The sequence below is a fragment of the Pollachius pollachius genome (genome assembly GCF_949987615.1).
Source record: "Pollachius pollachius genome assembly, chromosome: 16".
NCBI lineage: Eukaryota > Metazoa > Chordata > Actinopteri > Gadiformes > Gadidae > Pollachius > Pollachius pollachius.
In genome coordinates, this window is record NC_136949.1 from 15,635,630 (window position 1) to 15,757,053 (window position 121,424).

The 121,424-nt window shown below is 45.3% G+C and overlaps 11 protein-coding genes and 1 long non-coding RNA gene across 15 annotated transcripts; 5 read left to right on the top strand and 7 right to left on the bottom strand.

Annotated features, from left to right (window-relative positions):
- The first annotated feature begins 24,687 nt into the window (after positions 1–24,687).
- On the top strand, positions 24,688–25,903 carry tmem251 (transmembrane protein 251). Its single transcript, XM_079753352.1, has 2 exons — positions 24,688–24,793; positions 25,275–25,903. Exon 2 carries the CDS (start codon positions 25,290–25,292, stop codon positions 25,704–25,706), a length of 417 nt encoding a protein of 138 aa, XP_079609478.1. The 5' UTR covers positions 24,688–24,793; positions 25,275–25,289; the 3' UTR covers positions 25,707–25,903.
- A 602-nt stretch (positions 25,904–26,505) lies between these two features.
- Positions 26,506–27,040, bottom strand: LOC307087672. Its single transcript, XR_013812507.1, has 2 exons — positions 26,834–27,040; positions 26,506–26,671 (listed from the first exon to the last, which is right to left on the bottom strand). It is a non-coding gene; the product is annotated as an uncharacterized lncRNA (long non-coding RNA).
- Positions 27,041–27,456: 416 nt separating this feature from the next.
- Positions 27,457–32,304, top strand: ubr7 (ubiquitin protein ligase E3 component n-recognin 7). The gene is made up of 11 exons (XM_079753275.1): positions 27,457–27,721; positions 27,929–28,062; positions 28,159–28,216; positions 28,476–28,571; positions 28,702–28,755; positions 29,056–29,161; positions 29,614–29,738; positions 30,072–30,239; positions 30,797–30,962; positions 31,219–31,280; positions 31,393–32,304. Exons 1-11 carry the CDS (start codon positions 27,593–27,595, stop codon positions 31,474–31,476), a joined length of 1,182 nt encoding a protein of 393 aa, XP_079609401.1. The 5' UTR covers positions 27,457–27,592; the 3' UTR covers positions 31,477–32,304.
- Positions 32,305–33,849: 1,545 nt separating this feature from the next.
- On the top strand, positions 33,850–35,791 carry LOC307087650 (cytochrome c oxidase subunit 8A, mitochondrial). The gene is made up of 2 exons (XM_079753276.1): positions 33,850–34,032; positions 34,455–35,791. The coding sequence occupies exons 1-2, from the start codon at positions 33,916–33,918 to the stop codon at positions 34,581–34,583; spliced, it is 246 nt and encodes an 81-aa protein (XP_079609402.1). The 5' UTR covers positions 33,850–33,915; the 3' UTR covers positions 34,584–35,791.
- Positions 35,792–37,264: 1,473 nt separating this feature from the next.
- Positions 37,265–46,942, bottom strand: LOC307087580 (ankyrin repeat and SOCS box protein 2-like; the record flags this gene model as incomplete). The annotated part of the gene is made up of 9 exons (XM_079753195.1): positions 37,265–37,438; positions 37,602–38,184; positions 38,497–38,668; positions 39,176–39,421; positions 43,990–44,148; positions 44,800–44,963; positions 45,407–45,517; positions 46,063–46,069; positions 46,780–46,942. The coding sequence occupies 9 exons, from the start codon at positions 46,940–46,942 to the stop codon at positions 37,265–37,267; spliced, it is 1,779 nt and encodes a 592-aa protein (XP_079609321.1).
- Positions 46,943–48,245: 1,303 nt separating this feature from the next.
- Positions 48,246–52,840, bottom strand: LOC307087581 (ankyrin repeat and SOCS box protein 15-like; the record flags this gene model as incomplete). The annotated part of the gene is made up of 9 exons (XM_079753196.1): positions 48,246–48,391; positions 48,642–48,792; positions 49,309–49,543; positions 49,912–50,244; positions 50,627–50,798; positions 51,037–51,282; positions 51,699–51,854; positions 52,218–52,387; positions 52,785–52,840. 9 exons carry the CDS (start codon positions 52,838–52,840, stop codon positions 48,246–48,248), a joined length of 1,665 nt encoding a protein of 554 aa, XP_079609322.1.
- A 3,561-nt stretch (positions 52,841–56,401) lies between these two features.
- Positions 56,402–60,973, bottom strand: LOC307088201 (protein Z-dependent protease inhibitor-like). The gene is made up of 6 exons (XM_079754020.1): positions 60,841–60,973; positions 59,899–60,174; positions 59,148–59,438; positions 58,284–58,557; positions 57,558–57,705; positions 56,402–57,330 (listed from the first exon to the last, which is right to left on the bottom strand). Exons 2-6 carry the CDS (start codon positions 60,164–60,166, stop codon positions 57,148–57,150), a joined length of 1,164 nt encoding a protein of 387 aa, XP_079610146.1. The 5' UTR covers positions 60,167–60,174; positions 60,841–60,973; the 3' UTR covers positions 56,402–57,147.
- A 505-nt stretch (positions 60,974–61,478) lies between these two features.
- On the bottom strand, positions 61,479–65,045 carry xrcc3 (X-ray repair complementing defective repair in Chinese hamster cells 3; the record flags this gene model as incomplete). Its single annotated transcript, XM_079753906.1, has 7 exons — positions 64,935–65,045; positions 64,688–64,825; positions 64,178–64,390; positions 63,830–63,984; positions 62,810–63,022; positions 62,109–62,155; positions 61,479–61,716 (listed from the first exon to the last, which is right to left on the bottom strand). Exons 1-7 carry the CDS (start codon positions 64,987–64,989, stop codon positions 61,479–61,481), a joined length of 1,059 nt encoding a protein of 352 aa, XP_079610032.1. The 5' UTR covers positions 64,990–65,045.
- A 330-nt stretch (positions 65,046–65,375) lies between these two features.
- On the top strand, positions 65,376–89,672 carry brf1b (BRF1 general transcription factor IIIB subunit b). Its single transcript, XM_079753928.1, has 19 exons — positions 65,376–65,634; positions 66,656–66,856; positions 76,158–76,238; positions 76,658–76,831; positions 77,543–77,574; positions 77,848–77,920; positions 83,167–83,316; positions 83,649–83,742; positions 83,890–84,016; positions 84,373–84,412; positions 84,609–84,704; positions 85,076–85,339; positions 85,474–85,535; positions 87,591–87,672; positions 87,773–87,819; positions 88,034–88,308; positions 88,539–88,590; positions 88,711–88,942; positions 89,026–89,672. The coding sequence occupies exons 2-19, from the start codon at positions 66,673–66,675 to the stop codon at positions 89,064–89,066; spliced, it is 2,106 nt and encodes a 701-aa protein (XP_079610054.1). The 5' UTR covers positions 65,376–65,634; positions 66,656–66,672; the 3' UTR covers positions 89,067–89,672.
- On the bottom strand, positions 78,328–82,663 carry btbd6b (BTB (POZ) domain containing 6b). Its single transcript, XM_079753363.1, has 5 exons — positions 82,566–82,663; positions 81,401–81,652; positions 80,502–80,592; positions 80,103–80,221; positions 78,328–79,928 (listed from the first exon to the last, which is right to left on the bottom strand). The coding sequence occupies exons 2-5, from the start codon at positions 81,586–81,588 to the stop codon at positions 78,896–78,898; spliced, it is 1,431 nt and encodes a 476-aa protein (XP_079609489.1). The 5' UTR covers positions 81,589–81,652; positions 82,566–82,663; the 3' UTR covers positions 78,328–78,895.
- A 2,655-nt stretch (positions 89,673–92,327) lies between the features above and the next one.
- LOC307087880 (activator of 90 kDa heat shock protein ATPase homolog 1-like) lies at positions 92,328–101,379 on the bottom strand (the record flags this gene model as incomplete). The annotated part of the gene is made up of 9 exons (XM_079753555.1): positions 92,328–92,880; positions 93,222–93,273; positions 93,353–93,454; positions 96,295–96,450; positions 96,822–96,916; positions 97,205–97,322; positions 99,807–99,889; positions 100,345–100,535; positions 101,300–101,379. 9 exons carry the CDS (start codon positions 101,377–101,379, stop codon positions 92,708–92,710), a joined length of 1,050 nt encoding a protein of 349 aa, XP_079609681.1. The 3' UTR covers positions 92,328–92,707.
- A 633-nt stretch (positions 101,380–102,012) lies between these two features.
- vipas39 (VPS33B interacting protein, apical-basolateral polarity regulator, spe-39 homolog) lies at positions 102,013–111,616 on the top strand. Of its 4 annotated transcripts, none has more exons than XM_079754043.1 (19): positions 102,013–102,028; positions 102,433–102,528; positions 102,619–102,724; positions 103,271–103,411; positions 103,532–103,570; positions 103,930–103,994; positions 104,080–104,136; positions 104,703–104,795; positions 104,877–104,910; positions 105,076–105,178; positions 105,576–105,603; positions 105,937–106,010; positions 107,408–107,483; positions 108,043–108,177; positions 108,573–108,614; positions 110,446–110,622; positions 111,010–111,099; positions 111,186–111,290; positions 111,402–111,616. In XM_079754043.1, the coding sequence occupies exons 2-19, from the start codon at positions 102,433–102,435 to the stop codon at positions 111,420–111,422; spliced, it is 1,482 nt and encodes a 493-aa protein (XP_079610169.1). In that variant the 5' UTR covers positions 102,013–102,028; the 3' UTR covers positions 111,423–111,616. The 4 variants fall into 4 exon arrangements, 3 of the variants coding, with proteins under 3 accessions (XP_079610169.1, XP_079610171.1, XP_079610170.1); XM_079754044.1 differs by lacking the exon at positions 102,013–102,028 and adding an exon at positions 102,159–102,179; XR_013812550.1 differs by lacking the exon at positions 111,402–111,616 and having other exon boundaries at positions 110,803–111,099; positions 111,186–111,242.
- The last annotated feature ends 9,808 nt before the right edge of the window (positions 111,617–121,424 follow it).

Genomic DNA, 121,424 nt, shown 5'->3' on the forward strand with positions numbered 1-121,424 from the left:
ATTACACCGCTTAGGATGGATGTTACCATTAACTCTTTTATTTATTGAAGTTATTATCATTTATTATAATGCAGTCAACACTTTCATCCGAGGTGACGCACAGGGGATTCAGATACATGTCCTTAAGGAACAGGTAGGGGTGAGGGGTCCTTTTAGCTCAAGGATGACTAAAGTAGACTGATGACATAGGGGATCTAACTCAGACCCATAAGGCCGGGCGTAGAACACCATAACCACTACTTTCCTGACCTCAAGATATTTCTGCTCTCTAATGGTCAGAGCACAGACCACGGCTATTTTTCATTATGACCGATTTTTACGAGAAGAACAAACAAACAGAACAAACTCTCGTACTGCAGTGCAATGGACCACTTAAATACACTTAAAGTCGAGTTCGGCCAAACATCCGTCAATACAACAACAAACACCACGGAGAGCACAAGCATCTCAGTGTGGCGGAGCATATCACATGGACAAACAGGCCAGGGTGGTGGAAAGTATCACGTCTCAGGCACGGCTAGATGAAGGAAGTCTCCCTCTCTCCCACTGTGGGAGAGGGGAAGGAAGAGAGAGGTTGGAGAGAGGAATGACAGGATGAGAGAAGAGGAAGGAGAGGACGGGAGATGGAGTGAGGAGGGGGGGATGCGAACGGAAAAACTGATGATAGGAGAGAGGGAAGAGAGAGCCGAGGAGAGAGAAGAGGAGGGATATTAGAATAACAGGAAAGCCTAGAGAGAGAAGAGAGAGAATGTGAGGAGAAGAGAGAATGGAGGAGAGATGATAGACAAGAGGATGAAACGAGGTAAGAAGAGAGAGAGGCGAGAGCGGAGAAAGTGATGAGAGGAGAGAAAGAGGATCCCAGACTTGAGCGGAGGCCGATAAAGGAGAGGAACAGAAAGAAACGCAGGGGTACAAGAGGAACTGAAAAGCCTGAGAAAGTGTGAATAGCGTGGCGAGCGAGAGCTGATGTTCGAGAGTCAAAGGGGAGCTTCCGCGCACACACACACATTCATCACCTCGGATCAGAGTCTAACCAGGGAGGGCTAAAAATAACAACCTTGTCAGCGCTGGCCCGACTTACAGCTCACATAGTGTCTGGCAACGCGCGCCCACAGCCGCCAAGAGTCCCACACTCCCACCCGACCCACCAGACCCACCAGACCCACCAGACCCACCAGACCCTCCAGACCCACCAGACCCACCCGGCCCGCCCGGGTGGGTCTGTCGGCGGCAGGTTTGCGGATAAGAGTCAAGTCATCGCACAAGAACACCACAACGTGAACTCTGCATTCAACCCCCGACCGGCAGAACTAGGAGCAGATGGCGGCCACGCTGCAGAGCGCAGAGACCAGCCCCTGGTCTACTGCTGGGGGCATGGCTCAAGGTGTGTGAGGAAATGCATTTTAACACGGGGAGAACAGAAAACCTCCACACGGAGAGGTGGGAGCTGGGCGTAATCCCAGGACCCTCCTGTTGTCAGGCAGCAGGTCTCAATGCGTCACCCTCCAAACCCGGCGCAATTAGATTCCCTCCGACGCACGGCGCGTGGCTCCGTGCGTTCGTCTACCTGTTCTATATTCACTAAACTGCGCGCCCTACTGAGCAGACAGGGAGATAACGACTGTCAGGTGGTGAGACCGTACCGTCGCAACCGGGGCTGCCAAACCATTAGCAAAACAAAGTGGAAATCTCAAGCCCTGACCTTTCTCACGACAAACTCCAAACTCGAAAAGCCGACGAACTTGAAACTTGAAAGCAAAGTATTTTTACGCATTTTGATCCGCCATTATGTATCCTCTGTTCCTCAAACCATTGGTATATCTCCAGGCTTTAAACCGTTGAAGTACGATGACAAGAGCAGGGGCGACGGGGGTGGGGGGGGCGTGTTGTGATAAGAATGCTAGGGACTTGAGAAGCTGCGAGGCAGATAGTGGGGCTTAAAGACAATGGTGGTGATGGTCTGGAGGGGGAGAGGAGAGGGGAGGAGGAGGGCAGGAGTCGGCAAGATAAGGTTATCACCCCGTAGCTGTCCTCCCCCCGCCCCCCTGCCCCCTCCAGAGGGGAATTAAGAGGAGTGAGGTCTAAAGTCGGGGATGAAGGTTTCTTTACTTAAAGACCCCACACAGCAGGGTGCCAAGGAGGTTGTGTGTGTGTGTGTGTGTGTGTGTGTGCGTGTGTTTGTGTGTTTGTGTGTTTATGTGTGTGTAAGTGATTTTGTGTTTGTGTCAGGGCACGGTGCTTGTGTGTGTGTGTGCGCCTGTGTATGTGTGAATGCGTCTCTTGTGAGTGTGTGCCTATATGTGTGTGTGTTTCTGTGGGTGTCTATGCGGGTGCTTAAGTGTTCATTTGTTCAAATGTGTGTGTGTGTGTGTGTGTGTTTGTGTGTGTGTGTGTGTTTATCTCTTTAAGTGTGAAATCTGGAGTGTTTCTTAGTGTCTGCACCAATGTGTGTCTGCGTGTTGGTGCTTACACAAGTTTGTATACGAGTGTGCGCGGCGGGATAAGAGAGCCTACCCAGGGGATTGGCAGAGGGGTGCGGCGGGGAGAGGAGAACAACGGCGGCGTCAGTATCGGCCCCCATCGCGAGGCGATGGGCGTCTGACCGCGGGGTGGCAGTTGTCCTCTTAGAGAACAATGAACTCAGCACAAAAAGGACACTTTAAAGCTTCCCTGCTTTGCTTAGCTTTTTTTAAAAACCTCTCCGCCGGCTTCTGCTTGAAGCCGCAGATGGAGCGCCCCGCTGTAGCTGCTATTAGTAGTAGAGAGAGGAGACGGGGGAGCGGACCGCAGAGACTCCCTCTAAAGCCGTAGGAAGCATTCACACTGAGGCGGAGGCAGGCAGCCAGGAGGAGATAGGAGACAGGAGGTAGGAGACAGGAGGTAGGGCGCTTCAAAGGCCCTGGAGCACTCACAGACACATGTCACAAAGTGTGAATATATATTTTAAAAGTTGCTCCACCTTGGGACCGTCACTCTGGAATGGTGGCGGCTGTTACCATGGTAACTGCGTGTGCGGGTGTGTGTGTGTGTGTGTGTGTGTGTGTGTGTGTGTCTGTGTGTGTGTGAATGTTCCTGTGCATGTGTCTAACGATGAAGTATGTGTTACTGCGAGTGTGTAGCTCTGTGTATTTATTATTTTCAGTGTGTACGTGTGTAGGCATCTGTGTGCATGTATGTGTGTGTGTGTGTATGTGTAAGTGTATGTGTGTATATGTATGTGCGTGTGTGTGTGTGTGAGAGTGTGTGTTGCAAGCGTGTGTACGTGTGTATGTTTAATTGCTCTCTGCCGCTCCCTGCTGAGCAGTGTGTGGTGAACCCAACCGTATCCATGAGCAGGGGAGAGGCGTTCTCTCTGGGATATAAAACCAGCGGTGGCAGTGCTACCAACACAACATACTGTTCTTACTGCAGACAGAACCTCTATTTACTGCAGACACAGTTTGGACACAGTTGGTTAACTTCCTTAATCACTGCTCTTCTACACTCAACTTTCTGATGAACAATTAGTCGAGCTCGACTTCTATCCTAGTTGTGTTCATCTGTTTATAAATGTTGAATACTTGCCAAGTAAAGCTTTTTACTTTACTTTTATTATCCATAATGTAGCAGCGATAGGCAAGTCAAGTATCAAGTCATTTTTGTATTAGGCCAGCCCTTAATCACAATTAGGGTCTCAAAGCTCTTCACAGGCCACAGTATTGAACACCCTTAAGCCCTCTAAAGGAATTTGAGGAGACACTCCCCAGAGCCAGAGGGAGGGGCCTTGAGGAGGTACCCACCTGAGGGGTCCCTCCTCCAAAGGACAGCGTGGAGGGGGATAGGTGCTGAATTGGCAGACAGATGATTACAGATGATGATATATACTGTATGTCCTGACACACTGAAACTATGACAATTTCCATAGCAACCATGGTCATTTTTAAGTTGGATTGTAGTTTGTCGAATATTATGCAATTTAATTAAAATCGGACACAATTTGGCTGATTCAATATGAAGTTCTGTTTCTGTTGTGGCAGAAAATGCCCTTTTATGCCTTTGCAATTTGCTTTGCAACAAAAGTTGTTTGAAGAGCAATACAAGATGGATTGGGTGTGTGTGTGTGTGTGTGTGTGTGTGTGTGTGTGGGTGTGTGTGTGTGTGTTTGTGTGTGTGAGAAACAATAAATGTGAACTGATGAAAAGTGATTAAATCACTTACGAAGGCCTTCAAGGTAACAATCTAATGCTTTCATGCAAAACACCAAAACAAAGTGTTGCTAACAGGCGACCCAACACGGCAAGAAAAAACACAAACAACTGTTAAAATCAGAGTAAACATCAGGATCACAAATCACAGTCACACACCTCTTTCCTCAACTAGTCCTGATAAAACGACCATCTGGGCTTTCAAACGAGAATAAAAGCAAACTGTGTGTCCGGTCTATATCACAGCGCCTTTGTCCTGCTGCTTAAATTACAATAATGACAGATAATGGAGACTATTATGCGGTGGGTTTGGATGTTATAGCCGAGCTTCGGGACCCTGCCTGTACCTTTGTGAGCTGTGCTCGGGGCGTCCAGCACCGACTGAGAGAGAGCGTTCAATTGATCTGACATTTAACAGGACCGACTGTCTCAATATCCACTGTGTAATGGGGTGATCCAACACGCACGCACACACACATGCACGCAGGCACGCACCCACATAAACGCACACACGCGCACTCCAGCACAAATACACACACTCGCAAAACACACATACACGCACACACACACACACAAGAACACGTACAAACAAACACACACACACACACATGCAAACACACTCACACCAGGAAGCAAATAGGGTTGTGTGTTTTATTGTTTTATTTAGACGCTCCGGCTCTGATCCAAGGTTGTGTCTGCCCTCGCTGCGAATAACAAGGCCTGCTGGCTGGGGAGATTTTCCTGTTATTATTCATATCATATTGGTATTATGTACACAGTGCGCTGCAGAGGAAGACGTCCGGTGGCGATGGCAGGAATGTAAAGGTAAATCGCTTTTCAAGTGGGGAATTGAACCCAGCCCCTATCAGCTGGGAATCAAACTTCAAAGCCACCGTATACTTTCTCTATACTTTCTCCTTATTTTCTCTCATTCCTATCTCGTTTTCTAATCTAACAGCGGAGTAATCAATTACTATCAACAGTGGATCTGTCAATGTTGCAGTGAAGTACTGGAGAAGTGAACTTTATAATAATAACAACCGGAGCGCGGGGGGCTGGGTGGGAACCAAACTAAACAAGAAGTAATATCCGCCAGCCTAGACTAGACACCAATAATGCACCAATAATAATTTCTTTATAAATGTTTTTGAGTGTGTGTGTGTGTGTGCGCTGGCACAAATGCATTGTTGTGTGCTTGGGGTTTGGGGGAGAGGGGAGGGGGCTGACACATGGCAGGAGCATCACTCATATTCAAAGACTTTCAACACTATGGCTTTATACTCGTTATTGCATACTGTCCATTAAGTCCACTGTCAATAACTTTTACATTCACATTCCGGGTTCACATTCATTTCTAAGGAGCCGGTAGAGGTAAGGAGCCGTCTTGCTCTAGGATGCCTTCAGGTAAAGTGCGGATATAAGTATTTTAAAAGGTTAGATTCGGGGCTGGTAACATAAGCTATCGTGGGAAGATGTTTATGTCAATATGTTTGACTCTTTGGACCGTGAACATGTCAAACTGTGTGATTATTAAAGCCGTTGTTACATTCAGCCTGCTAAATAGAGAACTATAAGTCATAATTTGAGCTATGATTAATGTTAAAAGTTTGAGACCCTACAGACAAAACCTTCAATGAGTTTGAGAACGAATTCCAAAACAATTGTCTCCATCACAAGTCTGACTGGGCAAACACATCACTATGAGCATGTTTTACTCAGCTCTACACCCTGATTCAAACATCTAGCTCATCTGCATAGCCTTTTATCTATTTATATTCACAAATATCTTTGTTGAGAGTTCTCGGTGATGATCCGAGAAGCTCCCGGGACTTCAAAGCCAGACGGAGGAGCAGGAGGAGGAGAGTGCGAGAGCAGACAAGGACAAACAAGTTAAAACCAGACAAAGAGGCACGAGCGGCTAACACGCCGAGCTCCGTATGCAAATCCAGCCGCCGCTTCTCGGCGCGATCAAAGAATGATCCGCGGGCGAGATTGAAGAGCTGTCACCGGGCTGAGCGACGCACGCGGCCGGATGACTCGGCTTTAATTAGCGAAGGACCGCGGCACACCCAACACCCAACACCGTATGCATATTCATCCGCCGCCTGCCGTTTATAGTCAAGTGGCGTTCCTCCGTTCCCTTCCTACCTCATCCTCACCTCCCTTAGTTCAAGTGTCGTCAGAAGAACACCACGTCATGCCTGCATCATTCCACATAACGGAGGTCCGCCACGTTCATTAAATAATTGTCCGGTTGTATATTCATTCTTCATAAATACTTGCATGAGAGAAGGTAGAAAGGGGGCATGGACTCACGCTCATTCTCACGTGCACACATGAACAGTCGTGGGGCACCTGAAGCCGGGAGAGTGAATGTGCCGTCAAATCAGCAATGGGCAAATCAGGGTCAAATCAGAGTGGTATCCTCTGAAACGGCCATCCTGGCAGTTAACGCCAACGTTTTTATTCCTCCGGGGGGCTTGAGGGAGTATGAGTGGTATTCACTACCTTAAATGACTCTACCTTTAGTCGTAATAAAGCTCATCAAACATCATCCTAATTCAGTTCTTGCCGGATATCCTACAGCCTGCCTATCCATTAGGCGAGCGAAAGAGAGAGAGAGAGAGAGAGAGAGAGAGAGAGAGAGAGAGAGAGAGAGAGACATACACACACACACACACACACACACACACAAACACACAACATGTATGTTCATGAATGTAAAATACTATAGGATGTACTTTTGTTAATCCCAGCAATCTTTATATCTGAAACGTGAATGCTTTAAAATAAGATTATGCAAGAGCAAAGTGTATAGCACAAAAATATATACCGGCTCTCCTATGAGTAGCGAGTAGGAGTAGAGGTATAGTATAATAAGTGTGTCAGCTCTGTTTTGACGTACAGCTGGAACAGCATATGATAATAATATGGCTTCATGTCCTTGTGGAGACAATCTAGGTTACAAAACAGAGACACAAACACACACACGTACACACACACAGCCATCAATCTATTCATAGTACACCCCTCCTCCCCCACCACACACATTACTTATTCATCAATGTGTTTATTCTTAGTGCTGCACGTGCATGTTTATGTATTTATTTCCCTCCATGAAATATGTGGCGCTCTATAAATCCAGACAGAAAGCTGGAACATTACATCCCTTTAGGCCAGAAGCACTCGTTGGTGAGACGCCTTGCCCAAGGGGACCCCGGCAGTCGGCAGTCCCTGTAAGACGGGCCATCTACCAAGTGCGCCCCAAAAAAAGGCTTTTTGCTCATTCTCCCCCTCCCCTCTCCCTCCTCCCCCCACGCTGGTTTCACCGTCTTCTGAACATACGAGGAACTGCGGCCGCGAGCTAGCGGTTAGCGCTCAGAGAGAGAGGAGAGCGTGTCTGATGAACACTGCTTGCCCCGGGCGTGTTGAGGCGAGGGAGGCTGCGGCCCCTTTGGAGCACCGGCCTGGACAAGACAGTGGTCTTGTCTGGTGGTCTCGTCCCTGCAGACGTAAAAAGCTGGGCCTTGTTCCTGTCATTCTGCGGTTAAACTTTAGAAGTTCAGAACTCATTTTCTGGGATGTTCTAGAATGTCGAATGACAAGTGTTCGAGAGCCTGGGGTTTTGGTCTGAGGGTGGAATGGAACATTTGGCAACAACGACAATTTGGCCAAATCACGCAATTGTATGACATATATAACGTGTCCTTGTCATAATGTGTGAGACATTTTTGCTAATTGTGCCTGGTGAGAAACCACCAGAGTAGAGGATGCTCTGTCTGCTCAGAGTTTTGAAGTTCGCCTGCCTGAGGTTTCAAGTGAATGCCATAGCTCAGACGTTAAAGGGGACCCAAACAATGATTCTGAAATGTAAAGTAATTTAAAACGTGTGTTAATCCCTCCCCTGTGGTGGGATATCCAGCCCTGAACCACTCCTCGCCTGAAGACAGGCTGCTTTTAGTGGGCATGCCCGTCCAAGTGTTTGGAGTGGATGATCGTGCAGGCAGAGACCGACAGGCAGGTTGACAGAAAGGCAGACGGCAAGAGAGGCCGACGGGTGCAGACAGGCAGTAAGACCGATATTCAAAGTGTTCCCTGTACAGATGTGCAACTCGCACACACAAACACACACATACACTGATTAACACTCATTAGTAAAGTCTCCTCTCTAGCCAGTCTCAGGAATGTGAAATTATTGTTATACTGTCAATGATTTGTTTTTAAAACAGAACAAATTAGTCAGAATTCAATTTTATCATTCTTCATATCCACTTATATCACCTTGGCTCAAGCATACTAATAAATAGCATTCACTTTTTACCTCTTGTGTTTTAAATGTGAGGCAGCAATTTCCCAACAAATGAGGCTGCTGGGAACTTGAGCTGGTGTAATTGAGTTTATTCTCAATACCTCACTAATAAGAAATCATTTGTTTCCTCCAGACATGCTGATGTATTCAAGGTATCCTTAATACCTTTTCTGCATCTAATTGATTTAATAGTGTTAAAGTGATCTAATTATTTACCTTATTGATTTTGCATACTGCAGAGATTAAAAGGCCAAACCTATTTGAAAGTACACTTTATTCATTCACGTAGCTTGTATTTGATGTAGTCCTATGCTTATATTATGTATGTGGTGTGTGTGCGTGTGTGCGTGCGTGCGTGTGTGTGTGTGTGTGTGTGTGTGTGTGACTGTGACTGTGACTGTGTGTGTGTGTGTGTGTGACTGTGACTGTGACTGTGTGTGTGTGTGTGTGTGTGTGTGTGTGTGTGTGTGTGTGTTTGGTGTTCATATCTTTAACCTTGTTTATTATATCCTCGAAATATTATGTATTTTAAAGTACATGAATATTTTAAACCAGCATTGGAGTAAAAGGAGGTTGTTTAAAAACGTATGAGTAGGCTAAACCTTGTTTATGATCCTTGCCAATAATAACTTCATAATAGTAACACTGATAATAATAATAATAATAATAATAATAATAATAATAATAATAATGACCCTTTTCGCTGCATTTTAGGTGTGAAAAGTAATAAACACAAAATGGTTTGTTAATTGGTTTGTGAATACAATACATTATATGTATATAATGTATATATATAAACAAACATATACATAAACACACATATATATATATTGTTTATATATAGATGGAATACAATACACTGACGGAGTAGAACTAGTATAATGTTCAATTTACATTTTTCAAGATAGTGACATCCCTTCAGTGTGACACCACTACATGTGAGAGCGCAACATAATGTATTCATTACACGGTGGGTGTGGTAGAGTCACTACTCGATGTGTGTGATGTCTTACAAAGTGCACGTCTGTTGTGTTTGTGTGAAGGACATGTCGGAGATACTGGTTTCGCACCACAACAACTGAGCACATCCATAAAGTAAGGGGGTTGAGGGGATGGGTTGTCAACACAAGAATATGAACGAGGTTCTACTTTTACACTGTACCCTTCCCTCTTCTTCGATATCTAATATTTACTCTGACCCAGAAATAGCATGATTTGATTCTCTGTCTCGCTCGCTCTCCCCCGGTAAACAATGGATGGTGGTAGAGCTCTCTCCCTCTGTCTCTCTCCCTCTCTCTCTCTCTCTCTCTTTCCCCCTTGTACTCTCTTGCTCTCTCTCTCTCGCTCTCTCTCTCATTAAGATGAATGTGTTGTTCGCTGAACAGAGAGAGATGTACAGTAGGAGTACGGGAGGATCTGAGAAAGCACTTGGCTTGTTCCAATTGGCTGGCTTAGTTTGGTTCCTCATTCTCCATGACCGTGAGCAAATTCCTCTATGCTTGGCCTTTCAAAGTTTATTCTACAATATTCTGATACCAGCCAAGACTGGAAGTCGAGCCCTTCAGAAATTGTAGTTTCTAATACTGTCTGTTTGTTTAGTAAGCTTTTAAATATGAACTTCTCAGGGACAGATGCAAGAAGAAAACAGACGCATATTCGATATATTCGATATCAGCCAAAATATAATATTCAATGCAAAATTGTGACAACTAGACACCAATCAATAGCATCTTGAGGAAGTAACTAACCTCAAAGCAGAATGAATTTACTATTCTGTCATTTGTCACACTTTACCAGCGGATGTTTTTATCCAAAGCGACTCAACGTGAATTCAGATGCATGTCATCAAGGAGCAGGTAGCGGTCATGGGGCTCACTCCAGGATGCCTACTGGTCGTTCATTGGGGTTTGAGCCCAAAAACATTCACTCTACAGCTGCTCGACGATCCTAGCCCACTTTAATGCCAAGCTCCTTCCTGCTGAACCACTTTACGGAGAGAGAGGGGAGGCTTCTGGCTGAGCGGAGCGTAATACGACGGGACGTTTGCCTGCCTTTGGACAGGAAGCAGATGGTGAACTCATGACCTCCATCCTTCCCAGACGAGCCTCGACTGGAAGCTGTGTGTGTGTGTGTGTGTGTTTGTGGCGGGGGGGGGGGGGGGGGGGGGGCGTCTGGTCTGTTTTACCCCTGACCAGGTGTTCAATGGTGGGATGGGACTTGCTGTGGCACGGCCCAGGATCAGCAATAACAGGAATAATTACAAAACAATCCTCACGCTGTCCTTCACAAAATGTAAATGTCATTTAAACCAATTGTATGTTTTGGTTGCGTCATTACCTTTGTTTATAGGTGTGTCAATGAAGTTTGATTGATTTAATTGATTCTGATCTCCTTGAAAGTGACGGTTAACTACGACCCAATGGCTCCCTGCCTGCCCTCCCTGGCCTCCTGACAACAGATAAGCTTTTAGGCAGTAGCTCTCCTGGGAACAGTTTGGCCTGTTTGTTAGTATTAGCGTCCAACGCTAGCTCATGCCATTAGCATCCTGCACTAATTAGGTGCTACAGATTAGTCGCTGAGTCATCGCAGCATGGACAAGGTGTTTCAGGATTGCATGGATTTTTAGATTTCTTTCTTGGCAAGGAGATGAAAATGAATTTGCTTCATGGCTCGGAATACATTTATATATCCTGCTTAGTTATTTAAACACATGCTCTGTGATTCATCGACAAATGTATAATGTTGCTAACATCTTGGCAGATTAAACCATGACTTCAGGTTTGAAGGGTACCAATTATTGTAATAATTAGTCAAACATTCACACAGCTTTAAATTGTGTGAATGTTTGTATTGGTACCTTTTGGGTACTCAAGTACCTATTCTTTATAGAAAATTACTATTTATTGAAGTCCTATTGGCATGATTATTAATGATGAATGATTCATTAATAATGATTAATAATGATAATTGATGGCTGTAGGACCAACAGGGTGGGACAGTGTAGTGGTCAGGGGGTTCAACTCCCAGCCAAAATGTTCTGGGTAATAGGTCCTGTCTGTTTATAATCGATTTAAGGACCATGGACAGCAGCCAAGGCTGCCAGAGAACCAGGGAAGCACTTTGGAGCCTTTCCACAAAGAATAACGCTCAGAGTTAGACTGTGCCCTCATCTCGTCTTCCTCCCATCGTGATCGGAGCGTCAGGGGAGCTCAGACACGCAAACAACACGCTAAAAACACACTAAAGATCGGCGCCACCCCAAACTCATACTCGAAGCTGGCAAGCCTTTGGTGACACATGAAACACAAACCACATGCTAACTACACGCCAAGGGAGGCAGAGCGGTCGAGGAAGTTTGCGACGTACGCCAATGGATGGCGTTCTTTTTGCTGATGACCCGTAACCGTGGTTACCCCTGCCATAAAAGCCCTCAGGGGGAAAATAATTATAGTGGGCAAAACGGCGGCAAACCTTCGCCTGCGCGCCAAAGACAGAGGAGCAACAAGAGCAGAGGAGAGGGGAGAATAATTGAAGAGCATAAGAAGAAGAGGAAGAGGAGGGGATAGTTTCCTGAGGGTCACAGGGAGCGGGGGAAATCTATCAGTTTGTTGTCATGGCGACGTGCGTCCTCGCCGTACGCCGCGACCGACGGAAGACCCCAGTAATGCGATACACACCTCGCCCCAGAGTCCAAACTAATCTCCCCGCAAGCCGCATCCGAGGCCAGCAGTGGCGGAAAAACATCCATCCCACGCGCGCACCAGAATACCAAGAATACCCAATTATCGTTTTCCTGCATTCCCTCGAGCAATGCATTGTTGTGTCAGATTATCCATCATTGGTGTCTGATGAGGGATGTTTAGCCAGGTTTCATGACTGCTTGTTCGTCATCCGACGAACAAGCAGTCATGAAACCTTGCTAAACATCTCTCATCAGACAAGTAGTGATACCTGATATCAGATTCATGTCAGGTTTTCCTTTTTCATCCGATAGTTCAAGGGTTACCCAAACTGTTCATACCGTGACTTTGACCGTTTCCTTCCTAACCAACCCTGAAAGAAGGGGTCCTTCTTCTGAGTTCCCTCTTCTGTGCCGTGAGAATCTTCCGTTTGGGATTGGGGTTCTTGTTGAGGATTGTATTAACAATCAGAGTCCTTCCTTTGTCCCACAGAGCAACAGGTCAGGGGCCTATCTTGCCTATGTATCTCACCCCGCCAAATCTTCAGCCTAGAGTGGGTGTAGGCGGAATGCGATTGGGTTAAAAGTAACGCAGTAGGAATTAGTGGGTTAGAGCTTTTAAATATTAACAGGTAATGATTGGAGGTCACTGCCCGTCATGTGCTTTGATATACTGTGTTTTGTGATGAATTAAAGGGAACAATAATGGGAGAGCACACAGGAGTAACACGCAGAAGGGGAGAATTTAAGTTATCACAGACTGTGATGGTTGTTTTGCACGTCCTGCGTGATCCCACGAATTAAGTGGTTGAAGGTGAAATTGAAGGTGAAGTACTGTCTCCGCTGTCTATATGAGACAACAGACTGGAAACTGCACCTTGTTTTGATCATACTTCTATATTTGGCGAGCTAGCCAGGAGTGAAGAAGAAGACCGCATCCAATCATACTTCATTTGGCGAACAAGCAAGGAGTGTTGAGGACAACATCACTATCATACTTCTTCATATGGCGAGAAAGCCAGGAGTTAACTTACTTCCCTTACTCCTTCATTCTCCTTTTAGTTGGGTTTAAAGGGTGTTGTATAATGTGGCCTGTAAAGCCCTTTGAGACTGGAACTGTGATTAATGGCTATACAAATAAAGTTACAAATAAAATGGCTACACAAATAAAGCTGACTTTACCCGCCTATGGAAGTATGATCATGACATTTGTGGAGTAATATAAGACATTATTGTGTCAAAAAGTAAAATGGTGAACGTTACTTGTTCCATGATACAGTTCATGGATAATACTGTATTTGTGTTATTAAAACAAGGGATCCCTTCTGCTCAACTACGGCTGTAATAGAAACAGTCTAGGTGAGGGATAACAAAGACATTTTTCATTAAAACCTAACCTTTTGAAAGGATCTCCTCAGGGTTGGTGGCATAATTCTTGCGGCGTAGAGTAGTTATCTTGTGTAAGCGAGTGTTTCAGAGGGGCTAGTTCCCTGTGCAGGGGTGCCTGCCCACACTCCCGAGACCACTGTTTGCTAACATTTGTTCAGGCCATATCTTGAGGGAATCTGATTGAGGCAAGCGATGACAAACTGCCGTGTACTTCCTGTAAACAAGTGGCTGGGAATGGCCAGGTACGACACGCTGTCAACCTTTACCCCCAGGGACACGATGTGTCAGAACAAATACCCTCAACGTTTGGTTCGTAACACTTTAAACACATGATGTTTGGTGGTTAAATAGACTATGTTGGTCCTTAACACCGCACACTCCATGTTTGGCTCTTAAAACTTTAAATAGATTACATGTTTGGTTCTTAATAACATAAATGGATGACATGTTTGGCTCGTAACAATAAACACATTCCATGTTTGGTTCAGAAAACTATAAATAGACGCCATGTTTGGCTCTTAGCACTATTAATAGACTATGTTTTGCTCTTAACACTATAAGCACAGTCCATGTTTGGTTCCTAACATTATAAACACGCCAGGTTTGGATCAGAACACTATAAATAGAGGCCATGTTTGTTTCAGAACACTATAAATAGACGCAATGTTTGTTTGAGAACACTATAAATGGACTGTGGTTGGTAGTCAATGTTTGGTTCTTCACACTATAAATAGACTCCGTGTTTGGTACTCCATGTTTGGGTCTTATCACTATAAATATGCTCTTTGGTTGAGATCACATTACAGTGTTTGCTTCAGAAAACTATAAAAGCACTATTTTTGGTACTATCGCAGCTCTTCTACCCAGTAATACCAACTACTATTACTATTACTACTAAAACTGATTATACTATTAAATGTGTCTTTCAACGATCCATATCCATGGGGCAGAACACTATCATAAAATATATTTTTCACATATCACATTTGCAATGAATGCGAAACATTTCCAAACAAACCTAATCTCCGAATCTCCTTTTGTATAGAAGAGATTAAGGAAAACCAATCACTCTCTTCTCCTGAGAGCATTAGCAGCCATACAGGGCTCTACTAGTGACATGAGGATGAGCCACAATTCCAGGTACGGATGTTTAGTATTATGGGATACAGTCCGGTGTGATCCGGTCTAAAAAATACACAAATGTAAAATTGTCTTTGTCTCTGAGTTAAGAGTCCCCGGTTAACCTGTAAAACAGACACGCGCAGGGAGCTGTGAAGAAGGATTCGACAAAGCAAACAGAACTCCCTCCAGCATTCTCCCTCCTGAGAGGGAAACTCCGGGGAGCAGAGAGAGGGGGGGGAGGTAGAGAGAGAGATATACAGCTTCCAGCTGAAAGGTTCTGGGTTTGATCCCCCAAGTCTTCCACAGAACTAGCTATAGGGATCCTTGGGCTAAACACCTCACTCCTACTGGCTCAGTAACAAAACAAAACACAACAGTGGTTCTCCCAAACGACCCAACAGACAAGCGGTTTATAAAGAGATCACAGCGAGACACATTTCAAATAGCTTAGGTTTGAACTGACTCGTCTCTCCTGAAAACTGTCCTCAGGGATGGCAGGGCGTCTGTCAGAGAGAGGGAGAGAGAGAGAGAGAGAGAGAGAGAGAGAGAGAGAGAGAGAGAGAGAGAGAGAGAGAGAGAGAGAGAGAGAGAGAAAGAAAGAAAGAAAGAAAGAAAGAAAGAAAGAAAGAAAGAAAGAAAGAAAGAAAGAAAGAGAGAGAGAGAGAGAGCGAGAGACAGAGAGAGAGCTGAGGACCCGCTGTCCCCCCCAGCTGGGCCTCTAATGAGGTGAACTTACGGTGAATCACCTGCACATCGTCACCTGATCCTCCGCTACGGCTCCCCAGACACACAGACTTATCAGCCCCCCCCCCCCCCCCCCCCCCCCCCTCCGCGAACATATGGCACCGTGAATCAGAGTTCACCCGGCGGCTGTTGGGTTTCTGGTACAGCGACATGTGACCTGATGGAGACATTGGGTTACTGCTATCTCTCTCTCTCTCTCTCCCCCTTTCTCACCCTATGTCCCCCTCTCTCTCCCCCTATCTGAGCAGACACACTGACTTTGCACCCGGTAGAAAGTTTCTGGAGCAGAGTGTCGTGTTGCTGAGTCAGTTCCTACCTAGGGCTTTTTGAAATGTGTCTTTGTCTGCCTGGTGGTTTGGGAGATGAGTTCTGGGTTTCGTTTCATTACTGACAGATTGAAGGGTTAGGCGATGAGCTCATGGCCGCTCATCGTTGAGCTAGATCATAGTTACGTGGAAAAATCCGATCAAACCAAGAACCTGTCAGCCAGAAGCCGAAGAATCAAGCCTAGACCATCGTGCAATATTGCTAGGGAAACACACACTCGCTCACACACACACACACACACACACACACACACACACACACACACACACACACACACACACACACACACACAAACACACGTCAGATCAAGGTCTTGCTCGAGGTCCGTGTCCAGGTATTCAACCCGACGACCCTCTGATTAGCACCTAGCTTCTTCAGAAGTTTCCATCCTCCTTCTCTTCTATTGGGGTCACGTCTGTGGGAAGTAGCAGCTGAATGACTTTATTCCAAAGGTGCAGCCTGTAATTAATGACACACGGCCGGGTTTCTCCCCCAGATGACCTCTGCTAAGACCGGGATCAACGCATTCAAGTGTTCAATGTATATCTTATGAGCAACAGAGGGCATCTGACAGGCCAAGTGATCAAAGCCAAGCCGCTTGCGTGCGCACAGTGTGGACAAGGTTTGTCTGTGCGTGTGCTTGTCCGTGTGCATGTGCGTGTGTTTGCGCAAGTAGCCCTTAGGTTAAAACCTCTCAAGGTGCTCTTAAATCCTCAATACGTAGGCGATATCAGATGGTAAATACAGTCACAACATCTTATATGATCAGGGGAAATGTCGGCATCATAAAAAGACCAGGAAGGATTAAGGACTGGATGGACGTTAATAAATGTGGAAGAAATGATATCGGTCTTATATTTTTGCAGTGAAACTGCAGTCATTTCTATGCAAGTTTTTTATCCTCTCCGCCCAGCTTTACTGACAAACATGTCTCTATAAAGTCACTGCGTTGATCGCTCCTCCTCTAGTTTGACCCTTGGCTATGGCCTCCTCCACTCCATTTTTTCTCTTGAAAACCTATGTTTTCCCTGGATGTGTTTTGGAGGCTGTATCTCGTGTGAGTCTTGTCCCTGTTCCCTTGGTCAAACTCTTATGCATCATCTACACACACTACTTATCTAGAGAGTCGGACTGAAACTTTTCCAACACACTCGATCAATGTGCAGCAAAGTAAGAACACTAGTGGGTATGTTTCCGCACGGTCGGCCCAACAGCTCTTAATATTAGCCCTTTGCGTCTGTGTGCGTGTGAGCATGCGCGGCAGATGAATGGCGTGTCTGGGACTGGGCGGGCCAAGGACCCCTTCTCTAATAGATCACGGCTGCAGGAAGGGACGGTCTAGGGGTGCTGAGGACAGACCTGCTCTGACCTGCTGCAGAGCGGACCAGTCAGCACACCTCGACAAGCAGGGGTTATGACACGACAACACAAACACACAAACACAGCCTACAACAACACAGGTCCAACACACAAACACAGCCGACAGGCGGGGTTTAAGGACACAACGACACAGGTCCAACACACAAACACAGCCGACAGGCGGGGTTTAAGGACACAACGACACAGGTCCAACACACAAACACAGCCGACAGGCGGGGTTTAAGGACACAACGACACAGGTCCAACACACAAACACAGCCGACAGGCGGGGTTTAAGGACACAACGGCACAGGTCCAACACACAAACACAGGTCCAACACACAAACACACCCGACAGGCAGGGTTTAGGACACAATAACACAACACCAACACGCACACACGACAAATACACAAACGGCCAGCACACAAACACACCAGGACGGGCGGGGTTTAGGACACAACAACACACGGCCAACACACAAACACAACCCGACAAGCAGGGTTACGGACACAATAGAACAACACCAACATGCACTGGACCAATACACAAAACGACCAACACACAAACACACCCTGACAGGCAGGGTTTAGGACACAATAACACATCAACACACAGACATACCCCGCTGCCCCCCCCAGCACAGGGACCAACAGAAACGCACAGCAATAAATCAAGACACAGAGCAGTGTCAAGACAGACACACACACACAAACACACAACGCCGTGTCAAGAGACAAACACGTACACACACACACACACACACACACACACACACACACACACACACACACAACACACACATAGCACGTCCCCGCTGGTCCAGTCCAGACAGACGGGATGGGGTAGAGAGACAGAGACAGACAGAGACAGATACATCGTTATTAATGCACCAATGCACCTCAGCAAATACCTTGTTTGTGAAAGCTTACGGGATACTTCTGGGTCTGTGGACACACGCATGGACGTTCACAACAAGTAATCTCATTATTTCTGCTCAGATCGTGGAAGCTAAAAAAGAACACCGAACAACGTCTTGTATATTTATCATGGGCCTAATGTAGTAATATTAGACCCATACCACGACCTATTACAGAGTTTTAGATAGAAAGAAGATGTGATCGTTAATGAGAGCAGATGATTAGATGTTCTGTAAGACGTGAGCTAGAGGACAGCCTCAGTATGAGCCTGGACTTCAAGTCCAACTCCCGAGTTTCGGAGGCTAAATACTAAAGACCTTTAGTACCTCTTCCTCAAAGCCTACTGAGCCTCATGGACTCCCTCTCTGACCAATCAGCCATTTCTAAAGGCTCAACAGACATCCCAGACCTCCCCCAGACCCCCACCTCTCCATCCAAAGCAACACCATCTTCCACCTCAACCACCACCTTTTCAACCAAGCTACTTCCATCACTCCACTTCGACCACCACCTCTCCACCCAGACCCCCACCCCGATCACCAACTCTCCCGTAATCTCCACTACTAACCCCCTCTCCAGCAAGTCCACAACCCTTTACCCAGACCATTATTACACCTAGTACTCAATAGGTCCTTACGCTAGTATCAGCGCAAGGATGGAGAACGAGAGAGACAAACACACATACACATATAGCACACATAGCACATCCTCACTGCTCCAGTCCAGACAGACATGGGGAGGGAGAGAGAGAGAGAGACAGAGAGAGAGAGACAGAGGGCCCAATCTGCATCCGGCGCAATTGACTTATTCACTGGCGGATGTGTCGTTGCTAGTTTGCAAATGGCGCAGAGCGTTCTTTTCCCTCCTGCGCCACGCGTCCGTAAATTAGGGAATGATCTTGCGCCCCAAGGGGCGGTTCGGCGAAAGGAGGAGGCGTGTTCTGGCGCAAACGTTCCCTGCTGCTATTTTGCAGTTTCAGAAACCACTTGCGCCACAAACCAGGAAATACCTGGTTTAAAGTCAGTGGCGCGTTGTTCAGATGCTATTTTAAGAGCGCATGCATAATGTTGCTTGTGCACCTCGCGCATAGACTTTGCTTCTCTCATCTACCTAGCCATACATTCTTGGTAAATTATTTGGGAAAGAACAGCTGATACAGCGGTAATAAGTTGTACTTTTAAATCAATGCATCTGCAAACACCGTACAGCAAACACATATTTTCTTGACACAGACATTGTGTACATGCCCATAACTTTTAGGATTGATGAGTATTTGATCGTGAGAAAACATTGTTTTACCGCGAGTGAGTGTTAAAAAGAATGAATGAATGCGGGCGCGCGTCTGTGTATGTGTAAAATAATTAATGAATGCGGGCGCGCGTGTGTGCGTCCATCTGTTTAAACACACGCAAACTAAACACATAACGCATAATACAGTCCATGGCAATGTATATTAACACATGCATATTAGGAACACAAGTCGATAACGATAATGCATGCAATACTGATAAGAAACGATGTTTACAATGTATTGCGTATATCATTAAATAGAACCACAGTTACCGTATATCATATGTGTGTTAAGTTTTCTTTGCCGAAATTTATTTGAGGACTCAGTATTTCTGAAGTTGTGGAAGAAAACCTTATTCCATGTGTGAATTAGGCTATATTATTTGGCCATAAACTGAGCCATTTGAAGAATGAAATTCATGTGCATCTGTCTCATCGGAGACTGCAGACGCGCTGTCAAAATATCAACTCGTCAGATTCAAATGCGCTCATTGCTCTTTAAGGGGATGGGAGCTGGCACTCTCATTGGTTTATTGCACGTTACACCCAAACTACACCTACGGGTAATTAATTAGGCTACTTCAGACCAACCCTTTTTAGATTTGCGCCAGCCGCAAGAGTCATTTTTGCGCTGGTAAACTAGCGACATCGCCATAGAGCTGCCCACAAAGCTACTTGCGCTTGGCGCTTCTCACTTGCGTTTCAGGCCGTTAAAATAGGGCCCAGAGACAAAGAGCAAAATAGACAGGAAGAGACAGAGACATCCAGAGACAGATACATAATTATTAATGCACCAATACTCCTCAGCAAATTCCTTGTTTGTGGAAGCTTACTTGGCAATGCAACTCTTTCTGACTCTGAGTTAGACAACGGCAGATAGGGGGAGAGGGATCTCAGGGAGAGAGAGATGGAGGGAGAGAGAGAACCAGAGAGAGGAGAAGATCTCCATTCCTCTGACAATTTGATGGTGGCGGCTTGTTTTACCCCGTCTTCAACATGACTGGAAATCGTCCGGTAATCGTTCTGTGGACAGGTCTCTCATCTCCTCGTATATATACAATTGTACTTTAACTTTCTGGGGGGGCCAGTACAGCTTTCCTCTCCTGGAGTACTGGCAGGCCATTACCATGACGATGAACCTGGATGGTTAGAAATCCATCAGGTGTTTATCGATTTTGCAAATCACATGACCTTAATTCAGGTGCAGAGTGGGAGCAGTCGATATGCTGATACACTACAGATGCCGACAGCCGGGATGAGCAGTTCAGGAAATAAATAACTTTGAAACGGAAATGGATTTGATGCACTCTCCCATACACAGAGAAGTCTCCATGTTCAGGGGTGTGCACATGGCGTACACTACACAGTGTGTATGTGGGCTCAGAAAGCACATTGATATCCAGGATCATAGTCTACAGATGGGGAATGCACCCAGGCCAGGCCAGACGGCCTAGATATGATCCTTCCTGATCACCCTCTCCATCTCCCCCTCTTCCCGCCTCTCTACCTCCATCCCTTTTTCCGACTCTCTCCCTGATCTTTCCCTCTCCCTATTTCTGCCTTTCATTCCTTGATCTCTATTTCTGGCTCTCCCTCTCTGCCTCTATTTAGGGCTGTCTCTCCCTCTATTTCTATTTCTGTCTCCATCCCTCCTTCTGCTCTCTCTATCCCATAATCAGAGAGTTCCGTTGCCAAGTAAGCATACAAACACAAACATTATGCTGGGGTGTATAGGTGCAGAAATAATGTATCTCCCTCTCTCTCACTCACTCCCTCCCTCTCTCTCTACCTCTCTCTCTTCCTCGCTCTCCCTCTGTCCCCATTTTCTCTGTCTCTCTCTCTGTCTCTCTCTCTCTCTCTCCTCTCTTTGTGTATCTCTCTCTCTCTCTCTCTCTCTCTCTCTCTGTTCCTTGCTTTCATTCTCCCCCACCCTCTCTCCCTCTCATCTCTCCCCTTTCCCCCTCTCCCTCTCACATATATCTCCCCCCCCCCCCCTTCCAGTCCATTGGGAGGGGGGGGGGGGGGGGCCACACACAGAGAGGGTCAATCCACAGAAGTCCACCTTTGCTAACAGCCGTCTCCTCCGCCGCTGCTCATTAAAAAGAAGATAGCCTGGATCATACATACCGCCTCCTCTCTCCCAGGGGACCCCTGGTGGGCACAGGCAGCTCTCAGGTTTTAGTTTCCATCAGTGTTTCAAACCGCTTTTCCATCGAAAATCCGTCTGACGACTTTTCTTTATAAATAAACACACACACACGCGCGCGCACACACACACACACACGAGGAGTAAGCACATACCATAAAAGAGAGGTGACATTTTCTTGCATTACTTGGCACTTTATTAAGTGAAGAAAACTTCACTATTAAACCCGTTTAAAGGCGGATTTGAGGCAGCTGTCAAATAAGGTAAAAGCGAAAAGCGACAAGACGCATGGCAAGAACATAAATAGGACCTGGGACTGGAAGAGTAGCAGCGAGTGGGAGATGAGACCGAGAGGCTCTTCGTTGCTGTGACAGAAACGTGTAGTGCCCAAAGTGGAGGAATCTCGGCTGACATAGGTTGTGTAGTTAGTTCATGTTGACCCTGCAGGCTACAGCGCCTTAACGATGCTCTCTTGGGGGGTTTCTGTACACAAAACCCTGAACTCTGGCCCAGTTAAGGGTCAGTTCTGCCAACCCTCAGGCAAGACCGTGATAATAAATATTTTACATACTAGGTAATTAATTCTGGGTCTGTTTGCACACACATTAACAACAAGCAATCTCATTATTTCTGCTCAAATCGTTCGAGCTAAAAAGAACACAGACCAACTGTAGGTATATTTATCATAGGTCTAACTTAGCCGGCTACAGCATCCAATAAGATGTACTCCAGTGGTTTATGTTGGAAGATGTGATCGTTAATGAGAGCAGATGATTGGATGTTCTGTAAGACGTGAGCTAGAGCACAGCATCAGTATGAGCCTGGACTTCACCTTCCCTTAGTATTTCCTGGAAGAAATCACCAAGTCTGTATGAAACCATAGAACGCTACGAAATAAATACTAAAGCATTGGACCTTCAGTGGCGCTTCCTCAAAGCCTACTGAGCCTCATGGACTCCCTCTATGACCAATCAACCGTTTCTAAAGGCTCAACAGACATCCAAGACCTCCCCCAGATGACTAATCTCTCCACCCTCTCCAGAAACAACAGCCGAGGCCACCTCTCTCTCCACTCAGAGCACCGCCACTCCACCTCCACCTCCACCTCGACCTCCACCTCCACCTCCACCCCGACCACCACCCAAACCAGCCGCACCCCCCTCCTACACCCAGACCACTATATAACACAAACAGCCAGTTCCATTAGATCCTTACTATGGTATCAGGGCAAGGATGGAAAAAGAGCGAGAGAGTGTATAGAATGTCTGACGGTGTATTGACAGTAGCACATTGTACCCCATGGAGGCATAGGATGATGCATACAGTATACTCAGTTTGTGTATATGTAACTATATATGTTCGATCCCTCGGGTATCCCTGGAGCAATATAGGATAGTAAGCCATTAGCTTGGCCATGTTATCATGAGCTCCGTATGCTGTAATTTACGCAAGGTGACGTTGTGCAGAAGGCCGCAACAATAGATCCTGGGCGACTACTGCCATCTATTGGAAAACATACCGTCAAATTACCCAAATAAGCAAAGAGACAAGAGCTAAAAAATTAATGAAACATGAATACAGACACAGGGTTTAGACTTAAGGCTTATTTGCAAAACGCTCAATGCAGACATTTCCTAGGTTTCCAGTCTCTCTTGGGAGTCTTTGTTAATGTAGACAATACATTTAACTCCAATATAGGAATAAATGTCCAGTAAGTGTAAGGCTGAGAATAATCTCAGTAGCTACAATAGAAATGCAATACAAAGCGCTGAACAACGTCCAGTGGACAGAGCGCGACAGAGCTATGATAATACAGAACAAGTTGTCATTCAGCAGTCGTGCAAGAAATTGCCAAATAAAGCTAATTTTAAAGTAACAAATAGGATCATGATATTGAATGATGATTATATTGCTTTGGTGTTGCTTGGCCTGTCTTTAGGCATACCATGTCACATGTCTTATTTTTGTACATAGATTACTGTTTCATATAACAAGGGGGATGCACCTGCAAACCTCTTACCCAACAGAGGAGTACATTTTGTAATCAATAGAATCATAGAAAACAGCAGCAGGTCGTGACGAAGACAAGATTAAGCATTGTGCTAATTGTATAATTGTTCAAATCTAGACGAATGTAGTAGGCCTGCACACACACACACACACACACACACACACACACACACACACACACACACACACACACACACACACACACACACACACACACACACACACACACACACACACACAAGGCCGCCTTAATGCACGGGCTTACCTGGGCTGAAGCCCCAGGGCCTACGACGATCAGGGGGCCTATCATGAGCTGCAGTAAAAAAAAAAAGAAAAAAACTTTTTTCATTTTTCTTTTTTACTGGCCCATGATAGGCCCTCCGATCAGCGTAGGCCGAAGACAATGTGATTTCTTCCCCCCCCCCCCAAATAATTTACACATCTTCATTGTGTGATCCCCTCTCTGGGGGCCTACGAAACCTCTCAGCCCCAGGCAGGTTAATGCAGGCCTGCACACACACACACACACACACACACACACACACACACACACACACACACACACACACACACACACACACACACACACACACACACACACACACACACACACACACACACGTTTAGTCGTGGTGGTCGATCTAAGCTATCTAAGGTATTAGTAAATGGTATTATGTAATGATATTAGTAAAAGGTATTATGTAAATGATGTAATCGAACTGTTCGCCTGACCACATGTAACATAAGACAATGCATTTCAGAATTATCATCTTATATCTGTGAAGTCATATCGGTTCAACGTGAAGGACTTTCTGTCTGAACAACCCCAAAGTTATGCGGTGCACAAAGGGGACATACTAACACAATACCATCACTTTTATTGATGGACACGAGAATCTCCAAACGTCTCAAACATGAACCAAAATAAAACTGGAATCATTTCAGAAAATCGAGTTATTTTTTTCCATGAAATCCTTTGTCAGACTTCTAAGATAACTATGTCGTTAAGTCAGGAAAACAAGAGCAGTAATTAATTCTTAAGCGATGCATTACGCTTCCATAGAAAGACGTGTAGCTGGTCTATTTTATTTGAATGCAGATCTAAACACCTGCCCGGGTGAGCAAAGTCTTTTTTGTGCCACCAGATGGTGCTGTTGTCGTCCAATTAAAGTCCGCGTTACCCGGAAGTTGCGCTTGAAGTCACATGACCGTACGCCACAGAGCAGAGAGCTTGTTGTTCAACAATGGATGTGAAATAATTCATATCAAACATCATAGGACTAACTAGATTTGTTCCATTTACTGTGTCAACGAAGGTAAAGTAAATCTCAGGATCATACATTAATACGCGCAATTTGTGCTGTATAATCAGCGTGGTTCGGTAGGTTATGTTGTGAATGCAGCTGGGAATGAGTCTACCTGGCCGATCTGCTTCCTAGTCTAGCTAACTAGTAACTTACTTAACCGAACTAAACGTATGACTACATATTTTAAAAGCCAAAGCGGTCAGCCTTCTCTATCCTATTATATAATCTGTTGAATTTCCAAAGCCATAGCATACTGTCTGTCTGTTACCTATTCAATGGTAAATATTCAATGCCAAAAATATTCGTTGCCTCCAGAGATGTTGAAAAATAAATGATTGACATGGTTGATCTTCAATAATCCTCTTTGAAATTTGCCTGTATTGTTATGTATTATATCATGCGTTTTTTAAAAACCACTGGATAAAGCAGGAGACAAATTTCGACTTGGTTGAAAATAAACTAACCTTATTGTAACTTGCTTGTCTTCCAGGGAAGATTATGGAGAATGATGAATTTTCGCCAGAGAATGGGTTGGATAGGTGTTGGCCTCTACCTGCTTGCCAGCATGTTGGCCGTCTACTATGTGTTTGAGATGAACCATTTCTCCCTGGAGCACGTTGAGCGGCTAGAACAGAAGAGGAGTGTTGCTGCCTCCTCTTCCTCACCACCCCTATCCTCCTCTTCCTCCTGGAGCCACAGTCTCAAGACCCATCTCCTCCTTCTGCCCCTCTGGGTGTGGGCCACCATCTTCCTCATCCCCTACCTCCAAGTCTTCCTGTTCCTCTACTCCTGCACTAGGGCCGACCCCAAGACTATTGGCTATTGCATTCTGCCCATCTGCCTGGCCGTGCTCTGTAACCGCCACCAGACTTTTGCCAAGGCATCCAATCAGATCAGCCGTTTGCAGTTGATTGACACCTGAGGTGGCCATTTAGTGTGTGTGTTTGTGTGAGACTAGAAGCCTCTCCCTGATACAAAATGTAAACTGACTATTCCCATTAAGCCACCTTGGCGAGTGGTACACGTTTTTATGTCATTCTATTCATCGTACGATTTCTTACATTGTATAATTATTGAATGGAAATATGATTGTCCTGTTGGTATGACAAATAAAGCACATGTTCTGTAATGTTGACATCTGACACTAGTGTTTTAATACAGATGGTGAATTATGTATGACTACACACGTAAAGTGTTCCGAATTCAATTAGAACATTCATTCTCCATATACGTTACACTTCAGCATCAACATGTCATACTTACCTCAACACTTTACCCATATATGTATCTTCTTTATAGGAAATATTACCATTTAGATATAACATTTCAAAACTTGCATACAGCCTATTAACACTGTCACTGCCTCAATTATACAAACATGCACTCTAATATGTATTAACCTTTACCTCAATCGTAGCTTGAATACAATTGGACGTGATGTCTTACTGAAATTAGTCAACGGTTCATTTGAAGACACTAAGGTCGAAAGACTGTTTTATTCTGGTTAACATCTGGAGAAAGTATGAATGGTGTAAATATACAGTGTGCGAAATTGATTGATTACGCCGATTACATGCCCCTTCACTGAAATCTATTTCACTGTGCTACTCAATATCTAGAAGTATTCAATCAACCAGCTAGATTAGTTCAAACAATACAACCGTTTTAAACACATAATACACATGAAAGGCTGTCAGTAATAAGTACAGTAGACTGAAGGGTAAAAGCATAACATGTTCCTCAAAGGTACATTTAATAAAAAATAAAGCATGGGAAGATATGATCCACGATCAAAGGGCCATCACTTTTTTACAGGTTTTGATTTCTTTGCAGGAGGTTCTGAAACGTGCATCGGCTCCATCTCTTCATCGCTCTCATCATCTTCATCTGCGGTAGAAAGTAATAGATCACTTAGACCATTGTAGACCAATAGGCCATTGCAATCGTTATGGCGTCAACGTTTTTATACTCGTTTAGGTGAGTATTTAGCAAAAGCGATAGCATTTGAGCAATCAACAAACAATATTCACAAAATTAAAATATCCTCACCACTAGATCCAAGCTCCTCTTTGTCACCGGTGACCGACCCCTTTTCTTGCACTATAAGTTCGGTGAGAAGGTCTGACACTTGTTCTCTTAGTGTCTTGATGCCGACGATCATTGAGGTGAGGTTACCTTCTATTTGTACGTCTATGTTCTTCTTCACCCCATCCCTGTACCTCAGCGCCCCTCGCAGCGTCACACCGTGCGGCGCCATGTTTTGAACACTGGATGAACTACTTCCGCTTTGTACGTTTACTTTTGCTTTTTTATATTGAGGCATGTTACGACTAATGAAAACAACCACGCCCTCGATGGATTAAAACATATCTGTTAATAAATATATGTATACTCATTTGTTTATTTATAAGCTGTATTATTCATAATTTTTAAATTTGAAATTGTAGGTACGTGGAAATTAATATCAAGCATCGCAAAATGTTATTTATTATATATAATTATGGGTATTTATTATATATAGTGTAGCGATAACTGTTCCAAGGAAATTTCAAACACCTTTTTTGTAACGTTCAGGGTTGGTCGCTGTGGGTTGTTTTCGTGTCAGTTTACGTCACTTTCTCGTACGTTTCCCGCGAAATACGTGCACCGGAAGTAGTTGGGAAGTTGTCCTGAGACGCCACAACAACCAGCAGATAACTGGACAGAAATAGCTATTATTTAGGCCAAACCAACACGAAATCAGCCCGTCTGCAAATCCGATTTGTATCCATTTGATAGAGGAGTGCAGATCGGTGTATATCAATAAAGATGGCGGCCAACGACGAAGAGGAAACCACCGTTTCTCTTGTGGATGTTCTGGAGGAGGATGAGGAGTTGGAGAACGAAGCTTCTGCTGTTCTGGCTGGCAGCGATTCGGACTTGTGCTCGTTTCCTCAGGTGCGGTTATATCATCAGGTTGCAGTGTTCTTCACGTAGTTCTACTGGATACAATCCCTACGATCTAAGTAATATTAACCCTTGTACATATTGGATGGTTTTCTAGACTCAACAAATCTATTCTTTTATAGACTAATGTTTATACCAGTGTCTGTGTGCGTTTTTTAACAGTGCCTGTGTTTGTGTGATCTTCCGTGATCTTCCCAGGGCTATGTGAAGCGGCAGGCCCTGTACGCCTGCAACACCTGCACACCAAAGGGTGGAGAGGCAGCAGGTGTGTGTCTTGCTTGCTCTTATAAATGCCATGAAGGGCACGACTTGTTCGAACTCTACACCAAAAGGTAGGTCTATGCCACCCTGCTGGTCTGCTGGTGTTGTAGATATAATACCATATGTATCGAATGTGTAAATATAACAAACTGTTGGTTTCTTCACAGAAACTTCCGCTGTGACTGTGGAAACAGCAAGTTCAAACAACAGTGCAAGTTGTACCCAGTAGGTCTTCCTCAATTCCATTTAATTCTTCTTTTCTTTTTCTAATTCTACTCTGCACCTTGTCCAGTTTGTTTTTGTCTTAGAAACCAGGTTGTGCTGCGCTTGAAAAACTGTATAGTTACTCCAATGTTATGTCCAATGTTGTTCTAAGCCTCAATTGTGAGTTGTTTTGGATAAAAGTTTCTGCTAAATGTAAATGTAAAATATGTCATGAGTTAGATAGAAAGCCATAAGCACCTTCTACCTGCTTTGATTTCAGGACAAGGAGCACCTCAACAGCGAAAACAAATACAGCCACAACTTCTTTGGTCTCTACTGCACCTGCAACCGTCCGTACCCGGACCCAGATGACCAGGTACCTGCTCGCTCCGATGTCCCAATGAAAACTTAAGATACGATGAACTGTAGGCACCTTTGAGCAAGAATGCTATCACTGTAATATCCTTCTGAAATATAAATGACGTGCCTTGTTTCCTGGTGTTCAGGTGGAGGACGAGATGGTCCAGTGTATTCTGTGTGAGGACTGGCTTCACGGCAGAGTAAGGTTCCACCTGGATTCTGCTATCCTCTGTGTCTGCCTGTCTACTCCGCTTGCCCTTACCTCGTGAACAGACATTCTCCTCTCTAAACAGAGCGCCTGGAACGGGATGCTCTAGATTGGCGTTTTTTGCATGAGAGAGTGGGCAGGACTTATTTACTCTCTTTGTCTTTGTTGTTGTTCTTCTGATAAGAAGTAAAGTAGCAGGAATTTCATTGCGGTGCTTCGGGATAACGCTACAGTTCCTGACCCTCTCTCAGCCTACACTTGATCTAATATTCCCTGATCCCTGTTCTCCCAGCACCTGGGCTGTGAAACACCAGACAGTGTGGAGCTGCAGGAGATGGTCTGCGGGTCCTGTATGAACAAGAACCCCTTCCTATGGACCTATGCGGCCACCGTAGCAAGTAACCAGAGCCCCATAACACACAGTTTCACCAAGCTTGATATTATGACCATACCATATCTGACTTATTACACGTCAGATCACACCTTGTTCAACATGCAGTATACTGTTCTAAATGAAGCAGCCACTACAACTGATTTAGATCCTCCAGGTTCAACAGTCTTTCGGAAGTCATCCTTGAGCAAGAAGCCCTAACTAGCCCTACCTGCTCAATAATGAGATATATTGACTATAGAATGCTTTGGATTAAAGCGTCTGCTAAATGACACAAGAGTCAATTATCGTTTTATCTTGCTACATTAGTTTGAGCTCGGGATGGCAGTTTAATTAGCCAACTGTTGACAATGGCGTAAAGGAGTCAATTTGAATAGACTACTCTGTTACCTGAGGGAACTGTCTCCTCTTTTCCTGGCTGGTCACCACCGTGCCTCTCTTTTTTGTGTGGCTGGTCAGCTCCTGGTGGTCGACTAGAGGGAGAGGAGGAGCAGAAAGAGGAGCAGAAGGAGGTGAAGAGTGAGGAGTCGAAAAAAGAAGGGGAGCCGTCCACTAGCCGGGTGACCGGCGGCGATGAAGAGGAGGTGAGTAAGGAGACGATTGATAGTAAGGAGGCTGTTAATAGGCTGGCTCAGTTTTCTTTAAAGGCACTTTACCACCAAGGGTGACGTTGATTTGTCATTACAAGCCATTTCAAAATCAATCCGCTGTCTGCCCTGATGTATGACAGATATACTCAACAATCCTCAGTCACCTCCCTAGTGGCCCTTATGGACAGTTGGGCGGCTCCATTGAGGATGTCTTAAATGGATGGTTTAAAATGGTCAGCACAGCCGACCATATGTTTACGTTAGCGCTAAACAACCTGCAGTTTGTGAACTAGCTGAGGTTTAAGTCATTGGGATTTCTGTTTGCAGAAAACAGAGTTGAAGGTGGAGCGTTGCAAGCGGCGGTGTGAGGAGATGGAGGAGGCGTGCCGGCTGAAGGAGCTGGAAGGGTTGGGGGGTCCCCAGAGGGTGCAGAGGGGGGCTGTGTTCTGGCCTGCCACCTGGAGGACCAAGCTCTGCTCCTGCGTCTCCTGCCAGGTGAGACGGCTCAGGGGTCCTCCATTCACCCTCTCCTTGGCTGATAGTGTTGTACTGTGTGTTGTTGGCAGCTGCATGTAGTGTTTGCTTGTCACTTAAACTGAAGTCAGATGCATGCATGTCATCAAGGAGCAGGTCTGGGTTAGGGGTTGTTGCCCACAGGTAGACTACAGACTGAAGACTTCCGGCTTGGTATCGAGCCCCCTGACCACAAGACTCTCCTGCCTGCTGGTGGTTACACACTAAATCCTATTATGGTCTTCTGGACAATCCCACTAATAACAAACGACCACAAACCTGACTTTCTGCTTCATCGTCTTGCATCACTTTTTTGTTTCTCCAATCTCTATCATTGAAGATTGTTCTCGGCCTCGCTTTTATCGTCAATTTGGGTAAAAGTGTCTTTTAAATTCCATGTAAATGTTTGTGTGTTAGTGTGGCCTTGAACAAATATGTTAATTGCTTCAAAACCATTTAAAAATAAAAGTACTGTGTTGAGCAATGAGCTTGGATTAACGTTGTGTGTGCTGGGCTGCCCCCCGGTGGTGGGTGTGTAGAGGTGCTACGTTGCCTCCGGGGTGAGCTTCCTGCTGGACGAGTGCGACACGGTTCTGGCCTACGAGACCAAGGGCCAGCGCAGTGAGGAGGCGCAGAGGGGTCACGACCCCCTCATGTCAGCCCTGGACAACCTCAACAGAGTCCAGCAGCTGGAGATCATACATGGTGTGTGTGTGTGTGTGTGTTTTGGAAAAAGAAAATGCTACAAAAATGCTACAAAATGGAAAATATATGAGAAACGAGGTGGAATGCAATATACCGACATTACTAAATGCTAAAATAATACGCAGAATGCATAAAAAAAATAAAAAGCCTTTTTTATGAAGTTTTTTATTAGACCGAGTACTGAATATTCAATATTCTAGTTGACAGTTACTGACCCGGTAATGATGAACTGAGCCCAACTGTTTTATGTTTCAAGGATACAACGACATGAAGACGGAGTTGAAAGACTTCCTCCAAAGCTTTGCAGCTGAGGGAAAGGTGAGTTCGAGATCAGTCATCGTTGATACGGTGTTAACCACAAGCCTTCATTTTCTTAAGGTACAGCCTGAGGTGAGGCTTGATGTTATGTGACCTCTCTGTTTCCTGTCAGGTGGTGACGCCCGACGACATCAGACGGTTCTTTGAACAGCAGCAGAGCAGGAAGAGGCGGCGTGCGGACGGCCAGATGTTCTGATCCCAGATCAGTTCTGACACCGCCGGTTTTTACCTGGACTGTAGTACTGTGCTCAAGTTCTATAGTACCTTAGTTCATGTGTAACAGTGCACCCTATATTAAAAGTCGGTAAATATAGAATATTGTATCTTTTATTTTTTAGGGCTATCACACCTCCCCCCCATCCCAGCAGGACGTACAAGACACAACACCTTAAAGTTGTTTATTCGTCATTTCAGGATGTTATATTTTCAATATTCGTACACAGGTAGGATATCCCACAACATTTTGCCAATAGTGGTACATAGTACACTCTACCGTTATAGGAGGTAGATGTGAATGTACGACCGTACACCCTACCCCTACAGTAGTAATGTGCTATAGCACTGGTCTACTCAGTAGGCTTTAATGTACCACAATACCTTTAAACTAGGTTGATTTGGTAAATGCACTATTGTACACCCTACCTTCGTACCAGGTATATGTGATAAATGTACTATTGTACCCTATCTTTATACTTGGTAGAACATCTGCAGTGTTGTGTAAATAAACGCTTTAATCATTGATTGTATTTTAAAAATGGTTCTTCAATGGCATATTGATCGTGTTTATTAAAGTGTTAACCCTGGTTTGCTGCCGTTTGAAGGAGAAGTTGTGGTCTCTGTGCTTTTACTGTGGAATCGTTTTGCTGACATTTAGACTAAGCCTAATCCCGCAGTGCTACTAAGGGTAGATGGCTCAGAGCCTGGCTCGGAAATCAACAACTAAAGGGGGCGGAGATACGCATTGTTTCCTGTTTCTGTAAGGAGAAACTGGACTAAAGAAAACACATTTGTGCTAGTGGATGAAGCCTACAGAAGGGGATTTGAATGTGTGTATTTCTGCAGTGGCCAGTCTACACTGTGTTGATTTGAAACTAACAGACACTACAGAAACTTTTTTACCGTTTGCTTTTGCTGGCCGAGTGATTTAAGCTTTTAATAAAGGTCTGATTTGTGAGACTAGACTAAGCCTGACTGAAATATAACACCCTTTTGGGCTAACTGTAAATTGGTTGTTTCTACCCTTCCCTGTTTGCGGCTAGACAGCAGAAATGGTCTCCAGATAAGTTTCAGTAACTCTTTGACAACATATCATGATGATGACCTGTGATCCAAGTGTTGTATTATCAGATGTGCTGTATAACCTGCTCCTGTACAGTCTTGACTGTAGTCAAATACTTTGACAGTACAGCCCTGTACTTTGAAGACAAGCCGGGTGTCTTGTATATACTATAAAAACAGGCTTTAAAGTGATAGTACATCCACACAACTAAAGTAGCCAAGACAAGTCCAGTTATAGAATGAGGTGCAAAAGTACTATTGAAAATAAGATGTGCATAACTATGTCAAGCTGTGGATAAAATACATGTTACCAACACAATGTAAACCACAGTACAACCGAATAATGAAACTATTGTTCCCAAACATGCTGATCCCTTGTTATCAGGTTAGAGATCAGTGGGAGTGGGGCGGTAAACTCCGTGCAGCCCGACCTACACGCGTCAGGAGCAGAAGATCTAATATTGTGTTTCCAGGACCCAGGGTGACCAGACAGAAGGGTCTGGCCCCACTTTTATCTCCACATTAAAGCCAATCAGGCCCCATTGTCCCCCTGCGTGTTCCCAGCCAGCTGCTCTGTGTTTAGAGAACATGTTCTTCCGCTGAACACAGATCCAATCTGCCCAGCATAGCAAAACAACCAATTATGTCTTCCTACGTCTCTCCGGGAACTGTCAGCGATAACAGAAGTCATATAACAGCCCCCTTTATAACCTTTATAAGCCTGTTATATAGGGCCACAACATACTACTTCATCAATATCCATAAAGCATGTCGCACTCTTGCATTTAAAAATGTGTGTTATGTGTATATGTAGTCCTTGTCAATGATGACTGGTTTCTATTTTTTAACATTTATGCATTTTATTTCTGTTGATGTGTTTCAGCCATGGGTCATGTGAGAAAGCCTGAAATTCCATCCAAGCATCGCAGTGCCATTGGTGATTCATTCATTGCTCAATTAATGTGCAAGTAACAAAAGACAAGAAACTTGAGACTTAAGCCAAAGTGATTAGTATAGTGATTAGTATTAGCTGTCCGGACTAGTGGTTGTTTTCTCTGGTTTACACAGTTTATATAAAGCAAGTGCACATAATAATCATTGATATAAAGAAGACTTTTAAATTAAGGGGTGGCCTTTTCTCAGAGCTCTCCCAGTGAAGGAACAACACTCAGGATTACATCTGTTTACAGATTACCCGTTTCCTATTGGCTAGTTTGGAGACATAAACTCCACCCATTTAAGTGTCTACTTGCGATGTTTTGCATGAGGTCTTCAGTCTAAACATCAGCACCACCCAACCCCCCAGACTATCAGACCCCCCTGACTATCGGACCACCAGCCCAGCGGACGGACCAGCATGGGGGTTCTGTGGCTCAGGAGAGGCTGCCGGTCTCTGATCTTGACCAAGGCGCTTCTGCAGAACAGCAGGTCCAGCATCTACAGCAAACCCCCCCGAAATCACATTGGAGCAGGGGTGAGTGTGTGTGTGTGTGTGTGTGTGTGTGTGTGTGTGTGTGTTTGTGTGTGTATCTGTGTGGGGAGTGTCATTTAACTTTTACATTAAAAAACCCTGTTTTATATAAGCTATGTAATGAAATAGATATTTACACATTTCACTTTGTAAACACAGGATGGTGTAATGGTTACAATGATGCCTTACCATCTGTTGTCAGTAACATTATCCTTTATGAGTAGCATATAAAATAAATATATTGTTACTATAATAATGATCGCATATAATCGCAACATAAAATATTTATTGGTGGTGTCAGAAGAATTCCTCCTTTAGTCTTAATTTTAGCCTATATATATATATATATATATTTATATAATTATTATTATTATTTATTTATTTTAACTTCATTTGTCCTTATTATTTACTTGTCTGCTTTACAGCAAAGCTTCTTCATCATGTCGGTGTTTGCGGTGGCCATGTTGGCTCCTGCTGGCTGGATCCTGCATCACCTCCCAGAGTACCGCCAGCGTCCAAGACCTGGACACCAAGAACAGAACCCCAAGACCTGAACCAAGATCTGAAGACCTGAACCCTAAGACCTAAACCCCAAGACCTGAAGACCAGAACCCCAAGACCTGAACCATAAGACCTGAACCAAGACCTGAAATTCTGAGACCTGAACGAAGATCTGAAGACCTGAGACCTGAACCAAGACCTGAAGAGCTGAACCACCACCGGCACGACCACCAAGACACCAACTACTAAACCCAAACAAATCAGCTCCAAAGACCTGGGCTCAGAACTCTTTATTGCTGTGGTCACTAGTCCACATCTGGGTTATGTTTAATCTCCACCGCAACCCAGGAGACATTATAGAGAGAGTTACATCTGGTTAGTTCAAAGCATCAACTCAAAATCTTTTTAATCTCAGATAGGCCTACAAAGTATAGTGTTCAATATCTTGCTACGACTGATAGAAATGTATAGCTTGTCGTAAGAAGTTCTAAACAGCAAATAAATAGCAAATTATTGACCAAATAAACACACTTAATCAATCTTAAAGTAACAATTATAGCACAGCCATGAATAAAATATATCCCAAATAGTGTATAGCTGTTCTGTCTGCCTAGAAAATTACAGGTTAGTGATCATAGATGAAGAAACATCTAGTGAAGAAATCACAGTTCATATCTTTTATCGAGTGTATTGTAATAAAAAAAACATAAACAGGAAGAGAGATGGGGTTCCAGAGTCTGTTGACAAGGGAAAGCCGTTTGTATAATACTGGGGTCTTTTGTTTCATGATGGCGCACAGAGCTTGCTTCTGTCAGTTCAATCTTTGGGAACATTTTATCAAAACAAACAGATGTGTTGGTTCTTATGAAGGCAACCAAACAAGACATTAATTAAAGAAAAACAAATTAACCAACTTTTTAATCAAGGCAGTAGCAGCCAAACCGAGATAAAGGAAGTTATTATTTGCTTATGTAAGACTGTTGATATTCAATGCTGTTCAATAAACTTTAATCCCAGAATAATTAAAAAAAAATTCAGAAATATTTTGTAATTAAACAAAGTATATGTCATCGGACACCAAGTTATGACAACCAGTTAAAATATCTGAATCCCCATCACATTATCAAGAATTTATGTATGGTAAGACTAAAGATATATTTAGCCTTTTGTCACCCAATAGCAGATGTTATAAAATGTAATAAGTCACCGTTTATTTAACCCGCATAGGCAACAATAGTCCTACTGGGTGTATGTGATTGCGTTTGGGACGTTTGTATGGAAATAAATGAAGACCTTTCATATCCTGAAATCGCCCGACGAATTCACAAATGTATTAGTCAGGAAGCTCTCACTTCATTTTCGATTTCCAAGGGGCATTCTCAGTATCACAGACCAAAAAGACCCTGGAAGCAATTGGATAGACCTACAGCCAATAAGAGTAATAAAATGTATGACGTAGCACAGAACAAAAATGTATCTTTCATGGCGCTTCTCTGCACATTTATCTTCTCAAAACCGTCCCATATTAGATAAACAGTTGTGATTGGCTCGACCAAGGCGCAGTCCGCTCCAAATCTGTTAAAAGCGAGGGGGGGTCAGACCTTCCAGCGCAATAAAGTATGAACTCGTAGATTTGTCCGGTTCCCAGGATACCTGTTAGTAGCATTGAGATATTGACCTGGTAAGCAGAACAGATTTTCAAACAAAAATAATCACACAATTAACTACTCCAATTATGTCTCCAATTGTGAGTCCCCAAAGATTTTTTTTAGATTATGGAAGGCACTCTGCCAAATCAAATGATCCAAGTGAACACTTTAGAACACAGGATACACAAAAGAGAGGATCAGGGTGGAGAACTCAAATGGTGTAGAATCCAGAATTGATGGAGCTTACCTATGGCTATGGCTGCTCACACAACAATAAAGTATTTTATGTTTTCCATAAAAAATAAAATCAAGACCAATGTAGTCAAACAGACTAATCCCACATTTCACACACTCATTTCCTAAAGATGTCTTTTGATTTAAAGGGGCTGGATTGTTCAATGCTTAGGGTGTATTGACTTCCCACCCAAAGGTTCTGGATTCAAACCCCAATGTCTGCCATGCCTGATCAAGATCTGTAACCCTTGTTTTTTTTTTTTTAGATGAATGAAGTAGCAGAAGGAGGGATGCTTGAGGAAATGGGCCAAAGCTTGTTTCCATTTGTACCCTGTTTCAGTGGTTCTCCACGTCACAGTTGTGCTTCAAGTTGCTGCAGAACCTCTGGGTCATTCAAAGTCAATGCTTGCCCCCTTATACACCAGGAATCGGAGAAGGGACCCAGGGAGGGGCAGGGTCTTCAGCCTCCTCAGGCGCTGAACTCCAACAACCTGCCGGATCCTCAGTCTGCACATCTGCATCAGTGGAGGAGTCGTGGCTGAGGAATAGAAAACACCTCATCGTTACTGTCTGCTGGCTTAGGGGTCTCCCTCATCAGGAGTCAGCTTGGTCTCTAAAGCATGGTGACAGCCAAGCTTAAATCAGGGGCAAGTCGCGGACGTCTCCTCTTATTGCTGTACACACTCACTGGTCATTGAGTTTCTACTTTCTACAGTTGTACTAGGAATAGTTCCCCAAACAATTGTGCCAATTGTGTGTAAATGGCTCTGCAATAATGAGCCCCTGAAGCAATGCAGATCTAAAAAATCCTTACCTGTAAACAGTTGGAAACAGTTGAGATTGATTGTACTTCATACTGAGGTGAACTCACTGGCTCTGACTTTGATTGGATGCCAGTCTTGATAGCTGTCGAGGTGCTCCTGCAGGCGGCTGCACAGCTTCACGTGGCCCACGTAGTCCAGCAGGACGTCTATGATGGGGCCGGCCCAGCGACACATGCTTGGGATGGACACCATCTCACAGAACTGTAGAGATGGTTTCCCACCCAAAATTGGGTTTTGGTTACATTCAAGATCATTTACTTCAGGTTTAGGGTTAATTATGTAGGTTAGTATTGGCCGGTTAACAACAAGTGAGTGATAAGGTTGGGTCCTCGCTCAAAGGCCACAGTGAACACCAGGGTCTCACCTGAACACAGTGGCGAGCCGTACATTCAGTCATGTTGATCTCCGTGTATCTCATCTCGTCACGCTCAAAGTAGTTGAGCTTCAGGGGGGGATGGGGGCTATTGCCGTGCGTGCAGCGGAAACACGCCAGCGCGTCGCAGCCGTTGTCCAGGATGTACTTCAGCATGGAGAGGTACTTCATGGCGAAGAGCACGGTGGCCGGGAAGGTGGTGGGGTGGGTGGACAGGTAGGCGTTGACGTTGGCCCCGTGCTCCACCAGCAGGGTGACGGTCTCCATGCAGCCGCCCCGCACCGCCACCAGCAGGGGGTTGAACAGGTCCAGGTTGGGGTCGGCGCCCGCCTCCAGCAGCATCTGCACCGCGTCCACGTTGTTGTTGGCCACGGAGAAGTAGAGCGCGGTGGTGCGGTGGTCCTCGTACAGCTTGGAGTGCTCGTGCGACAGCTGGGCGTTGACGTCGAAGTCGGCCTGGATCAGGAGCTCCAGCACGTCGTCCATGTTGTGTTCGGCCGCCACGTGCAGAGGGCTGATGCCGGCGCGCCGGATACGCGCCTTGCTGGTGGCCGGGATCAGCATGGGCACCAGGCTGGAACACACCTTTACCTTTTAGTTGTTTGGCAGACTTTCATCCAAAGCATTTTACAGTTGATACAGATACAGGTAGGTAGGGGTTAGCGGGCATCTTGCCCAAGGATAGAGATAGACTTCAGACATTGGGGAATCGAACCAAGTAACTTTGGGCTAGGAGTCGATCATCGTCATCTGATAACTGATAAAGAGGATGCACGGGTCAGACATCATCTATGCACGGTTCATCTGAACTACCATATGTCGAGATGTCCGATTTGTTGTGATTGTTTATGCCTGACAGCCTGCCTGTTTATGATGAAGGACCTACATGTCATCCCCATTCTGGGCTGCAATGTGCAGAGGCAGCAGTCCTCTCTTGCTGGCCTTGTTGGCATCGGCCTTCTGCGAGAGGAGCAGCTCCACGATCTTCACGTGTCCATTTTTGGTCGCTTCGTACAGCGCGGTTGCGCCATCTGTTGCCTGGCTGTCCACATCCGCACCTGCAGCACCACATCAGACACTCATGTCATCGTCATGATCATATGCTGACCTTGTTAAGTCTAAAATACTTCCGCTGTCACACACAGTGAATTGTTAAGGCCAAATTATGCTTTTTGATGTAGCTCTCCAAAATGTAAAACTAGTTAATTTTGTTAAATTATCAGTATGACATGTTAAGAAAGTTTGCATATTAGATTAGATTAGATTAATACAATTCACCAGATGTCACTGAATTAGTGCCACACTAGGTTTAGAATCCGAAATGCAAGACAAGGGTCGGCTACTTTCTAATGTAAGAGAGTAGTGCTGCTACATGCACGAGTAAAAAAGGAGGCTGAAAGCAAAAGAGAGCTAATAAAGTCCCAGACGGTCCCCATGACGTCAATTTCCCACCCATACTCAAGTTTTTTAGCGGGAATGTCGACGTTGCAGAGTCAGACCGCCATTGTTTCACAACACTCTCATATAACAGTAAACCAAAGCGGGACGTTCTCCTTTTAACATACCGTGTTTAATAAGAAACCGGAGCGTGGCCACCTGCCCGCTCTGGGCCGCGGTGAAGAGTGGGGAGATTCCGTAGATGTTGGCGGGGGTGAGCCTGGCACCGGCCTGCACCAGCATCTCACAGATCTCCACGTTGTTGCGACACACGGCCTCCTGCAGCGGCGTCCAGCCCTGGTTGCAGTGGACGTTCACCGACGCCCCGTGGTTCAGGAGCATCGCCACGATCTCTGCGTTGTCATCCTCGCAAGCTGGCGGGTTAAAGCACACGCATTCACATCATAGACTTGTCACATCGGTCAGATAATACCTCACTTCGAGGAGCTAGTTTAGAAGCTGGATTTATTAGCCATATAAATGTGATAATTTATTTTGTATTATTAAAAATACTTTGAAAGCTTTGCATGGGGGATTGTTGAAATACCTATATGATATTTCATTATATCAATTACATCAGATTGTTTGTTTTATTTCAAAACATTCATTATTTATGATGTTTATAAAGACAGCCGCTCGCTTTATTATTGTATTATTTATTGTTATAATTAATGTATAACTATACATTTTTATAAATCATCAATAATAAAACACTCTCATTATTGGAGAAACATCATGGAAACATACTGTAGCGACCCTGGGACATTTAAAGAGTATACATGCCAGGCCCATTCTGATGGCCCTGGCATCCCCAGTGTCAATTTCATGCTGCACCAGGTGCGTCTGACCCACATCGCTCTCATTCAAGGCAAAGCTGTCCTTAAACTCCGCCAGTAGTCGCCACAGCTGCTCCTGCTGTTGAGGGTCTAGTCCATCACAGTGCCCCTGCCAAACTGCCCGCACAGTAGACAGCACAGTCTCCTCACCTGTCTGGGGAAGCTGGGCAGGGCAGGGGACGGGGCCCAGGCTCATGGAGTGGGGTGCCGTGGTGGCAAGGGAGTAGTCTGCAGGGGCCGCAACATTGACACGAGGGGATGGGAGGGAGGGGGAAGGGTTCCGGAAGGAGGACTGGGTCAATGGACAGGGATCGGGAAGACAGGGTGATTGGAAGGTCTTTGCAAGGGGATGAAGGGGGCCTGGGACGTGTGACTGGTCCATCTGAGCTGTTGGTGGGGGCCGGATGTAGGGGGTGTTTGGCGGGGCCATATAGACTGTGGGCCCTCCTTGGAAGCCAATCGCCCCCCTCTCCGGGTCCAGCTGGCAGCCTGTGCACTGCAGGAAGTCCAGCCCTAGGATACAGGGGTCCTGCACAGCCGCTACCCACACTGGGTTGAGGACCCACACTGGGTTGAGGACCCAGTGTGGGCAGCAGCCGTGGTGATGGTGCCTAAGAAGGGGGGTAAGTGGAGATTCTGTGTCGACTACAGGCCAGTTAACGCAGTAACAAGGTAGGACTCCTACCCCATCCCGCGCATTGATGAGGCCTTAGATGTCGTAGCTGGGTTGTCCTGGTTCTCCTCACTCGATCTCCGCTCTGGCTACTTCCAGTGCCCTCTTGTCCCTGATGCCAGACCCAAGACTGCATTCTGCACTAGCAGAGGATTTTGGCAGTTTCGGGTCCTCCCTTTTGGCCTCTGCAATGCACCTGCGACCTTCGAAAGGCTGATGGACAGAGTGCTCGCCGGCATCCCCCAGCAGCAGTGTATCGTCTACCTGGACAATATACTGGCACACGGGGGCTCCTTCAAGACAGCACTTGCCTCGCTGCGTCAGGTTCTGGAGAGAGTAGCTGCAGTGGGCTTGAAGCTCCATCCTGATAAGTGCCATTTCCTGAGGAGAGAGGTAACTTTCCTTGGACACAAGGTGGGGGGAGAAGACATTAGCACCATGGAGGACAAAGTTCAAGCTGTCCAGGGCTGGCCCACCCCCACTGGTACCAGACAGCTGAAAAGCTTCCTCGGACTGGCGTCTTACTACAGACGCTTTGTGAGGGGCTTCTCCTGTGTGGCCGCTCCCCTGTTCCGCCTGCTACAGAAGGACAGGGAGTTTGTGTGGGCAGAGGATTGCCAGTCTGCCTTCGAGATACTCAAGGAAGCTTTCACCAAAGCCCCGGTGCTCTCCCTTCCTGACCCTGCCCTGCCCTTCATCCTGGACACGGACGCTAGTAATGTTGGCAATGGCGCTGGCACAGGAGGGGCCGGAAGGGGATTGGGTGGTGGCGTATTACAGCAGGACATTTAACAAAGCTGAACGCCGCTACTGCGTCACTCATCGCGAGCTGCTGGCCATTGTTAGAGCTGTACGCCACTTCAAATATTACCTCTGTGGCCTGCACTTCACTGTAAGGACTGACCACTCTGACCGCGCTCCAGTGGCTCATGTCTTTCAAGGAGCCTGAAGGGCAGGTCGCACGTTGGATCGAGGAGCTGCAGTCCTACAGCTTCAGTGTGGTGCACAGGGCAGGAGCACGCCATGCTAATGCAGACGCTCTCTCCCAACGCCCCTGCAGTCAGGATGGCTGCCGCTACTGTGAAAGGAGGGAGAGCCGTGAGAAGGAGCTGTGCAGCCAGAAGGAGGGATGTTCTGCAGTGGAGGTGGCGTCCCCAGTCTGCTGTGAGCTCCGGGAGGTCGACACCGCAGGATGGAGACGGCAGCAGGAGGAGGACGCAGACCCTCGACCAGTGCTCCAGTGGTTGGACCTACAGCGGCAGCCCCCATGGGAAGAAGTGGCTGTTCTCTCCCTGGTCACCAAGGTACTGTGGGCTAAGTTCGAGGCCCTGCGGCTGTGGGATGGCATGCTTTAGTGGGCCTGGAAGGAACCCGCCACCGGAGAGGTGAGGTGGCAGGTGGTGGTGCCTCACTCTCTGCATGGGGAAGTGCTTCAAGCGGTCCATGGTGCTGTGGGCTCGGTGCACTTTAGGGTGACAAAGGCCCTGCGTCGCCTCCGCCTTGGCTTCTACTGGGGGCAGCACAAGATGGATGTCGAGGACTTCTGTCGCTGCTGTGATGGCTGCACAGCCCGCAAAGGCCCCGCTGAAAGGTCCCATGCCCAGTTACAGCAGTTCCCTGTGGGGTTCCCTATGGAGAGGGTTGGGATGGATGTGGTGGGCCCGCTACCCTGCACAGAGAGGGGCAACAAGTATGTCCCCGCGGCCATGGACTATTTTACCAAGTGGCCGGAGGCGTACGCTCTGCCTGACCAGGGGGCAGAGACCATAGCGGACGCTTTAGTCGGGAGGATGATTAGCCGTTTTGGGGAAGCGGAGTCCATCCACAGTGACCAGGGGAGAAATTTTGAATCCTATGTCTTTGCGGCTTTATGTAGCAGGCTGGACATGCAGAAGACCCGTACTACCCCCCTGCACCCACAGAGTGACGGCTTGGTGGAGCGATTTCATCGCTGTATGGAGCAGCAGCTGGCCATTGTCTCGGCTGTGCATTAGCGGGACTGGCACACTCATCTGCCTCTGGTGCTCATGGCATATAGGTCAGCTGTCCAGGAGTCGACGTCCTGCACGCCTGCTCTGCTGATGTTGGGCAGGTTTCTCCCCCTGTTCCTCCCGGCCCAGAGTATGCCAGGAGACTCCAGGACCGCCTGGAGACGGCTCACTCCTTTGCCAGGGGACAGCTGCTGAGCGCAGGGGTGAGGCAGAAAAGGAACTATGATGTGCGTTCTCATTGCAGGCACTTTGAGGTTTGGGAGCAAAGAAAGAAGGGAAGATGCCCGAAGCTTGATAGCGAGTGGATCGGGCCATGCAGGGTCCTGGAGAGAATGGGGGAGGTGGTGTACAGGGTCCAGCTACCACCTCGGGGAAGGAGGATGGCCCTCCAAAGAGACAGGTTGGCCCCTTATCGAGGCACCGCCACCCCTTCAACCTGCTCCAGCAAGCCCTGCAGCTTCCCGCACCGGTGCGAATGGGCCCCGGACACGCACACCTCAGTGTTCTGGCCCTAGGTCCCCACCTAACCCTATCCTTTTCTCCCCTCCCTGTCGATCACCACAGTCAGCAACTTGGCCCCCAGCCCCGCCCCTCCCTTTCCCCCTGCCCACCCCCGGGCCTGACACTCGTGGGCCCCTCTCGCCCCCAGGCGCTTCTCCCCAGCCTCCCGTAGCCCCAACAGGGCCTCGTAGGGAGGGGAGAGCGCCGGGTCGCTTCCGGGACTTTGTTTGTTCCCTCGAGGACAAGGAACTTTGAAGGGGGGAGGCAATGTAGCGACCCTGGGACATTTAAAGAGTTTGTGTATTATGTGTTGCATTGTATTTCGTTGTCCGTTATGCCAGTTGTTCTATGTGCATGCATTGGAATGTTCTACTTGTCAATCAGTGTGGGGGGCGAATCATCAGGTCAGCTGGGGGAGGGGCTTGGGAGAACAGGATGGTGGGGGCTTGCACATTGAAGGGGCCGGGTTGGGGGTTGGGGTTGCCTGGGTAACCGGTTGTTGTTGGTGTGGATCTTTGCCGTTGGTTACGGGTTTCTGTGACCTGGTTTGTAACATTAAAGTTCCTTCAAGCACTTAAGACTGGACATCGTTATGTCACCGGCGAGGTCATTACAATACTGACCACAAAATGCTAAAATAAAAAATAAAACAATATTATACTATATTTAATGTAGGAAGCATGGAGAGAAAGAATTAATTAATTATCTATAGTAGCCTACATATTCAATTGTTTAGAACAGAAGGATCAGTAGTCCGATGATGAAACCCAGACGATAGGATGGCTACAAATAAAAACGATGTGTGGGCAAGAGTAGACGCTCAACAATGTAAGAAGTTGGGTTCACAAACATTTTCAGACCTAAACATAATCTCACAGGCATGATTAAGGTTGGGAACCTGTGTTTCTAATCTAGAGGTATGTTGGACTGGGGGCCGTTACCTTTGTAGAGGGGAGTCTCCCTGTCTTTATTCATGAGCGCCGTGTCAGCTCCTCTCTCCAGCAGCAGCCTGGCACAGCCCGCATGGGAGTTGCTGACCGCCAGAAGAAGCGCAGTCTGGTCCTGCGCAGTTCGCGTGTTGATCATCCTTTGTCCTTGTCCTGATTTTTCAAAATATTCCTTTTACTCCCAACCAAAAGGTTCTGAGTTAGAAACCCAATTACCTCACCCTACTTTTAGGCATCCTTGAGTAAGATGCCCCTACCGCTACCTGGGGGTAACGGTTGGGACATATATTTGTCTAAATCAGGGGTCACCAACCTTTTTGAACCTGAGAGCTACTTCATGGTAATGAGTCATACGAAGGGCACCCAGTTTGATGCACTCTTCTGAAATAACAAATTTGCTCAGTTTGCCTTTAGTTATATATTATTATTAATGGTGAATGATACTCATCTATGTGAAGACACTGATCATGTTAATGATTTCTCACAATAATGATCAACAATGACTTAAAAAAGGTGGGAAAGAGTTGTTCAAGAATGAGTTGTGCTATTTTTTGAACAGGCCTGCGGGCGCCTCATATGGTCCTTGCGGGCGCCCTGGTGCCCGCGGGCACTGTGTTGGTGATCCCTGGTCTAAATTCACTAAAAGTTGCTTCTTGACAACAACTTAATAGTGTGAAACAATTAGAGAGCTACCATAATAAAGCCTGACATTGGCCCTTTCCAAAATGTTTTGCAGTAATATGTTTTTTACGTACCTGGTTCTAGTTAGTATCAGTTTTGGTAGTTGTAGTAGTATAGTTCTACCTGTCAGCAGTACGTTGAGGCAGGCCTCCTGTCCATAGCGGGCAGCCTCGTGAATGGCCATCCAGCCGGGTTTACTGGACATCAGGCTGTGTTCCTGGCCCACTAGCGCCCTCACCTGGCGTACATCTCCTTTCTTGATGGCTGCGAACAGAGGCCCATCCTCCCTACGGCAAACACTTCCTTAGTGGCATGGCCCTTATGCCATCAAACTACAGAATTGGTTCCTGGGCTGAATTCCAGCTTTAAAACCTGAACTTCGTGTTTGTTGATTTTTACCAAATACTCAAGGATGTAGCCATCAGACCACGGAATATGCAGTTGACAAATCACATGTAACATCACTCACAGTCATTGACAGTTTATTTTGACATTAATGTAAATTATACACATCAAGCTCTGCATATATTGTGGCTCATTTATGTTGGTCAAAGTTGGCCCCAGAAGCTGAAGGTCAAGCACTACTTAATGGGCCGTACAAACTGTTTTAAAGGACCGGAGGAAACGTTCACTTTCATCTCATGTGAGGGGAATCTGATGGCCTGATAACGGTCAGTTGGCCTATTGGGGTTTGGAATGGACATGTATTTCAGTGTTGTATGAAACTTACTCCTCTGGCTCGGGGCAGACGTGGACCAGTGCCCCGTCATACTTGCGGTACGCAACCATGCGCATGCCTTTGCCTGTGGTGAAGTGGCTCACCGTGCCAGCAAAGTTCTTCCTGAAAACCAAGCATCAAGTCAATGACCCAGAGGTTTAACACTTTATCTATTGTGTGTCCCTATTGTGTCTGGTTCTCAGTGTAGAGACTACAAGGATACGGGATGCTAGGAAACTCCCGGCATCGTTGAACCAACAACCCGCCCTTCGCAGTGACTCCATTGTATGCTGTCTAAATCGTTATGATCGACAGCAGTTGGGTAGCTTATGCGAACACGCCAATTTCCATTTCAAACTAAGTATACCAGGGCCTTGAGGGTAACCCTGGGATGCTGTACTTGCGGCACCAAAGACCCCTTTGATCTCTGCCATTGGCCACACTCTCACAATTTACTGGGATAGAATTGCATGCCAATGGCTGAGCTCAGGCTGGTATGTTTACATGGCTGACATTACAAGCCATGGAACTGAAGCAGGAATGTGTTTATGACATGTTCTCTTTTATTTAGCAGGAGGCACTTGGCCAAAGTGACCCACTGTGAATTCAGATACATATGATTGTGGAGCGAGTTGGGCTTAGGGGGCATCTTGCTCCAGGATGCCTACAGGTAGACTGCAAACATGGAGCACTGAACAAAGAACCTTTCAGCCGGGAGTCAAACACTGTAACCACTTGACCTTGGGGTTCCAAACTTTTTTCAGAACGGGACTCAATGGACAATTTCTGTCCGAGGGAGCAACGTCTGAATAGGGGGTTAGGATTCAAAAATGAGTTGCGACCCTTAGTTAGAGGCTTGGTTTAAGAAGGTTTGAGAAGCCTTACACTAGACTCTTGGTTGTCTAGACTACCCTTCAGTCTGCAAGCCTCTCTGGATGTCTCTGGACAGTTGCTGCCTGCAATCAAGTAACCCCAGCATAACAGCACAGAATAATAAACAACTACTATTTAGTGCAAAGCTCCTTTTATAATCCACTATTTCCAAAATAATAGAATAGCAAAATAAAAGTCCTTCATAAAATATAAACCACACAGGATATCCGTAACATCAGTTTAAATTACCATTCAACTAAAGAAAAAGTTAATGTGGAATGTGTGTGTAAAAGTGAAGAACAACTTTGGTATGTCCTTGAGGGGCAGGCCATGCAACACCCACGGGTCGAGTGGTTTGTCCACTGGGGGATTGTGGGAACTGTAGTGCGCGGCAGCGCCCTCAGGTGGCTGGTTTCGGGGAGGGTTTGCAGGGTTCGGTCCGTTAGGCCGACCAGTTCGACGACTTGAAAGACCTCCACTTGTTGCTCCCCTAGGAGGTGAACTCTGGTTGCCAGGTTGATTCTGGTTGCCGGATAGACTCGGGCTGTCGGTTAGACTGCGTTCGATGGCGACCGCAAGGAGTTCGTCATCGGACAGCTGATTGTAGATGGAATAGTCCTCCAAGGCCAGGCCGGAGTTGCTGGCCTGGGAGACTGAGGCACTGACCAACGCCATGTTGGATCTGGGGACAGCAATCTCAGTCACTCTCCTTCTCTCGTAAATAAAGTTATTTTGAATGCCTGGGTCTGGACATGCAGTGGTAGGAAAGATACGGACAGTCATGCTTTCAGTCTGACCCTGAAAGAAGTGTCCGGTCACTGAACCAGTAGTAAACATCTCCCAGCATGCAACAGAGAATGTATAAATAGGATGTGCAAGGTCTAAATCTAACGGCTGTACTGAATGTGCTTTCCTTCAACTGGAAGTAATGGGGAAAATACTCTCAATAGGTCAACATAATAAAACACGCATTTGTGTGATGTTTTAAATGCATGCAATTACTGCTGCAAAAACAACAGTAGCAACAGTAACATCTCAAGAAATTATTATTTTCAATAAATACATGTAAATGTAGTTACCGCTCATCCAGTCTTTCACCTGAATATCCAAGTGGTGGCAAAATGTCTCACTTATTCAACTGTAATGTCTGCTATCTCTGATGTCACTCTGTTGATGTGTGGTGGAATCCATGACATCCTGTCTGCCTGCTGGTGGTGCCTGTCATTTTGTTGGTAGTGTCTGCTCTTGGTAGTGTCTGTCTATCTTGCTTTTGTTAGTGTCTCTATGTCTGCCCCGCCTGTCTGTGGTGGTCCCTGCTGCGTGACTGTGTTTAGGAGTCAGAATTCAGGGTGTATTTTTGGAGATCTTGCTCCAAGTGGCCCCTCCCTCTCCTTCCCCTCCCAGAGCTGCACCGAGAGGTGACCCGTATCTTTAAACACACCACCTTCATATCCTGTTACCTGTTATCCGACCTTTGACCTTCACGAAACGTTACCTGATTGCATTACCCTCGGCTGTTATATCACACTACCTCATGACATGACGTGTTTTGATTAATGTTCTTGATTACGTCAATGTAACCCGTCTCCCAAAGGATCATGCAGGAGCATCACACCTTCTATTGGCCTAATCGCCCTGTCTGGCGTCCTATTGGGTGCATATGATGTATGCTGTTTCATGCTGCATAGTGGAAATGACATGGCAAACAATGTTATCCAAAGCGTCTTGCAAGTGTGGTTGGGAGCAATGAAAGCATACGATCAAAATTGGAGTAGCGAAAAATGTATCGGCGTTGTTGCTGTAGGAATCAGAAAGACAAGGCTAATATAATTAAGTTTATTATGAATGCATAATTAATAGGTACATTTACAAGTTCTTACATTTCATCAATGTATATTGTCACTTCAACATCAAATTAATTTCAACAAAAAAAAGCGCTCAGGCGCTCAATCTGAAAGGTACTCCACATTTGGGACTTTTACTGTGAAATGCACTCCACGTCGTACCAGAGAAAACGCAGTAGTCTATGTGGTAACGGCAGAACATTGAGTGTTTTTAGTCGTTTGGCTCCCAGAATCTTCCGGATTCTCAGTCTGCACAGCTGCATCAGGGGATGTGGTGGTACTAGTGCAACAAATAACATCAAATGATTAATGTAATGTTCAACAGAAGTTCTTCTTCAGATATTGATATACATTATCACATGGTTGGGCAGGATTGTCATGTGGTTAGGTTGTTTGACTCTAAAGGTAGACTTGAGCCAAGTCCCCAACCGCTTCTTATTGATGAGAATTTTAAACACTCTCCTAATTGACAAGAGGGTAAATAGCTATAATCAGAGTAATGAAGAGTGATGAATGATGATTTCTCGTACCTGCCTTGCTTTTGATGTGCTTCCCGTCGTTGCAGCCGTCTAGGATCTCCAGCAACCGGGAGCACAGTTTGATGTGGCCAACATAATCCAGAAGCAGGGAGATGACCGGACCGGGCTCCTTAATGGAATATTTAGAGATGGCTTCACAAAACTGAAAAAGAATCACAGTTTGCGTTAAATTTTGGTCGTGCCGCAAGTTGGTGCCTGCTCAAAAACAGACAATATCAGTCTGCAAGTTTTTATCAATCTATCTTTCTCTATCATCCTTTCTTCTCCATCATCAATCTGAAATGGTTAATACATGAGGAGATGAGTGTCCGGCGTCAAAATATAGCCACCCAACCGACAGGAGTTCAATGCCTTTTACTCAAACAACCATAGATGTGTTCTATTCAGAAATAACTACAAATTTGGACCAGTTGTAAACAAAGCTGTAATCTGAATGGACATACTTCAATAGGTCAGGGAAGGTAATTATCTATTTAGATACCTATCTATCTATATATGTATCTATGTATCCATCCATCTCTAAAATCTATATATATACCAGTGTCCCTCTACCTGTATCCATCCCTCTATCTTTAGCCCCTCTCTCTATCCACCCATCTCCATCACCAGCCATAGATCCAGCAATCCCATAGGTTACCCATCACGAGGACAGACATACATCGACAGAGTGTTCAGTTGGAGACTCTCTCCTGTATCGCAGTTCCTGTCCCTCCCACAGCGGGGCGAAGTATGGATGGGCCTTGCTGCCATAGTCACAGTCAAAGCAGGGGTGGGCATCGCAGCCATGGTCCAACAGGAGCTTCAGCACGTTGATGCAATTCATGGCCAGCAGCACGGCCGACGGGAAGCCCAGTTTATGTGTGGAGAGGCTGGCGTGGACGTCTGCTCCGTACCTGATGATGAAGAATTAGTGTGACTGTCGTGGAGAATGTTGTGGATTGGCCGTGGCTGAGGCAGCCAGGACAGCACAGGCCATGTTTATATGTGATACATTATGGGGGGAAGTGGACATGTCTGCAAGAATGCAAGGAAACTAAAGGAATCGCACAATACAGTATATAAGTCAGGAGATAGACATGGACTCAGTGTTTTTGACTTCTTGTCGACAGTAGAGATACAGATGCTAACTATAACAAGACAACTTTCAACTGGAGGGAGGAAGGGAGCTACCTCTATTTACAAGGAGACGCTTTACACATGTATATTCAAATTGACCACAGGCCTAAATGGATGTGTTATTTATTATATTCCACGACCGTACATCAACAGCAGCTCCACTAATTCAGCGTTTCCCTTCTGGACGGAGTTCAGGAGAGGGTTGAAGAAGTCCAGGTTGGGGTCGGCTCCGGCCTCCAGGAGAATGGTGGCGGCCTCCAGGTTGTTGTCGTAGACGGAGAAGTACAGCGCCGTGCTGCGGTGGTCCTCATACATCAGCCGGTGCTCCCTGGAGAGCTGGCTGTTGACGTCGTAGCCGTCTTGGATCAGCAGCTCCAGGATGTCATCCGAGCCATCCTCGGCAGCGAGGTGCAGAGGGCTGATGCCGCTGCTGCTGACCTTCTTCTTGCTGGTCAGAGGAAGCAGCATGGAGACCATCCTTTTCAAAAAAATCATTGGAAAACAGGTTAGTGCTGCCTAGAACAAATTTTAGGACTACAATTTTCTGTGTGTAGAGCAGCGGTTCCCAATCCGTCTGTCGTAAGGTAAAGCTAGGTGTTCCCCAAAGACTTGCTTCATCATTGATTAATTATTCTAGCAAGGTCTTTCAATTGTGCCAAGGCTGGCTCTCGCCAGGCTACATGCCCAGGAACTGGGAACGTTTCCTAGTCATAAAGAGTGTGACATTTTTCAGAATCATTCCCTACATCTTTTAAGTTGGTGCCACAACCCAACAATTACTTGTTGGGTTGTGCCACCAGAAAGGTTGGGAACTACTGGAGCAGAGCATGATGTCCAATAAATAACAAAAAAATTCCTACTGTTTGTTTGCCCTCTGCGTGGCTTGGTGGATGGGTAGGAGGCCAGACTTTGTGGGCAGGTTTACGTCTGCCTTATGTGACAGAAGAATCTCCACCGTGGAGAGGTGGTCGTTCTTGCATGCTTCGTACAGAGGAGTCGCTCCATCTCTAGCCTGCTTATTAATATCCGCACCTGAGACACAACAACGGACACGGTAAACAATGTCAAAAAAGTCAGAAAGCAGTTGCATTTGTACATAGCTTGCCTGCAGTTATACAGAATGCACAATAACAAACCTTATCCTGGAAAAGTGTTTGGAGGGTCAGTCTAAATCCTAATCCATCTACACAGCTACGTACAATATCCACAAGTTAGAAAGATGCGATAAAAAATAATAATCACAGACAAGAAATTAGGGCAAAGGGCTAACCTTTAGCCAGTAGGAAGCCCAAGACGTTGACACATCCGCTCTGTGCGGCGGTGAAGAACGGCCGATTCCCGTAGATATTGAAGGTAGAGATCTTGGCTCCGGCCTGGAACAGGATCTCACAGACCTCCAGGTGGTCGTTTTTGACGGCTTCATGGAAGGCCGTTGCTCCCTGGTTGTCTGCCTTGTTCACTGACGCTCCAGACCTCAGAAGGAGCTCCACCATGCGCAGGCTTTTATTTTCACATGCTGAAAGACAGCATTCAAATTATCGAACAATAGCCCTTTGACTGTTATTCTGTTCTGCCTGTGTCCTTTGTCAACATCATTTTTTGTCAACTTTGTCAACATCATCATTTTCTGGTTTTGCCACACCATGTACCAGTCTAATTACACCTTTATTCTAGTGTATGCCATTAATGAGCAGGTGAGGATGCCTAAAGGTAGACATTGTAGGACATTTGGGATCAAACCCAGAATCTTTCGGCTGAGAGTCAAAGACCCTACCTAACCACTGACCAGTCTGCCCTTCTAAATCAGAACCACTCAGTAGTATATAAGATGTTTGCCTGAGTGAAGGGGAAAAGGAAAGAGCTGTACTTTTTGTGCTTTTTTGAAAACTTGTCTGCTCTTCTCCATCTTTGGAGAGAGGGGGATTGTGTTACCTCTGAACAGCGGACTCTCTTGTTCCTTGTTGCAGATGTTGGGGTCGGCCCCATGCTCCAGGAGATACTCAACACAGGAGACCTGTCCTCGGTATGCAGCCAGGAGGAGGGCGGTCTGGTTTATGGGGCTACATCTGTTCACCATGTCAGGAAACCCTACGGAGAGAAAGAGAGGACAAACTTAATACAACTCTTCTTTACACGGCTGCCTGTACTTGATTCTATTGTTCTAGTCATTTAGCAAACACTATTATCCAAAGCGACTTAGAGTCACATTTTTCAGATACCACATCAATGAGTAGGTAGGGGTGCTTTCTTGCTCAAAGATGACTACAGTTAGACTTTGGACATTGGGGATGGAACCTAGCACCTTTCAGTTGGGAGTCCGACCCTGTAGTGTACACGACCCTGTATAATGCCCCGAGGATTAACAGACCATGAGAAAAACAAATGAAGGACAAGGCTCAGAGGTATTTGCTTGAAAGTGGTCGAGTGGTGGTGATAGGACACTAGACTTACTTTCTATCAGGATCATGAGGCATCCCAGCTCGCCAAAGTAAGCGGCTTCGTGGAGAGCGGTCCAGCCGTCACTATTGGTGGCTGTAGAGCTGCTTGAGTTTTCCTTTACAAAAGCCAACAAAGCTCCTCCATCCTGGTCGTGGATCATTATCTGCATCTCAGTGAAGAGGCTGCAAGTAAAGTAAAACTTAGTCATTTTATCTCATTATTCTTCCAGTAGTATGCAATGGCTGGATTATTGTTTTGCCTTGTGTTAAGTGAATGTTTTGAGCTATTTATTAATACATTTTTTTCATTGTATTTTAATTTGTAATAGTCATATTGTGCTAGGGGTAGGTGTAGCTAGGGATAGGTTTGCTAGGGTTTGGGTTAGCTAGGGATGACGTTGCTAGACTAAAGGCTGGCACATAGAGTGTGTTTGGGGGGGAATCATACTCATGTTTAAAAGAGGGCCGTGGACTATGACTTGGACTTTGACTTTGACACGGTGTCCTTGGTGCATCAGGAGGGGGATGAATGTAACGGCTCTCGAGGAATTGCTCAGTGAGACTTCTTTCGATGGCTAACTGTAAGAGCTCCTCATCAGACAGGTTACTGTAGGCAGTGTAGTCTTCAAACTCCATGTTTGGCTCAGCGGTATCAGGTGCAGCTGCAGTGATGACCGCATGCCCGGTCGGGAGGGAGAATACATAGGTTTTCAGGTCACACAGCATGTTCATAAAAGATATTACTAAGCCATACAAGTAACATGTAAATACTACAATGATACGCATACTCAACTCATAATATAATAATGCTTATTTTACTGCACTAAATATTTTGATCCTAGCTGTACCAAAAGTACATCCACAGATCGCAAAAAGTGAAAAGGTTGGTGCCCCTGAAATTGGACCCGCTTTATTTTGCTTTTCACTTTTACTTACAATCATCTATATTTTCTAGGAATGTAGTTGAATCATTATAAAGCTGGTCTGTCCCTGCATTAAGCAAAAATCTTTATTTATAGTAATCTGAAATTCAAGCCATTGAAATGTTGGCTGAGCACACCTGACGATCATCTGAAAGCAAAGATCCAGTGACCTGCGTCTGCGTTGGTAAGTTTCAACATGCAAAAGTAATACAAATTACTGATTGTACACACTACAGTACATGGATGCACCAAAGTACAGTGCATGGTCAATGGGCATTAATAGCTGCTATAGAAATGTTAAGTTACAAAAACCTTTAATTTATTAGGGTCTTTATTGCACTTTATTAAGACATTTTGTACAGGACAGAAATGAGAACATAAAATAGTTAAATAGAAATGAATTAGAAGATTTAAATAAGAGTTAAAAGAATGCAAACAATGGTTTGGAAATACTTTTTCGGGAGGATATGAAGTCAAAACACACTTCAAAGCACCTAAGCACCAAAGCAGCTAACTACAGTCCTACCTTTCAGAACAAATCCGTCTGGGGTTCAGAAAGGCTTTCCCAGCCGTGTCCAAACACCTGTCAGGAGCCTTTGGCTGCTCAGGCTGTTGTCTGGCCATGGGATATTTTATTCTAGCAATATGCTAGCTATTAAGGGGGAGTGGTCACATTTGGCTGACCTAGTTTGAACTATGAAAACAGATTGAAATACAGGCCAGATCAACACTCCTTCCTGCCAGGCAGTAGCAAGTACTGGTTACTGGTTTGGTTTGACTTAAGAAAAGAAGCACTTAATAAAAAGGCTTATGATTTGTTTTAACTGGTCAAGTATTTCTGTAGGTATTGTTGGAATTGTTATTTATTTATTATATTTTTATTAATTATTATTATTGTATGTATTTATGTTGACATTCAATATTGTGTTTGTCTGTGTATGCAGAAAAGATCAACATATGGGGATTTGCCCTTAATCCCCAGCCTCAACACTGAACGACTACCGGCCCATAGCCCTCACGCCCATCATGATGAAGCGTTTTGAATGGTTGGTCAAGGCTCATGTAACATCCAGTCTCCCCACTACACTTGACCCATTTCAGTTTGCATATCGTCCCAAACGTTCCACTGATGATGCCATAGCAACAGCACTCCACCTATGCCTGGCTTATCCTGACAACAAATACAGTGACATGCGGATGCTGTTCATTGACTTCTGCTCCGCCTCCAACACAGTCATCCCCTGTCACCTGGTGAATAACCTCAGCTTAATAGGCATCAGCACACCACTTTGCAACTCGCTACTGGATTTCCTTACCGACAGACCACAGACAGTAATTGTTGGAAAAAAAACTCCTCAGAGACCACCATCATGAACACCGGGGTCCCCCAGGGGTGTGTGTTGAGCCCTCTGTTGTTCACACTGATGACACATGACTGTTGTGCCAGACACAATTCAAAACACGTCATCAAATTCGCAGATGATACAACAGTGGTGGGCCTCTTCAGCGACGGTGACGGCTCAGCCTACAGAGGAGGTACATCCACTCATCAACTGGTGTGACATCAATAATCATCAACTCAACGTCAACAAAACAAAATTAATAAATAAGTGTGGACTTGAGGAAGAAACAAAAACCACACACCCCACTCAGCATCAATGGCAGTGCAGTGGAGTCTTTGAAAAGCACCATGTTCCTGGGGGTGCATGTCACAGAGGACCTGACATGGTCCACCAACACCACCTCCATAGTCAAGAAGGCACAGCAACGCCTCCACTTCCTTCGCTGGATGAGGAGAGCTGACCTCCCCCTTCTGCCCTCACCACCTTTTAAAGGGGTGCTATTGGGAGCATCCTCACCAGCAGCCTCTCAGTCTGGTACGGCAGCTAGCCTGCTGCTAACCAGAAGGCTCTACAGAGGGTGGTGAGGGTGGTGGCTCTCTTGCGGCAGCGGGACGGGTACAGGTCCTGGATGGTTGGTTGGGCTCATCTGGTAAAAAGCCAACAAAGCTTCCTCATCCTGATCGTGTATCATTATCTGCATCTCAGAGAAGTCACTGCCAGTTAAGTTAAAATTAGTCATATCGATGAGTCATTATTCATTGAGTCATTATTATTACATTATTCTTCCGGTCGTATGACATGGCTGGGTTCGTTTTTTGCCAACTGTTTAGTGAATGTTTTGAGTTAAAGAGTTACATAATTTGTAATAGTCTTATTGTGCTAGGGGTATGTGTAGCTAGGGATTGTTTTGCTAGGGTTGGGGTTATCTAGGGATAGCGTTGCTAGACTAAAGGCTGGCACATAGAGTGTGTTTTGGGGGGATTCATACTCATGTTTAAAAGAGGGGCGTGGACTTGGACTTTAACTTGGACACGATGTCCGCGGTGCATCAGGAGAGGGAGGAATGTGTCTGCTCTCATTGAATTCCTCAGTGAGACTTCTTTTGATGGCTATCTGTAAGAGCTCCATGTATGGCTTAGCGGTATCAGGTGCAGCTGCAGTGAAGACTGCATGCCCGGTCGGGATGGAGAATAAATGGTTTTTCAGAACACGAAGCACGTACATAAAATGTATCACTAAGGTATACAAGTTACATGTAAATACTACTGTACCAAAAGTACATCCACGAGTCACAAAAAGTGAAAAAGTTTCGGCCCCCAAATTGGACCCCCTTTATTTTCCTTTTCACTTTAACTTCTCTGTTATCTTCTAAGAATGCAGTTGAACACCTCAATGTAAAGATGGTCTGTCCCTGCATTGAGCAAGAAACCGCTAGAGGGTGGTAGGACAGCAGAGAAGATCAACAGATCAGCCCAACCATCCATCCAGGAACTGGACCCGTCCTGCTGATGCAAGAGAGCCATCACCACCATCAAAGACCCCACCCACCCAGCACACGAACTGGCAAGCGCTACCGCAGCATGCGGTGCAGGACTACCAGAGTCAGCAACAGCTTTTTCCCAAAGGCCATCCTCAACTCACTCAAGTAAATCCATGAACATTCTGTACAATGCTCTTTTTATGCACAATAACTTTTAGTCATAATAACGTGTAACTGTATTTCCATGCTGCTATTTTATGTTACTGTTATTATGTTAAATGTTATATGTTGTGTGGTATATATATATTAATAGCACATTTGGAGTATGGTTAAACGCAATTCCGGCCCTCTATGTAACTTGTTGCACTCGGTCTGACAAAGTTCACTTTGACTTTGACTTCAGGAAGTGACACAGGAAGCAACTCCAACAAAAAGTGAGGCTCAAACAGGGTCAGATTTCACACTTTTAATTTGTTTTATTTATTAACTGAACATGCTTTGCAGAAGACAGTATTTTTACGTAGCATTACAAGAAGCTCTTTTATTATAATTGCTATTATTAGAATACCCCATCTGATTGGTTTAGATGGCAGCCATACGATTTGATTGTTTGTTTTGCAAGCCGATCTGTGATTTGCTCACAAACCATATAAAACACCACAACAATGAAACGGTTATAAATACGTATAAGGTCCTAACTATTCAGTCGGTTCAAGGAATGTTAGGAGACCAAACCAAAATATGAAATACGTAGTCCCGTTGTTTATTTTAGATAGTGGGGTTACGACTAGATACCAGGTCAGCATGGTTACATGCACAGCATAGCGTCTTAACTGCATTAAGCAATACATTCATTCTCCTTACCGACCTAAGATGTTTACATGACAGCCAATAACTTGCCTGTTTGTCCTAACCAGAATACGATCAGTGTATTTGCATGTAAACATAGAGTTTCTGTGATAATGTGGTTGTTTAGTTGGTATAAGAAGGTGGGTTCCTTTATGTGTGACACGGTTAGATAGTTGGGGTGGAGCTTCTCAGAGGTAAGGGTTAGGGGGTAGAAGGATAGGCGATGGTTCTCAATGTGTGTCTGAGGCCGGGGTTATGTAGTTGGGGTTAGGGATACTTGGTTGGGGCCGGGTTTCCCTGGGGTTTGGGTAAGGTAGCAGACAGTGGGTGACTGTGTCTGCTACCTTACTATGGCTGGGGGTCCACCACGCGGCCCATGTGTAGGATGCTGCTTGTCCTCTCGTGATAGATGATGAAGAGGAAGGGTCTGTTGATGGTGAGCCGGGGGGGAGGGCTGTTAAAGGTCTCCATCGGGGAGCCCCCCGTGACAGGGCCGCTCTCGTCCACCGTGATGGCTGCCTTGTGGTAAACCTAGAGCAAAAACGCCAACATATTCCGCATCTGTGGTCACCTTGTTTACTAGTAACACCAGATGGTTACCCTCGCTGGTTAACCCAGTTAAACACGGTCCCCTCAGTTAGACACTGCCTACCCCTAAGGGACAATACTAATGCTACTTTAAATGTGAGTTAAACTAACCTGGGCTACTTAAAATCTGTCAAACAGACTTTGAGTTTGGTTTAGGTCAGTCAACTGACCTGGGTAAGCTGGATGCCTTCTTCTGTTGTCATGCTGGACAGGTCTGCTCCGTCCTGGAAGACGTCTGTGACCTTCATCTGCTTCAGGACGTCCTGCAGAGAGCTGGAACTTTCCATCTGGAAACGAGGGAGCTGCACCTCCAACCTCCTGTAGAGATGGAGACACAGTGGCCTCGTTACAGCAGTTACACCCAACACCTATTCAAGGGGCCCTACTTTACCACCAGACACAAATCACAAATGGGAGTGTCCACGCAGATGCATGATTGAATCAGGGGAGCCAAAAAATTGCCATGCCGTGACCACCTGTGTGGCTAAATGATGGCCTAGGACACCATCAAATATTTGTACATCCTCATTACAATATCCATGATTTATAGTATTCTTATTTTCACCTTCAAACATACCAATGATCAAATGACACAGACAGGGTAAGTCGGCATGCATATAAATATATATAAAGAAATGAATGCATTGTGGCCGTCCAGCAACTACTTATGAGTCCAACCCCACAGTTTGAAAAACACTGTGATCGATTGATCAACACCAGCCTACCAGTAATAGGTACCTTCTACCAGGAAGGAGACTGGGGAGTTGATCGATACTTTAGAGTTGATAAATTGGCAGTCCCCGGGGTGTAGACTCTCAGACTAAAGCTACCTAGTTCCTATGGTGGTCAGGTCACTATGCCTAGCGTCACAGGGTCACAGGGTGGGGCCAACCTACGTCCTCTTAAGCTTCAGCAGCCAACCCTGGAACCTCTCGGCTGTGAACTCCTCCTCCACCGACGTCACGGAGATGTTCTCATCAGGCAGCATCACCAGCATGGCCACCCCGCCCGCCATGGGCAGCTTGAGGAGGCCCACTTTGAGGGAGGGGTCATAGGCCAGGTGGTGCTTCCCCGAGTGGAACATCATGGGCACCTGGACGATTTGGTAGCGGTTCACGTAGAAGCGCTCGTCCTGGGTGATGCTGTCGTTGAAGAGGAAGGAGAACTGAGCTGTAGAAGGAGGAGAGTGAAAAGGCGTTGTTTAAAATAAAAGAGGGAATGTTATGGTTGTAAATTGGTAAATTGGTTGCTTATTGGAGGACGGACTCTCCATCAGAACGACCAAGAAGGTCCTGATCTTCACAGAGGTGCCTACATACACTTGCCTGCTACTTCACGTGAACACAAGGGGGCAGTATTTAATAACCCAAAATATACATAAACGATTAATCAGGTCATGCATAGCACTGTTGATATTTTGTTTTATTTTGCAGTTAAAAAACGCAAACTGCGTCTGTTGGTGAATCACAACCAACTGAAAATACAGTGCTCATTTTATGGTTGCTCGGAAGTTGTCTCCAAAACAAACCTTTACTATAACAGGAGGCACGATCCCTGCTCAACCAATAAGTATTTACTATCCTCTTAGAGACGGGCAATACGTTGCCAACCTCTGGCAGAACTAAACGCCTCCATGACAGCATAGGTCCGCATCCGTCAAAAGGTGCAGGGGTAAACAACACTGTGTTATGACGCAGCTATGTGCTCAGACGGCTGAGCAGAAGGTAGTAAATGTGGCATTAACGTCCGGCCCTCCTCACTTTGGTAGTAGGCCACGCTGACCAGCAGCAGCTTGGTCTCGGCATCCAGGCTGCCCACCACGTCCTTGACCTGGCCGGCGGTCTGTTCCAGGGCCCAGCTGTTGATGGAGTGCATGGCCACAGTCCGGGAGGCGTAGGAGAGGCCCTCGGCCTTGCCTCCGAACTGGGTCTGCACCAGCTCCAGGTAGGAGGGGGACAGGGAATAGGCTGTGGAGGGGAACAGAGCCAGGCCCTGCTGCAGGGAGAATACCCCGTCCCCGGTGATGGAGTTCTGGAGGGCCTGGAAGAGACCTGAGACACAACACATCAACAAGCAGACATTAAATATTCCAATTGGTGTTTATATCCCAGTACTGTTGATATACAGTTGTTGAATATAGTTAGCAAGGGCCATGTTTAATGGGACCCCTTTTCCCCACCAGGTGTGATGTTGATTAACCATTACAAGCAATTCAAAAATCCACCCTCAACTTATGTATGTATAATGGACAGATCTACCAGTACCATTTGGCACAGTCTATAGGCTGGTACTCTGATCCATCCATCATTCACCTGGGCAAGACTGAGGTCCACCCAGATGGCCTATGAAATACCACTATGTATGCCTACTCGTTAGCAGGCTAGTAGTATCGGGAAAGTGTATTGATTTGGAAATGGATTGTTATGGCCATTAGCCAATCAACATCACGCATGGTGGTGAAACAGGTGTCTTCTCAAATGAGATGTTATGAGGTGGATGTAGTAGGTCTACCTGGGATCTGCGCTGGCGCCAGATTTCCGAGACCGCTCGCAGACAGAAGCTGCTGCCGCGTCGCACCCTCGCAGCCGCTGGCAAGCATGGCCACTGCCGCGGACACGGTGTACGGGGAGAGGAGCACGTTATCGTCCGTGCGGCTGGAGACCGCCCGGTACAGCCGGCTGGCAAAGTCCGCGTTCCCTCTGCTCAGCTCCTGGGAGCTGGCTAAGTGCACGGAGAGGAGAGCCGCGACGGCGCCCAGGATCCACAAACCTCCACTCATCTTCTTGCCTGCAGAAACACGAGAGGCAGCAGCACTTAGTCAGGATATCAGGACGTAACCTCATCTATCGACCTATCAATAATAATTGACCAGAGGGTGGCAGTATCCGGCGGATAATAAGCACTTTTACCGGAATCCAATCCATTGCGATCAGAGTTTGGGCGTAGATTCCACGCACTTACATTGTAATGTAAACACAGTGTTTGGATCTAATGTGCACGACTGGAAATTATCCACAACAAATAACCCCTTATGTGGCGATGTTATGTGTATTCAGATGTGTACGTGTCCGCACGTTACTATTGAACGCCCTAGTCATATACAAATGAATGATTAATAACATTTGATCATCAATACAAAACTAGGATTGGAGTTACTTAATCTAAAAACTCCCTCTTGCCCTAGTGCCGTTATAATTCTCCCTCAGTCTCAGCTTGAATCAACACCCGGTTGCTTATATATTCGTTTAAGCATTGATACTATCCCAAATTCGTAATGAATTGAGAACCTGTCATTAGAGCATCGATCCCTGGTAGATAGCGAACGACCACCACCCGAAGGCCTACGAAAACGACCAAAACAACACCCGAGCATCACGCACTGTGCAGTGTACAGGCTGCTAAACAACGATATCGGCTGATAATTATCAGAAATAAAAGTTTAAAACAATTTACCTCGGAAGAAACGTCCAATTCAAACGACGTTTTGTAATACGAGCAGTCCGGTCATCAAAACCCGTTATTCCTCAGACAGCGATACTCCTTTACCAACAACGGAATGAGTCAGGAAGGAATGGCCACAGACCGCTAGTTGGCACTGTTTCAGTCCTGTCCTTAATCGGGAGGGAGTTCAACGCGTCACCAATAATGTCTTCCTAATGAGTTAACCCTTAAACTTACCCTACTAACTAACCCTAGAATAACTTTTTGGGGGTAAAACACAATTTTGACTCAATTTTAATATCAGGGCAGGAAATTGCTTTCTGATGGCTTATACAATAAAAAACAACTGAAACTACTAATAACCAATAAGCTTTATATTTTAATCTTTTAATGCCTTTGGAGTAAATCAAACCAAACAACCAAACACATTTTTGTTGAATGTTTTATTTAAAACATGCAACACAAAGATAAAACTCAATATATTCTTATACCAATTAAAAAAGAGAACATTTACATATCTACATGTTCGCAAAAGAGTTAAATAATCATCAGTTCCAACAATACATCTGGTGAGCCAAGAGGGTGGACCCATGGGGTCATGAAGGGCGGAGGTATGTTAAGGGCGAGTGGTCAACAGAATTGGGTTGTGGTCATGAGCTGGCGTCCTGTGTTGGGGGAGAAGGAAGCCCCCTGGTTCCCTCCCTCCACACCCCAAACAGACAACTGTCTCTGGCCAGGTGAGGAGCGAACACCACCTCCAACCGGCGGCGAGCGCTGCTCTGAGTTCCCATGGAGACCGCTCCTGGGAGGCGGGTCACCATCAGTCGGACCATCACCTGATTGGCCCACGCCATGCCCAGGGCGGGAACCACCTTACTGTCCACTGGTCTGAAGCGCACAGATACACGCACAGATGATATGAAGGATATGTGTCATATAATTATTTCCCAGCATAAGGTAAGGTGTTTGACCCATGACGAACCCCTTTGTACCACTGTTATAGAGCCTTTCCACAGAGGTGTCATCATAGGACAACAAAGGTGTCATGCGTATCACTAATAATGGGTCTGCTCCTATATATGATGCACCAGGGAAAAGGTAGCAGACTCAACTCGTTAGATGAGACTACTGCCCATGCCTTGTTGCATACAAGCAGAAGACCCGTAATTAGTGTTATGAGTGACGTGTGTTTAGATGACAGCTAAATAGGTGCAAAATACAACAGTAGAAATAAGGTGAATAATATGACTGCAGAAACAAAGAGAAGTTGAGAAATTTACCTCAACCCAGCATCATGGTTAGAATCCCCTTCCATCACATCAGTCACCTTGGGAGAAAAGCAAAAACGCTTTTACTTGCCTAACTCCCCTCGGCTTAGCCTGGTCCTACCACTCTTGTACTTCAATTAATTTCAGAGAGTCTGGCCTCTCTCCATTGACAAACGTTAGCTCACTTGAAGGCAGGTGTCTGTTGGAGTTTAAAACTATTGGATCTGCCCAGTGCCACTCTGGATCTGTCATAACCAATCGCTAAAGTCTGACTACAACTCAAACTAGCGCACAACTTTAACGGCATTGTTCTCAGCCACTTCGCTGATTGGACCGGAAAAATTTGGCCAGAGAAAATCCGCGAATATACTGCAAACCCAGACGTAGTAATGAAGGGAAATTAAAATTTAGTGCAAGTACGTAGGCGTGCGGAGCCATGCTACCCTCGGCTCACCAACAGACCTAGCTAACCTACCCAACTTACTCATATAACTAACCTTACTGACTTGACAAACAGAACAAGAAGGCTTTAAACCAATAGACCATAACCCAACTGACCCTTGAATAATTTCTGGTTGAGACACAGAAATGATTGCACTTACTGTAACTCAACTAACTAGCAAACACATTTTCGATACACGGGAAGGCATTAAGAAAGACACTAACTATCCTGACCTAGCCAAACTAACCATAACCCAACCCAACCCACCCACCTGGTTGACACAGAGGATGGGGAGCTGGTAGGCGGAGCTCAGCTTGTGCAGGGCGGTGGCGAAGGCCGTCAGGTGGCGTGACCGCTCCAGGCCCTGGTCCGCCTGGAACTCAGAGCGGAACAGAGCGGCCACCGAGTCCACCACCAGCAGCCTGACCCGGCCCTGGGCCAGCAGCACCGGCACTCTCTGGGACACACACGCCATCAGCGCCCCCTAGGGACCACACACAGTACTAGCTGAAAACACTGGGGATCAGCGCCGCCTGTAGACTAATAGATGGATTTAGCACAGATCTAGACAGATAGGACCAAGCCAAAATGAGGTAGCCGATCACAGCATTATAAGTAATACAAAGAATACTCAACTATTGTGAATTTTTACTAATAATATGAATAAGTAATGGTAATACATAGGTGCATGATTAGACTCCCAGCCAAAAGGTTCTGGGTTCCTTCCCCAAGGCCCTGTCGGCATCCTAGAGTAAGATAAACCCAAACCACCTACCTGCACTTTAATAACCTGTCTCGTTGCTCTGCGAGTCACTTTGGATAAAAGTGTCTTAATACTTAAAAAGCACTAAATAGTAGTAGTATACTTTACATCCCTATTTCATCCCTTTTCCCAAGCCACAACGTGAGAAGTAAAAGTGTGTAATGTGGATCAGAATGTGTGACAGGCCAGAATACCAACTGAATTTAAGCTTGTCACCTTCCGGTGTACTTTATAGTTTTGAATATACCCCACCATAGGGTAATGTAGTCCCTTTCGATTGCTTTTGGAAGAAATTGGCAAAAACTTTACCTGCTTTGATATACTGTCAGCTGACATTTTTTCCATACGTTTTTGTTATCTAGTCTGGTTTGTTGGTCCGAGTTCGGCATTGTAACGACGGGGGGCGTGACCCTAAATTGCCATGAACAGGGGTATATATTTCAATATCAATATCTATATAGGGTTAGGGTTAGGGTTGCTTTACAGCAACTTGTTTCTACAGCGGCCTTCTGCTCCACTGTATCCTACCAGATCTGCAGCATGCTCCACGTAAATGTTGTCAGAGAAGCAGATGCTGGAGACCACGTCTGGAGGAACATCGCTCCTCAGACTCGGCTGCTCGTTCTGCAGCTGCTTCAAACGTCTGATGGGGAAAGAGTCTTCTGTACAGATGTACAGAGCGCCTGCAACACAGTTATAGCACTAGAGTAAGCACTATAGTGAAAACTATGTACAACCTACCAACAAAGCCAACCCCCCAAAAAGCTAATGAATAACCTTGTATTTCTGATTCCTAGATCGACTCTCCAATCTCTCCAGTATATGATATGTTTTTAGCAAACCTTGAAACTGGTTGGGAACTGCCAGTGCACTAACCAGAGCCCAGCCCTCCATACTGCGCTGGGTACTGTACTGAGAGACAGAGCTGCATGGCAAGCTGGCTCTTCCCTGCTCCACTCGGCCCGGCCAGCTCAGTAAGACCCCAGGGCAGGAGACCTCCTCTAAGGACACCATCCAGGACCGGACACCCCAGCGACACACGCAGTCCACAGTCCCACTCGGGACACTCCCCACGGTAAAGCTGTAGAGCTAACAAATATAACAATTATACTAGATAATCAACAATACACTGCTCCCACACGTGTTTAACTCAGTGTTAATACTAAATTAGAACAATGTTTATCTTGTCTTCAGAATCCCTCCCCATCTTCAATAATTTTACTGAAATTAACTAATTAAATAATAAATTCCTAGAGCTACCCTTCATTCTGACAAGTTGGGGTTGTTGTTTTTAAACTAAAATGAGCAGCACTTGTTTTCACGTTAAAGTCCCCTGGGCTGCTACTGTCTGCTCAATCGACATGTGAATATAGATAATCATCTTACCAGAAACTGGTGTTTTTTTACAGAAAAGTGCAGCCACGGCGGTTTGAAGATGATGAACGTCAGATGCGGACAGTCTTGTCAGTCGCTGCAGGTCGGGTCCCGAAAACTTGAGTATGTCCCTGGCTACGCCTATGTTAGCTTATGCATATACAGATACACAGACACAAGTTATGCATGGTTGATCATCACATAAACTGGAAATAAAATAAATAAACCCAGAAATAAGCCACTGACATGGCCTTCTTACCATTATTGACTGCTTTGATGATTCTAGGATTCAGTTCAAGTTGTTCGAAACTCATTATTTTGTCAACAATAAATTGCCATTAACTAACTATATAATATTATAATAATAAAGCCATAAAGTCATGCACACACTAACTCAAATATTACCGCACATTGTCACACTACGTCATCACATCGCGCAAATGCAGAACATTGGGTTCAATCCATCGCAGTAGTAGGGGTTCGTTACGATATGTTTTTTTTTATTATTATTCAATCGCTTACTTTTTAGATTTAAAATCAATAGCTATATACAAAATACTTCAATAGATATATCCAAAAAACTAAATGCATTTTACTGGGCTCCTCGGCCATAACATTCAAGTCCAGATTACACAGCGCCCCTGTAAACAATTAACTGGTCCAACCGGGTACGTTCGTCACATCTCTGATGCCTGAGCAACAATAACAAAAAGTCCTCACAGTAGGATACAAACGTACTTTTTTTTAAAGGTTTTTAAGATTAAATGTCGACAATGTGGCCAACGCCATCCTTAGCATCCAGTAGTTCACGTCGAAGAAGGAATACGCTTTTATTCTAGTCAAAGAAGACACTGCAGTTTAGACCGCCAGGACTTAGATAACCGCTTTCAGCGCCAAACTACGTTAATAACGTTAATTAATTTAAGTTAATCCTCTCTTGTGTTGGTACGTCTCCCACGGTAAGTTATCCTCCGGACCTGCAGGTGCATCGACTACCACCACCCACATTCAAGAGAGTATGCATTCATAATAAAGAATATTTGCATCTCTAATGGGCGTTTGCGTTATTATGGCCTGATATTTCCGTTTGATGTGTGCAATATCTTTCTCAATATACTACGTGTCCTCGTCAGACCAATGTATGAGCAAAGATGACGTTTGCCTAGCAAACAAAGCAAACATTGACCTTTCAGATGGCGCTTTCGCTCTCACTGTCTCATACATTGTCGAACTGCTTCGCTAGTTTCCGGTTTTTAATTTGAGAACCCCCATTATTTAGTTGCCGTTATTTACTACCATGCATAATGGAAATAATATAAAACATTGGCCAATACTTTCAGTCGGCAATACCGCAAGCGTAGGTGTACTGATGGGTGGCTAACGCGAGAATCGAACTAACGACCCCCAAGCCTTAGATCCTTCTGCTACCCGCTGAGCTACACTGAACACACTAAACCATTGGCTATTTTAATACTTGGCTGTTCTCATGTGTTATGTTCTGTTTTGTGGTTATACTGAGTAGTACTGTTTTATAGGTGATGTTATGATGGTTAAGAATTTGTGGTGATTTAATAATCATCCTAATAATAATTTGCATTGTTTTAATCAGTTGGTCTTGAGTACCATATTCAATATTGTTAATCAGAATATTATAAACATTACTTTTTCAACTATAGCGATATAGTTTCAATAATATATGTTAACTATTATAATCATGAATAACTTACTATTTAGTAGTGTAGCTTTCACCTAAAGTAATTAGTAAATTGTATTTAGATACATGTCGCAGAGGACGCTGCTATGAGTTAACATCTTGCCCGAAGATGCCTACAGGTCGACTGGGATTCAACCCAAAAACCTTTCGGCAGAGAGACAAACCCGCTAACCCCCATTCTGCAACTCATAAGTATTGTGTTTATAATCCCTGTTTTATAATTTATAAATATTGTGGAATCAGTAATCATTATGGCATTTGTACAGGTGATCTCTCTGCCGCGATGAGTCCCAGGGTGTGCAAGGCGTGTGGGTGTGCTGAGATAGATCTGGACCAGGCCAGGGGAAATGCAGTTTGCACCAACTGTGGTTCTGTATTGGAGGACAACATCATCGTCTCGGAGGTCCAGTTTGTTGAAGGCAGCGGTGGGGTCACCTCAGCAGTGGGCCAGTTTGTCTCTTCAGATGGTGAGTTGTCACCTCCCTCCCTGGTCATCACAATTAGGGTGGACAATTAACACCTTCTGATGGTCCAATGGTAGATTGATTTGACCATTTATCAGGTAGAAGAAAATAAATAAGGTTTTCGTCCATTTTACGTCGTCCACATGATTCCTAAAGGATCTTGAATACATCACTAGGCTGGTTCCAAGCTTTACACTCCAGTGAAAGATGGTCAAGAAACTCTTCACCGTTATCAATGCAATAATCTATTATATAATGGCAGCTGAAAAAAAACATAATTAGCTGTATAATCACACTGCCTCAGCCATGAATCGAACCTAGCCACCCCCTACAATTTGGAGTAGATGGCTAGGACATAAGTGGGTTGAGCTATTCAATCTACACTTATGAGCTGCGTCAACATTTTATCGAACAGTTTAATAAGATTGTTGATCCCAGAATTGAAAGTAAAGAGATGTTCTCACATCTTTCAACTTCTGCGGTTTGCATAGATAGAGTTGTGTCCATTACATTTTCATTAAGCACAAAGTTGACCTTAAATATTGTGATTCAAGCTAATTTAAAATAACATTAAGCAGACTGAAGGTTTAGAAGCAGTCTGGTTAAAGCCATCTGAATAAACACCCAGAGACTGCCAAAGGAGCATGGTGCCCTTTATTCAATGTAAACACCAAAACACTTCTGAATACAACCAAACATTTAGTTCATGTTTAATAGAACACAATTCTGAAATTAACACTTGGATGGCTCAGAGACAGATGGATTGAAATTTTTCACGCTGACCTGAGGAGAGAGACGGGATTAGACAAGCTTTTACGCCAAATACATTTATTCAGCCTCTTCATTACATAAAACAGCTTAGGTTTGGAAAATATCAGCATGCTAAAGAAGAGTGTTATACCTCTCAATGCCTCTAGGAGTGCTTAGCCCACAGAGAGCCCTTTGTCCCCCCTGTCCTCCAACCAGGTAGGAAACCAGCGGCTCCTGAATGTGTAGCATGGATCTAGACAATCCATCGTCTGCTTCAGTTAGACCAGCTGAGTAACACTGGCAGAGGTCATGGGGGTGTTCTGGGTGGAAACAGGACTGGTTGTGTTGGTGGCTGGGGGCTTGGTGGTAACCGAGGTGGTAGACTCTTTTTCTCTGGCAGCGACTTTCACCTTGAAGAACTCTTTGAAGTACAGAGCGCTCTGGCCCATAGGTTGATCGGTTTGGTTTGGGTTAGTCATATGTTTCTGCTTTTGTGAAGATAGTGCATTTATCGATCGAGGCAGGTTGTGAGTATTGTTGTGAGGTCCTACATTACTTGACATCTCCCATTTCTGAACAGCGGGTCTGTTTGGGTCCAGGTTACCCACATTCCTTTGGTTGAAGAGGTCAACAGTTTCCACATGGTTTACTGGGGAGTTAGCGTCGAAGCTAACTGGTAATAAGTTGTCGGTCAACCATGGGAGGTCATCTCTCCCAGCTGGAGAGGAGGCCCGGGGACTGATTCTCTGCTGCCCGGGCCAAGGGTCGTGGATGTTTGATCGATGAGCATGAAATGGAGAATTCTCAAATGGACACCCCGGAGGCAGGGTTGAACCTGAAACATATGAAAATAGTGTGAAGATCCAGATCATGTTTTGGGATGACTGTGGCGATTTTGAGGATGGTTAGGGTTGACCTTTAGTCCCTAGGATGAACCCAAGTCCTGGCGTGAACATTGGGAAGGTTCTGTCTACAGGTAGCCTGCTGATGGTACTCAGTGGGTAGAAGCACCTCACGGTCAGCCTGGTTCCAAGACAATGTTTATGTTGAACAAAATCGATCCAACTTTATCCATACAATTTTTTTGTGTCAAATTGCAATTCAAGCTACTAAACATTTGAAAAAATAAACGGATAATACAAGCGTGAGGAAAAAAATTGGATGAATTACAAATTGTGTGATTTGGAAGCAATCAAGCTGCTGGTCCATTTAACAGGACAACAAGCAAACTTAATTTCGACCCCTACTTGAATTTAGACTCCCTGGAGATGAGGGCCGTTTCGTCTGCAAGGAGACGCCTGTGGTAAAGGATCTCATTCTCGTAAGCCAGGAAGGTGTCGCCCACCTGTCCACAAACCACACAGCCCTCAGATATTTGGATGTAATCAAGTGCAACTAAGGGACATTCAGATCTATGGTAAAATACCAATCGTGTTAGTCTCTTGCAACGGTCTGCATAATGTTGAAGTGCTCTTTGTAAGGGTTTGAGTCATTTAGTAGTGGTATACTTGACAGGAGTTAGTATTGTTTTTGTAGTCTGGTTAGGAACATGTGCCTACCATCATCCTTGTTCCACAAGAGTTGACACTGAATTCAAACAGAGCTCTGGACGGGTCTGTTTGTTTCGGTCTACAGGATCTGTCCAGGAGGGTGGTGCTGTCGGGGTGCACTCTTGGCAAGGTCACACTGGGAGTGGTGACCACTGTCATGATACCGTCTGGGGAACACACTGAACGGAGGACTAAACTCGTTCCACTGCTAAATGTAGTACTTTGTCTCCACCTTCCCTCCAACTTTGTTTGGAGGCACCACTTGATTTGGTGTCCCTCCAAACAAGAAGGAGGGGTAAAAGAAACACTACAAATGGTACAATTCAATTTGTTCAGAGCAGTCCTGAAATCATGAAAACGTCTGAAATGTTTTGATATTTGTGACATTCCAACAGTTTCTAAGGCCGCTCACCACAATAAATACTTAAACTCTACTACTGAACTCGACTGTCTCAGTCAGGAATAAAACTAATGGGGAAACATTACTAGCTTATATTTGAGTGATACATAAGCAAATCACGGTATAGGTGTTGGGTTACTTTACCTATCAGGTCCCTTGTTTGAAATACACAGCGTCCTGAAAGCATTGATTGAAGAGCAAGTGTCTTGGCATCCCTCACAAGAAGCTGGAATACTCCATAGAAGTCATGCAGATTAATGTCCTAGAAACCAATTAAATAGTTCAGAATTCGACTTTTACAAATGTTTCACACCTATAGTATCAATTTTTAAACGTGACAGGTCATTTCCATTTCATTCCTGGATTATTTTTTGATATTAAATATTTTTTCCATTTGAAATCACCCTCTATCCTTTCAGGCTTCTTCACGTTTGTCAGTTTCCTACATTACCCAGAATTACTTTCTGCACCACCTGCTCTTTCATGAGCCATGAAGCCAGGCTGATGCATTCTGGATGTACCAGTTTGATTAGCCTTTGTTTGTCCTCCTAATAAATGACCAGAGAAATTATTCTGCATATGCAGACTTGGATAGTTCATCGTAAAACTCACTATCTTTCCTACAGTTTGGATACGTGTTCATTTGTACAACACATCATCTTCTTTTTTGGACCAAGCCCTGAATAACCTACACCGAACCATTAATGCAAGCACGGCCTTAGAGACCAACGGCAGCTATTTCATGCACAAGTTAACACAGGCTTGATTGCCAACCAGGAGAAGGCAGCCATATAGTTGGGGTGAGCTCATACTTGGTAGGTGTAACCAATGGAGAAGACAGGAACTTCCAAGGTGATGCTCTGGGTGTTGTTGTACAGCCGGTACCCCCTAAGCTCAGCCAGCTCCGCAGTGAGAGGCTCAGCCCCGACCCCGATCTCCCAGAGGAACTCCATTTGGGGACTCTTCCAGAGGCTGAAGGCGATGCCCGTCGGCGTGCACTCTGCCGTGGGCTCCGGAGCAACTGCTCAGAGCAAAGAGAACACAGTTGTCCAGTTGTTTTGACACAAGGAAGGGCTAGAACCTTTTTGGAAGATACTCAAGTTTGGCACATTTCACATCGTATGCCTGGATTGTTCTACTCAGCACAACTTCCACAAAGAGTCCCAAAAGAGATTGAATTACAAAATGTAAACAACCACAAACCAGAACATACAACCACATGCAGTGGTACGCACATGCGTCGTCGAGTTGTGTCGATACAAAAGAGTAGTGGTAGTACGATAGCCTCTGGGGCAGGATTATTAAGGTGTAGTTCAGGCTCATTGAGTACTGCACACGTCCATGGTCGAGGTGCTGTCAGAAAAAGGAAACAGGCCATTTAAATTTCATAGCCACACACACACAAACACCCACACACATTGAAGTAAGGCTACTCACCATCCTGTGCACTACCCTGCTGTCAAAGGGGACGTGTAGTGTGTAGGCATGGCTGCCGTTGGCATTGGCAATCCTATTGATGCTGTATTCAGGCGTCACAGCAATGGGCAGATGCCTGTCGTTGATTTTGACTTCCACCAAGGTCACGTCAAAGGGAATGTTTCCCAAATACACGTCAAACACACGCTCTGCAGGCATAGTTTCTATAACAAAAAAAATACAACGATGTACACATATTTGCTTTGGGGTTTTAGAGTTTAGACCAGGGGTCACCAACACAGTGCCCACGGGCACCAGGGCGCCCGCAAGGACCATATGAGGCGCCCGCAGGCCTGTTCTAAAAATAGCACAACTCATTCTTGAACAACTCTTTCCCACCTTTTTAAGTCATTGTTGATAATTATTGTAAGAAATCATTAACATGATCAGTGTCTTCACATATGAGTATCATTAATCATAATATATAACTAAAGGCAAACAGAGCAAATTAGTTATTTCAGAAGAGTGAATCAAACTGGGTGCCCTTCGTCAGTACCCATGAAGTAGCTCTCAGGTTCAAAAAGGTTGGTGACCTTTGGTTTAGAGTATATTCAGGACTGGTTAAGTTTTAATTAGGTTTGAAATTTGAACCTGCGCTTGCTAGAAAGTGTGTCGCCTACGTGGTTATCACCAGCTTCCCTATTCAGGCCAACTCTAAACCCTTGTGCTTACGGTCGAGGCTGAAGGGGTGTCTGCAGAGTAGAGGGGTATCCAGGACCCTCACCAGTCGCTGTCTGGTCTCCACCTCACTGCCGTCATCGTACAGCATGGAGAAGACATGCTCGTAGAAGAGGAAGATGATGTACGTCTCCCTGTAGACGTTGTTCACCACCATGCTCTGGATAAAACCCATTTTGACACATGATGAAGAATTAACCCCGCATCTAGTCCTGTCATTTTCAAGCCACGCAATTCATGGGGGGGGGGATTCCATGTGTGGTTACGGTGACATCGCCAGAGAACACTGTCTGAGATGTGGTTATAAGGGGTTGATTCCTTATTCAACTTAACCATTTAGTCATTAGAGGCAATTTCTGGTCTATTTAGCCGTTATGCGACAATCAGTGTTATAGATAGATTGATCCAACTCCACCATCCCTACCAGTTGGTACCGTCCACCAAGGGAGTGTCCCAAGATGTTGATCCATCCATGATCCATCCGAGTGGACACGACACTCCTCGTGGGTTGATTCTGGTTAAAATGAGGGCCCCTTTAAACTCACCCGCCTGTAGCCACCTTCTGATCCGAAGGGTATCCCAACCTGGACCACTGGGCCATCCTGGGTCACGGTCCAGCCTCTGGCTACAGTGGTGTCCCAGTCCACCAGGCGGCCTTCCACACCCAACACGATGCTCAGACTCTCAAAGCGCTCTCCAGCCCAGACCATCGGGGGCATGACCTGGGGGGTCTCCCACAATAGCCTTGACCCATCGAATGATCCAGAACCTGGAAAGAATAACCTTCAGAGAAGGCTTGAAGCGCCCCTATTTTACCACTAGGTTTGATAGTGAATAGCTAAAATGGGCAGTTAAAAAAAATCTTGGGACCATTATCGTCCACTCCGATGCATGAGGAATAGATCAGCCTGGGGCCAAAGCATTTGTCATTATTAATGGAAGAACTACGAATGCTCTCTTTACAAACACATACCGACTGTACAAGATAATGAAAAGTCTGTCATGACCACAACCAGTTTCCTTCGGAAGAACAGCACCAACTTTATGACCTCAACTGGCACCCCATGTACCTGGAGAGCAGAGGACCGTAGTCAGCTATCAACCCTATGAAAACACCCTTACATCCCCCACATAGCCACAAGAACATCCACCCTGTGACAAGGCAAGTTACCATCACATTATTCAGCTATAGTATTTCCAGAGAGACGAGCAATGAATTGGTAGGTAGGGTAAGGCAACCTTCTCCAAGATGCCTGGACATTAAGGGTTTGAGACCAATTAATCTATAGCCACTAGAATATCCTAATCAATTTATTTCAGTGTAGTGCAAGGCCAAACCATAGTGATCATAGAAAATATAGATTTAAATAGGGAAACATCATTTCTGGTCACTCACGTGCACAAGCTGGCTATGGGGCTGTTTGTAGGGAGAGCGAAACACAAGTCTCTTTGGAGTGGCCGTCAGACTATAGCCCAATCCCCGGGCCTCACTGGCGGACATGATGGCAAGGTCGTTTCCTGCCAGCAGAAACATCAGCTGCCAGACAGATGTAGCCGTTTTCTGAGCCTGGAGATAATGCAGTGTTTAGCTCTTGTTGGTGCAGAGTGTAGCTTTACAACAAAGCTCCCTAAATATACCAAATGGATACATTTTTACAACTGAATCCTTGTTGGCAGAGAACATGTTTACCAGAGAAAGAACGTCTTTTTGGATCTCCTTGGATCCGCCATGATAATCCTCACAAGGTATGTCTTGATCCACACTGACCTGATACACAAGAATACAAACAACAACACTAGTATCCAATGGAAATCTATCAAGCTTACTTGACACACAGGTAGACACCCATGAGTGAGTTTCTCCCTATTGGTCACAGCTTGGGCCAATAGGAACACTCAAAGGGTTTTCAAGCTGCTGATGCTACTAATGCTACCACTTTTCCTCAGAGGTAAATAGATTGGCTGTAGTACCTCCATGTAGTTTGAGGGGTCAATATGATGGCTGTTGTACCCTCCATGTAGTTTGTAGGGTCAATATGATGGCTGTTGTACCTTCATGTAGTTTGAGGGGTCAATATGATGGCTGTTGTACCCCCATGTAGTTTTAGGGGTCAATGTGATGGCTGTTGTACCTCCATTTCGTTTGAGTGGTAAATATCTTGTGGTTTTGGTGGTAAAATCTTGTACCTCCATGTAGTGTTCCTCACAGAGGACCTCTCTCTGGGCCAGGACCAGGGGAAGAACACAGGTCTTGGAGAGCGGCTGGCTCCACCAGTGCCCCTCGGCATCCGTCAGGATGATGTTTAGGTTGAAGGTGAAAACCTCATCATTCTGGAAAGGGGGGAACATGTTTATTAATGCAATGGGATAATGAATGAATAAAAGAAGTACGGCCAAACCAAGCTATTTTCTGATTTAAGAGAGTTCAATATAAGATGTTGAACCCCAAAAATATATGGGTTCACTGCCCCTTTAAGGAAGCGTGTATTGGTCAAGGGGAGGAGAGTCTTGGTCAAGAGGAGGAGAGTCTTGGTCAAGAGGAGGAGGAGAGACCTGGTCAATAGTAGGAGAAGGCTCTTGGTCCAGAGGAGGAGAGTCTTGGTCAAGAGGAGGAGGAGAGACCTGGTCAATAGTAGGAGAAAGCTCTTGGTCCAGAGGAGGAGAGTCTTGGTCAAGAGGAGGAGGAGAGACCTGGTCAATAGTAGGAGAAAGCTCTTGGTCCAGAGGAGGAGAGTCTTGGTCAAGAGGAGGAGGAGAGACCTGGTCAATAGTAGGAGAAAGCTCTTGGTCCAGAGGAGGAGAGTCTTGGTCAAGAGGAGGAGCAGAGACCTGGTCAATAGTAGGAGAAAGCTATTGGTCCAGAGGAGGAGAGTCTTAGTTAAGAGGAGGAGGAGAGACCTGGTCAATAGTAGGAGAAAGCTCTTGGTCCAGAGGAGGAGAGTCTTGGTTAAGAGGAGGAGCATGAACCCCACCTGGTTGCTGGTGTAGCAGGAGTAGTAGGACGCTCTAAAGGTGGTGTAGCCATCCATTCTGAATTGGCTGATGGTGTAGCCACAGCTCTGTGCATTCTGACCACTGATGGAGTGGACCACCTGGTTATCTGGAGACCACATCGGAGAGAAGGGCTGATGACACCATTGTTTGTATTGCGTGAGGCTCCTGGAAACCATTATAAATTTGGGTATTATGGGATTTCTCCACCAACCTACAGCCTCAAACTGAGGCGCAGCTCCGGCCGCAGCAACATGAAGCCACAGGTAGCGGTCTCGACACTCGGACTCTATCGGAACCTCCGGATGCCCTGAGAACCAATAACAAGAGTTGACGCCTTCTTGACAGGCAGCTTGTAATACAGGTAGTCTGTGATGTGATGAGTCTGTTTTGTAGGCGGCTGGTTGTGTAGTAGTTTGTTAGTTGTAGTCGTTTCATAGGTAGTTGGTTGTGTCAGTATGTAGTCCATTAGGTAGTTGGTAATGTGTGGGAGGTTCTAGGAAGTATTCTCGTACCTCCCTGATCTCCTGCAACCTCTACCCTCCAGCCAAGCTCAACACAGAGCAGAAACAGTCTGAAATCACAGGAAAGGTTTCATTTCAAACACTAGAGCCAATTTGACAATAGGTTGCTGAGACAGTGACTTACCCAACACAGATGCTAGTAAATATATCCATGGTGGGACTTTAGAGAAGAAACCAGAGATATGTGTTGAACAAACAGTATGAGTACAAACATTCACTGAGTTCTTTGCAGAAGGAGCTAATCACCTGGGAGCAGGGTGTCATGTAAACACAAGGACTGTTTGATTGCACAAAGGTGTGGCTAATTGAACGAGATAAGGATTGATTGTTTTGTCTGGATTTCTGTTTCGGACATTTAGCATGATGACAATGTGGTTGTTAAGGAGCCTGGGAGTTTAGTAATTTTCATGTATTTCAAAATAATGATTATAGTGAAGTGAGGTTTCAGTAACAATCTGTTTTCATAAAAACCTCAAGTGTGTTAAGTGTGAACAGTTGACTTCAAATGTTTGTTGACATTCAAGCACTTCAATTTTTCTTTTTGCTCCAAATTGTTTGTATGCTTTAAATGTTCTCAACCCCACTTGTAAACCACTTTGGATAAAGTCATCTGCTAAATGACAAACGTAAAATAACTAGCAGCCTATTCAGTGGACTGTACCATCTGGTAGGTTAATATGTCCATCATATATCTGGGTGGACTTTCCCATGTGTGAGGTAACAAATTAAAGGGGTAGATTTTCAAAATACTTTTATTAGCTGACCAACATCACAGCTGTTTGTCAAAGTGGACTTTTAAATTACATAATGTTGAAATTAGATCCAAAATGATGTGTGTGTGTGTGTGTGTGTGTGTGTGTGTGTGTGTGTGTGTGTGTGTGTGTGTGTGTGTGTGTGTGTGTGTGTGTGTGTGTGTGTGTGTGTGTGCTCCCCAGGTCCAGAGAAAGCCCCCCTTTTGGGCAGTGGTTTCCACACCAGTATTGGAAAAGAGTCGCGTGCTCAGACCCTCCAGAACGGTGAGACTTTTTGTCCCAAGCTTACTAATGGCTAACAGGCAGCTCATATGACTAATGGGCTACTCATATGGCAACACGTACAGCTAAATTGCTACTCACACAGCTAACAGGCACTTCCTACAGCTAACTGGTTACTTGCACAGCTAACAGGCCCCTCTTACAGCTAACAGGCTATTCATTCAGCTAAGGGGAGCATACATGTCCTTACATGCTATTCCTACTTAGATCCTATATATTCATTGTTTGTTAATACACCCTTTCTAAAGCTTTTACATTCAGATTACAATCTGGCTGTTCCCATAGCTAATAGGCTATAATATGTGCTAATGGGTTATTCCTATGGTAAAGTGGTCCTTTATTAATCATTATAAGTATCAACAGGAGTTGTGGGAATGATCTTTATGTTCATGTCTTTTCAGGGAAGCGTCAGATCCACCAGCTGGGCAGCCAGCTGCAGCTGAACCAACACTGCCTTGACACAGCCTTCAACTTCTTCAAGATGGTGGTCAGCAAACAGCTGACCCGCGGCCGCAAGATGACACATGTTATCGCAGCCTGCCTCTACATGGTCTGCCGAACAGAGGGGACACCCCGTATCCTAAACTGTGTGTGTGTATGTGTGTGTGTGTGTGTGTGTGTGTGTGTCTCTGTGTGTCTCTGTGTGTGTCTGTGTGTATCATGTGCATCATTTGGCAATATGTATTTGTTGTGCAGATTCTCCACAATGTGCGTAGCATCAGAGTAAGTGGACGAAAAAACTGTTAATGGCCATACAAGTACTTAGTATAAAATGTACAAATACCATACAAGTACTTAGTATCACAACAAACTAAGTGCTTCTGCTATTGTCTGTGGTGAGGATGCACTCACGCTAAGTGCTCTCAGGCCGAATCAGTACAACTATGTAATCCTGACAAAGGATAGGCGAGACGTTACAATGGTCTAATCAGCCCCACCAGTACTTTCACTGTTTTACTATAGTCCCTTTACTGTTTCTATGTTATGTATGTTATGTATGGATTGGAGTGTTAGCAGGGGTGTGTCCAGGGAGGGGGCCTATAGTGGGATATGCCCCCACCTCTAAATCTGACCGTTGATTGGCTTTAAACCTGTCCATCAAAATCTAAGAATGAGAATGGCAGAATCATGGACGAATTACACTTCTAAATAATTGTTATAAATATATGCAATGCTGTACAAAGGTGCATTATTATTGTGGGCCACCCTGACTATACTTGGCACACCAACAAATGTCAGCATGAGTGACGCTTGATAGCATGCTACCTTTCTTTAGCCAGCCCCAGACATGCTGTTGGACCTCAGTGACCTGCTGCAGGTAAGTTACACACCAACCAGCAGGGGTATTCCACACATCAAAACTGAAACAACCTGAAACTGATAGTGCTAACCGAGCTCAACACTTATTGATGATAGCAGTCCATACTGAAAGTGTAGTTGTAGCTCAATGCTAGAAGATGCTTAAGGTCATTTTAACTCAATGCTATAAAATGCTAGCTGGTCATACCAATACCTCAACGTTTGTTAACTGAGCATACTGCTGTGTGTTCCTGTGATGACTGAGGTGCTAAGAAACGGTTGTCCTATCCAGGTCAATGTCTACATTTTGGGGAAGACATTCCTTTTGTTGTCCCGGGAGCTCTACATCAACGCTCCTGCTATTGGTGAGATTAAAACGCATGAACATTAAACATCTATTTTCATGTCTGAAACGTTCACAACAAAACCAGCAAACGTAGCATAGAGCTGAGGCTCAAACATCTCGGAAACCAAAAGAATACGTTGTTTAGGTTAAGTGAATGCATGCCAGCCTGCCTATAGAGACAATAGGCAATACTTAGCGGCAAAATAGCATTTTCAAATGGATTTGTTTAAACAGATGTATCATTGCTTTTATAGCATTTCTAGTTTATTCTTTACATGTTGTAATAGCGTTTTATTTTAGTATTCTGGGTTATTAGTAAACCACAAAAATAAGCACAGACATTCGTGGTTATATTCTGTAAAATCGTTAAAGTTTATGTAACACTTATGTAAAATATACAGAACAGAAGGTGTATCAGACTGGGACGAGAGTACACCGGGTATTTGTTGTAAACTTTGCCCTTGTTGTTTAGCTATTGCGACTATAAACCATGTTTAAAGGTTGAATTATACTGCAGCGTCGAGTAGAGTAAAATGAATACACGTCACGTGACCGTCCACCTGCTCCGTCTTTCCTTCATGTTTTCCGGGTAATTTATGAAAGATCGTTGAGTTGACGTTCATTTGTAAAACATCATCTGTTGGGGGGGCTTTGGTGGACTCCCTGACGCAGCAACATAAAAACATAAGCACCAACATAGAGATCCATGGCGCGCACGCCGTGTGGACAACACAGCGTTCATTCAACACGGAAGTAATAATTCAACCTTCAGCATCATAGCGGTTTTCATTTAGCCAGCAGCCCAGTGTTCAATACAGCATCAATAAGAGGACAGGGCATCTCATTATAAACATCCAGGGACACATGACAAGCCACGAGGACCTGGGACTATAGATTTAAAATCCTACATCCTGGATTAAATCTGAATAAATTAATCTGTATGACCGATGAGGTCTGAAAGAGTTCAACAGTTCCCCCCATGGCCCTCCGGGGCTCAACCGAAGAAGACCAGCTCGGGGATCTGCCCCCCCTGCACGCCGGTCCCGTTGGTACTGTCCGAGGAGCACTGGAACTGGAAGGTCACCTTCCCGCACTGCACCTCCGTCACGCCCTCCTGGCCGAAGTAGCTGAGCTCGTTGCCGTCCAGCACGGCGCTGACGGTGTAGAAGGTGTCCTGCTCCACCTGCACCGGGTGCTCGAACCACACCGAGAAGGTGCTGCTTGAGCCGTCCGACAGGAACTTGGTCAGGTTCTGCGCCAGCGTGGTGCCCTGGCGCTTGAGTTCGATCTTGACGCTGTACTCGGCCTTGCCGCCGCTGGACCCGTACAGGCCCAGGCCCGCCATGAAGATCCGCTTGTCTACCGCGAACTGGATGCTGTCGCAGCGTCCGCGGTACCGCCACTGGTTGCTGCGGTAGGCCGAGGATTGGAAGCGGTGGCACCGCTGGGGGCTCAGGCCGGTGCGCTGCGCCAGGGGGAACTCCAGCCAGGGCTTCTTGGCCGCCGTGAACCACAGGAAGACGTTGTGGGTCTCCTCTAGCGTCAGGACGTCCGACTGCGCCGGCCCGTCGGCGAACTCCTCCAGGGTCATGGTGGGGATGCGCACCGAGTACAGCGCCTTGCCCAGCACGGCGCGCCGGTTCGGGGCCGTCACCACCAGACCCTGGCGCCCGCACTCGGACGCCGCCCAGTCCAGCACGGCCTCGAACACCAGCGCCTCGCGGGTGTTGAGCGTCTCCCGCTGCAGGATGATCTCCAGCGTGGGCCGGTCGATCTCACAGAAGCCCTCTGAGCGCAGGGCGAGCTCGGCCTGGGCGTCAATCACCTCCCAGCAGCGCTGCGTGAGCTCGGGCTCCTCGAACAGCCGGCTCTGGGACAGCAGCACGCAGGCGTTCTTGGCCTCCAGGCTGGTCTCCAGGAAGGTGACGCAGGCCTTGGCCAGCGCCGGCACGATGTACTTCTTAGCGGCGTACAGAGTGGCCAGAACCGTGTCCGCCTCAAGCTCGATCTCATCGCTGTACATGTATCTGGGGAGCACGAAACATGCAAATATATCTGTTTTTTTAGGATGACAACAGAATAGCTTACAGGCTGTCTCTTTAGCTAACAGGGTACTCAGGCATAGCTGAAGCTACCGCTACAATTTGGCAGTTGGCTGCATATTTATGATAAACGCGAAAAGTGAATCTAGATGTTCTTACTTTAACATGATGAGAAATGCGGCCGGTTCCACGTCTGGGATGAGGATCTCCATCTCTCCTTCGGCCAGGTCTCCATAGAACATGGCCCCGAACACGGAGCTCCCCACAGCCAGGACATACTGGAACCCACCAAGAGCAGTTCAAACCACAAACTCCATCAACAGTTGTAGTCCAAAGGGCCATACAAGCCATTTTAAAATACAGCTGTTGTTGACATCACACGTTTGATTGCATGTTTACGCATGTTTGATTGTTAGATCAACCGACTAGTTGGTACAGTCCACTAGGGAGATGACGATCCCGTGGTAAATTTGGCACTTTTAAAACAACATGGAGGACTCTTTATATGATGCATAGTAGTGCTAGTGTAGTACTAATATTCACGATGCACCTGGTTACCTTGTGGGCAGGGACTCTCTGGGATTCTCCTGGTAGTCCGACGATGAAGAAAACATCGGCCATATGCTCGCTGTTAAACATCAAGGCATTCCTGCCAAGAAAGAAATCCCCAGTCAGGCCTTGTGATCTGATTTAATAATGCACGACAGGGGCCCTCGCCCTTTTCATAACGTAACTAACCATTACATTTAGATGCACCAAATACCTAAAGTGAAATAAGCAATAATATCCGATTTCAATCAAAAATTCAATCAGAATTTTTTAAAATAAATAGTGAAAGAAAATTGTGACCATCCTGCAACCCAATTTGTCCCCTTGCATCGGCCCACTTATGGCAGACCCTCGAGAAAAATTTGGCTTTTTTTGGTGATTGTGGCGGCCAAAATGATTATGCGGCACATTTTCTTAAAAAATGCGATGAAATATGCGGCATATTTATGCAATTTTGTGCGATGAAATTGCGGGAACTTGCAAAAATCGTGGGAACTTGCGAAAAAATGCGGGAGCTTGCGAAAAATGCAGCTTTTCGATGACGTTCGCGTCACGTAATCACGTCACTTCATAACGTTCCCATGGGAACAGGGGGAAATGGCTGCTCTTGTGTGAAGTAAACGCAACATTTTTCAACTTTCTGCCAAGATATGTGACTTTTTTGCAACGAAAATGCGGGGATTATGAAATCATGCAAGCCCCGCATATTTTGCGCGGAAATTGGCAATTTATGCGTTGAAAGTGCGGCATTTTTGAAAAAATGCGGCCCCCGCATGAATATGCAGACTTTGGTTGATTATGCGTTGAATTATGCGATCGCATAATCGCGTTTTTCTGGAGGGACTGTTATGGGGTGCGATCAACAATTTGGAAACGTCTGTAAACTGATGAGTCTATATGTGGTCTACCTTTCTCTCAGCGTGGGGTGGGTGGCCTGCCAGCTGCTGGGCTGGCCGGTGCTGCTGGCGCTGGGCTGGGGGTCGCTGGGCGTGGGCAGCGACTCAGGCTCAGACACCTGGATGAAGCTCTTCTTGTTAGACTCAGTGCTGCTGGGGAGACTGGTGTTGAGGCTGCTAGGGTACAGCTCGGCGGCCATCTTTGATCTCTAGTTCACCATCTCAGAGCATTCTGGCCGGTTGTCTCTCTCCTTGTCAGGATCTCTATGGAGAGAATAAACATTAATTATCGTCATCTCTTCAGGATTGACTTCAAGGAAATCTTAATTTAAAGCAAAATATATTTCTTATACTTCGATTTTTGTAAAGCTTTTGTTCGAAATAAGAAGCCCTAACACCAGATGTGTTGGGGCATCTTGCTCTAAGGATGCCTTCAGGAAGGCCAGGGACATCGGTTATTGAACCCACAACCTTTGGTCTGGGTGATGAACACCCTGACCTTAGCCACTACAATGTGACATATAAAAGAGACATTTACTGTAGAGATGTGTTCCTAACTGAAACCTATGGCATTGGATAGGATATTGCCGTGTCAGCATGAAAAACGATACAGTAGGTCGAACTCACAGATTAGCGCTGTCAAAATATGACTAACCAATCAGATGGACGGAGACATCCAACATCAACGAATCGCAAAGCTCCGTCTTCGGTTTATGGTTTTGTTTACTAAAAATGCACATCTATCAACACAGGACTGCTTATCGTTGTGAAACAGTAGTCTTATTAAAAGTCACTTGTTGAAGCACGACAAGAGGAGACTTAATGAATGGGAAAACAAACGTATTTGTCATCTTTTGATACGAACACAGCGCTTAATCTGCATCGTGTGTCAAGCAGTACTAAGCAGCAGCATGGTTTACGGGCCTCAAAGGTGACAACCAGAGAACAGACTTACATTTAATAAATTATTAACTTTTATAGTTATACAACCGTAACATATCTTTAATACGCAATCATTACAATTGCAGAAAACGCGTCGGAGATAGTCGATAACCAGAGGGCATTAATCACACTCCGCATCAATCATATCATTTAGGTCTGGGGCTCTTTACACCGATCATTTACACATTTGATTGAAATATGATAAGGTCTTTTTTTAATATCGGTGTATTCTTACCTTAACACGGCGCCAACGAGTTGATTGTCACAGGATGAAACATTGATGTTTAGTTAGCGGGCAGCCATGTTAAAGCCAGTCGCAGTGAGCAGCATGAGGGCGGGGTTTACTGCTGGCTCTCCCCGGTCCAGTTCCTTGGCCGGCCGCCAGGGCTGTTCACTCAAAAGCCTGCAGAAATGGCTTTAGTGAGAAACATGAGTTTGTTTCAGTTTGTTTGCCACGCAAAATAATATCATTCAAAAATGATATTATTAAATTATTTATAACCATATTATGAGTATATCATTGGCTTGTAATCCTACTTGACACCCACGAGTGTGGCAGACACATTCAAGGCAGACACCCACATGGAATGTTGAAGTCGATTTTTCTTATATAAATATGTCCATCACATGAAGAAGATTTTAGATTATATAACTAATATATTTACAAAACAATAATCTCTTTGGTTGCCATGGAAGCTTTCATCCAAAGTGTCTTTCATATCGTAAATGCATACATGTCTTATCATGGGTGACCCCAGTGTAACGTAAACACAGGGTTGGTGTGTTCAAGTGCAGAGGAGGGCAGGTTGTGATCGCCCCCTCCCCTCTCTCTGCAGACCCCTGTCTCTACATCCCGCGCTTCGCCCACATGCTGGAGTTTGGGGAGAAGACCCACCAGGTGTCCATGACGGCCCTCAGGCTGCTCCAGAGGATGAAGAGGGACTGGATGCACACCGGCCGCCGGCCCTCCGGCCTGTGTGGAGCAGGTAACCCAACAAGAGTACAGATGTTAAGCCTCATCAATTGAGCCTCATCATAAGCTCCTTTCCACTTATCCTACGTTGTTTTCTACCCCTTTTTCCATACCTCACCTTTGGCCCTCCATCTCCTTTCTTCCCATCTCATCTCCTTTCCCCTTCCTCCCCTCTCGTCCTCTTACCTCCCCTCTCTTCTACTCTGATCTCTTTCTTCTCTTCCCCCGTCTCCCCTCTCCGTTACCTCCCTATCCCTCCCTCTTCTCTGTCATCCTTCCTCCCCTTCCCTCTTCCTCTATCTTCCCCTACTCCTTTCACTCCTCCCTCATCTCCTCTCTCCTCAGCTCTCCTGGTCGCAGCACGGATGCATGATTTCCGGCGTACGGTGAAGGAGGTGATCGGGGTGGTGAAGGTGTGCCAGGCGACTCTGAGAAAGAGGTGAGTTTTTGAGCCAAATATGCGCTACCCTAATAATAAAACCTCTGCATGTTGAGATTTAAAAAGTGCTGTGATCTGTTGATTCCTGTTCAAGCTGTAGACCGACCCTCCTAGCCCAGTGTGACTCTATTCCCGTTCTCCTGTCAGACTCACAGAGTTTGAGGACACGCCCACCAGTCACCTGACCATCGATGAGTTCATGCGCGTGGATCTGGAGCAGGAGTGCGACCCTCCGTCCTTCATTGCCGGTCAACACAAGACCAAGATCCAGCAGGTAGGTCTTTCTACCTGCCACTCATGGGGGCAGGATAGACCAGTGGTGGGGGGGTTAGACTCCCGGCCACAGAATGGTCCTTGGTTGGAACCTCAATGTCTGCAGTTACCTGTTGTTCCCTTGAGCAAGATGTCTCCTGTTCCCTACCTACTCCTTACTGACAAGTATCTAAAAAGTATTAACTGTAAGGAGCTTTGAATAAAAGCCTAGGCATTATGTCCTACTATTAGAAGAGTTCCACTAAACCGGTCCTCACCCCTTCACCTGTCTCTCTGTCTTTCTTTGTCTGTCTGTATATCTGTCTGTCTCTCTCTCTTTGTCTGCCACTCTTTATTTTTTTCTGTCTCTCTCTACAGTTGGAGTATGAGTTGGCTAAGAAGCTGAATGAAGTCGAAGGTGTGTCATATTTCTAACCTGTATTTTAACACACACACACACACACACACACACACACACACACACACACACACACACACCACTTCATTTATATGCTTTGATTGTTCTCAGTCTCAGCTCGTAAGGGGCTTTGGTGAAAAGCATCTGCACAATGACGTTAATGTAAATGTCGCGGTGTGTCCCCCTTGTCCTCCAGGGGAGATCAGCGGCTACCGGGACGAGATTGAGACGGAGCTAGCGAACAGCATGCCCAAGCTCCGAGGGATGTACACCGCCTTCGCCAAGCACACAGGTCCCTGACACCGCCCCCTTCCCGAGGCACACACAGCATATAGAGCACAGGCTTAACCCCCTGCACAGGTCCTCATCAGCCTGATAGCTCATTAGTAACCCAGTAGGATTGTCCTTCTATAACCAGTACCTTTGCAGTTTAACTTCAATCCATCCAAACCCATAGGCTGTTGGTTCCGAGCCCAGCAGGCGTGTAGATCCCGACCCCTCCAGACCCAGGGTTGGTCCCGGGGCAGTGTTGCCAGATTGGGCCAGATTGGGGCTGCAGCCAGTGTTGCCAGATTGGGAGGGAAATTTGGCCACATCTGGCAACGCTGGTCCCAGATCAGAGGGGTCCCAGAGGACACCCTCTAACAGCCCCTATCCCTGCAGAGGTCCCAGACGAGGAGGGGGAGCAGGAGGAGGAAGAGAAGCTGGGCCTGGCCTTCGACCAGCCCGAGGGCGAGGACATGGAGCTGCAGGTGGCCGCCCAGCAGCTCACCCAGGACTTCCTGTGTCAGGTGCTGGAGGAGGTGGAGAAGGAACCGGGGTCCAGGCCATCAGGGAGCCTGCCGGGGTGCCGGCCGTGCTCCCAGTCGCTGAGCTCCATCCTGGGGATCGGGCGCCCCATCCATGTCTCCCCGAAGGAGCCGGAGGGTAAGACTGGTACCCCCTCTCTGGGGCTTCTCTCGAGCTCGGGGACACACACACACACACATACACTGTGTGTGTGTGTGTGTGTGTGTGTGTGTGTTATTGAGAGCTCCCCTTGACTCCAGTTTTGTTCGTAGACGCCCAGTCAGAGAGTGGGGAGCTGGACCTGGAAGGCATCGATGACCAGGAGATAGAGAAGGTCTGTACCTGTGGTATACATTCTATTACTACTTATGTTACCTCCCATAACATATGATGTTCATAAGCAGAGAATCAAGAACCTATAACGGTTGTTATTATGTGTTAGTGTTCGAATGGTGCCCTATGCTGTGATTGTATGTGATGGTTGTGTATTTAATATGATAAGTTTGTATTTGTGTGATGGTTGTGTATTTAATATGTTAAAGGTCCCATGGCATGAAAATCTCACTTTATGAGGTTTTCTAACATAAATATGAGTTCCCCTAGCATGCCTATGGTCCCCCAGTGGCTAAAACTTGCGTTCGGTGTAAAACGAGCACTAGGTGTTCTGCTCGCCTTTGAAAAAACGGAGGCTCAAGCGCGCTGATTTGGAATGTGGTCCCATATGTCGTCATAAATTATCTAAACTCCTCCCCTTTCTCTCCCTGGCCCACCCAGAGAATTTGGCCCGCCAATGAGACACGACCGAGCGAGCGCCACGTGTGTGTGTGTGTGTGTGTGTGTGTGTGTGTGTGTGTGTGTGTGTGTGTGTGTGTGTGTGTGTGTGTGTGTGTGTGTGTGTGTGTGTGTGTGTGTGTGTGCGTGTGTGTGTGTGTGATTACACACAGTGTTTGCTGTTGATGTTATGGCGCATAACACGTCGGTTCTTTGACGTCTCTTGTATTTCCACAACAAGACTGTAGTTGGGGTTATCTCAGCCATGGTTGAGAAGGAATCTGGGGATAGGAACTTTGGCTTTGACTCCCTGAAGTATGAACTGCGACATGCTGCCTGCCGCCGGTTGCCGTGAGGCACCACCGCCACGAAGCAGCACCGCCGCGAAGCAGCACCGCCCGGCAGCGCGCGGTTCAGTCTACTTCAGATTGATGTGGAAGTGGAAGAACCACAGACGTCGGAGAACCCGACGAAGTTGTTTGTGATTCATAACTTGTCTGGAGGCGCACACAGCTTGGCCGTGATAATATGTATTATATGATATAGATATCTATGTATTATATGATATTATTTAGATATAGAGCTCCAGGACTGTGTGTCGTACACACGCGTACACACAAAGTGTTGTACACGCTGTTGGTGTTATGGCGCATAACACATCAGACTCTTGTCTCTGGTATTTCCACAACAAGACTCGTAGTGGGGGTTATCTCAGCCATGGTTGAGAATGAATTGGGGGAAAGGAACTTTGGCTTTGACTCCCTGAAGTACATGAACCACGACATGGAGGAGAAAGGGATTGTTGGCCGCGAATGTCTCCCGCTTGAGCCCCGCTTCCCGCTGCCGAGGGACCACCGCCTCGGCACTGCAGGAGGCGGTGGTGCCTAAGCGCTGACCGCTGCCGAGGCAGTGGTCCCTCGGCAGCAAGGCTCCGTTGGGAGACAACCACGGTCAACGATCCCTTTCTCCTCCATGTCATGGTTTAGTCTACTTTAGATTGTTGTGGACGTGGAAGAACAAGAGACGTCGGAGAACCCTACACGTTCGTTTGAGAGTCATAATATCGTCTGGAGGCTCACACAGCTTTTGGCCGTGATAATATATATTATACGATATAAATATCCATGTATAATATGATATTATTTAGATATAGAGCTCCAGGACTCCCATGTGTTCTAGAATATTAGGAGAACACGGCTAAAGGCTGTGTGCCCCTCGCCATACACCACTGTAAACAGAGCGCTTGGTACCGTGGCTGCAAGCTGCTCAGGGCCACACCCCCACCCTCCTCCTTGACCCGCCTCGCTCCTCCTCATTTGCATTAAAGCTACAGACACCAAAACAGCGCATTTGGGGGAGGCTCAATGTGTGACTGGCTCGGAGTGGCTGTAACTCTGCACCACGGCTGAATTTCGGGAACGTCTTTGAATACTGTGTTAGTGGCCCACTAATATCTATATTAAAGCATCCATAAAATAGCACGTCATGGGACCTTTAAGTTTTTCTTTGTTTGATGGTTGTGTTTTTAGCATGATAGCTGTGACCCTACATGTGTTACAGTTGTGTATTTAGTACGTTATATATGTCTAGCATGTGATGCATGTTTCTTTTCCCGCAGTACATCCTGAACGAGCGCGAGGTGGAGACCAAGACAGAGCTGTGGATGAAACAGAACGAGGACTACCTGACGGAGCAGAAAGGTCAGAGGTCACCATGGCTGACAGATGTATCTCCAACTGCATCTTAATAGTCTACTCCCTTTCCTTAACACAAGACTAAGCCTTCCTCCTCTGTTTTTAGAAAAGGAATTACGAATAATCAAAGAAAAGGAGCTGGGAACCTATAAGGTACGTGTGTGTCTAGGTGAAATAGTGAGTTACGTTGTGTTGGGTTCTTCCATTATATTGTCATGTTGTGTCATATCTCTTCAGGTGAAGAAGTGAGTTGTGTGGTGTTGGGTTCTTCCATTATATCATGTTGTATTATATCTCTTCAGGTGAAGAAGAAGATGTTATGTTGGGTTGTGTTCTTCCATTATATTGTTATGTTGTGTCTCTTCAGGTGAAGAAGAGTAAGAAGCGCGCTCCCATCCAGGCGTCCACGGCGGGCGAGGCCATAGAGAAGATGTTGGAGCAGAAGAGGATCTCCACTAAGATCAACTACGAGGTCCTGAGGGACCTGAACCAGGGGGGCAGTGGACCCAGCAGCCCGCACCCGGCCCCCTCAGAGTCCTCCTCCTCCAGCACCTCCACTGGACGACCCCGACCGCCTCGCCGCAAGAAACCCAACCGCAAGACCAACAGCCTGGCCGCCACGGCCAGCATCATGGGGAAACGGTAGGGACAGCAGAACAGCATCATGGCTAATGTAAGGATGCATTTAGCCTTTTTGGTAAATGGTAAGGAGTGTAGAACAGTATTATGGGTCATAGGCTAGAACAGAAGAACAGCATTATTGGTCAATGGTGCGGTCAGAAGAAAGACCTCATCTGACCTCACCAACGATAAAAGGTGCAACTTGATCGCCTAAAATGTCTTGGAATCTTAAATGTGTTCTTTCTCCCCAGACTCCGTCCGTTAGTGTCGTCCATACCAAAGAAGAAGAGAGACACGTCCCAGGTGAGCTAATGTTGCTTACTTACGGCAGCTAGTTGACTACGACTCACTGCAGCCAAAAGACTACAACCACCTCTCTAATTTCTCTTCCCCCCCCCCCTCCTCCATCAAATTTCCTGGCAGGTTAACCTGCCAACGGCTCCTGGGCAACCGGCTCCATCCACCCCATCCACCCCACTCCCTCCAGATACGCCCCAAACATCAGACACACCTCCAAGACAAGCTACACCTCCACAGCTAGCCACGCCTCCCAGGGAAGCCTCAACCGCTCGTGAAGCCACACCCCCTCTGGAGACTTTGGAGGATGAGGAGGCGGAGCCTTGTGTCAGTGTTATGCAGCTGATGGCGGGAAATGGTGCGTCTATTGATACTATAATAATAATTTTAAAAGTTTGTTCCAGTCTAACATTGGTGTCTGGCTGTCTGTCTGTTTTTCAGAGTACGGCTGTGACACGGAGGAGGAGGAGGAGTTCTTTTGAACCCGACTCTCCTGACCTTTGACCCCAGGACCGTCCATTCTAGATCAGCACTTCGTAGCGAAGCATCGGCTGGTTTCCCTTGATTCTGATTGGCTGCTGGCCTGGGTCAACCAGAACCAACCTCCACCCACACTCCTCCATTCCATCACACCTCTTGACTGTTGACAAGTGGACTTTGATTGTTGTTTTTAATGTTTTTAATGTGGTCTTAAATGTATGTATGTTTCTAAGGCAGCTGCTTGTTTCATAAGAACTCCTACTTTGTGTAAATTGTGTATATTCTTCAAGTTCTGATAATATTATGGACTACATATTGTTTTGGAATGTTATGTACTTCTCTTATGTAAGATTAAGTTACAATATGCAAACGTGTAATTTATTTTACTGCACATTGGTTTACAGCACTATACTGTGCACTGATATGCAGGCCCGCCGCTCCCTATACGCAGAGTACGCAGAGTACGTAGGGCACCAAGTACCTGGGGGGGGGGCACCAAAAATTATGGTTTGTAAAAAAAATAAAAATAATTATTACATTATTGAATAAAAAAAATATATAAATTAGTTATGAAGAGGCCCACCGTTGTTTTTTCTTAATTGCATAACCTATCATTCAATTTCGGCAATTATATGTATTTACCTAATATATAAAAAGAGGCTTCCCTTCCCCCCGCTCGCGTAGGGCACCGAAATGGCCAGCAGCGGCCCTGCTGATATGCTTTACTGTGTACTGATGTAATATTTGCAGCGTTCTACCCTCAACCAACAGACATGAAAGCACATCTTTCTCCTGTGAAATTGATTAAGCATTCCCAAAGTGTACCAACCTTAAAGGGTCATTAACACTGGACCAAATCTTCTCTGAAAGTAATAATGGACGAATACATGCAACGTGGTTTATCTTTGTCATCAGGGCAAGTCTTCCCAGCAGTCTCTGACCCCGCCTCCTTTGTAATGTCAGATGATCTTAGGCCCTCATGTAGGGCTGCACGATATGGGAAAAATATGATATCCCGATATCTTTTGGCTGAATGGCGATCTACGATATATATCTCGATATTTTCTATGGAGTGGGTTAGATGGCTTTGTCGCATTAGTCCTGCGTACTACGGTGAGGGTTTCAGTGCGCCCTAACTTTAATCCCCCGCCCCCTCCCTTCTCCGTCCCATTTGGCAACATGTTAACATTTTTATTAATTAAGGGCGCCACCAGAGGGCGCCCCCAACACATTTACCGCACTAGGCGATCGCCTAGGTCGCCTATCCCGAGCGCCGGCCCTGGTTTCGAGCAGAAGAAGCTGCCGCGGCCGGTGATGCAGCAGCACAGCCACGGGAGTTTTACGCATTCCTCATACTGCACTTTGTGCCGCTGCTGTAAATGGTGGAACAGATTTTTCGTGCTTCCACTTTTAGCCGCAACGGTTTTGCTACACTCTCTACAGATGACCTGCAGCTGCGGCTCATCTGTTTTTTTAAACCCGAACCATTTCCATATTATGGAGCCGTTGTTTCTTCTCTTTGAAACAATTTCGTCTCCGTCTCGTTTTCTTTACCGGTATCCTCCATGCTTGTTGTGTTTGTGAGGGGGGGGAATGAGGCGTCTTTACGCACGGCACGTTCGGAAGGACAGAGTGGGAGAGGTCGCGCTCACAGTCTCCAAGGCAAACAGACGCTTGAGGCGGAAACTGACCATTTTAATACATATATCGATATAAACGATATTGTCAAATCTTGTATCCCCTTGGAAATTATATCGATATATCTTACATAGACGATATATCCTGCAGCCCTACCCTCATGTCTGTTGTCGTGCATTAAATGAGCATTACTCTATAGAGCAGTGGTTTTCAAACTGTGAGGCGCGCCTCCCCTGGGGGGCGCCAGAGTTCTTCAGGGGGGGAGCGACGTGAGAAAAAAATAAACCAGAAAAAGTAACAGAAAAAACAGGTGTTCGAAGTCGTTCCCTATTCACTCACTCACTCACTATTCCCTATATAGTGTTTATAATATAGTGCACTATATAGGGAACGAACAAACGAGAATTCGGACACTATGCTGAACATTTCTAAACGTCATTTGCATCAGTTAATGCTCCGGGTATTTGTCTGACGCAGACAGATGCGCCCACATCATGTAAACAAACCGGGCACCCACGAGGAAAGCTGGAGGTTGTATTGATGTTGAATGTTACATTTCCTTGATCAAGGTTTTTCTTATTAATTTTGAATGTTACATTTTCTATGTTAAATCCTAAATAAATTGTTGATATTTCTAAACGAAAGCCGGAGACTCAATCATTAAATGTATTCGTTTTCGTTATTATTCAGCTTTTTCTTAAAATAATTCAAATATCTTTCAAAACACAGGGATTTAGAACTTTTTTGGGGGGGGGGCTCAGCTGAAATTTGTTCTCTAAGGGGGGGCTCACTCGCTCATACTTTGAAGACCCTGCAATAGAGGGCTCCTGTCTCTTTTCTCTAAATACAGGCCGACAGACCTGTCAGAGAATCAATCAGTCTTCATTTAATTAGTTAACTTCAAATGCATGCAACTGCAACACCACTCCTCTAGAGTAGCATTTAATCTTTAGGGGATTAAAATAAGGTCTACATTGAGTCACATCGGCAATGGTTCATCATGCAGGCTCCTCTCCTGGAGGATGGGGGACACCCAGGATGTGGGTGATTTCTTCCCCACTAAATGGGGTCTAAAATCTCTGTTGCTGTAGAGGATGAATTTGTTGAAGGCAAAGTAGACCGAATGGACACCTCTAACACCGTGATGAGAATGTTTTGTTGTCTTGTTTTATTGCACACAATGTCTTGTAGGTCCTGGTCCAAAACTAACTACACCCCAGATGGTTCACAGCATCAAAAGCTTTGGGAACCCCTTAACTATGGTTCCCGGTTCACATTCTTGTTCTGTGGGTATTTGAAGGGCACACATCATAATCCTAGTCTTGACTATTCTCAGTGTACAGACGTAAATCAGACGGATGCTTCCTTTATATCAAATCATGACACTGACCTGTTTCAAATTAACCTGTTCACCTGTGGAATGTTCCAAGCAGGTGTTTTTGTGAGCATTCCTCACCTGTCCCAGCTTTTTGGAACATGTAGCAAGCATCAAATTCTAAATAAGTTAATATTTGCAAAAAAACAACAAAGTTTATAAGTTTGAACATTAAATATCTTGTCTTGGTAGTGTATTCAATTTAATATAGGTTGACAAGGATTTGCAAATCATTGTGTTCTGTTTTTATTTATGTTTTACATAATGTCCCAACTTCATTGGAATTGGGGTTGTACATTATGTTACATACCAGTGGGACAGTAGGGCTATCTCACTAGTAAAACCTGACCAGTTAAATATGACTTGCTTATCCAAATATTCCCTGCTGTCAGTAGTGCTGATAGTGTTGATAGTCAATAGAGTGTCAATATATTATAGGTAGAGTGCTATTGTACCTGTTGTCAATAGAGTTCCAGAAGTTTGTCCATTTAGTGTCGTGCTTTGACAGTGCTATTGTGTCCGGACAGTAGATTGTCTGTAGTTTCAGTAGCGTGCTGGTACACTGTGTGTCTGTGTCCTAGTGTCAGTACCGCAGTACATCAAGAGAGTGTCTGTTGAGCTCCAGGATCATCAGTAGGGTGTGGCTCCGTAGCCGAAGGTCTGTTTGATGGCTTTAAAGTAGTATCTCTTCCACCCCTCTTTGGTCCGCTCCTCCTCCCCAGAGGGGACGCCCTTACAGTCCAGGCTGAGCGCCGTCTCGTCCCCCACGCTTTTCAGACGCAGAGTGATGGTGGCGTAGTGCTCTGCACAAACACAACAACAACAACTCAATCCACAGAACCACAAGTTTTCTGTTGCAGGTGTATAAGCTAATAGCACAGTAATTACAAACTATATTTTCCTCTTGCAACTCGAGAGATGAGGTATTCTATTCATCCCAAAGGAGGAATTTGCAATATCAGGTTAATGTAATAATATTGGGATGATATAGAATGTAATACCATGTAATAATGAGATGATGATGTAATGATGGTATTTTTAGGCTCCAACAATGAAAAAAATAGAATTCCTTCTGAGAAAGCTGAGATGGATGTGCGTGTGTGTGTGTGTGTGTGTGTCTGTGTGTGTGTGTGTGTACACATACCACTTGGCCAGGTCTTGAATCTCCACCTCATGACAATCTTTTCATCTGGAATCTGTCGAAGAACCATCTAGTTGTGAGTACTAGTCCTAGCACTTCTTGAAGTGCAGTGCTGTTAATATTCAGGTTCTCACCAGCTCAGAGAACTCTCCGTTCACGTTCCCGTCCAACATCTGGAACTTTCCTCCTCGACAGCCGTCCACCTGGGCCGCTGCGTGGGTGAAGACCTGCACAAACTGCACCGGGGCCACAGGTTAGGGTCTGGGTCTGGACTAGTCTACACATCACACATTAAGTGATTCAGCAGAAGCTTTTACCTTCAGCGGTATACAGTGATTTCAGCTGCATGTCATTCAGGGGCAGGTAGGGGTTATGGAGCATCTTACTCTACGATGCCTACCCTTGGAATGTGGACAGCGGGGATCAAACCCAAAACCTTCCACAAACCATTTGACTAACCTGCCCTTAAGGTTTATTGTTATATCCCACCAGGGCCTAAGTTGTTTACAGTACAATTTAATGAAACACACCACTGAAAACCACAGGGGTTTACCTTACCTCATCACATCTCATAATTAGGGGTCCGAGCGGCGAAGCTGTTTTGCCCCTATTGTTTCTGCAACGTTTTTTTTCCCCCTCAAATTCTGTAAAAGTCATACTGCAGCCTATACCCTAAGTCGAAAACCCTTGAAATTTTCAGGTATGGTTACCAATAACCCCCTCTACCCATAAACCCAAATGTGTGATACTGCACCCAAAGGTGGCCCTATTGTAAAAAAATATGAATTAGGCTTATTTCTCCTCACCAGATTGACCTGGACTCAAAATTGTTTCACAATATTAATCTCTAGAATCAGACGCATTTATAAAATCCTCTTATGCCCTAAAAATTTATACTTTTCCTACAATTTCATATTAAAGCTAAACATGATAAAAAGATTCACAGGCTACAAAAATAATCAAAAATTCACCAAATCGGCACATAAAATCTTTAGACCAAGCCTCACAAAAATCATCAATCAGAATTTGTTTTACTTTGTTCCATTTGAGAAATATTGGCCAATAAAGTTGGAGCACTCAGCACATTTTTCTTATATGACCATTTTGTTATTGTATAAAATTGTATAACTACCATTAGAGATGGGCGATATGGCCTAAAATCCATATTGCGATATACATTGCAGCCTCTTGCGATAACAATATATATCACGATATAAAATCATAAAATAACCGTTTCAGAACAGGTTACATAGACCCTAAGGAAAGCCAAACTGCTAAATGTATTTAAAAAATAAGAGAAATATAGTATGTCATTTCGAGAACATTTATTGTGAAACGCTGTAATCATACAACATAATGTTGCAGATAAATAAAATTAGTATTGGGTTTCTTTCCTTTAGTGCAAACCATTCTAAAAGGCACTACACTTAGTTTAAGTCCTTGGTTCTTAAATGCCACCCAAGATGCAGAGAACAGGAAAAACAGGTGTCTTTCTAGATAAGGAACAGACACTGTACTGACAATTAGGGATGGGCATGATTAATTGATGATCGATCATTGATTGTTAAGATTTTTGTCGATTACGTGATATTTTTAACCATCAAAAGGAGGTTGACCCAGCCGGAGAGGTGGTCTCGGAGACGTTGCTCAACATGGAGCAAAGAGGAGACGGAACGTCTTTTGGATATTTGGGTCCGATATCCAAAAGACATTCCGTCTCCTCTTTGCTCCATGTTGAGCCACCACCCGACGGTCCGACAAAAGCAAGTAAAAAGTATGCTGGAAAACATAACTTTAAAATGCCGATGCATTTAACACATTCCGAGTCAGGATGAGGGAGAAGGAGTTGGACCAGTCCGCAGATCAATGTATATCACGCTGGATATCCATGATTGTTGACTTTCACCGGTGCTTCCACCCCCCCTTTTTCTTTAACGCTTTACAACGCCCCAGACCTTTTTGTCCAATGATTTAACCCATTCAGACCGGATCACGCATCTGTGCGTGTTTACCTTTAAGACCGGATAGCGCATCAATGCGTGTTTACCATTAACCCATTTGTACCGGCTGCGCGGAGCAACATTGTATCTACTAGATACAATGTTGCGCCGCACAGCAGCCGGTACAAATTGGTTAACGTTCTTTGCGCACATGCAGGTTTGTTGACGAATTCTGGCACTGTTGCGAAAATTGCAATGTGAAAAGGAATTGCACCAAACCAAAAATTAAACATTGTATTTTGCGTCATCAACATGTATTATCACGATAGAGCGATAGAATTACAATCTCTATCGTAGGCCTTTTTTTAATCGTTTATATCGTGTATCGTTTATATCGCGCATTATTAACTACCATGCGGCTATCATTAGGTGGATACCATTAACAGTGCAAATTTTCAGATCTGTACTCTTTTAAGAAAGCCCTTAATTCTCTTGTGAAATGTGTGCTTGGAGTTTTCTTGATGTTGTGTTCTTATCAATCAACATTTTCACGATGTGAATGAGGCTTCATGCAGTACAGGAATGTCAGTGGCTCAACGGGATAATGCCTTGTACTGGTGATCCTTAGTTTGAGAGTTTGAATCCCGATTAGACAATTATGAACAAGCTGAACATGACATTCGGCCATTGCTCTGTCACCTGAAAGCCGAGGCACAGTATGGCATTAAGGGGAACATCAACGTCTTTCCTTCATAATTATGTCATATTTATATATCTTCCATTAGTGTGTTCTTGACTTGTAATTTTGCTCGGACCCCGTTAATCACCGCTTGCGGTTATATTTATGTTTGTAGTTATGCCCTTCTGGTCATTATTTAGTAATTAATCATGAAGTTATTTGTTATTGTTTGGAGACATTTTTGTGTTTGGAACTGCCACAGCGTTTCTCAAGATAGACGTGGCAAAACTGAGTTTCCAGTAGCCTAGGTTATGGTATATTAAAAAACTTGCATGATGCATTCTGATGTATAAGCCCAGCACAGCGGCAGGCCTGTAGGATATAATGGCTGAAAGTGTACAGGCATAGGTATTGTTAATGACATCATGCTGGGTAACCAGGGAGGTGATGTTCTTACCTCCTGGTTGATGAAGGTGCGGTACAATTCATCAGGTGACGTGAGGAATGTCTCCTTCAGACTGAAGCTGCTGGTGGCGATCCTGACCCCTGCAGCACTGCTGCTCCCCTGCTGGGGGCCCTTAGGCACAGCTTTGGCCGGCACACTGGTGGAGATCTGTGGAGCAACATAGACAGCACTGATACTGTATCTGATAGTTAGAAAAGGCCAAATATACTCCTGCGTTGAATATCCACCGGCGGGTGACCCTTTTCGTGTTTCCTTCTGCATTCTTCGGTTCATATATAACCAACTAGATGAAGACCTTCACGTATATGTTCACCAGACAGCGCTCAGAAGCAGTAATGTAGAAACCATCCATGCAACTGTCGCTATTAAACACAAACACAACCTCTACATACAGTACACTGTGGGCATCCCCTCAGGCTTGAGACAGTAAGTTGTGTTCCAGCAGTAAGACTGTCAGAAGTGTTTCTGTCAGTAAGAATCCATCCATTAGCATAGAGAGGAGGGGGTTCATCTCCTACCTGAGTTCTGCTGGTGGTGACCTGCTTGGGTGTAGGCGCTGGTGGAGGCTGGCTGGGTCCGTTCGCCGTAGGAAGAATCATCCCATGAGAGAAGGCTGGAGCACAGACACAAACGGGTCAAAGACCATCTACGAATACTAGTGCCCCTTCAGGAACATCTCCAGATGGACCTGAGTATCAATCCCTAAATCCAATACCGGCCCGTCTAGACTGTGGTTGATTAATGGAGCGGGGGTTACGGATATGTCCATATTATTGGCAGATTGGTTGGATGAAAACAAACCTGAGACCTGAAGATGCGGTGAGGCCAAAAAGAGCTGGGAACCTATTCTAGACGCTGGTGTCTGTACCTAAACCATCTAGGTGTTAATCTAGAGGCTCACCTGATTTGAGGAGGGTCACGTATTCTCCCAGAGCTTTGCGAACCCTCTCCACCCCCTCCTTCTTCATCAGCCCGAGGAGAGGCGTGACCGGTTCGTCTTTACACAGGCTCACCGAGATCTGCAGTCACCAACAAACAATCACAAATACAGAGTCCAAAACACACAGTCACAAACACCCAATCCCAAACCACACAGTCACAAACACACAATCCCAAACACAGTCACAAACAAACAATCACAAACCACAGTCACAAAGAAACAATCACAAACACACAGTCACAAACCACAATCACAAACACGCAGTCACAAACACACTGTCACAAACACACAGACACAAACACACTGTCACAAACACACAGTCACAAACCACAATCACAAACACGCAGTCACAAACACACAGTCACAAACACAGTCACAAACACACAATCACAAACACACAATCAAACACAATCACAAACACGCAGTCACAAACACACTGTCACAAACACAAAATCAAACACAGTCACAAACACGCAGTCACAAACACACTGTCACAAACACAAAATCAAACAGTGACAAACACGCAGTCACAAACACACAGACACAAACACACTGTCACAAACACACAGACACAAACACACTGTCACAAACACAGTCACAAACACAAAATCAAACACAATCACAAACACACAGTCAAAAACACACAATCACAACAAAGTCACAAACACAAAACCACACAGTCACAAATCACCAACACAGTCACAAACACACATTACAAACACACAGTCACAAACACACAGTCACAAACACACAATCACAAACACACAGTTACAAACACGCAGTCACAAACACACAATCACAATCACACAGTCACAAACACACAATCACAAACCACATGTACTGCCAGGTAAGGATTTCTGAGATGTTGGTGCAATGAAAGAAAGGAGATACTAAATAAAGCTGTATAAGGTGTGGGCAACCCGGGCCGACACAGCGGCTCTGGAAGCCCAGGGGGCAGGTAATACAGGCAGTCTACCACCCTTTTCCCCCAGAGGGAGCCAAAGACTGCATTAGAGCAGCCCCAATCAACGCAAACGGGGACACCTGCGAAGGAGGCCAATCAGGCACAGGAGAAGGTTTATAACCAGACTGGAGACGTTGTCTAAAGAGAGGAGGTATGTGACCCATGCAGGAGCGGAGAGCAGACCGAGACTCCTCACCTCACCCGGACGGACCTTTGCCCCAGCACCCGGTCTAGAGGAGACCACAGGACTACGCGGAGGGACCTCCCCATCGGGATACCGGGACAGCGTGTGAGAGACGACCACAGCGTCCCCAGTGGCTCACGGAGCCCAGACTCTTTTTAGTTATAGTTTGCATTGACGGGGGATTTCCCTTTTTTCTGTTTCGGATTCAATAAACGTGCCTTTGTTGGCAGTTTTGAGCACCAGAGACTCCTGTTCCTTGGTCGGGGGCGGGGCTGATAAACCCGGGTTACCACAAAGGATAATACAAAAATATTTGTAATGTATAATTATAAAGTGTGCAGTATAAACTACACAATTTTTATATGTAACACTTGACTTATGCTGCACCGCAAACATCACTGCGGTGGCCCGATCCTGCAGATTTGCACTTTACAACATCCGCAGGATCCGGCCCTTCCTCACAAGGGAAGCAGCTCAGCTTCTAGTCCAATCACTGGTCATCTCCCGCCTCGACTACTGCAACTCGCTCCTGGCTGGACTCCCTGCCTCTGCGATTAAACCCTTGCAGCGCATCCAGAATGCGGCAGCGCGCCTCGTGTTCAACCTACCAAAGTTCTCACATGTAACCCCGCTCTTCCGAGACCTCCACTGGCTCCCTGTAATAGCTCGCATCAGATTCAAGATGATGGTGCTGGCATACAAGGCAGTCGATGGAACTGCCCCTGCCTACCTCCAAGCATTAGTAAAGCCACACACCCCAGCTCGATCCCTCCGCTCAACTACCTCAGCTGGACGTCTGGTACCGCCATCGCTAAGAGCAAGCAAAGGTCGATCAGCAAAGTCACAACTTTTCTCTGTTTTGGGACCTCAGTGGTGGAACGAGCTCCCTACCGATGTCAGGATCGCAGAGTCGCTCACCAGCTTCCGCAAAAGACTCAAAACTCACCTGTTCAGAGTTCATCTTGACTCTGCATAGAAACCAATGCACAGCCACCATTGAATGTTGTACGTCCTGGCACTTGTACATTGCACTTATTCAAGGTACTTAATTGTGTAGCATCTACAGTAGCTGCTATCGTTGCTTTACACGGGGAATGGGTTAGCCTAGCGATTGTAATACTTGCACTTGGTTCTATGAACGTCTTTACTGTACCGACAGCGATATATTGTTTCACTTCTTATGACAAATGTACTTATTGTAACAAATGCACTTATTGTAAGTCGCTTTGGATAAAAGCGTCTGCTAAATGCCCTAAATGTAAATGTAAATGTTGACTAACTCAACCCAGGGTACATAAGACCTCTTACCTACCCCACCTATGGAAGCACTCAACTACAGCCCACTGGTATCCTGATGACTCTAAGTGCTTGAGCGTTCCTAGCTACTGTCTAGAAGCCAGTGTGAGGAGGCTTACGTCCAGGTCATCCATGTCGTTCTCATCAGAGAGGTTTGCCACCTCCAGCGTTCCTTTGTACTTGATACCTATGGCGGTAGTTCCTGCAACAAAGGAGGCAAACATGCAGTGAGATGCCTGCTCAGACACTGCTGCTATAACTATATTCGTACCAGTCCTTCCTGTTTAAGTTGTTGATTTAAAAAACGAATTACATGCGTAATGTAGTTTCACTTTAACTCTATAAGACTTTAAAGGTTGAGTATAGGTTAAACGATTTGTGTTTTATTAGTAGTTATACAATGTCTACAATCAGATGCAAGTGAGGAGCCATGGATACTCTAACCAATGACTGGCACATCTGTCTGTGTACAGAACTGATTTGTGATTCTCAACCCCATTTGTTAAAGATCGCTCGGGATGAAAGCATCGGCTAAATAACTAATTGTACCTGTAAGTGTAACTTTAGGCCTATCCAGTAGAGAGGGTACAGAGGCAGGTGAAGACATAACCAGGTAACCTAACCGAGCCAGACGACTCACTTAACCAGGTGACTCACCCATCCAGGAGGCTTTGATCACCCACTCGTAGAAGAAGATGAGTTTCCCTTTGCGGTTGTTGATGGAGGCCTCTCCCTCCAGCTTGGTGACTTCTGTCAGCCGACAGCTGGCCCCGTCCCGCCCCACCCGACAGCCCACCAGGAGCTCTGTCAGCTTGTCTGTGGACCAGGCCGTGACATCGCGCTCCGTCCTGGGGGGACAACACACACACACACACACACACACACACACACACATACATATGAAGCCTTCAATCCATATATATGCACACACAAGAATACATATACTGATACACATACAAAAACATATAACATACATTTATACATACCAAAAAACATATTATATACACACACAAATACATACACATACAAACACATGTAACATATACACACGCAAGCACATAACACACACATACACAGACACATACACACAAACACACACACACACACACACACACACACACACACACACACACACACACACACACACACACACACACACACGCACACACATTGGTCTACTTACGCGTGCACACAGTGTACACACGCGCGCGCAAACACAGCGGGCAGAGTTGGACCCCAAAGACTCAGATATAAATATCTCTGCATGTGCTTACCAAGCTGCGCTCCTAAAATAACCTTCTGGATCCTTCTGTTCTACTACGACCATCAGCCGGCCAGAACCCCGTCTTCGCTAAGCAAGGCTACAAACAAAGTCAGCTAACGGATCATAAGAACTAGGCGCAACTTTAAAGGTTTTGCCATGCAGCAATCTAATCAGTATATTCAGGAGGTACTGACGCCTATAGTAAGACGTCTAGACGTTGAAACCAACCAAACAGCAGCACCTTCCAGCAGGTGATAGCACACTAAAAAGTGTTGTTGCGTTAAGTTGTTTTCTCTACGATGTGAACGTAGACTCAAGTATTCCCAAATCTTTTATTTTTCCACTCACCAATGCCAGTTATTGACGTTGGTCGCGTCGGACCGCTCCTCTACTATCCAGCGAGGGTCCCCTTCTCCCCACTTGGCCATGGCCGCACCAAAGTTTCACTGGTTCAAAAAAACACTGGCAAAAATGTAAAAAAATTAAGAGAAAACAATAGATCAAGTATCCCAACACTTCTTTGGAACAGTGTACAGGAATTGTTTCCAGTAAGGCAGGGTCGTCCTATAATAATACAATAACCCTTATAATTATCCGTAGCCTCTGCCCGAAGGTATGAAAGGTTCTTTCAATGCTGAAAGTATGTTGACAAAAAAATGAGTTATTCCATTGATCGTCAGCGCGTCATTTATATATCTGATCCCCTCGCCTCCTCTCGCATGCAGCACTGCGCGTCACCGGCCGCACTGCGCGTCACCGGCGCCGACAGCTGCCCCCCCCCGCCCCTCCTTCTGATGTACAATAACTATACAAACTCAAAAGGATATACAGAAGTTAAATCAGTTAAACATTAAGGCAAGTTACTTGGCTTTTTAGAATGGCTTGGTTTAATTATTTTCTAAAGCTGCCTGTTACGTTAAATTGTTCTTGAACTGTTACGTTGACTTTCAGCCTAAGTAAATATGCGCATCTAATTTATGGCAAAGTTGTCCTTCTTGTCTTCCCGTCATCGTATTGCGGTAACGACGCGATGACTACATCTCCCAGAACGCACTGCGCGATCTGAAGCTGCAAAAGGTAAACTGCTGGATCTCGATTCTTCTTCATTCTCCTCCGTATGTCATCATGTTATCGACATTATTTACTGACATTCAACGTTCAGCAAATCTATTTTCATTTTACGCGTCTCGTAGGTTCAATTTATATTCGATTATCTGCACGATATAAGGTACTTCCCGTCCCATATCCGTGTTAGCAATCTGACATGTTTACTTGTACCTTTCAAAGACACAAACATACTCATGTATTTGGGGTGTGTTTCCCCTGTGTGCGAGGTATTACTAATAGTAGCGAATACATGCATAGCTACACATGCACTTTTTGTTTAGCCAACGACATGTGTTAGATGTCCATGCGGTCCAGGTTGAACTAGGGGATGTAATGTATCATGAATAAGCAGAAGACTGCTGTCTTGATTTCAGATGTCGAGGGCCAAAGCAGACGAAGATGATTACTGGAACAGCAGCAAGTTTACGCTACCTTTCACCTTCGATGAGGAGGATGACGATTATACACAAGTAAGAATGATGAGATCTGCCACACTAAATTACAAATTTACACATACATAAGATTGAAACCATGAACATTTCATTGTTTTGTGACGGCAGCTAAAAGAGTCCAAAAAGGCTGTGAACAGCATTTCCGCCCTAGTGGATGAAGACGATGATGACGATGACGTGGAGAAGGTCAGCTGGAGCGGAGAGCCAGTCGGAAGTAAGAAGCCTTCAGATTTTTTCATTTTTTAGTGGGGAAGCTGAAATGTGATAAAGGCCGTGTCCGAAGTCGTTTACCTTTTCCCTAATTCCTATTCACTACACTGAACACTATATAGTCCACTAACTAACCTAGCCTGGGAACCAGAAGAATATGCCAGCTCATGTTTTATTTGCCATGGCATATGAGTATGGCCTCCCTCCGGTCAGACAGATTTCCAGTAGTCCCGGCCCGGGTTGGGACAATCACAACCATTCCATCTAATATGGGACTGGTTTGATATGACAACTTTACCCTACGGTTGGTGGTTTCCTATGGGAGCGCCATTGAGGAATTAAGATGAGTGCCACTGATGGCTCACACTTTTCTTTTGCTTTTATTTGCCGTAAGTCTATCCAACAATGATTTGTGTAAATTGTTCTGGCGATGAGGCACCACATTTGTCCGTGAAATTACACTGCACAATGCTGACGCCCTGTTGCACTATATAGCGAACAGGTATGAATGGACACTGACCGGCCATGTTTCTGCTACTGTTATCTCCAGGTATCTCCTGGTCCGTGAAGGAGACAGCGTCCAAACTCCGGCCAGCAGGGGACAGCAGAGAGCTAGGCTTCCCAAAAATCAGTGCTTCGCCTTCCCTACCCAAGAATAACTCTGTATATTCCCTCAGCTCCCTCTTCAAAGGTACAGTACAGTACAGTACACTGTACATTAAACCCTAACCCTAAACCAGTAGAATCTTTAAAGGCTCTCACATCTTGTTTTGAGTCATTTATCAACATAATCTCTCTCTCTGCTCTTCAGCAAAGACCAAAGTAGGCGGCATCCTGTCCTCTAATGATTGTGAGTAATTCATCCGTTTTTAAACATGTTTTCATGGTCTTTGTGACCATGAGAGGAAAGCCTGACGACATTGGGTTGAAGAAGAGATGGAATGACATGTGGCATAGCACTGAAGGTTAGAATTGAACCTGTATGCTGCTAGAAAGGTGTGTGGTAGTCGTGAATGTCGATGAATCTATCATGAACCTTTTATCAAACACACTTAAAGAGTGAAAAGTGATTTAAGTATGTGTGTAATAGTCTTACAGAGCATATTTCTGGTGTCCTTCCAGCTCAGTCCATGTGCTGGTGCAGAAGCTTCTAAAGACCAGATTCTAGAAGGTTCTTACTAACTAACTGGACGATTTGTGATTCTGTAGCGTTCAGCGACACACCTGCCAGACATTACGCACCAGAGCTACGGAAACCAAAATGTGAATACAAGGTTAGTATCTTCTAAGCATGGTCATGAAGAATTGTGTACTTCAAAGTATTTCCACTAAAAGTGATTTTATTCGTACCCTTGGCAGGACTACATCAGTAACTGGTCACCTCAAGAGACCATCCTGAAAATGCAACAGGGAAAGGTAGGAATACCTCTAGATTTGAGGTATTTAACTTCAGAAGTACCTGAAGCGGACACTAGTCTAGCAGATTAGCTAGAGGCAGGTTAGAAAGTCGTGGTTTTACTTCTTTTTTTTTACACGTTTTGTACTTTTTGCCCCACCGTGCCGCGCTGATTTGCGTTACCACTACCAGTTTAAGCGTTCTTTACCGTACCATACCTCACCGAAGATGAACCTTCTTCGAGGTCGGGCCCCTCCAAGTGGACTGTTGTGACATCAGCCCTGGTTGCTGCTCGGAGCAAGAAGTTGTCCCTCAAATTGTAGGAATATAGATATAATAATAATAATAACTGAATAGGGGATACAATTGTGAGTGTTGTGTCATCGACTCAAGACAAGCGAGTCATCTCAGTTAGGACAGGCCTTCAAGCGAAGAGCCAAGTTGTAATTGAAATGGAAATCCCAGCCTCCATGCCAACCCGGACCAGCATCGTATAGTGGAAAACGCGATAGGTGGTGTATAAAATGCAGGCAGCATCTGCAGCCACCAGTATTGTTTATTATGCCTCGTTGTGTTCATTGTGCAGGTGGTTTCTCTGGAACGGTTCCAGTCGCTGCAGGACAAGATGCTCCTATTGGACAAAGCTGTCGACGGGCACGATGGGAACATCATCACAGCTGTAGGTCTTCCTCATTTCCATCATCATCATCATAATCATCTTTTTGATTTTATTAACTCAAAATTTTTCCCTCCATTTCAGATATTAATCTATTTGAAGAGATCTTTGTGTAAAGGTATGTTTCCTCCAGGCTCCAGTCTTACCAGTCAACAACACAATTAGTTCAATTGTCATTGTAATTGTTAAAGTAGTGTTAAGGTTCACCACCCAGGTCCTAGTGTCCACTCTGTTTACTAAACAGAGCTGCTGGTCTTACCGCCTGCCCTGTTCCCCCGTGTAGAGGTTCTGTTCCGAGAGCTGGTTGCCAGGCAGACAGCCCTTCGACACTACATCCACTACCTAAAGGAGAGCGGGGAGCAGAAGGTCCTACTGGACCTCTTCAGGTCAGAGTTCAACTCATAACCCAAAACCCATAACCCTAACCTGCGTCATACTAAATACGTCATACATACATACATCATACATACGTCATACAAACGTCATACACAACCCTTTCCTTATGTCCTAACCCTTATCCTGAAAATGTTGCATCTTCATTATTGTGTGTGATACTACTAATATTATTAGTTTATTGCCTGGCATTATTAGTGATTATTAATTATAATTTATATATATATATATATATATATATATATATACACATTTAATTATATATAATTAATAATGTGTAGCTGCTGCAGTGTGGGCTTGTTAAGGTTAGGAGGTATTATGTTGTAATATATTATTATAATATTATATCTATATTATGATATCTAAAAGCATCCCGTTTTTCGCCTACAGGGCTTTGGGGCGGACTGAGGATGGGGCGGTATGTACTGTAACACTATCTTTTTATACTACTTCTAATTTTACTTCTGCTATACTACCTCTGCTGTCACGACTATAATACGGTCAACCTTTGTACTACCTCAAGTATTAATATTGTAATACCTCCTCTACTCTATCGTTGCTACTCGTTGCTAAAACCTTCTGCAACCTACAACCTTATCTTCTGTCCCCATGTTTACTGTTGCCTTCAAACCCATTGTTACAATCATCCTGTGCTATTGGATGATTTTTCTTTTATACTTTATATTAAAAGTATGTGAGAGGTGTTGGTAGGTGGTGTATGATGGATACTAGGTGTGTGTGTCTCGTGTAGTTGCTGCAGTATAAACATCACCTGACCATCACTGATGAAAACAAGCGCAGAGACTTCCTCAAGACCTGCCTCGGGTACGTTGCACTGCCTCTGCTATGATTAATGCAGCGTTTACATTTCATCAGTTTTCACTGGGAAATACCCGATTTCTTTCACAATCATAAGAAAGAAAGAACATAAAAGCTGAGCTGCTGGTGATTGACTGTATGCTTGGGATAGGCTCAGATTGTCTGGCCTACAATGCTGTGTCTCTAATATGTAATTTGCCTACTTAGACAAGTCTTGCTGTAACTCAGTGTGAATATCTTTTATCTTTTTAACATAAAAATATATATATTTCTAAATAAATGAACTGCTGTTGAGATGTGCATTTCTTTTAAATCACCACCACAGCTGCTTATTTCTGCTAAAAATGTCCCTTTCAATTCTGCAATGTGTCGGTGCGGGGGACCACATTCTACCATGGAAAGCCACAGGGCTGTCCCCGACTCTGAATTTTCTGAGTCGAATCAGATCTGCCTTTTCAGTCCAGAGATTCGACTATTCGGCGGCCGTGCGGGGCAGGGTCTTTTGGAGGTTTAAAAAAAAATTGTACTGTTTGTTTATATGTAGGCCTATTTATAAATGTCGCCACACTTTTGACGTCTTCTGAGACATGGTTATAGGCTGTGGTAGTATTTGCTATAGTGAAACCACCACCGTCCGTACACCAACCGTTCTGCTTTCACTTTGTATCCATTTCAGCACACGTCGTGCCGCATCATTCCTTCTAAAATATATAATTATTATCCATATAAATATTATTCCTGTGCATTTTAATGTTTTCTATTTTTAGGGGTCGACTGCGGGGTTTCCTAGCTGATGATTCTAATCATTGACTTTCAGGGGACAGCCCTAGAAAGCCACAATTGTGGCAATGGAACCTGTTTCAGTATGAATAACAATGCAACGGCAAAGACTTTATTTTGGATTATTTCATTATATATCCTGCTTCAAAACGTGTCCAAGATACACAATAAAAAGGTATTCCTAAGAAGTGGGCAAAGGTTGAAGAGAAAGTGGAGCATCTATATCTTTGACAGTATTGATCATACTTTCTGTATTTCTAAATACCCTGGTTTACTGTTGTACCCCGACACCGCCCAAGCCCAATAGAGCGAATCGCTTTCAACAGATTTGCATCTGGATTTTTTTATTTCCAACAATCAATAAGTCGTTCCTTTTTTTGTGAAAATTTGCTTGTGGTGAAACTAGGCAGGACATTTTCGAGCTTGTATCTGGAAATGGACGATGGCGACTGCAGAATTCACATGTAGTAGTTAAAAATCCAAGTATGGGAGAAGGAACTGAATGTTTGCCATATTGCTCTCATTGTCCACCCCCAGTACGTGGTATTGGGCAGCTCCCAGTGGCATGTATGCATGAAGGGTACCACATAAATAAGCGTGTCTTTGTCTGGATCTGTCCACAGCCTGCCCTTCTCTCCAGAGGACGCCCTCCACGTCCAGGACCACTACACGCTCCTGGAGAGACAGATCATCATAGAGGTGAGCTCTGCTCTGCACCCCACGCCTCCATTGGAAATGCTCCAGCTCTGTGTCAACCTGCCGTTCTACGCGCTCCACAAAAGAGCACGTGCACTAATCGCTCCTTTGGAAACTGCAAACAAGTCAACGTTTAAAGATCCCATATTATGATATTTAGGGTTAATAATTGCATTTGGGGGAACTGCTAGAATGGGGTTGCCTGTATGTTAAAACTGCCCCTTATTATTCTCACACTGTTAATTTCTGCAAAACCAATTTCATCATCTTTCAGAAACGTTCTGATTTGTATCATGTCGCTTTAAGGCCCCCCTCTTGAGTAGCCCAGTCTGCTGTGATTGGTTTCCCCCCCCCCCCCCCCCCCCCCCCGAGAAGCTCACCTTTTATGAGTGAATGTGGTGAGAAGAAGCTAGTGTCCGCGATGGAGGGCTGAAGTATGAAGCATAGCTCGGACTCTGGTGTGCATGTGAACCCGCGAAATGGCGCACCGCTGATGTGTGATGCATCCACCGCGAATCCTCGACCCTCTTCAACCTGTCTGACCGTCCCCCGGATGACTTAGGAGAACGATAAGCAGGTGGAGAGGACCGGGCAGTCGGACGTCTTCAAGAGGTTCCCCAGGAAGGCTTCCATCCTCAACATGCCCCTAATCACCACCCTGTACTACTCCTGCTTCTACCACTACAGCGACCCAGAGGTACCCTAGCCCCCTTAACCCTGACCCCTAACCCCCTTTACCCTGACCCCAAACCCCCTAACCCAGACCCCTAACCCCTCATCAACACCCTCTACTACTGATACTTCTGTTGGAAGTAACACCTCCTATCAGTTAGAGAGGCACTGGCCTGAGAGACACTAAAATACACCAACATTCTACAACTACTAAAGAGGGTACCCTAACCTAACCCTTACTCTAACCACTGCCTCCTAAACCTTATCCTTACCTTAAACCCTCTACCCTTACCTTAACCCTCTGCTGTCCCTTTAGCCTACTTTCCATGTTGAGGCATAGCTGCACCGTCATGAATTAATTCTGGATAATATTGTTTGGGGAACCATGTCTAACTGTGCGGCCTGTCTGTCTCCTTCCAGGGAACCTACAGTAGTCCTGCCAACATCCGCAGAACCTTCAAGGTTAGGTGTGTGTGTGTGTGTGTGTGTGTGTGTGTGTGTGTGTGTGTGTGTGTGTGTGTGTGTGTGTGTGTGTGTGTGTGTGTGTGTGTGTGTGTGTGTGTGTGTGTGTGTGTGTGTCACACCTGCAAACTTGTCGCTTTTCGGCGACAATCGCCGTTTTCTTGGTCAATTGGTTCATTCATGTGAATCGCGTAGAACCGGAGAGTTTTTTTTAGGGGGTTGGTGCGGGGAAGGCTGTCCTTCATATGAAACATCATTGGATAATTGTTATAATTTACATTTCTCTCGGCCAATCAGAATCTCAGCACTTGCTTCAGAATCTTGAAGCACACAGCGCCAACTGGGCTCGCCTTTGGATGAGACGCCTGGCTACCGCGCGAGTCTGATGGAAACTCTTAACGTCAATTTAAAGTAGGTGTAGGCCTACAGTATAAAAGGTATAGAAAGTACACCAGTGTGAATTTGCGCTACGGTATGGATTTTGACGTGACCGGTAGACAGTGTTGTGTGTAACGCGTAACAAAGTAAGTAATGCGTTAATACAGTAACCTAAACCTACTTTTCATGTAAAAAGTAAAGTTACGCGCAACTACTGAAAATATCGTAACGAAACATAGGTCCTTTTTCAATTCGGCGCCACGTTACTTTTCCCAGGGACAGATCTGCCTTCTCAGGCAGTATGCTATTGCGCAAGCAGGCAGGCGCGCAGCAAGCGCTCCTGCGTGCTTGCGTAATAGTCTCATTCCACACCGTACGAGACAGACGCTGGTAGCGTGAAGCTGTCTCTGCAATCAGACATTGCTTCTGCAGGCATTTTGAAAGTCAGTCCTTACGACAAAATGCCAGCAGTGGCACGAGATAACAAAAGCCGTCACTGTATACCTGTGTAAGGACATGGTTCCCTTTCAAAATGTCGATAGAAAGGGCTTTAAAGAGATGGTCAAAACACTCGATCCCAGGTACGCGTTACCTGGGATCGGGATACCAAATTGAGATGCCAAAACTATACAGCAAGGTCCGCAAGCAAGTGGAGAAACAAATCCATACTATTAAACATTAGTGTGTTTCAGAGATGGAAGTAACTAACTTTTTTTTGCAGTTTTGCTGCCTTACCAGTATTTTACCCCTTCAGAGGCATTTAGATCGAAATTAGAAGATAAAATTAACATACTGTGACATAATACTGTTACCGTCTATGCCTCAAATCATACCGTGATATACATTTTAGTCCATACCGTACAGCCCTAATTTGAAGGAACTATCTTGTGTTAAATTCGAGGTAAGTCAAGCTTTTTGGAGCAAAAACGACAGCTATTTGTTTGCTTGATTCAATTAACGTTAGCTACCGCTTTTTCGATGTGATATAATTTACAATAATATTGAATTTTTAGGACAGAGTCAACGCCGAGTACTGCACGAACTGCACTAAATTCTAACAACATAGGGCTGTTTAGATAAATAATCTGGTAAGGTTGTTGTCCTAGGCTAATACACCAACAGCAAATTTCTGTGTAATAAAGGGCTACATTTTGCATCCAAGTCTGTCATTTGATATCTTTCCATTGTATTGTGTGCAACAACCTCCGTAATGAATATTCACGCTAAATCCCGCCCAGGGTAGCTCAGAATTCGAGTAGCCGTATATCTCGAAACACCGATCTCTCCTTGGACCGATGATTCCCTCCCCCCCCCGACATTGTCACCTTTTTTACTCAGAGGAGTTTGCAGGTCTGGTGTGTGTGTGTGTGTATGTGTGTGCGTGTCTTTTATATATTTATATATATTCCAGTATTCTACTGATATAATGTCCTGACCTCTGTGTGTCTTCCAGTTGGCTGAGAAGCAGTATTTCCTGACCGCCCTCGCAGCCCGGGCTAAGCTGAAGGCGTGGATGGACGTGGACTCCTTGTTCACCACCAGGAACTGGCTCGGCTTCACCAAGAAGAAGTCCCCTGTCGCCTTCCAGAGGGTGCTGGACATCCTCCACAAGAACAACGCACCTGTCCAGGTAACAACAACACACCTGCGCAGGTACAAACAACACACCTGGGCAGGTAGGTACATTAAAAAGTATTTCAGCTCAATCTAAAAGGTTTAACAACTGCTATATCCTCCTCGACTGAATGTTTGTATACAGCGCGCAGGCTGGATGTGCGCAGGCTTGATGCACTCCTTTTTTCTTGTGCAGAATCAGCTTCTTGAACATATAGTACAGCGTTTCTACAGCTCGAAGCGTTTTTGCAATGATTCCGTCTTTACGGAGATATTCCTGAAACGCATCAAAGGAAAACGGAGGGGAAAAGATCGTTTTTGCCCATGTGGACGGGGCCTCAGAGAGTGAGGGATGGTTTCTGAGTGACAGGTGAGTTGAAGTGCTTCTCCTCCTGATCCCCAGGTGTTGGAGGTGTATGTCAACCTGCTGGAGGACCTGGAGCTCAAGATCAACATGGCCCACAAGTTTAAATGCCATGACGTCATCATCAACGTGAGCGTGCATCATACACACTTTGTAGTATAATTTTGAACTCAGCATCTGTATGACCGTGATTGATGCGTGTCTGGTCCTATCAGACATACCGAGACACAAAGGACAAGAAGCAGTTGCTAGGATACCAAAAGAAGTTTGACATGAGCTCCGCGGAACACAAGAAGATAGCGGACGTGCTCAACAATTCTGTAAGAAACACACACACGCTACACATTATATACACACACGCCACAATCTCTGTATTCAAAGGCGATCGGACCAGGCTGTGATGTTGTCTTGACGGTTTAATTTTTACTCAGCAAATCCGTTGGAAGAACTGAGGTTTGGACCACATCCCGACAGTTGTGTGTTGAAAACCAACTCCTGCGTGTGATTGATCCTCCGGTTCCTGGTCTGTACATATGTATATACTGTATGTATGTATGTTTACCTTATGTATGTACTGTATGTATAGAGTGAAATTTTTAATCTGCCATGATTAATTCATGACTGGGATTCATTTTGCATTTCAATAAAGAATTTATGAACTATTGTATGATTCACCAAATTACTGATTGATCGATTTTGCTAATACGACTATATTTACATTTACATTTAGGGCATTTAGCAGACGCTTTTATCCAAAGTGACTTACAATAAGTACATTTGTCATAAGAAGTGAAACAATATATCGCTGTCGGTACAGTAAAGATGTTCATAGAACCAAGTGCAAGTATTACAATCGCTAGGCTAACCCATTCCCCGTGTAAAGCAATGATAGCAGCTACTGTAGATGCTACACAATTAAGTACCTTGAATAAGTGCAATGTACAAGTGCCAGGACGTACAACATTCAATGGTGGCTGCGCATTGGTTTCTATGCAGAGTCGAGGTAAACTCTGAACAGGTGAGTTTTGAGTCTTTTGCGGAAGCTGGTGAGCGACTCTGCGATCCTGACATCGGTAGGGAGCTCGTTCCACCACTGAGGTCCCAAAACAGAGAAAAGTTGTGACTTTGCTGATCGACCTTTGCTTGCTCTTAGCGATGGCGGTACCAGACGTCCAGCTGAGGTAGTTGAGCGGAGGGATCGAGCTGGGGTGTGTGGCTTTACTAATGCTTGCAGGTAGGCAGGGGCAGTTCCATCGACTGCCTTGTATGCCAGCACCATCATCTTGAATCTGATGCGAGCTATTACAGGGAGCCAGTGGAGGTCTCGGAAGAGGGGGGTTACATGTGAGAACTTTGGTAGGTTGAACACGAGGCGCGCTGCCGCATTCTGGACGCGCTGCAAGGGTTTAATCGCAGAGGCAGGGAGTCCAGCCAGGAGCGAGTTGCAGTAGTCGAGGCGGGAGATGACCAGTGATTGGACTAGAAGCTGAGCTGCTTCCCTTGTGAGGAAGGGCCGGATCCTGCGGATGTTGTAAAGTGCAAATCTGCAGGATCGGGCCACCACAGTGATGTTTGCGGTGCAGCATAACTGAGTGTCGTTTGACACAGCCTGGAGGAGGGAGGAAGGGATAGTGTCAAGGGGGCAGGTGGTGGCATGGTTAGATGTTATAATTCTGTTGACCTCGTCTGAGGTGAGAGGGATGAATTGGGTAAAGACAGAGGTGGGGGTGGGGGGAGGGAGGATGGTGGCAGTGATAAAAGAGGAGCTAATGTCCTTTACTTTCTGGGTAAAGTAGGTAACAAAGTCATCAGCAGTGAGGCAGGAAGGAGGAGGAGGGGAGGGAGGGTTGAGGAGGGAAGAGAACAAGGAAAACAGTTTCCTGGGGTTTGAGGCGGAGGAGTTGATTTTGGTCCGGTAGAAGGCAGATTTGGCTGTTGACACAGTGGAGGTGAAATCTGAGAGAAGAAAGAGATAGTGAGATAGATCATTAGGACAGTCTGATCTCTTCCATTTCCTCTCATCTGCCCGCAACTCTGCTCTATGGGTCCGCAGAGATTCAGACAGCCAAGGAGGGGGGGGGGGGGTGAAGATCGTGCCGGTCTGGAGTGGAAGGGACAGAGGGAGTCCAAAGAGGAGGAGAGGGAGGATAGCAGAGTGTCAGAGGATTCCTCTGTGGATAGTTGAGAGAATTGTTCAATAGACTGTAGTGAAGACAGAACAGTTGAGGCAAACGTAGAGGGAGAGAGAGTTTTGAGGTTGCGGCGGGTGGTGACAATGTGGGGACTAGAAAGGGGGGGGGGGAGAGGACTTTAAGGGGAGAGAAAAAGCAACAAAGTGATGGTCAGACACGGGGATTGGGGTAACAGAGAGAGCAGAGGTGCCACAGGACCTTGTGAATATCAGGTCAAGCTGGTTCCCTGCCCTGTGTGTGGGAGGAGAAGGGGATAGTGTTAAGTCAAAGGTGGCAAAAAAGTTGGTTAATTCAGGTGAGTGCAACTTCTCTGGCAGGATGTTAAAGTCGCCAAGTATAACGAGTGGTGTGCCATTTTCAGGAAAGCAGCTGAGAAGGGCATCCATTTTGTCATAGAAGTCACGAAGGGGACCAGGGGGACGGTAGATTACCACAATGAAGAGATTAATAGGAAGGGTGACAGTGACAGCGTGGAGTTCAAATGCAGATCTGGCCAAGTGTTCTAGTGGAAGGACCTGATAGGTCCACATCGGAGAGATGAGGAGTCCGGTCCCTCCTCCTCGCCCCGAAGGTCTAGGGGTGTGTGAGAAAGAGTAAACAGTGGAAAGGGCAGCAGGAGTGGCAGAGTTCTCTGGAGTGATCCAGGTCTCTGTCAGGGCCAGGAAATGGAGGGTATTGAGGGACGCGTAGGCCGAAATAGAGTCTGCCTTTTTGACCGCTGACTGGCAATTCCAGAGTCCTCCCATCACTTCAAGGTCAGTGATGGCGAGGGTGGGTAAATGGCATAGATTGGATGGGTTACGACGCCGAGCAGAGGATCTATTGTGGCGTCGTCTATGAGTAGAGATTCTAACGATAATTGAAGTACGACACATAGCTACAATACCGTGGCCTCTAAGGTCTTCCTCGAGGGACTCCCACAGAGAGACTCCCTTAGTCTTCGTTTACTGGGTCCTGACGCTAAAGCTGACACTACTAACACTTAGCCTTTAAATGCACATGGTAGCTCAGGCAGCCTTAGCTCCGCCCAGTCAATCAAGCCTATTGTTCACACCTTGTGACCGAAACTAGACTCAACGACCTTACTATCAACAACAACACAGCAAAAACCAACACTGCATAGGTACTAGATTCTAGGGTTAAAGTTAGTACAACCAATTGCAATGCCAAACACTAGAATTCTTACCTTCAAGACTCACCACAGCTAGATATGAGACAACCTTCTTAAAGACAAAATGTAATGTAACTAAAAATGAGATCATGGCCATTTCTATTTTGTTAACAGTCGCAATAACAGCAACGGTGTAAACAAAAACAACAATAGAAAATACTCACTTGCAGTATTGGGGTTTTTTGGCCCGCCCCTATCTCAGCTATGTGTGTATGTTCACGCCCGCGAGCGAGGTTGTGGGGATGTGTGAGTGTGTTTTCGGGACTGCCCCCGTGAATTCCTTGAGGACAAGTTGGCCGTGAATACCTTTTTTGACCACAGGCAGTCCTAGTTGTCGTTATTCTCTCAAAGTCTGTTAAGTAGACCTGCGTTTCTCAATAATACCGGAGCGGTGGAACACTCAAATAGACCCGCAATGTTGATTTTGGGTTTTTCATTGAGAAAAACGCAACAGCAATCGTCTACGTTTTTTTATTACAATTTTACCAAATGTCTTCCTTTGTTGTACCTCACGCAGGTAAAATAGCTTGACTTTCAATGATCATTTTGATTTTTTTAAACGGATAATCTACTATTGCACAATTGGTTAGTAACGTCTGGTAGTATACATTAACTATCGGTTGCAGTGCAGAGTTGTCAAGGCAGTTTAAAATAGTTTGACCTATTGCACAAAAGGTGAATGTTTGGTTTTGTAATTTACCTTTCCCATTATACTGGATGCAGTAGCCGACAGTTATATATTGTGCATGCAGACCATGGACATAAAAATAATGGACCACGGACTGAAAAATGGCCGCTCATTCATTCCTATGGAAACTGCTCAGTGGTGCAGGGGAACATCAAGGAGAGATTTTCTTCCGCATCATGGGCGCCTAGACACTCCCTAGTCCGTGACGTACCGGATGCAGAAATATTCTCGTTTTTCAAGCATTGTAGCATCACGAACGAGTACACTCGCATTGTTTACCGACCATGGAAGTATAAGTTACTAACCCCCCCGATCATTCTCTATATGTGATCTTTAAATTACACTCCTGCCATCTGGGCAACAATTATTATTTAACAATAATTAAAATTATCTATAATTTATATTATTTTAGATTAGTTTGTTAATTTTTGACCTTATAAAGAAAAACACCTTGTACATAATTTTTCATTTTTGTATTTTAAAACAAAAATCTTAATTACTTGTTTTTTAATATATTTTTCTGTTTCTGAAAACGAGAATCAAATGACCAAATATATACTCAGACCCATCAGATCGGAATGACAGAAATACAATTGTGAGAATCTTTTTATTTAAATATTCAGAGGAAATCAGGCCTACTGTATGTAAATAAGATTAAAGATGTCTAGGAAGTATAACTGTAAATGGGTGTACATTGCTTTTGATGGAGTCATAATATTAGACTATTAACAAAATTATGAGAATTACGTAGGTCTCCCATAATCATTCAGGTAATCAATATGTCCGTGCCTGTTCCAGCTATTTCAAAGATATTTGTGTTTTGTATATCCGTGTTCAACGCCATTCATGTTAAGTAAAAGGAAAAACCTTGAACACGAGAAGTTAATGGAGCCGTGCACTTCTTTAATAGGTTCATGGCGCTGAGCCGTTTGTGTCACTACGACTCCTTTCAGCTGCCCACCCCTCCATCTCCAGCAAAAAATAAATACATAAAATGGCTAATAAAATGCTTGAGGAGGCGTTTTGAAAAGAAAAAAACTTACATTTTTTTAGAACATGGTATAAATATAATTATGAGCCTATGATTGATATCCAGACATTTTTTGCGGGGACACATTCCTGTTCCCCACTTGTATTGGAGCGAACGGCGATATCTACTTCTGGGACTCCATAAATTGATGGACCGGTCCACAGTCCGCTGAAACGGGTGCAATACCAGGCTTGGCTGCTGAGCACTAGTGGATTGCGGAAGCATGCACTGCTCCTTGGGGCTTGATGCAGACGGAAGGTTATAGTCATTCGCTCTATCTACAGTAGCCTATGCACAGCAGCGTAGCTCTACCATAAAATGATGTGCGTCTATTGTTAAATAGTCTATAAAAGTTGGGTCTATTAGTTATTGTAGGGTTTGGGTATTATCTATAGGCCAAACACATGACAACTTCAGAAGCGTTTGGCTATTATCTTTCAGATTTGCATCTGAAATGCATTCTCTTATCCCCTTTGCAGAGTTCAAGAGCAGTATCCATCAGGGATCGACCGATTATCGGCCGGGCCGATTATCGGCGCCGATATTCGGCATTTTGACGCATATCTGCATCGGCCTTTTGTTTTGATCCGACGGCCGATAAGAGATCAATTTAAAACGGGTGTATTTTGGCTCTGATGCAGCCGCGCGTCTCTGTCTGCTGTCACTACGCTGTCTCCAGCATTGTCCCACCCACAGCACCATCTGATTGGTTACACGCTCTGGTTACACACTCTGGTTACACGCAGAGCTACGACGGGTAAAAGCCAACCAGCAGTGAAAGCTGTGCATGCACAGTGCTCACACACACGGCGGAGAGGAGAAAAGGTTTTGTCTGGTTTGGTTTTGAGGTAAGTTAAGGCAGCAGACTCGCCCGAAATTGTAATAAACATCCCAGTCCTCTGCAACTCACAACTACTAGTAACATTACTGTGAGCCCATTAACGTTTTATAAACATAAGCGGCAGCTCTGCTCGCAGTTGATCACTCGAAACAAGGTTGCTGATAATATCGATATAGAAATAGTCTGTGATAGTAGAAGTCTGTGTGTGAGTGAGAGTAAAAACTTAATAAACTCAATTCAGTCCAGTTTTGCTGCAGGGAAGCACGTTAAGCGGTGGTTATACTTCTACAACTGCGTAATGCGCTATCCAACTGCGTAACCACGGAGCCCCTCAAGCCCTTTAGGCTTTAAGGTGAAGGCTGATTAGCTTTTAGCGTAACGTTAGCCCAGCGGTCCGCTTTCTCCTTCTCTGGCTCTAGACGCTCAGCAGACTACGAAACTCTACAACCCACGACTTCTAACGTTTCTGTGAGGCCCAATACGTTAGCAGCAGCTGTCTGTTCCTGTGATAAACACTGATTATTAAAGTGAAGATGCTGTAGGCTATTTAGTGTTTTTTAACGGCTTAATCACTTGAAACAAGGTTGCTGATAATATTGATAGGGAAATAGTCAGTGATAAAAGTAAGAAGTGTGTGTGTGAGAGAGAGAGAGAGAGTAAAATTCAGTTAGTTTTATTGCAGGGAAGCACGATGAGGGGATGGCTAGAGAATAGTGTGTGTGTGTGTGTGTGTGTGTGTGTGTGTGTGTGTGTGTGTGTGTGTGTGGGTGTGTAAGCCACATGAGAAGCTGCAGAAACTGACAGCAAAGCACCGTCTGTCTGAGAGAAAACTGCAATAATGGCTGTTTAATTAGGGAACTATTTATTTATTTAATTTTTCAGTTAACTTCATTAGAACACCCTGCACTTTTTCTTTTTGTTTGAACTTAAAAGAAAGATTCAGTTCAGGAAAATTTTAGTGAGCCACTTATTTGTTTAAATTGTGTTATGTTGCAAATCTGATAAGCTGTTGTGTTTATTAAACAACTTCATAAATTAAGTTAAGTGTTGGAGTTTGTATTATTCAAAATTTTGACGCCAATCTTTCCCTTTTTCTGTAAATTAATATTGGCTCCAAATCGGTTATCGGCCCCCTTGACTACTAATAATCGGTATCGGCCCTGAAAAAAACATATCGGTCTATCTCTAGTATCCATGCACGTGACGCTTTTTGAGGGATCACATTAATTCCGAAGAACAGTGCATCCATTTTAATAGAAAATGTTCTCAGAATTCTGAATTAATTATTTAATTAATTTGCCGTGAATTAATTATTTAATTAATTCAGAAAAACATTGCACTAGGCTTCCTTACACCCCTACGCCGGTGCATATAACGCACAATACTGTTGGCTGTATTCAGGGCTTGCTCAACTTCCTGCCACAAATCTTATTGTGAAGCACTTTCACACACAAGACACAGGAACTATGCGGCCAACCACCGCCCAAAGCATATGCACACACACACGCTAAGCCCTAGATTCGCGCGGCATGCAGCACCATTGCGTGGCCGCGGGCATCACGGCAGCCATAGCGGCGATGGTGCTGGCGGCGTAGGCCCGTCTTCGTGATGTGCGAGGGCGAAACTGATTGCGGGCTGGATATGACGTGCTTCGAGCCCATAGAGTAGACCTATTAAGTTCGAGGCCCTCAGGAGCAGTAGCCTGGCTCCGCCCGCCTACGTACTTCCTCTCAATTTGCATTCCCCTTCAGTACTAGGTCTGGGTCTGCGGTATGTTAGTGGGTTTTCTCGGTCTCAATTTTCTGCGTCCAATCAGCGAACAGAGGGAGTGGCTGAGATCAATGACGTTAAAGTCAGCTCTCGTTGACGGACATCTTCACGCATGGTGATTGGTTTGTTTACAGCCTGCGCGCAACGTGATTCCCGGCCAAACGTTAGCGATTGGTTATGGCAGATCCAGAGTGGCACTGGGCAGATCCAATAGTTTTAAACTTCAACAGACACCCGCCTTCAAGTGAGTTAACGTTTGTCAATTGAGTAGGTCCAGACTGTCTGTACAAATGAAATGAAGTACGAGAGTCTGGTAGGACCAGGCTACAGGAGCAGTGCATGCTTCCGCAATCCACCAGTGCTCAGCGGCCAAGCCTGGTATTGCCGCTGTTTAAGCGGGCTCTGGACGGGTCCCTCTATTCAAGGGGCTCAGAAGTAGATATCTCCGTTAACTCCAATACAAGTGGGGAACAGGAATGTGTCTCCGCAAAAAATGGCCGGATATCAATCAAAGGCTCATAATTATCTTTATACCATGTCCTACTAATAAAATGTACGTTTTCTCTTTTCAAAACGCCACATCAAGCATTTTATCCGCCGTTTTATTTATTTATTTTTTGCAGGAGAAGGAGGGGTGGACAGAAAGGAGTCGTAGTGAAACAAGTGTTGTTCTGGCCCGGCATCCGAGAGGGCCCAGTGCACAGCGACGTTAACTTCTCGTGTCCTGCACTCAGTGGCGTTTCTACATGTAAAAAACAGGTGGGGCTAGGCTAATATTTTTTATTCTTTTAAATGGCGTACCAGTGTCCGTGACGTCACCCGTTTGTTTTCACGGCCGTGGCGATCTTTGTAAACGTTGACACCACTTGCTCCCGGCTATCCTGCACAACACAGGACTGTATTTAAAAATCTAGTTCAACATCTGACCTGTGTAGGGCAGTAATACGCTAAACAGTACTAAAATCTTTCAACAAAAATGGTAGACCCCTTCACTTTTATGAAAGTGTTGCTACTGGCTTTTGTAGGCATACAGACATCCTTCCAAACACTATTGATCCATTTATTTGTACTGCTTGTAGGCAATAGTTAATATCTTATTATAGAATATGAAATGACCTGTGCTCCTCTCTATCTTGTGTACTTCAAACTTATTGTGACTGATTTAGTGCTGACATATTTCAAGATATTGGAGCTGCAGTCTCATAAGCATATCAGTTTGAACTATTGTATACCCTCTTGACCTATCAGTAAACCAAGCTAATGTGGAGGGGGTATTAGAATATATTCAAACAAATTACGGGGCATTTTAATTTTGTTTGAAATTTATTTTTGGAAAAAGTTCCAGCCCTAATATATTACTAATACAAATGGTAATTTCATCAAAAAGCAAAAGTATTTCAAAATAGAGATTGAGCTTCCCTCATTGGTCTTACTTACGTGTCAGTGTCCCACCATGCTGTTTGTAGCCCTGGCTTGGTGTTTCCCATTCTCTATTCAGCCCTCAGCTCCACACACAAGGACCTGCCAGGACAGCAGGCAGGTACTGGGGCCATCACAACCATTACAAATAAAAATATACTTTAACACTATTCAGTATGCTGGGCTTTTTGTTTTTGAACCAAGTGACTGTTCTCCATGTATCAGATATACAGTGGGGCAAAAAAGTATTTAGTCAGCCACCAATTGTGCAAGTTCTCCCACTTAAAAAGACGAGAGAGGCCTTTAATTTTCATCATAGGTAAACCTCAGCTATGAGAGACAAAATGAAAAAAAAAATCCAGAAAATCACATTGTCTGATTTTTTAAGAATTTATTTGCAAATTATGGTGGAAAATAAGTATTTGGTCACCTACAAACCAGCAAGATTTCTGGCTGTCACAGACCTGTAACTTCTTCTTTAAGAGGCTCCCTTTGTCCTCCACTCGTTACCTGTATTAATGGCACCTGTTTGAACTCCTTATCAGTATAAAAGACACCTGTCCACAACCTCAAACAGTCACACTCCAAACTCCACTATGGCCAAGACCAAAGAGCTGTCAAAGGACACCAGAAACACAATTGTAGACCTGCACCAGGCTGGGAAGTCTGAATCTGCAATAGGTAAGCAGCTTGGTGTGAAGAAATCAACTGTGGGAGCAATTGTTAGGAAATGGAATACATACAAGACCACTGATAATCTCCCTCGATCTGGGGCTCCACGCAAGATCTCACCCTGTGGGGTTAAAATGATGACAAGAACGGTGAACAAAAATCCCAGAACCACACGGGGGGACCTAGTGAATGACCTCCAGAGAGCTGGGACCAAAGTAACAAAGGCTACCATCACTAACACACTACGCCACCAGGGACTCAAATCCTGCAGTGCCAGACGTGTCCCCCTGCTAAAGCCAGTGCATGTCCGGGCCCGTTTGAAGTTTGCTAGAGAGCATTTGGATGATCCAGAACAGGATTGGGAGAATGTCATATGGTCAGATGAAACCAAAATAGAACTTTTTGGTAAAAACTCAACTTGTCGTTTTTGGAGGAGAAAGAATGCTGAGTTGCATCCAAAGAACACCATACCTACAGTGAAGCATGGGGGTGGAAACATCATGCTTTGGGGCTGTTTTTCTGCCAAGGGACCAGGACGTCTGATCCGTGTGACGGAAAGAATGAATGGGGCCATGTATCGTGAGATTTTACGTGAAAACCTCCTTCCATCAGCAAGGGCACTGAAGATGAAACGCGGCTGGGTCTTTCAGCATGACAATGACCCCAAACAC

Excerpts from the sequence above, each read along its gene's own strand:
- vipas39 (XM_079754043.1), top strand. The coding sequence starts at position 102,433 with ATGTCGAGGGCCAAAGCAGACGAAGATGATTACTGGAACAGCAGCAAG. Across the intron at positions 105,179-105,575 it reads GTCCTACTGGACCTCTTCAG|GGCTTTGGGGCGGACTGAGG; the intron begins GTCAGAGTTCAA and ends TTTCGCCTACAG. Across the intron at positions 111,291-111,401 it reads CGGACGTGCTCAACAATTCT|CAAATCCGTTGGAAGAACTG; the intron begins GTAAGAAACACA and ends ATTTTTACTCAG.
- btbd6b (XM_079753363.1), bottom strand. The coding sequence starts at position 81,588 with ATGGCCGCCGAGCTGTACCCTAGCAGCCTCAACACCAGTCTCCCCAGC. Across the intron at positions 80,593-81,400 it reads CACCCCACGCTGAGAGAAAG|GAATGCCTTGATGTTTAACA; the intron begins GTAGACCACATA and ends CTTTCTTGGCAG. Across the intron at positions 79,929-80,102 it reads GCATTTCTCATCATGTTAAA|ATACATGTACAGCGATGAGA; the intron begins GTAAGAACATCT and ends CGTGCTCCCCAG.
- LOC307087650 (XM_079753276.1), top strand. The coding sequence starts at position 33,916 with ATGGGGGTTCTGTGGCTCAGGAGAGGCTGCCGGTCTCTGATCTTGACC. Across the intron at positions 34,033-34,454 it reads GAAATCACATTGGAGCAGGG|CAAAGCTTCTTCATCATGTC; the intron begins GTGAGTGTGTGT and ends TCTGCTTTACAG.
- tmem251 (XM_079753352.1), top strand. The coding sequence starts at position 25,290 with ATGATGAATTTTCGCCAGAGAATGGGTTGGATAGGTGTTGGCCTCTAC.
- brf1b (XM_079753928.1), top strand. The coding sequence starts at position 66,673 with ATGAGTCCCAGGGTGTGCAAGGCGTGTGGGTGTGCTGAGATAGATCTG. Across the intron at positions 76,832-77,542 it reads CCGAACAGAGGGGACACCCC|ACATGCTGTTGGACCTCAGT; the intron begins GTATCCTAAACT and ends AGCCAGCCCCAG. Across the intron at positions 83,317-83,648 it reads CTCCGGCCTGTGTGGAGCAG|CTCTCCTGGTCGCAGCACGG; the intron begins GTAACCCAACAA and ends CTCTCTCCTCAG.
- ubr7 (XM_079753275.1), top strand. The coding sequence starts at position 27,593 with ATGGCGGCCAACGACGAAGAGGAAACCACCGTTTCTCTTGTGGATGTT. Across the intron at positions 27,722-27,928 it reads ACTTGTGCTCGTTTCCTCAG|GGCTATGTGAAGCGGCAGGC; the intron begins GTGCGGTTATAT and ends TGATCTTCCCAG. Across the intron at positions 30,240-30,796 it reads GCTCCTGCGTCTCCTGCCAG|AGGTGCTACGTTGCCTCCGG; the intron begins GTGAGACGGCTC and ends GTGGGTGTGTAG.
- LOC307088201 (XM_079754020.1), bottom strand. The coding sequence starts at position 60,166 with ATGAGTGGAGGTTTGTGGATCCTGGGCGCCGTCGCGGCTCTCCTCTCC. Across the intron at positions 59,439-59,898 it reads GGCGCCAGCGCAGATCCCAG|GTCTCTTCCAGGCCCTCCAG; the intron begins GTAGACCTACTA and ends GTTGTGTCTCAG. Across the intron at positions 58,558-59,147 it reads CAGCGTGGCCTACTACCAAA|CTCAGTTCTCCTTCCTCTTC; the intron begins GTGAGGAGGGCC and ends CTCCTTCTACAG.